Source organism: Eretmochelys imbricata, chromosome 21, assembly GCF_965152235.1.
Source record: "Eretmochelys imbricata isolate rEreImb1 chromosome 21, rEreImb1.hap1, whole genome shotgun sequence".
Classification (NCBI taxonomy): domain Eukaryota; kingdom Metazoa; phylum Chordata; order Testudines; family Cheloniidae; genus Eretmochelys; species Eretmochelys imbricata.
This window is the reverse complement of record NC_135592.1, coordinates 5,272,141-5,398,079: the sequence shown is the minus strand read 5'-3', so window position 1 is coordinate 5,398,079 and position 125,939 is coordinate 5,272,141. Positions and strand designations below refer to the sequence as shown.

Sequence of the window (125,939 nt, the reverse complement as noted above, 5' to 3'; positions counted from 1 at the left end):
TTACATGCCTGTATCATTTTTGTATTCAAAGTTATGAATATTGGCTGTGTACTTGTTTGATTTTAAGTAGCCTCAGTGAAGCAGTTGGTCAGCTGCTTGAGAAAAAACTATTCTCAGTAAGTGCCCAATCAAGAAACACTTAAGCTAACAATGAACTTTGAGAGATGCCAGTCCACATCTGAGCTTTCCTGGGAATGTGGTGTCGGCCTGTAAAGTTCTGAGTCATGCATGGACATGTGACTTGCCCATGTGACTCCAAAACTCCATCTTGCAGCTGGATTCTGCATAGGAGAGGAGAAGGGGTTTCCAGCCACAAAAGAGAGTCTATTTAAACCCTTCCATTTTGTCTTCAGCTGGCTCAAGAGATATTCTTTGGGGTGGAGAGACTATCTGAGAGAAACTGGAACAAAGGACAGTAAGTACGGGGTGTGAGTGATTTCTGGACCCAGACTAGAAGGAGGCTAGTCTGTCAAAGAAGCTTATTGGAACATCTCTGAGGGTGAGATTTACCTGCATTTAGTTTCCTACTGTATTAGGCATAGACTTGCCTGGTTTGTTTTATTTTGTTCGGTAATTTACTTTGCTCTGTCTGTTTTTTTACAAAAAGTATGATTTAAATGGTTCCAAATATTTAATAAAATCACTTTTTACTTATTAATTAACCCAGAGTAAGTATTAATACCTGGGGGTGGAGGGGCAAACAGCTGTGCATTTCTCTCTATCAGTGTTATTGAGGGCGAACAATTTATGAGTTTACCCTGTATAAAGCTAAAATGGATTTATTTGGGGTTTGGACCCCTTTGGGAGCTGGGTATCTGAGTTCTGGAGACAGGAGCACTTTTTAAGCTGTTTTCAGTTAAGCCTGCAGCTTGTGCGGGACGTGGTTCAGACTTGGATCTGTGTTTGCAGTAGGCAAGCGTGTCTGGCTCAAACAAGGCAAGGAACTGAAGTCCCAAGCTGGCAGGGAAAACAGGCTCAGAGGTAGTCTAGGCACATCACAGAAACCCCCTTGGGAACTGCCACCTGATCTAACCCATCACAACCACTTCTCCCTGGGGATGGAGATCAATTGTGGATTTGAGGGCTATTTCCTTACAAGCCTTTGGGGCTGGCTTCAAAGACTCCAAAAGGGCTCTACGGTGTCACTAGCAGCTTCTCTAGGGAGTTTCTACTGTATGGTTACCTACTTGTTTATGCCACACAGACCTGTTGCCATAACGATTATCCCATTGAAAGGAAACCATTATAATTGCTGCTCATGTTTTGGCTTATACATCCCTGAATCAACTTAGAATTGGGAAATCAAGTGAAATACATTTAATTTTAATGAAATAAATTTCATTTTCATGTATAAAAGATGTTCTCAGCTTGTTCATCACAGGCATTTTAGCCAGTTGGGTAAATGCAGTAAGTCAAATTTGGCTCTTATGCATTTTGTATAAAAATACGTTTTACCCACAGATGCCTTAGCAACTGATGTTACTTGTGTCATCTGTACCTTTCTGAATAGCACTCGGATTTCATCTTAAAACTTATTAATTATTGGGAAAATGTATGCACCAGTAATTTGATGGAAGCATTGCAAAAGTTAGCAACCAATATTACTCACCATTATTTGATTAATTCTCTTTAGTATCGGTGACAATGCAAGCTGTGAACGCCTCACACTTCATGAACTACACAGTGTTGGATCAGGTTATTACATGGATGGGAGACCTGGAAAAATCATTTGCTGGAAGAAGGCGGCACTCTTCCCTCCGGATGTAGCAATGAATTCGAGCATGCTGTCGAGTGCTGTTCTGTTTCAGATGAGAGGTAAAACCAAGATTTTGACAGCTCGTGGCCATTACAAATCCTAAGGCCATTCCTGCAAGTCAAAGCATTCACCCTGGTGTCCTCAGTTCCTGCCCTAAACTTATGTAAAGTTGCTGTGTGCTGTTAAACAGGAGGTACTTTGCTCCCCAAAGGTGGCTGCATTCGGGGAGGGGTATAAAAGACCCACCGCACAGCTGTAGCTGGCCCCGGTCAGTTGTTTCGGCTGCAGGCTGTGAGGCTATTAATTGCGTTGTAAACATTTGGGTTTGAGATGAAGCCTGGACTCAGAGATCCTGGGAATGGTTGGGGGAGAGTCAGGGTGACCTGGTCTCTGAGACTCAGTGGAACAGGTTCTCTGACGCATTGTGCACAAATTCCCTGAGGGCACAATCCTGCAGGGGGCTCAGTGCTCTCCACTCCCATTGAAGTCAATGGGATTTGAGGACACTCAGCAGCTCCCATAAGGTGCCCTACACCTTGCAGGGTTGTGCCTGAAGTTCAGTGCTAAATGACACATCAGCAAGATTGACAGACCTGAAATGTTATCTTCTAACTAACCATCTTTTAGAAGTTCTGACCAGATCCTGAAAAATCTCTCGGACCCTCTGAGACATGAGCTGCGTCATTATTAAAATCCCAGTTCCCCTGGTAGGTGGAGAACCACCCAACAAACCCCAAAAAGGCAGATGTATCCGCTACGACACCTGGCTTGTGTGTTGCTGCATGACGACTCATTGCTCTGGCTCAGAAAATGAAATTAGTTTTTCATAAACTCCTACTATACATTTGTTTTGGTTTATGGGCAATATAGCTTCTCTGAGACCCCACTATGACACATGTTACCTTAAAGTAGTACCCTATAACCCCCATATTCATCATTTATATATGGTCGTGATATTTCATACAAGGCATGCCATGTGCGATATCCTATGAAAGGTTGTGATCTGCTGAAGCCCATTGTTCTGTCGAGGTATGTATACCATTGGTCTGTATGAGGTAAGAAGATTCTGCTATGGTGGTTTTTGGAAATGTATTGTGAGTTTGGGAGTCACCCACCGCTGTTTCTCCAGTGACAGTGAGGGAGGTGATCCACATCCAGGTGCGGGTTGGGTGACCATTGATCAGCAGGGGAGTTGTGACTTACAATTCTGCAGGGGAGTTGTGCAAGCACCACACAATATGCTTTGCCCAACTCTGGGACTCAGCAAAGCCCACTGGGACACCTCTGGGCTAGCATTTTCCAGGCACATGGCCTGAGGGTATAAAGTGGGGGACAGTGACCTCATGAGATTACCTCTCTCCTCCCTTACCTACACTGACGGTAACAAGATGGCTGGGAAGTCAAACACTTGAACTGAAGAGATTGGTCCCAGGCTGAGACCATTGTTTGTGTGTTTTTCACCTTGTGCTATGGCGAAATGCAGACATACAAATATATGGTACTTTCTCATTACCCAGCCACTTACTTCATAGCTTAGGTTGTGCTGCTGTGATTTGGTTTCTGTCCAAGTAATTTGAATGCTCACTGCACCTAATTTTCCTATGTTCAGTACGTCACACAGTTATCAGTGCTTCCTCATAGGGTTTGTTTGTTTTCCACTTACCATGTAACTATTTCCTTAACTGATTTGCATTGGTTTATATTTTACAGTGTATTTCATCGTAGTGGTATGTCTGTTGTGGCTACTGTACTCGCTGTCTGGTGAAAGTCTGACCACCCAGTAATTGCATTGCTGCCTTTATGGTGAATGTGTAGTGACAGTCCACTTTCCAGCACATTTTACAACTGGAGTTAAAAGGCCACTTCGTGAGTGGACCACCGTGAAGGAAGTTGCACGAACAAAGGTGAATGTTTCACTAAGGCTTGGTGTCCACTTACACAGCACTGCAAGTGTAAGTATTTCTGTTAGGGGAGTGATTTTCACTTTTAAAAAAAGTTACAGTGGTAAAAAGCCCTACTATGGACGTAGTTATAATGGACCAAAGGTGACTTCTGCAGCTTTAACTTACTCCCTTGCCCCTACAAGAATCACTAGAATGCTATAAGCATCTTTCTGATATAGCCGAGTCCACAGTAGGGGGGGCTGTATAAGATTCGCTCTGCTGCTGTAGTTAAAGGGAGTACAACTTTTCTACTGTAAACAACTCCTGAGAGTCTGATCCTGTGCTGTGCTGAACACCCTCACTGCTCAGGGACTGTCAAACTCAGTAATAGAGCAAACAATAGGCCCAAAGCACGGATGAAACTAAAATCAACTCTGTAGTACTTAGAGTGACTGCATGTTTTGCACATGAAATTCTCTTTTGTGAACTTGGCTGTGTTGTTTTATGGCCCTGCCTGTCTCCCCCACTGGAGCATTCCCCCCCCCCCCCTTCATGCCGTCGGAAGATGAATGAGACGAGAGAGCAGGGTGAGGGTACTGTGCATTCCTTCAGGGTAAGGTAAACACTACTTTGCCACCTCAGCTAGGTGAGGATGCCGTGACCCAGTACTGGGAGAGGGAGGATCCTTGTGTGACTCAGGGACACGTTACTCTTGAGCACAAACACACACTTTGAGCCTGAGCTGCCCAGAATTTCTGCAACTTCAGGAGAGCTGGGCAAGGCTGCAGCTGCCAGGCGACGTCACACCGAAGGTGCTGGCAGGGAAGGGGGAAATTTTCAGCCCCCTTTGCACCATCTGGTTGCTGGGTTCCTCTGAGGGCCAGTGTAGCCAGCTGTGTAATTACAGCGCTGCCCATGGGCACCTCTCCAGAGGAGCAGGGGGGGCACCAGTGCGGCTCTTGTGCTCCCTGAAGTGGCCCTGCCCCGTCGCTCGCTTGGCAGCCGGTTGGTCTTGGCTTGGAGGATCGGGCCTCTCATGGTGTTTGTCGCTGCGGCTGCGAGGCCATCCCGCTGCCACCCACTCTGGCTCCTAGGATTCGTGGTGCTGCTGCCTGGGACTTGCAGTGAGTGTCTGGGGCAGAGGCAGCTGTGCTAGGACCCGAGGGGCCGAGAGACCTCAGCGTGCAGTCTGGGGGCTGTGGACGATCCCAGCCTGAGCCCCCCAGGGGGCTGCCCTCACTGGGACTCTGCCGGACCGCGCAGGGAGCCGCTCCCCAGGGGCTGGCTTTGGCCCTTGGGTTGTCTCCGGCTGTCGCTGGGGCCTTGTGGGGGTTCCGAGGCTGTCGAGGGGGGAAGGGGGACACTTGTCTGGATCAGGGCCAAAACCTCATTAACTGGCATGAACAGAGTGGGGCCCAGCAGACACGATGGGCTGGGCCCCAGATTTCTCTTGAGGGACCCTGCGCCCCTTCCTGAGCTCTTGGTTTAAACCCCCAGCTGTGGGAAGCCAGCCAGTCTGTTTTCACAGGGTACTGGAGAACACCCCCTCCCCGACCTGGGGCTCATCAGGCCTGTGGCAGGTTCCTGGAGGGTCTAAGGCACATCAGGAGCTGTGACAGCTGAAGGCGGTGTGAAATTATTTAAAATAATTATCTCCTATTAAAATTAATTTGTTTTTCTTACAGGTCAGTGTGGGTCCCTGCCAAGGCTGAGTCATGCCATCCCCTCTGATCCTAATCGCACAGAGGGTTTCCCTATCAACACAGAAGTGACGTACAGGTGCCTTAATGGTTTTGTTAAAATCCCAGGAAAGTCGGACACTATAGTATGCCTTTCAAACTCACAGTGGTCAAACATAGAAGAGTTTTGTGGTCGTAAGTATTTTATTTTCTTTGCTTAGGCTATCCTTTGCTTATAAAATAGGAGGTCATGTCCCATTGAATAGGTCTATTCAAAATTGCTTTAACAAATTCAGTGCCAAGTCCAAAGAGGAGGATCTAAGCAAGGGCCTAACTGAGAGCTGTGGGTGGTCTGGACAAAGAAAAGCTGGGATCTTGGAGAAGTTACAAATGGGAGGGGACAAGATTTGGATTCAACCAGGATGTGAGAGTTCATAGAAAGATCTGAATCAAAAATAATGACCACATTACAGCTGCGCAGCTGACGGGATGGTGGTTTTTTTAATTAGTGGTGACTACAAGTGTGGCGAGGAGAAAGGTTTGGGAGGGAACCTGGGGTATTTTTTTTTATGCATCGTTTAAGCTGCTGGCAGGGCATCCAAAAGGGAGATTTGAGAGTTGTCAGTATAAATGCAGCATCCAAAGCTGTGAGAGCAGATAAGATCACAAGAGAGAGGATTCTCTCCTCAACCCACCCTCTTTTCCTTGTACACCCAATCAAAGTTTTGCTGAAGTGGTATTGGGAGGATCCACCAAACTGGACCTCAGGGTATGAGATTGAAGAAATAATAGGAAAACCGTGAGAGGGTGGAATGAAAAAAACAATAGATGATCATGATGACCGCCAATAATAGGCATGGCCAATGTTGTCAACAGGAGGATGAGAATGGAATAGACGTTCTAGAACTAAGGCGGAGGGAAGATGTGGGACACTTCAGTGAGAGACGCTTCAGTCGAGTGGAGAGCATGGATTCAGACTGGGGAGGTCTGAGGGTTAGAGCTGGGAAAAGAAGACTGTGCGATGATTGTAAACAGAATGATCGGTTACTTTGAAGATGAAGGGGAGAAGGGAAATCTCTCCTTCTCTGACTTCATGCTGCATTCCACCCATACCTTCCTTTCTCTTGACTGCTTCCTTTTTCTTCTTCTTCCTTATTTTGTGCCATCCACTGAGTTTGGAACAGCCCCCAGTAACTTTGCCCAAGGTGCTTGCCTCTCTTCCTTAAATAAATTAAATTCCCCTCTCCACACAGACACATTTTATGATGTGTCTCAGGTACAATGATCATGTCCCATTCTGTAACTGTACAGCTCATAAACGTTTTGGCTGGGTGCCTGTTTGGCACCCTTCACTTTTGTTACAGTGTCACGCCCACTGAATGTTGTGTGTGCTTTATACATAAACAGAAAGCTAAAAGTACCGATTTTATTTACCTGCTTTTAGAGCTAAATATTTCAGTCCTTGTTTTTTGTTTTGTTTATTTTATTGCTAGGCAGCTGTCTTGCCCCACCAAGGTTAAAGTCTGCTGAGTTAAGTCCGGAGGATTTGAGGAAGAATTACTATCCTGTTGGGACCACTGTGAGTTATGTCTGTCGCCTAGCTTATGAGAGTACTGGATTGAGGCCTGTCATTACTTGTCTTGAAAATTTAACATGGGCGGAAGCCCCTGAGTTTTGTCTAGGTGAGTATCTTTTGTTACTTTTCTGTCTCCGTTGATCTACTAGCCATCTTTGGGCAGTTAGGACTGTTAAGCAGCTGGTTCACATTTCAGCACGGGCTTCCGTGACTTGTAGTTTGAAATATGGGGGGGGGGTTGTTTTTGTCAATTGATTGTAAATTTAAATTGAACTTTAAATGGAAGTAGAAAAGTGAAGTGGGTACCATTGATCACTAGACAGTTAGTACTTCCTGTAGTAAACTTCTCGTTGTGTTCGTGGCATTTTCCATTCCCTGTTCCATAATAGGAGTAGAATATCACAGATAATGCAGTAAAGTTAATACCATGCTGTGGTAAATGTCTGTTTTAAAATGGAAAGCAGGGCTGAGATGTTTACCAGTATAATCAGAAGTGTTCCTTGCATCTTTCTTTGTGGCTCCCTGAACATGCGTTGATCTGTATGTGGAGATGCTGAATTTCTGATAGTGTGTTCTTTATAGTAATAAGTTTCTTCTGCTGGAGGAGAGCATCGCAAGTAATTTGTTGTGAGAGGCAGTGGGAATCTCTGCCACTGAAGTTGATAAAGTGATATGATTAGACATTTAATGTAAATAGAATATCCACAGTTAAATGAAATAGGATTTAAAAAAGAGACATGATACTGAACTAGCCAGATCATTGATCTGACATTGCCCTATTCTCTTCTAAATATCTTAGGGGGGTTTCCAACATTATAACGTGCTAATATTAATCATGTTCTTTACTAGGAAAATCTTGTGGTGTTCCAGAAAGCCCAGAACATGGCAGACTTGTTGATGCAACAAATAACCGGTTTGGTGCAAAAGTAAACATAATTTGTGACGATGGGTGAGTGTTAGACAACCGGTGCTGATTAATTCACAGAACTTATCTTGGTGTAGAACTTCTGGTGACCACTGGAAAATTAAGACTAGAGAGTGTGGTCTAACTTTCAAAACTTATTCTGAACAGGTGCTACAGCTGTGCAGGCCTGGCCTGGGGTACCCGGTTAAAAAGTAGAACCTTCAAACTAAGTTGGCCAAGTGTAGTTCATGATCCCTCCCTCCTGCCCTCTCTTGAAAGATTAAGTTGAGAAGAAGAAGGAACAGCTATGGTGTGGAAAAGATTGGGTGATGTGCTCAGTTCATGTTGTTTTATGTATGGGGTTGTGGGAAGTAAGACGTGGTTGAACATGACAGTGATTTAACAGCTGATGACTCTGTCAAGGCCCCATTTGGTTGCTAGGAGCCATCATGGAATGTTGGTTCAAATTCCAGCAATTGGGTGAGGACCTTTGGAAGGGAGAATTGAGAAGTGGGTCTTTCTGGGACTTGGCAGGCGATCAGAGAGGATTCTCAAGATGCCAGAGACTAATTCTTGGGAGACTATAGGAGTCCAGGCTATTGAGAACGAGAAGTTGAGACTGAGTTCGAAGGACAAGGGACCCAGTAGCTTGAGAGAAGAAAGTCTGAATTGTCATCTGTAAAAAAAACATTCTCTCTGCTTGAGAGGGCACCTCTGGTTGAACAGTAAATGAGTTCATGTAATTAATAAAGTAAGAGCTTGTTAAACAAGTATGGAGTGGAACTATGGTGATCGGTATTCCTGCCGTGGCCTTCAAAGAGCATCTACTATATTTATTAGCTCCTGGGAACCAGGTCCTTGGAATATGGGAGCAGAGTGAGAGGTGACACAGTATAAAACTTCCATGTGCAAAGTTTGGTGGTAGCAGCAGTTATCCAAGCCGAGGGTGTGGGAAACCTGGCATCGTGACATAGAGTATCATGAGTTTTGCTTCAGTTTGTTTGAGTAGTTATTTTAAGAAGCTACTGTGGTATATGGTGAGTTGTAGCATCATTAGATTGTGGAAGTACTTTCTGGACTTGAAACAGTTGAACAGATTGTCTTTTACTGGCATGAAATACATGATACAAGCATGATTATCGTGATTAAAATTAATATGGGTTTGTTAGATTCTCTGTGAGTTCTCAGAGTTCTCTTCAAGCCCCACAGATTGAGAGACAGAGAATGCCCTTCCCCATAGGTTAGCCATTAACCTTCTTTCCTGCTGTTATAATGATGACAACTAGCTGTTTAATAGTGCTTTTATCAGCTATCAAAGAAAGTCAGTATCATTATACCTATTTTACAGCTGGAGCTATTGAAGTACAGAGGGGAAATAACTTGCCCAAGGTCATGCACAGACCAGAGGCAGAACCAAGAATGGAATCCAAATCTCCTGAGTCCCAGTCCAGTTCTTTAGCCTTTAGGCAATACTTCTTCTGAATTTCATCCACAAGAACGTCCAAGCTATTGCTATGTTCATCATTTTCCCATGCAGTAGCACACAGGGACTGCGCACTGTGGAATTGTGTCTGCCAGTGAAGGCTTTGGGTTTAAATGGGCTGATTAGGCTTTGGACCTTTTAAAATGCTCAGGTTGTGAAACAGTGGCAGCAGGGGGACAGCCCTTGGCCAGCTGTCTCCTCGCCCAATCATTGCTGTCAGGAAAGGTTGTCTTTGGTTGTTACGTTTTAAGTTAGAAGAAAAGTGGTGGCCACTTGCCCATAAATAATGTTTGTGTCCATCCTTTTTGGTCCCTGCCTTCATACCAGACTGGTGAAAGAACCAGAAGAAACCAGTTTTAATTGGTAAACCCTCATCTGGTCCTCTAAATCTCCTTTCTAAAACTCTAGCATAGAAGGCCACAACCTGTAGCCTACAGTGTTAAAAGGTAAAACGTAGTGAAAACCAAGTGACTTCATTGCCAGTATTCAATACTTCCTGGCCAGGAATTAGCTAGACATTTAGCTAAATGGTGTTGGCAATGGAGCACTGTTGACTGTGGTAGAATACCAGATGTAAAATAGGAGGAGGAGTGGTGGAATTTAGCAGTCTGAGCCAAGGACTCCCACCTCCATTTATATGGTGAAGGTGCAGCATCCTAATGGCACACCTCTTGAACACTGTACTGCAGATTGGAACTTGGAGGTGAGACATTCTCCTACTCACAAGTCCAAACCCCTTTGATTCCTGTGAAAACTTTTTGAGAAGATGAACAGTCTAAAAACTGCTAGTTCACTTGACATGCTTCAAATTCAGGAACTGGTTTAAGGACTTCTTCCACCTGCTGGAGATGCAAGAAATGAGAAGCACTAAAATGATACTTAGAGGGGAGAGACCTATTTGTTTCACTTGTTAAAGGTTTAACAAAGATATCACTCAGAAATTCAAAGCATCTGGTTAGTATAGACTTTAAGATGAAAACTTTCTCCTGTAAACTTGGTCTCTACAATCTTATATGCACCGATTTGCTTGTTCTAAATTCGCTTTAATAACTCGGGATTGCTACTCAGTATTGCTTGGTTACAATGATCATGCTGGTTCTTCCAGAGCAGGAATCACTCTACTCAGTAGTTAATGCCTTCTTTTACTGGCAGAAAGAACCCATTTCTCAAATTTCTGGACTACTAAAGGTTTCAGAGTAGCAGCCGTGTTAGTCTGTATTCGCGAAAAGAAAAGGAGTACTTGTGGCATCTTAGAGATTAACCAATTTATTTGAGCATGAGCTTTCATGAGCTACAGCTCACTTCATCGGACTATTAGAGGAGAACTTAGAGAACTAAGAAACTTTTTTTTCTTTCTTTTCTTTAGATACAAAGTAAGTGGGCGACATTTCATCCAGTGTTTGCTTAACAGAGATCAAGTTGAATGGAGTAAACTTCCAACTTGCCAATGTAAGACAATCACCATGGTTTTAAGAAGAGCTCGTGACTGGATGATGATGCAGAAATACCCCATTAGAGAGCTTTCATCTGTCTTTAATCTTATTTAATTTGGATTATAAGCAAATCTTGTAGATATTGTTGGGAGTGGAGAGACAGGCTGAAAATGTATGAGGGTCCATCATGGTGCTGATGCCTTTTGTAGAATTAACACTTCAAACAAACACAGCCCCATAGGTCCCCTCCTTCCCTTCAAATGGTTCTCCTGGCACCATCACCTGCTCAGAGTTTAGCTGGTCTAATGTCACCTAATCGTTATTATATGCAGAATACTGGGATGGTGAGGTTTGGTCAGTTTCTCACTCTTCATTAAGCAATCTCTTCCTCCTTGGAAGTCTGTCATCCTATGTTTTTTTTTAATTTAGTGTAATTCCTCCTTGTTCTGTTCTCCTCTTTTCCTGTCCAAAAATCCTGGACTCCACACTCGTAATCTGAGACTATTTGGGGGTGAAACCCAATATTAAAACCTCTTCCCAATTTATTTGCTTTAATTGTTTTTGTCCTTTTGGACACTACCTGAGGTGGGTCTGTCAATCTGGCTGTTGCTGCCTGGTCTAGAACCAGATGAGAGAAGAAATGTCCTAATTTAAGCTTTCTGCTTCTGGCATTTGTAGGAGCGCAACATTGTCCTTCAAGGATGTCAGTCAAGGAGCCCCAGGTCCTTATCTCTGTTGTTCAAGGGGTGTGTATGTTCTGATACGGCTGTCTCCTGGGGGTTCTTTCATAGGGTCAAAATCTGCTAGAAGAAAGGAGTTGGCTTGAAGAAAAACTTGATAGCAGAAAGCCCTCAGACTCTGAGGGAGGTAATGCCTCACATTACGTTACAATACTGTGCTAATTACATTTTCAAATAGCTAAATGGTTTTTCCCTTTTAGGGGAGATCATGGACAAAGGTTTACTTATTATTTTCAATTCATCTCTAACTGAAATGTGCATTCATATTCATGATGCTATTCTCTTTTCCTTCAGTGATTACTTGTTCTGCTCCTCCTAATATTACCAATGGGATGCACAATGGAAATCATCTGGAAAGCTTTGACTATAACTCATCAGTAACGTACAAATGTGACCCTAATTTCTCACTTACTGGAGAGGCCTCCATTCACTGTACAACTAAAGATAACATCAATGGAGTCTGGAACGGGTCTGCCCCTGAATGCAAAGGTGACTGCCTGTTTTCATCTTCCTCTTGTTCTACTTTCTCCCACCAGATAAAACAATATTTTGATTGCTAGGCAAGGTTTACTTATTATTTTCAATTCATCTCTAACTGAAATGTGCATTCATATTCATGATGCTATTCTCTTTTCCTGCAGCGATTACTTGTTCTCCTCCTCCTAATATTACCAATGGGATGCACAATGGCAGTCATCTGGAAAGCTTTGACTATAATGCATCAGTAACGTACAAATGTGACCCTAATTTCTCACTTACTGGAGAGGCCTCCATTCACTGTACAACTAAAGATAACATCAATGGAGTCTGGAACGGGTCTGCCCCTGAATGCAAAGGTGACTGCCTGTTTTCATCTTCCTCTTGTTCTACTTTCTCCCACCAGATAAAACAATATTTTGATTGCTAGGCAAGGTTTACTTATTATTTTCAATTCATCTCTAACTGAAATGTGCATTCATATTCATGATGCTATTCTCTTTTCCTGCAGCGATTACTTGTTCTCCTCCTCCTAATATTACCAATGGGATGCACAATGGCAATCATCTGGAAAGCTTTGACTATAACTCATCAGTAACGTACAAATGTGACCCTAATTTCTCACTTACTGGAGAGGCCTCCATTCACTGTACAACTAAAGATAACATCAATGGAGTCTGGAACGGGTCTGCCCCTGAATGCAAAGGTGACTGCCTGTTTTCATCTTCCTCTTGTTCTACTTTCTCCCACCAGATAAAACAATATTTTGATTGCTAGGCAAGGTTTACTTATTATTTTCAATTCATCTCTAACTGAAATGTGCATTCATATTCATGATGCTATTCTCTTTTCCTGCAGCGATTACTTGTTCTCCTCCTCCTAATATTACCAATGGGATGCACAATGGCAATCATCTGGAAAGCTTTGACTATAACTCATCAGTAACGTACAAATGTGACCCTAATTTCTCACTTACTGGAGAGGCCTCCATTCACTGTACAACTAAAGATAACATCAATGGAGTCTGGAACGGGTCTGCCCCTGAATGCAAAGGTGACTGCCTGTTTTCATCTTCCTCTTGTTCTACTTTCTCCCACCAGATAAAACAATATTTTGATTGCTAGGCAAGGTTTACTTATTATTTTCAATTCATCTCTAACTGAAATGTGCATTCATATTCATGATGCTATTCTCTTTTCCTGCAGCGATTACTTGTTCTCCTCCTCCTAATATTACCAATGGGATGCACAATGGCAGTCATCTGGAAAGCTTTGACTATAATGCATCAGTAACGTACAAATGTGACCCTAATTTCTCACTTACTGGAGAGGCCTCCATTCACTGTACAACTAAAGATAACATCAATGGAGTCTGGAACGGGTCTGCCCCTGAATGCAAAGGTGACTGCCTGTTTTCATCTTCCTCTTGTTCTACTTTCTCCCACCAGATAAAACAATATTTTGATTGCTAGGCAAGCTTTACTTATTATTTTCAATTCATCTCTAACTGAAATGTGCATTCATATTCATGATGCTATTCTCTTTTCCTGCAGCGATTACTTGTTCTCCTCCTCCTAATATTACCAATGGGATGCACAATGGCAGTCATCTGGAAAGCTTTGACTATAACTCATCAGTAACGTACAAATGTGACCCTAATTTCTCACTTACTGGAGAGGCCTCCATTCACTGTACAACTAAAAATAACATCAATGGAGTCTGGAACGGGTCTGCCCCTGAATGCAAAGGTGACTGCCTGTTTTCATCTTCCTCTTGTTCTACTTTCTCCCACCAGATAAAACAATATTTTGATTGCTAGGCAAGGTTTACTTATTATTTTCAATTCATCTCTAACTGAAATGTGCATTCATATTCATGAGGCTATTCTCTTTTCCTGCAGCGATTACTTGTTCTCCTCCTCCTAATATTACCAATGGGATGCACAATGGCAATCATCTGGAAAGCTTTGACTATAACTCATCAGTAACGTACAAATGTGACCCTAATTTCTCACTTACTGGAGAGGCCTCTATTCACTGTACAACTAAAGATAACATCAATGGAGTCTGGAACGGGTCTGCCCCTGAATGCAAAGGTGACTGCCTGTTTTCATCTTCTTCTTGTTCTACTTTCTCCCACCAGATAAAACAATATTTTGATTGCTAGGCAAGGTTTACTTATTATTTTCAATTCATCTCTAACTGAAATGTGCATTCATATTCATGATGCTATTCTCTTTTCCTGCAGCGATTACTTGTTCTCCTCCTCCTAATATTACCAATGGGATGCACAATGGCAATCATCTGGAAAGCTTTGACTATAACTCATCAGTAACGTACAAATGTGACCCTAATTTCTCACTTACTGGAGAGGCCTCCATTCACTGTACAACTAAAGATAACATCAATGGAGTCTGGAACGGGTCTGCCCCTGAATGCAAAGGTGACTGCCTGTTTTCATCTTCCTCTTGTTCTACTTTCTCCCACCAGATAAAACAATATTTTGATTGCTAGGCAAGGTTTACTTATTATTTTCAATTCATCTCTAACTGAAATGTGCATTCATATTCATGATGCTATTCTCTTTTCCTGCAGCGATTACTTGTTCTCCTCCTCCTAATATTACCAATGGGATGCACAATGGCAATCATCTGGAAAGCTTTGACTATAACTCATCAGTAACGTACAAATGTGACCCTAATTTCTCACTTACTGGAGAGGCCTCCATTCACTGTACAACTAAAGATAACATCAATGGAGTCTGGAACGGGTCTGCCCCTGAATGCAAAGGTGACTGCCTGTTTTCATCTTCCTCTTGTTCTACTTTCTCCCACCAGATAAAACAATATTTTGATTGCTAGGCAAGGTTTACTTATTATTTTCAATTCATCTCTAACTGAAATGTGCATTCATATTCATGATGCTATTCTCTTTTCCTGCAGCGATTACTTGTTCTCCTCCTCCTAATATTACCAATGGGATGCACAATGGCAATCATCTGGAAAGCTTTGACTATAACTCATCAGTAACGTACAAATGTGACCCTAATTTCTCACTTACTGGAGAGGCCTCCATTCACTGTACAACTAAAGATAACATCAATGGAGTCTGGAACGGGTCTGCCCCTGAATGCAAAGGTGACTGCCTGTTTTCATCTTCCTCTTGTTCTACTTTCTCCCACCAGATAAAACAATATTTTGATTGCTAGGCAAGGTTTACTTATTATTTTCAATTCATCTCTAACTGAAATGTGCATTCATATTCATGATGCTATTCTCTTTTCCTGCAGCGATTACTTGTTCTCCTCCTCCTAATATTACCAATGGGATGCACAATGGCAGTCATCTGGAAAGCTTTGACTATAATGCATCAGTAACGTACAAATGTGACCCTAATTTCTCACTTACTGGAGAGGCCTCCATTCACTGTACAACTAAAGATAACATCAATGGAGTCTGGAACGGGTCTGCCCCTGAATGCAAAGGTGACTGCCTGTTTTCATCTTCCTCTTGTTCTACTTTCTCCCACCAGATAAAACAATATTTTGATTGCTAGGCAAGCTTTACTTATTATTTTCAATTCATCTCTAACTGAAATGTGCATTCATATTCATGATGCTATTCTCTTTTCCTGCAGCGATTACTTGTTCTCCTCCTCCTAATATTACCAATGGGATGCACAATGGCAGTCATCTGGAAAGCTTTGACTATAACTCATCAGTAACGTACAAATGTGACCCTAATTTCTCACTTACTGGAGAGGCCTCCATTCACTGTACAACTAAAAATAACATCAATGGAGTCTGGAACGGGTCTGCCCCTGAATGCAAAGGTGACTGCCTGTTTTCATCTTCCTCTTGTTCTACTTTCTCCCACCAGATAAAACAATATTTTGATTGCTAGGCAAGGTTTACTTATTATTTTCAATTCATCTCTAACTGAAATGTGCATTCATATTCATGAGGCTATTCTCTTTTCCTGCAGCGATTACTTGTTCTCCTCCTCCTAATATTACCAATGGGATGCACAATGGCAATCATCTGGAAAGCTTTGACTATAACTCATCAGTAACGTACAAATGTGACCCTAATTTCTCACTTACTGGAGAGGCCTCCATTCACTGTACAACTAAAGATAACATCAATGGAGTCTGGAACGGGTCTGCCCCTGAATGCAAAGGTGACTGCCTGTTTTCATCTTCTTCTTGTTCTACTTTCTCCCACCAGATAAAACAATATTTTGATTGCTAGGCAAGGTTTACTTATTATTTTCAATTCATCTCTAACTGAAATGTGCATTCATATTCATGATGCTATTCTCTTTTCCTGCAGCGATTACTTGTTCTCCTCCTCCTAATATTACCAATGGGATGCACAATGGCAATCATCTGGAAAGCTTTGACTATAACTCATCAGTAACGTACAAATGTGACCCTAATTTCTCACTTACTGGAGAGGCCTCCATTCACTGTACAACTAAAGATAACATCAATGGAGTCTGGAACGGGTCTGCCCCTGAATGCAAAGGTGACTGCCTGTTTTCATCTTCCTCTTGTTCTACTTTCTCCCACCAGATAAAACAATATTTTGATTGCTAGGCAAGGTTTACTTATTATTTTCAATTCATCTCTAACTGAAATGTGCATTCATATTCATGATGCTATTCTCTTTTCCTGCAGCGATTACTTGTTCTCCTCCTCCTAATATTACCAATGGGATGCACAATGGCAATCATCTGGAAAGCTTTGACTATAACTCATCAGTAACGTACAAATGTGACCCTAATTTCTCACTTACTGGAGAGGCCTCCATTCACTGTACAACTAAAGATAACATCAATGGAGTCTGGAACGGGTCTGCCCCTGAATGCAAAGGTGACTGCCTGTTTTCATCTTCCTCTTGTTCTACTTTCTCCCACCAGATAAAACAATATTTTGATTGCTAGGCAAGGTTTACTTATTATTTTCAATTCATCTCTAACTGAAATGTGCATTCATATTCATGATGCTATTCTCTTTTCCTGCAGCGATTACTTGTTCTCCTCCTCCTAATATTACCAATGGGATGCACAATGGCAATCATCTGGAAAGCTTTGACTATAACTCATCAGTAACGTACAAATGTGACCCTAATTTCTCACTTACTGGAGAGGCCTCCATTCACTGTACAACTAAAGATAACATCAATGGAGTCTGGAACGGGTCTGCCCCTGAATGCAAAGGTGACTGCCTGTTTTCATCTTCCTCTTGTTCTACTTTCTCCCACCAGATAAAACAATATTTTGATTGCTAGGCAAGGTTTACTTATTATTTTCAATTCATCTCTAACTGAAATGTGCATTCATATTCATGATGCTATTCTCTTTTCCTGCAGCGATTACTTGTTCTCCTCCTCCTAATATTACCAATGGGATGCACAATGGCAATCATCTGGAAAGCTTTGACTATAACTCATCAGTAACGTACAAATGTGACCCTAATTTCTCACTTACTGGAGAGGCCTCCATTCACTGTACAACTAAAGATAACATCAATGGAGTCTGGAACGGGTCTGCCCCTGAATGCAAAGGTGACTGCCTGTTTTCATCTTCCTCTTGTTCTACTTTCTCCCACCAGATAAAACAATATTTTGATTGCTAGGCAAGGTTTACTTATTATTTTCAATTCATCTCTAACTGAAATGTGCATTCATATTCATGATGCTATTCTCTTTTCCTGCAGCGATTACTTGTTCTCCTCCTCCTAATATTACCAATGGGATGCACAATGGCAGTCATCTGGAAAGCTTTGACTATAATGCATCAGTAACGTACAAATGTGACCCTAATTTCTCACTTACTGGAGAGGCCTCCATTCACTGTACAACTAAAGATAACATCAATGGAGTCTGGAACGGGTCTGCCCCTGAATGCAAAGGTGACTGCCTGTTTTCATCTTCCTCTTGTTCTACTTTCTCCCACCAGATAAAACAATATTTTGATTGCTAGGCAAGGTTTACTTATTATTTTCAATTCATCTCTAACTGAAATGTGCATTCATATTCATGATGCTATTCTCTTTTCCTGCAGCGATTACTTGTTCTCCTCCTCCTAATATTACCAATGGGATGCACAATGGCAGTCATCTGGAAAGCTTTGACTATAACTCATCAGTAACGTACAAATGTGACCCTAATTTCTCACTTACTGGAGAGGCCTCCATTCACTGTACAACTAAAAATAACATCAATGGAGTCTGGAACGGGTCTGCCCCTGAATGCAAAGGTGACTGCCTGTTTTCATCTTCCTCTTGTTCTACTTTCTCCCACCAGATAAAACAATATTTTGATTGCTAGGCAAGGTTTACTTATTATTTTCAATTCATCTCTAACTGAAATGTGCATTCATATTCATGATGCTATTCTCTTTTCCTGCAGCGATTACTTGTTCTCCTCCTCCTAATATTACCAATGGGATGCACAATGGCAATCATCTGGAAAGCTTTGACTATAACTCATCAGTAACGTACAAATGTGACCCTAATTTCTCACTTACTGGAGAGGCCTCCATTCACTGTACAACTAAAGATAACATCAATGGAGTCTGGAACGGGTCTGCCCCTGAATGCAAAGGTGACTGCCTGTTTTCATCTTCTTCTTGTTCTACTTTCTCCCACCAGATAAAACAATATTTTGATTGCTAGGCAAGGTTTACTTATTATTTTCAATTCATCTCTAACTGAAATGTGCATTCATATTCATGATGCTATTCTCTTTTCCTGCAGTGATTACTTGTTCTCCTCCTCCTAATATTACCAATGGGATGCACAATGGCAGTCATCTGGAAAGCTTTGACTATAATGCATCAGTAACGTACAAATGTGACCCTAATTTCTCACTTACTGGAGAGGCCTCCATTCACTGTACAACTAAAGATAACATCAATGGAGTCTGGAACGGGTCTGCCCCTGAATGCAAAGGTGACTGCCTGTTTTCATCTTCTTCTTGTTCTACTTTCTCCCACCAGATAAAACAATATTTTGATTGCTAGGCAAGGTTTACTTATTATTTTCAATTCATCTCTAACTGAAATGTGCATTCATATTCATGATGCTATTCTCTTTTCCTGCAGCGATTACTTGTTCTCCTCCTCCTAATATTACCAATGGGATGCACAATGGCAGTCATCTGGAAAGCTTTGACTATAATGCATCAGTAACGTACAAATGTGACCCTAATTTCTCACTTACTGGAGAGGCCTCCATTCACTGTACAACTAAAGATAACATCAATGGAGTCTGGAACGGGTCTGCCCCTGAATGCAAAGGTGACTGCCTGTTTTCATCTTCTTCTTGTTCTACTTTCTCCCACCAGATAAAACAATATTTTGATTGCTAGGCAAGGTTTACTTATTATTTTCAATTCATCTCTAACTGAAATGTGCATTCATATTCATGATGCTATTCTCTTTTCCTGCAGCGATTACTTGTTCTCCTCCTCCTAATATTACCAATGGGATGCACAATGGCAATCATCTGGAAAGCTTTGACTATAACTCATCAGTAACGTACAAATGTGACCCTAATTTCTCACTTACTGGAGAGGCCTCCATTCACTGTACAACTAAAGATAACATCAATGGAGTCTGGAACGGGTCTGCCCCTGAATGCAAAGGTGACTGCCTGTTTTCATCTTCCTCTTGTTCTACTTTCTCCCACCAGATAAAACAATATTTTGATTGCAAGGCATACCCATAAACATGAAGAAATTCAGTTAAGCGTTTAATCATTTAAATATATAATTTGTGGGAAACCTGGTTACTGTTAGAAACTTAATCCTTACAGTATGCTGACAATTCACATGAATCCAAGGAGGAAGAGTTAAGATTGCATAGGTAATCTTATTTTAATCATTTTCTAACTTCTGAGTGCTCACTTTGCAACTTGAATAACTTTTTTCTACTGTGGGTTTTATGTAACTTCTGAGCTTTTTATAAAAAAAAAAACCTATATATGAATGTAATACACTGTTCTCTGACTCCATGGTGTCATCAAGGTTTGACTCTTGAACCTACAGCATTGCAGCATATCACATAAGCTAATGAACTAATTTTAATAAGTGGCAGCAGGAGTAAACTGTTATCTGCGGACCAACCACTAGAGGAGGATGCACAATACACTAAAACAATGGGGTTTATATGAACGAGTAGCCTTATTTTACGATATCTGGGTTCTGTTCTTACCTCGTGTAACTTTGATTCAGGGAGGATGCCTTGTTCAGTGATAACTTGGGGTTTGAAGGGCACAAGATTATTAACATCAGTCCGTGGAAAAAAATGAGTTGAATTCCTCATCTCCTGGTTCCCAACACAGTGCACCCTCTCCTCGGCCAAAGATGCGAGAGAGAATGAGGCGTAGTGCTGAGTTGCCCAAGGCAAGAACTTGAAGAGAATTCTAACTGAAAACAGCATGTTCAGGGACTTCAGAAGTCACTCTAGCAAGTTCTGATGAGTAAAACTGAAGGGAAATGACACAAACTGTCAAAATCTAACTCATGGTGACAGCAAGAGGCACCACCCTGAGCCTTTCACGTCCCTGCTGCAAACCATGGAACTGTTAGAGCTCTTGAAGAAAAAGAGAACTTTTGTAAAGGAAAGTGGTAGTCAGCTCAATGTAGGGGTTGCTATGGGCTTTCCCTAGAATATATGAATGGGATCCCAGCAGCAGTCTGCAGGGTAGCCCAACTGATAGTACATGGGCTCTCGCTGTGACAGTGTGTAAGTGGGGTAAGAATGTCTTGTCTCTAAAGATGCAGATTCCTAAACATTAGTTTGGCAAGCTCCTGGCTCTGAGTGGCCAGCTAGTGATGGGAGACTGATGTAATGTTCATAACTGCTTTTTCCTCTTCTTTTTGCCTTAGTCATAATTACCCAGGACAAACCCACAACTGTCCCTCCCGAAGGAGCAGAAGTAGCTGGTACTTCCTCAGTTAAATTGGAAGAACTTGGATTTATTCAAAGGCTAGAATTTTGGGTTCAAATTTCCACTTGAATAAAAATGAAATGTACAGTGTGAAGGTCATTTTAATTTCTATAATTCTGCTATTCACAGATGTAAAGATGATGATGCTCACTTAGTACTTGCCTAAAAACTTGACAGAGAGCTTGTTCATTTGCATGTTTACTCTGGCACTGATTACATCTTTTTTTCCCTGATAGCGTACTACCTTTCTTGATTTGTGAGCATTTGTATGTTTACTCAGATAGGCACGTCAGAAGAAGGGTTTAGCAGCTTACAGCGAAGGTAGTGATGGATTCCCGCCCCAGCTAAATGGGTCCAGAATCATAAAAGCTCTCAACCTGCACTAATAAGAGAGGAAAGAACAGTCTAAAGAAGAAATTCACTTTACCCCAGTGAATGTACGGCTTAACCATAACCAAAACCATGTTCTGTCACTAGCTGTTGGCAGGTTTGGATGCTGGCAACCTAAGTGAAATGAGTCATAAGTGTCCATGCAAAAATTGGTCACTTGATAGAGATGATTCTTTAAAGGCTGAAAGAGATTGCACTAGAAACAGACTAAGGATATTTAAAGTAACCACTATTAGACACTGTTGCCTATCAAGGGAGTATATTAGTGCAGATTTCACGTTTCCCCCACACACACACACACACAAAGTATAAACATGTATTTTAGCTTGTTTTAGGTAGGTTCCGTGTGAGTCAGGAATGGAGCTTTTGTTCTCTGGTTTTAGTTCAGTGGCAGGGAGAATAGAAAAGAGGTGCTGCTTGGCTTTGGGTTATTTGGGTAATTTCTGCCAAAAGCGAACTAAAAAGCTCTTGCTTCTAGTCAGTAATTTAGGAGGACCACAACTACAAATTTGTTTCTAACTCAACTGGATTTCTTTTTATGTGGTGATGGTGTTTTTTTACCTCCTTTTCCCCCAACAACTAGTTTCGTGCATGGTTTTTAAAATGTTTTTTGTTGGGCTTTATTTAAACTACAAAAACAACAACAAAACTTTAATGACCAAACTACATATTTCTGCCAACACTATGAAGCCTACAGTAATGATGAGCAATATGGGCATAAATGAATATGTACACTCCATTTTTCATATTAAAATTATTAACATTAAAGGTTATACATTTGTCAGCAATGTATTTTTTGAGAGTAAATAGGGATCAAAATTTCCAGGGGCCATTGAAAGGCCACTTCAGACTAACAATGAAGGTCAGGAGTGCTATTTTAATCTTTCATATTTTTCCCTTAAAATGTTAGTCTGAGCATTCCTTTAACATGAGTCTGATTTCTAAATACAAAACTCATTGACATCAGTGATTGTAGTTCTATGCAGTCTGTGACAAGGAATTAATTATCCATTCCGTATCTTCCACAGCTGTGGTTAGACAATAAATGATCTTACTCTAGTAAGGACAGCAAAAGTCTGTCTCTTGAAACAATCTATTTGGGTAATTGGAAATACAGATTACAGAACTCTTTATATCTGTGCTACCGGGTAACATAACACTAACCTATGATGATATGCTTGGGCAAAAATTGTAGTATCTGGTCTAGACAACCTGAGTTTAATGATTCTGGCCTTTCTTAGCATTTTGGCAAACGTATGATTGGCCAGTGCAGGCTTGGTAAATGAGAGCCTAGAAGCATGTGTAAGAGAACCCTCAACATCCAGTGGTTCATATTATAGAAAACCTTTAAACCCAGACTGTGTCCTCCATTTGCACAATGGTTTTCCTGTTGGTATTACAAGGTACAAATGTGTACAATCCTTTGAAAAGCTGCTTTTCTTCATTACGAGGTTCTCTAGGGGTGAGATCGTGGTTTCCAACAGCTAATGATTATCCATTTTAGAATGTGGTGCTTATGTGAGTGCCTTAATTGTTCATTAATATCTGGTATAATCTAGGGTACTAAGTGTAGCTTCATATGCATGGATTGTGGATGAGTTCCTGTAGGTTACTGACATGAATTTGGTTTAATATTTTAGCTCACATTTTTTGTTTTTCTCTTTAGGGCTTGGCGTACGCATTGACATAGGCATTGGCTCCGGTGTTGGTATTGGTAAGTAACTTAAAACTGAAAAAAATCATTTAATGCGCTAAAGCTGTGACGGTTTTAAGATCTGGAGTCAAGGCTAATGTTTTCCCCCTACTTAATTACTAAAGAGCCTGGGATTTAGGGTTCCTGAATTTCTCTGCCATTTCTAACATGCTGTGGTGCCATGTAAAAGCACTGCTATTCTCTGGAAAGACGCCTGTATTTCTACTCTCAGCTGTTTTCTCTGTCTGTAGGCATATTCGCAATATTTGCCTGAGCTAGGCGATCTGCTGTGATTCTATCTGAAATGTGTCTGCACAATATTGGGGAACAAAAGGGGAGGGAAGAATCTCATTTCCCTCTTTATCCCCAGGGAAATCAAGAAAAGGTTCACTTCTGAAGTTCTGTTTTGGGTGAGAATACTTCCTCACCACCTAGGACTGCATATGTATGTCTGGTGCCTACCAAAAATGGAAAGGGCAAAAGCTAGGAAGGGAAGTTGTACAAAGGTCCAAGCAATCGCTTTGTAGGTTAGATTTGAAAGTCTCATATTATACAGGAAATTAGAAGGCTGTTACTGAAATTCTTAGCAGCCAGAGTTAGTCAGCCTGCAGTGGTCTCCACATAACTGATCTTGAGTGTTGGGTCATCATGCTCGCCAGTTCAGAACACATTTCCCCCTTCTCTCCCAGAATTCCCACAGCTGATGTAGCTTAACCTTGGGGAGCAGACTGTTCCCTATGTACGCATCTGTTCATCACAGCACTTCAGCACATGCCTATGTCCCACGGAAGTCAAGAGGTGTTCGGTCACAGAGTAGCGCTGTCAAGGAGCAGATCATAAGACCACTGAGCATTTGGAGCTGTTACAAGCAGGGCTCTAGCACTTGCCTGATCAATGGAGACAGCGATCTCCTTCTGAGAATATGCCAACCCAAACCATTCTGTAGCCTACATCCCCATCCCATGGCTCTAAGATGCAGCTGACCCAGTGTGTGCCGATCGGGGAAACTGTGCTCAAATCTCAATAGCAGAACTGAAACATGGTTTTAGTTAGCGCAGTGTGACCCCAAAGTAGACAGTTTGGTAGAAGTTTTCATTTTAAGGTTCAAGACTGAGATAGAATCTGATGAATTTTGTAATTTTTATTTATCAATTTAAAATATTATATCAATTGGGGAAGAAATCAAGCAAGCCATACTAGATATTGAACATACTACATTCTCTGATTCTTTGGTGGAGAACGTGAACACCTTGCAGGGGACTGAAGGGAAGAAGTTGAATTTAAGCTTGAACATCTTGGATGTGAAGTAGATTGAATACTGAGCGTTACTCTGAATGAGTTAGGAATCTAGACGCACCTTAAGCAGTACACAGAAGCATTAAAGACTTGATAAATTAGGAGATCCAACATCAGAATCTATTTCTGGATTTGGGTAGAGAGTTCTTGTGATTTTTGATCTGGTGTATGAGAGGGGCTTATTTATCATCATAAGGAAAAAAATTGTGTCCTATGATACAAATAATCCGTCAGTGACGATGAGAGCAAGTTCCAGAACTGTGGAGATTCATAATTGTCTTTTAGCAAAATGTTACGGTTTATTTAACTTTGTTACTAAATTGCTCTTCTTTTTGTTTTTGTTTTTTTTAAAGTAGTTCTTGTTGCAGTTGCTGCAATTATACCTTTGGCCATTTTGAAGAATAATAGGTAAGCCAGTCCAAGATACAAGTATTTCCTTTTTGAGATTTACTCTGCCTGTTTAGACGACTGAGACTTTTCTTGCACGTAGCTGATGTCAGAAAAAATAATGTGTATGGTACTCTGAAAATTGCAATAAGATGTGGCACTAAAGGGATGGCATTTAGTCACTAAATGAAGGCGGTGTCTAGAATTACGTCTCTAAAATTTATCACGAGCAAAAATGTAGATGTTTTTATAAAGCAACTTAAATGGACTGCTTTCTCCACTAACCCTGTTATTTCACCTAATGCTTGTTGGATACTCCCAGGAAAATCTGTTCTGTACTAAAGAACACTAGTATCAAAAGGGCTGCTTGCCTTTGTCCTGAATGTTTGTTAATAGATAACTATGTTTGTCTATCGTATTTGCATTTGCTGGAAAATAAGCATTTTGTATTATACAGAAATCAGTAATGTATTGTGAGAAAATCAGTCGATTGAATCGTAACTGTTTAGAATAGAACGATGTCAATTGCTTTATACTCTTACAGCTTAAGTCATTTGCTAAACAAAATAATAACACTACTTTGCAATACAATAGGGAAGTTTAACCCATGCTTCGCATTGACTTGTGGGGGAACAGACATGCAGATTTTTTTGCATCCTGTCGGAATCTGCTTCAGGGCATCAAACTATTATCTAGCTTCTCCTGCAACCAGCTACCTGCAGTTTCCCATACTTGATGTTTCCAAGGCATGCAAAAAACACCTCCTATAATACCACTGTTGAGTTGTGCAAAAGTATACATGGATGCAGGGAGGGAAACAGGAGGAAAATTGGACTCCTGTGGTTTTCATATTACATCGGACGTATGATCGCTCATTGTCCCTTCTCTTAGAATTCCTAAGTAACAAATGGTGTAGCTTATAATTGTCTTTTTTCCTTGAAATGTATCTGTACTATTATTTCAGTAACCTCCTGCAGCAGTGAATTCACAAGTTCCCTACACATTATGCATGTTTCTCACTACTTGGTATACTCAGCAACTGTATAAAAGAATTCCTGAAAACAGAAACCTTAAAAAAAACACCTTACTTTTAAAATAGTGACACAAAATTCTGGAAAATCAGCCTGCAAAGACTTTACAAACACAAGGTTGTGGAGTTGTACAGCTCCTTCCCCCTCAGCAACACCTTATCCCTCTTATCTAAAGAGAAAAATGTACAGACAAGAGAAATTGTTTTCATATGATATGATGTCCACCAAAATGTGTCATTGTTGGTTGCTTCCTCTGAGTGTCGATAAAACAGCAATGCTTGATTTGATACCAAACAAGGTGAAGTCCAAAGCTTTCTACCTTGGCATTAGCAGGTTTCCCACACGCACCACACAATCCCAGTGAATATTTTAGTTTCTTGAAAGTGTGGGACATACGTTTTTTCAGTTATGTTTTTGTGTATTTTGGAGGAAATTTACAAATAAAAATAATGTTTTATAATATCTTGCTCTTGCTACTGTCAAAATTTCCAAGTAGTAAGGCTTCCACCACTTCCCTGGTAGAGAATACCCCAGCTTAATGCATGTTGCTATCAAAATATCTTCCTAATAGCCTAAATTTTATCTTAGTTCCTTTATAAGTTCTAGTTTTATAAAATCTCTCCTTTTAGAAACTATTAATTTTTTTCTGTCTTTTATTTCTGTAAACATATTTTATTCAATTATCGTTCTCTCCTTTCTTGCTGTTCAGTTCTTATATTAGAAATCCAGATCCCAGAAGCTCCAATTTCCAAGAAAATAATACCTACCAGTGGGTGAAACAAAATCTAAATTGGGTCTTGAAAGGCATATTTTGAAATAGAAAAATATCTTCCTCCACCTAAAAATATGTAGATGGTGTCTTCCGATTCTATGTTATTTGAGAGAACAATATACAATAGTAAATTCAAATTGAGACTATAATCTACAGATTCTTATTTCTTCTAACCTTTTCTTTCTTGACATGAACTGAAATGTTGCATGTGACATCATTGTTGGGTTAACCGCTAATATGCTAGATTTCTTCTATATAATGTTTTTCTGCAAACACAACAGACTCGAACATTGTGTGTTCTTTCAGTTTTTTAAATGAAGTTGATTGGAAACCGATATCTAACATGTAAATCTCATTTCTATTTCATTACTTCCATATGTCCATTTTAAGATTGAAGGAGCAAATCATATTGTGTTCTTCGGGTGAAAAATAAATGCCTAAAACCATAAAGATTATAAGCAAATATAAGATTTTTATCCCGTATGGAAACATATACTAGTAGTTCATCAAATGGATACAGATAGATAAACTAGTCAAATTCCTCCCCTGAAGAGCTTTGCTCTCTTTAGTATAGATCACAAAGAGGTTCAGAAGTTGATTTCATAAGGACTTTAGTACTTTACAGGGCATTTGCACTAGCCATTGTTAAATAAGATTGATATTGAATATGACTAGTCACTGAAACTAATATCCCTCTTTAAAAATGTAGTTTACATAAATCTGTGTAGATGTCCGCTCCTGATACGGGGGGAACTTACAAAGGAATTCCTCAGCTCACCTTTATTTTATAGTGAGGAGGGAAACATGGGGGACCCAGGAATAGTTTGGTTCTTTTATGTAAATAACTTTTTTCATTGTTTGTCCTTGCAGTTACTAACTCTGCTTACTAATTAGCCCTAGCCCCTGTTATAGCCATAATGCATGTTTTCTCCTACTTTCCCTATCGTTAGGGAAATATTACGAACTCTGATTTAACATGAAATCAGTTGAAAATATATTTATACTGTATGCTATTGTTACACAGTGGGTAATTTTTTTTTTTACACTTAAAAAGTTAACATCTACGGACTTCTTAATACAAAAATTAATATTTGTTCCTGAACATACTGGAAAGTACAACATATGAAAAGTTTAAAGTATCATATAGACTAAAGTCTAAAGCTGTAGAAGACTAAAATATAGAACTATTTTGATTTTAACTGTTATCTTTTTTTTTTTTTCAGGATGAAGGTCGGTACTAGATAATGGCTTACAAATTAACAGACATAATATTGGAAGAAAAGAATGGAAAAGTTAGGAAATAAGCTTCATGCATTTGCACTGAATTTCTGTAGTGAAAATAGAACGCTCTCAGGCAACCAGAGTTCATAGATTCACAGATACTAAGGTCAGAAGGGACCATTATGATCATCTAGTCTGACCTCCTGCGCAATGCAGGCCACAGAATCTCACCCACCCACTCCTGCGATAAACCTCTCACCTATGTCTGAGCTATTGAAGTCCTCAAATTGTGATTTAAAGACTTCAAGGAGCAGAGAATCCTCCAGCAAGTGTCCCATGCCCCATGCTATAGAGGAAGGCAAAAAACCTCTTCCAATCTGCCCTTGAGGAAAATTCCTTCCCAACCCCAAATATGGCGATCAGCTAAACCCTGAGCATATGGGCAAGATTCACCAGCCAGATACTACAGAAAATTCTTTCCTGGGTAACTCTGATCCCATGCCATTTAACATCCCATCACAGGCCATTGGGCCTATTTACCATGAATATTTAAAGATCAGTGAATTACCAAAATCATGTTATCCCATCATACCATCTCCTCCACTAACTTATTGAGTTTAATCTTAAAGCCAGATAGATCTTTTGCCCCCACTGCTTCCCTTGGAAGGCTATTCCAAAATTTCACTCCTCTGATGGTTAGAAACCTTTGTCTAATTTCAAGTCTAAACTTCCCAATGACCAGTTTATATCTATTTGTTCTTGTGTCCACATTGGTAATGAGCTTAAATAATTCCTCTCCCTCTCCAGTATTTATCCCTCTGATATATTTGTAGAGAGCAATCATATCTGCCCTCAACCTTCTTTTAATTAGGCTAAACAAGCCAAGCTTCTTGAGTCTCCTTTCATAAGACAAGTTTTCCATTCCATTCCTCGGATCATCCTAGTAGCCCTTCTCTGTACCTGTTCCAGTTTGAATTCATCCTTCTTAAACATGGGAGACCAGAACTGCACACAGTATTCCAGGTGAGGTCTCACCCGTGCCTTGTATAACGGTACTAAAACCTCCTTATCTCTACTGGAAATACCTCTCCTGATGCATCCCAAGGCCGCATTAGCTTTTTTTACAGCCATATCACATTGGCGGTTCATAGTCATCCTATGATCAACCAATACTCCAAGGTCCTTCTCCTCCTCCGTTACTTCTAATTGATGCATCCCCAGCTTATAACTAAAATTCTTGTTATTAATCCCTAAATGCATAACCTTACACTTCTCACTATTAAATTTCATCCTATTACTATTACTCCAGTTTACAAGGTCATCCAGATCCTCCCTTTTACTACACCTTTTCTCCTTTGAACTGGACTTGTAATCGAAACCCACTGCATTTGAAAAAAAGAAAAAGGGAAGTAGATCATCCCTTTGCCTTTAAAAACTGGTTTCTGAAGCAAGCAAAGGCTGTTGGCAGCATCAAAATTACTTGCTGTTCTGTACTCGCAGCTGGCTCCTTATTCTGCCTCTCCATAGTGCTAAATGTTTCACCTGTTAACATGTTAGCCATCTGAGTGTGGCATAGTTTGGATTGTGGGTTTTAGCTGCAGGTGGCAAGAGAGCCTGTTTAGATGCCTGCTTACAGGCTTCCATCGTGAAGTGTGTAATATTAGTCTTTAAACCCAAATGTAAGGATGCCAGACTCTAAATGGAATTCTGTAGATTCTTGATGTGACCTTTCTTCAGATTCATCTACAGATTTTTGTTGTAGTGAGAATCTCTTCAGATAAATCCACCTTTTGTTCCCAGCTCTATAACTTCTGTTTCTTTTTACAAATTTATGCATGTCTCCCCTAAGAGAAAAGAGTGAAGTGTGTGAATTTACATGGGGTTCCAGAGATGTTCAGAAGCTTATCACTGAGGTTTTTTTAAATAAAATTTACTGAATATAAGGCATCCTGTTTCTTTCCCTACAATCAACTAGCACGTTATAGGAAGTAAGCAATAAGATCAAAAGTGTACTCCATAGCAAGTTCTCCGGTGGTTTAGTGACTAAATTAATTTTATGTTTTAGTCATCAAAAAATGTCTTTGGAGGTCTGAAAACAAGCTTTTTAAATGCAGGAAATGGCACTCTCTGCTGGTAAGATGGATGTGACTGTAATCCAATACATTATTATAATTTATTTTATCATTTAAAACATGTTGTTTATATTCTTTTTTACAATCACAACTATGCTGAGTTTTGTTTAGCAATACGCACAAATCTTTCCACAGATGGTGAAACTGTAACCGAAGGAATCTCTGGGATTTATGTCATCTTTTTTAATGTATTTTTCTTAAATAAAAGGAATACTGAATGAAGACTCTACTATCCTCTTTTTCCGTACTTATTACTATAAACTGATAATTTACAAGTGAAGTTGAAATCTAACTCTCTGTCCTGATCCAGTCACTAGCTGCTAACAGAGCAGAAGAAAATTTGTCCTTTTGCTCTTGCAAATAAGCCTCTTTCTTTTCTAGGGTACAGGGATTTTTCCTGACAAATGTGAAACGGATGTCATTTTGTTGAATAATTCCTCTTTGTCTGGGGTCCTACAGGATCTCTGTCAGAAGGAGATCCCACTGCAGCTGAGATGCGAGCGATGCTCTGGCATCACCAACAGCCACAACTTCCCCCTGGACCCTGCCTCCTGGTACAGTGTGAACAAGCACTGCGAGGAGCAACCGTAAGTGGTGCTGTAGTGCATTGCTTCTGACTAAAATCCCTGGCATTCATCACAGGGTCACAGTCTAACAGGGACAAGAGCCTCTTGCTGGGGATGCATGTCCTGCTCTGGAGCAATATGGGGGCTTTGGGGAGGGAATATGCATGCTTCCCATCCCAGTTCCCTGAGTCCAGGCTATTCCCACCTCCCACTGCCCATAATGGGGGAGATCAGGGACCCATCCATAAACTAATATTAAATTACACTTTGGTCCTATGCACTAGACCTCAGCTAGGGGGCCTTCTGGTTTTTTTTAGTAATGAAGTAGCAAAAAGGAACTTTAAGAATGTTGAAAACAATCTCTTCTTATTTCTAGTTAGGGAAAATGAGCCTTGCAGTCTGTCCCAAGGGGCACACTGAGGCTATTACAATCCAAGTGTCTCTCTCTAATCTGGTAGTTTTGGAATTAGGTTTCTCTGAAAGGCCAAGAAGGAATATTTAAGGAGAGGGATTGGCAGTGACTGAGATTTTTTTGAGTCACATTTCCCATCAAAGGTGTCTCTCCTTTGATGAGGTGTTTTGAAATGTGTAACTATTTAAATATCTCCCATATTCGGTCGCAGATGAGACCTTCAAATACAGGTTCCACAGAGAAGGAAATGATGAAAGGAAGGGAACATAAGACTGAGGAAGGATCGTTGTGTGGTTAAACTACAGGAAGAGTAGAGAGACGTGGGTGTTTCCAACTCTGCTTTTGGCTCTAACGCACACTGCGTTATTGATTTGTATTGCAGTAGCACCTAAAAGCTCTATGTGTGGACCAGGACTCCGTTGTGCGAGGTGCAGCACAAACACAGAACAACCACCAGTCTGTTGTAGCTACGTCAATACCCACTGTCCAGTCAGTCTCTGCCAAAGGTTTTCAACCTGTGAGCTGCAGACCCTGTGGGTCCACAGACTGTCTAAGATTTCCAAAGGCGGACGCATCTCCATTCAAAGTTATTTAGGGGTCCGCAAATGGAAAAAAGGTTTCACTGGTCTAGGTCATTGTGTTGTCGTACTTTCCGTTAGTGTATTTGGGGTATGCTTGTTTCACTGCACTCCACGTCCCATTTTAAAGCTGGATTCGGTTCAAATGGCTCCTTAGGGACTGCACACCTGAGAAGCAGCTGCGTTTTTAAATGGTGGTAGGTGTTTCTTGAAGGGCTGGATCCGGTAAGTGTGCTGGGCACCCTCCGCAACAAGGAGTGGACAGTACTCAGTATCTTGCGGGATGAGATTCTGCAAAAGGATCTTCCAGTTCAGCTTAGGTTATTGTGAAATTATACTGTTATAAAATTCACCACCGCCCTTCACTTAAGAAAGCTGCGAAGCAGTTAAGCACATCTCACTGCCGAAAACAAAGAACTATGTTGACATTCTGGACCAAGGGACTTTACTAGATACTGTTTTGTCTATGGATGTGTATGAGAAACACAGCACAAAGGGAGAGACAGAAAGAGCAGAAAACAAGACAGCCTGTACAAGCAGCATCAGCTGGTAACACAACCCTGAGAAAAGCCTAGAAAATGGGGGGTTTGGAGGGTACTCTGCTCGCTGAGATAGGTTTGGTTCTGTGAGAAAGGAAAGACACGCACAGTTTGCTTCCTCCTGTGTTGAAGGAAACAGGACTTTGTACGTTCTTTGTAAATAAACAAGATTGCACCAAAGGTACCAGATTTCCATCATCCATTTCTCTTCCCACTTGGAACAACCTACACGACCCCAAATTTTGGCTAACTGCTCAGGTCAAACGAGATAACAGTATTGACTCAAAACCAAGGTCACTAAAGCTTTACGGCAGAACAGAGACACAGCAGTACTATTCCCAATCATCTTGTATTTGGCCATGTTCACACTAGTCACTGTATTTCTTAAATACCTCTGGCATATTTTCCTATAAACTTGTTCACATTTTGTATGTCTATAACATGAACAGAGTATTTCCTGTGGCTTGAATGAGTGTGGCTGGACGCTGTTTACTCACTAGATGTTTCCATTATGGATCTAGCTTCAGTTTTGTTATTATCAAGGAAATGATGTGATATCTCAAGGGGGGAGCCTTAAATTTTCACTTTAAAATTGTAATCTGAATTCAGTGTTACTGAATGGTGCCAGGTTAACAGCCCCGCAGTCCAAAGTTCCCTGTCCTAAACTATCGGAGAGTTTTGTTCTATCTGCCTTCTGTTTGCTGAGAAGGTATTTAAGCAGAGTTCTACATCTTAAGTGAATGTGCTAAGTGCTAGACTTTGAGGTATTCAAACCCCTTCTAAAGGGGCAGAGGGAGCATTCAAACCAGGAAATCCAAGGATCTCCCACTTCCTAAGCAAGCACCCAACCGCTGGACTGTACAGTGATCCAAGCCCTTGGCCTGCCCCAATTCCTAGTTAAGTCAAGGAGAACAGCACGAACAGGCAAGGCTAAGGGAAATCCCTGTTCAAATGAAACACCTTTGCTGGTCGAGCAGGGACTTGAACCATGTAGGCCAATGCCCCAGACACGGGCTGTAACCACTGCACTATAAAGAGCTGCTTAGGCTTGAGTCTTGCTTTGGCCTAATTAACAGATAATGAAAGTGGAACAGCATGATGAGGAAAGCCTCGGGACTGTCAGTGTTCAGATCCTATCTCAGAAGGTCCAGAGAAGAACTGAGCCAGGGTCTTTACCATCCCGGTACTTAGCCCAGCCACCGTGCTACAGCGGGCTTCTTGCTTTTGACTCTTGCTTTGGCCTAATTAATAGTTAATTAAAGTGGAACAGCTTCAACAGGCAAGCCACAGCAGCTCCCTGTTCAAAGCCTGCTGCCCTAGCTGGCAGACAGGAGACTTGAAGCAGGACTGCTAGCATCCCAGGGAAGCACCCTAACCTCTGCCCTATAGATGGCTTCCCACAATGAGATCTTGCTTTGGCCCAGTGAACAGAGAAAGTGAAACAACATGAAAGCCTCAGGGTTGTCACTGTTCAGAGCCCTTCCCATGAGGCCCAGAGACAAACTGAGCCAAGGTCTCTACTATTCTAGGATTACTCTTCCCACTGCACTCGATGCCAGGGTTGCCGTGGTGCATGTCGTGGATGCAGCCCAGGACTGGGCATGAGGCTGCGTGGGTTGTTCTCTGAGCTCTGCTGTTGTGTATGAGCAGCCTTCCCTCTGCTATGTCCTAACTTTTAGCTGCTTGACTTTCCAACCAAAACCCATATGAACATCGCACTTATTGTCTGAAGTGTCCGAGTGTATTGTTTTTAAATATAAGGCATTTTATTATATAACACACACACCCTCTGAGTTCTCACCCCGCGACATGGCTGCACAGACTGCTACCACTTGAGCTACAGAACTCACTACATTAACACCCGGCAGTGGAAGGTTGTTATCTCCAAATAGGGCATGAGCCACTGGAGTTACACTGTGATGGGGGGAGCATGGCTCAGCTCCCCGACTCTCCTCCACCATCTTCCCCATGGACAGCTGCTGCTCCTGCCCCGTGGCTCTGGGAGGTGGAGTAGTAAGAGAGAGCCTGGAGCCCAGGATCTGGTATAAGGCCTGAGGCCAGAATCAAAGTCAGCAAAAGCCATACTCTGAGCAAAAGTCAGGCCCTGTTACAGGTTCTTTGGCGTGAACCTGGCAAAATTGGGCTGGCATTGCTAAACCACAGCCACTCCTAAGAAGTACTAGGCACTAGGTATTCATGTAAACACATTCCAGAAGGCTTGCCCACGTATACCCCAACATAGATTTATGGCATAAACATACTCCCTGAAGATAGGGACACACTGATAAGGGCAGGATGACAGGACAATAGCTAGAGATGTTTTGTTCAAACCAGCAGGTACGAGGTGCAGGGTCAGTAACACGTTGGTTACACATCAGGAGTGTAATATGTAACTTGTTTGTGTCAATGTATGAAGGAGGAGTTATAGGAACGGCATCTTTGTCCAGCCTAGGGGGCAGCAGAAGGTCCCGATGCTGACTGAGCTGATTCCGTAGTGACGGACATACCTGTGTTAGTATCCCTGTGGCATCTGCCGGGTGCTAGGACCGTGCCTCATTGACAATAAACCTGGTCGGGCGCCTTTGCCACTGAACCAAATCTGTGATTTTTCTGGGCAGTTCTATCAAGGTCTGCTGCGCCGGATACCTGCGCAGAGCCAGGACAGAGTACCGAGCACACATGCACGCCAGCTGACAACAGGAGGATGGTTGTGTAGACCGTGCCCTGGTTCTCTCTTCTCCCCTGCCCTCTTGCAGTCCCCAGTGCAGTGTCTGGTTCAATTATTATTTTGGCAGGCTGCCAGCATTTTTCCTGGAGCTGTGCGTGAGAAAAGGGAAATGGTAACTTCTAACACTTGATAGCTCAGCCAGACCTGAATGGAATTTCAAAGCTGAAAGGAAAAGGCACTCCTGTGATCTGAGGGCTTTCTTCTTGTCACAACTCAAAGGTCTGCTGTAAGCAATGGAGGTGTTAGAATTTCCCAAAGTTCACAAGAATTTTTATACGTATTGGCACATGTTAGGCAACCTAAATATGAATCACTGCCAGCTCCCTCTGTAACTTAGAAATCAATAAAACAGTCTGTTAAGGAGAAAATGAGTCTGGTCACAGTTTGATAAATACCGGTCGACATCCTCTTAGATCACATGGCCATTGCTGTGATCTGGCCACTCCGTTCCACTGAAAGGAGGAGACTAGAACGTTATCTTCATTATCTATTTTGTATTGTAAATAAGAATTTGGGCTTCACGCCTACAAGCTGTGCTGTGTGAGCATAGTCCTGCACCTCTACGGCGCGCCAGTGAAATCAGTGGAGGTTTGTGAAGGCTCATGGCCCTGGCAGCAGACAACAGTTTACAGGAACAGAACCTGAGATTGTAAACTCAGTCTGTGGGGGGAGGGATAGCTCAGTGGTTTGAGTTTTGGCCTGCTAAACCCAGGATTGTGAGTTCAATCCTTGAAGGGGCCATTTAGGGATCTGGGGCAAAAATTGGGGGATTGGTCCTGCTTTGAGCAGGGGGTTGGATTAGATGACCTCCTGAGGTCCCTTCCAATCCTGATATTCTATGCCTCTCTTAGGCCGTGTCTACACTATAAAGTTAAATCAATTTTATGTAAGTCGACATCCAGCCTCCAATTTAAGCAAGTCAAGTTTGCATATCCCCACTCTGCTCACTGTGTCGGCAGAGTGCATCCTCACTCGCAGGGCTTGCATCGACACACGGACTGTGCATGGAGTAAAGTGGAATTTTGGGTTGGGCTTGCAATGCCTCCTGGGAGCAAAACATTGGTGCAGGTGCTTATGGGAACTTGGCGTTAGCCTCCCATGATGCACTTACCTCCCTCCCTGAAATCAACGGCAAACAAACCAAGCCTTTTTCGTGCCTTTTTTCTGAAAGCCTGGGTTACCTGCGCAGATGCCATAGCACGCTCAGCTGTACACTGTTGTGAACATTACAAACACTTCGCGCCTTATCCTGCAGTATTCACACAGCCGATACAGGAGTCGCCACGTGGAACAATGTAATGCCACACAAGCAGCCCTGCTGGAAGACATAGAGCAGAGCAATTTGCAGTTGCTAGTGACAGTCACACATCACCTTGACACAGTTGAGTGCCTCTTCTGGGCCCAGGAAACAAGCACTGACTGGTAAGACCGCATCATTATGCAGCTATGGGATGATGAGGAGTGGCTGCAGAACTTCTGAATGCGTAAGGCCACTTTCCAGGAACTGTGTGAAGAGCTTTCCCCAGCCCTGAAGCCCCAGACTGCTACCGGTCAGGGAGTGAGTAAATCTAATATGGGATCTGTTGTGATCCAAGTTTGCTGGGCAATCAACAGACTTCTACTAAGGTTAGTGACTCTGGGCAACATGCAGGACATAATGGATGGTTTTGCCACAATGGAGTTCCCTAACTGTGGTAGGGCTATAGACAGAACGCATATATCTATCTTGGCACCAGACCACCTTTCCAAAGAGTACACAAACTGAAAGGGATACTTCTCAATGGTGTTGCAAGCGCTGGTGGATCACAGGGACCATTTCACCAACATCAATGCAGGATGGTCGGGAAAGGTGCATGACGCAGGCATCTTTGGAACTCCGGTCTGTTCAGAAAGCTGCAAGCAGGGTCTTTTTTTCCAGACCGCAAAATAACCATTGGTGATGTTGAAATGCCAATCGTGATCCTGGGAGACCCAGCCTACCCCTTGCTCCCATGCTCATGAAGTCATACGCAGGCAGCCTGGACAGCAGTAAGGACCGGTTCAGCCATAGGCTGAGCAAGTGCAGAATGGTAGTAGAATGTGCCTTTGGACATTTAAAAGGCCGCTGGCATTGTTTGTTTACTAGGTTAGGCCTCAATTAAAGCAATATCCACATTGTTACTGCTGCGTGCTGTGTGTTCCATAATATCTGTGAAACAAAGAAAGAAAAGTTTCTGGCGGGGTGGGGGGTTAAGGCAGATAGCCCGGCAACTAATTTTGAGCTGCCAGACACCAGGGCAATAAGAAAAGCACATTGAAGAGCTCCGTGTGAAGGTGATGCGTGACTGTTGCCAGCAACTGCAAATTGCTCCATTCTATGTCTTCCAGCAGGGCTGCTTGCGTGGCATCACATTGTTCTGCACAGTGAGTAAGGCCATGTAAAGCCCCCCAAATTGTTTGATTTTTACAAAAGCGGCACTGGGATCGGGGGGAAGGGAGACAAACAGGAAGCCAGCCACCCCCTTTTTAAATGCTGGTTTCAATACACCGGGGTGGGCAAATGTTTTGGCCTGAGGGCCACATCTGGGTGTGGAAATTGTATGGTGGACCATGAATGGTCACAAAATTGGGGATAGCAGTGCGGGAGGGGGTGAGGGCTCCAGTTGAGGGTGTGGTCTCTGGGGCGGGGCCAGAAATGACTAGTTCAGGATGCAGGAGGGGGATCAGGGCTGGGATGGGGGTTGCGGTGGGGGGGGGTTAGGGCTCTGGCTGGGGTTGCGGGCTCTGGGGTGAGGTTGGGGATGAGGGGTTTGGAGTGCAGGATGGTGCTCCAGGCTGGGATCGAGGGGTTCAGAAGGCGGGAGGGGGATCAGGCCTAGGGAACGGGCACGGGGGGGCGGGGCTCAGGTGTGCAGGCTCTGGATGGTGCTTACCTCAAGCAGCTCCCAGAAGCAGCAGCATGTCCTCCCCCAGGCTCCTACGCAGAGGTGCAGCCTGGTAGCTCTGCACACTGCCCCATCCACAGGCGCTTCCCCCTCAGCTCCCATTGGCTGCAGTTCCTGGCCAATGGGAGTTGCGGGGGCAGGGCGGGGCGGACAGTGAGCAGAGCCCCCTGGCTGCCCCTACGCATAGGAGCTGGAGCCGGGACATGCCGGCTGCTTCCCGGCAGTCACGCAGAGTAGGGCAAGCCCCTGGCCCTGCTCCCCAGCTGGTGTGCCAGACCAGGGCAAGCCCCCAATCCCCCTCCCCAGCGGGAGCTCCAGGGTCAGATTAAAAGGTCTGGCAGGTCACATGCGGCCTGTGGGCCATAGTTTCCCACCCCTGCAATACAGAGATCCCTTCCAACCACAACCATGGCACAGTCAGGAAAATGTGGTTGTGTGTCCCAGATTTCACCAAACAGGGGTGAATTACTTGTTGAATTGTTTGCAGCTTAAGGGCTAGCATTGAAAACTTCCCCCGTTTCCCCTAGGTGGCCATGTGTGAGATCACTCTCCTGAGGGTAACGGAGATGGAAAGGGAGCAGATGCTGCAAGCGTCTGGGTACAAACCTGATCCTTATGCTGCAATGCTGTGTGCTGCAATGCTGCCAGACAAGTTAATACTGGAGTGGCATGGGAAAGTGTCCTAACATGGTGGATGAAACAAAGCAGCCCTTCCCGTAAACCTTCTGCAAAGGATTGCAGAGTACCTCCATGAAAGCTTCCTAGAGATCTCCATGGAGGATTCCAGGGCCATCCCCCTGCACATAATGAGTCTTTTTCAGAGAGCACCCTCTGCACAGCTGGAGTGGCCACCGATACCCACTACGCCGACCTTTTTGTTCAAATTAAACATTAAAAATAATAGCACGTAATCCCAATGGTTTGACTGGAAATGTGTACGCCCCAGAGGTGCCTTCCCCTGCATCATGGGGCTCCAGCAATTGGTCCTGTGAAGGGATGGGCTCCTGGGTTAAAAACAGTTCTTGGATGTTGGGAAGAATGGATCCTCCGCTTGCCTGCCTCGCCTCCTCCTCCTTCTCCTTCTCCTCCTCCTCCTCAACAATGTCCTCCTCGTTGTTGCTCGAGGTCACCCGGGGCTCCTGGGAGGTAGCCACAGAGCGATTTGAGGTAGTGGTGGGGTCGCTGCCGAGAATCGCATGGAGCTCCCTATAAAAGCAGCATGTCTGTGGGGCAGAACCAGAACGACTGTTCGCCTCCCTTGTCTTCTGGTACACTTGCCACTTTATTTTCACGCGGCATTGCTGCATGTCCCTGATGTAGACCTTCTCCCCTATGGCCCGCGCAGTCCTGGCGTAGAGGTCAGCATTTCTTTTGCTGGATCGGAGCTCTGCCTGCAGAGACTCTTCTCCCATAGGCGTCAACTGTGTGGGTGCTGCAGGGCTGGAGCACCCACAGAAAAAAATTAGTGGATGCTTAGCACCCACCGGCATCCAGTGCCTCCCGCCCACCAGCGGCCCTGCCGATCAACTCCTCCCCCTCCCTCCGAGCGCCTACTCTCTGCCACAATCAGCTGTTTTGCAATGTGCAGGGAGGAAGGGGGAGGAGCTGGGACAGGGCGCACTCTGGAGAGTGGGCGGGAAGAGGTGGAGTGGGGGCGGGAAGAGGCAGGACAGGGGTGAGGGCTTGGGGGAAGGGGACAGACGGGGGCAGGGCCGGGGGCAGGGCCTGAGGCAGAGCAGGGAGTTGAGCACCCACCAGGCCCAAAGGAAGCCGGCGCCTATGTCTTCTCCCCACACAACAATAAAATCCAGCATCTCCTGTGTACTCCATGCTGGAGTGTGTTTGTGGCCTTGAGTCTCCATGATCAGCTGTGATGGTGAGCTCTCCACGCTGATCAAACAGAAAATGAAAATTCTAAAGTTCCCGGGGCTTTAACGGGGAAGTGGCTGTTTTCTGTGTACCTGGCTGACGTGCAGTGGAGTGAAAGTACTCTCCAGAGCGGTCACAGCGGAGCACTGTGGGACACCTCCTGGAGGCCAATTCATTTGAATTACAAAACGCAGTGTTTAAATTATCCCCATGTAGACGCGTGGATGTCTAATCAAGTGCAATGCCTCTCACAGAGGTGGAGTACAGAAGTCGACGTTACAGGTCACTTAGGTCAGCAAAAGGGACTTGGTAGTGTAGACTCATTATTAAATCGACCTAACATGGCCTATGTTGACCTAACTTTGTAGTGTAGACCAGGCTTCAGTCTTCTGTCAAGCACCTAGTCTGTTTGGTTGTTATAAAATACCATTGTCTTCACTTTTCGTGACAACGTTTATATTTATTTTGCACAGAGTCATTAAAAATGGAAAAATAGGTAAAGATCTTCGGGGTGAATCATGCAGTCTTTAAATAAGGACTGGATATGTACTAAGTAAACAGCCATCAAAGTCAACAACTCTTGCTTAATTTAAGGACTGAGGAATGATTTCAGGTATTGGCCCATTGTTTGGGATGAGGAATAGGTGGGTGGGTTAAGGGCCTGCTTTACTCTAGGAAGGATACCCAGAGCCTGGGGAAAACACGCAGAGGAAAACACACTTGTATTCAACTTCTTTGTTAACTATCACTCATGACCCTCTCTTCTCCCAGGGGCTCATTACTGGTGTCAACTAACTGTTGGATTCCCCAGAAACAAAAGGGAAAGTAGTCATTTCAATAAATATTTTCAGCTGTGGTCACCCTCACAGAAGGCCTGGAGGGGTTAATATGGCTAATTGGGCCAGTTAACTGCCCAGTCTGCACCTGGAGGAGACTGGGATTTAAGTAGATCAAGCTCAACTGTGTAGGAACAGCCTGGGTCCATATAAACCAGGAAGCTAGCAACAGAAGGGGTTGGAAGGAGGGTGTCTTGAGGAACTAAATGCTAATAGGTTATGGTTACTCTGGGGGAGAAGGCTGTGTGGCTTGGTGAGTCCAGAGAAGGGGGAGAGACAAGTAAGGTCCAGCGGAAAACCAACAAGGTATGGAGTAGGTCAAATGTTGGCCGCTGATGAGCGGGCCCCTGAGCCAGGCCCTGGAGTAGAGGGTGGGCCTAGGCCTCCCTACTAGCTCCTGAGGAAGTGGTACCAGCCGGGCAGTGAGTGGTCAGCCGGGCAGTGAGTGGTCAGACTGCCTGAGACCATCTCTCATGAGGGAGTTTGCCAACTCAGAAGGGGGGGGAACACATGGTGATTTGGTCAGAAAGCTCAGTCATGAAGAGGAGGTTGGGGTTCCTGGAGTGGAAAGGTCCCTGGAGTGAGAGGATGAGGAAAAAGCTCCTGCTATAGGAGGGTGCAACACCTGGCCACAGCTAATACCGGCAATGGCTTGAAAGAGGCCTCACTAGTGGTGATATGCTGTCATAGTCCCTCCCGGCACCCTTTTGCAGTCCCCTGAGTAACCCCAACAGTCTGATGATCTTCCAACTAAATTATTAGGTTGCCATTGGTGGTGGCCAACAGGTTTAGCCACTGCAAGAGTTTCCCGGTGGGTGCCAACAGTTTGCAGTGATGCAGAAGCAGCTTCTTCAAAACAAGATATGATGGCCTGGGCGAAGCATTGGTAACACTACTTTCACCCCAGAAAAGTTGATGCCATTCTGGGGGGAACACATCAGGGCTCAGATGGTTTGCTAGAGCCAAGTCAGACCCCCCTCTCCTCTCCCATGAGCTCAGGACTGGCATAACCTGCAGGCTGAATTCCCCAGAACCCAAGAGCGAGGGGGAGGGAGGTGTTTTTTACATCCCTAGGTAACCACTTCCTTCCACTGAACTGATCCGAGAATGTTTGTCTAGCGCTGTATCCCGCAAGTGACTACAGGACAGACCCGGATCCCACTCGGTTGTGCTGCTCCCTGCTGGAACGCAACCCGCCCCACCTCAAGCGGCTTTATTCCTACTCCCCCTTAGGACGCTCCCTTGGCTCGAGCACGGGTCGCGGGCAGCGGCACTGGGTCGGGGTGGAGAGAGGCTGGAACCAGCCCCGACAGAGGTTTGTCTTTGCAGGGCGAGGCCCCGCGCGGGGGCGGCAGGGAGACCCCCCGGCTGCGGAGCCTGGGGGGCTGCTGCGCTCCGCGGGGGGCACGGAGGGGCGGGAAACCCGCGGCCGGCTGGGCACCTCACTGACACTCCCCCCGACGCGCACACGCCCCGCAGCTGCTCCGAGCCCGGAGGCGGCCCGGCGCGGTCGCACCGCGGGGGTGGCGGGGATTGTGCGAGCTCCCACGCCGCAGGCAGGGCGAGGACCCCGGGGGCGAACCCGTGACCCCGGCCAAGCGCCGGCCTCCCCCCGCACCTGCTGCCCGGACAGCACGTGGGTGCCCAGCAATGACACCAGCCCCGCCCCGCCCGGCGGAGGCTCCGCCCCTTTCCCGCATGGCCCCGCCCCCTTAGCCCGGACCCGGGGATGCTGCAGACGCTCCGCAGCCTTCGCCCCGCGAGTGTCCCGAAGCCGCCATGGTCTCGGCTCCGCGCTGCCGGCCCGGCGCCCGGGGGCTCCTGGCGCTGCTCCTGCTCCTGCTGCCGCTGCCCCTGGCCGGGGCTTGCAGTGAGTCGCGGCGGGGCTCGCCTCCCCCAGTGCTCGCTGGCTTCCGAGCCTTGCCTGTCCCGCGCCAGGCTGGTCCCGCCCCCCGAAACCGTGACTTGGGGCGGGAGGAGAACCGGCTGGTGGCGGGCGGTGATCGTTCGAGCGGGATGGACCGTAACGGGCCAGGGGTCGTAACGACCGGGCCGTACACCCTCTGCCCGGGGGCTTGCACTGCGGTGCACGCTCCTGCCGGGGGTGTAAAAGTGACCAAGCCCTCCAGCAAACCAGCGTCAAAGCGGTGATGGGAACAGTGCGTCCACCTTGCCCACAAGGAAATAGATTACAGGGATTGCCGAATTCCTAGAAGTCTGTTAAACAGTCTCTATCTTTTCAGAGAAGATTAGGGTTGGAAGAGACCTGGGGAGGTCATCTAGTCCAACAAGGGTTAGGGTGTTACATTCCTAGTTTGTTGTGCTGACAGCCATCCCAGAGTCCGCTTGCAGATTTTCAGTTTATTTGATGCCAGTTTCCTCTTCAGGTGGAAAATAGGTATCTATATTTCTATTCTTCCATTCCTGTTTCTTCCTCCTCTCCACTTTTGCTCTTTTTTTTTTTTAATTTACAGGGTCCAATGGCTATTTGATTAAGCTAATTGGAACTCTGAGATAATTTCAAAGTGCCCTTGTCAAATTGTCTAGATGGTTACACAGCAGTTCTGCTCAAGTCTGGGGGGAGGGATAGCTCAGTGGTTTGAGCATTGGCCTGCTAAACCCAGGGTTGTGAGTTCAATCCTTGAGGGGGCTATTTAGGGATCTGGGCCAAAAATTGGGGAGAGGTCCTGCTTTGAGCAGGGGTTTGGGCTAGAATGACCTCCTGAGGTCCCTTCCAACCCTGGTATTCTATGATCTTACCACTGCTTAACTAGTCACGCTTGTTCTGTGGATTTAGGATTTTCTTTTAAAATAAGTATCTAAACACACAGTATTTTATGTTTTTCTTACCTTGTGCCTCACAGATTGGTAGTGCAAGCTGCTCTTTGTACTCCTTGTTTTAAGATTTCAAGCTGGGATTTCAAAAGGGCCTAAGGAAGTTTTATGCCCAAAACCCATTGAAACTTTCCTAGGTTCTTTTGAAAATCCCAGCCTTTGTGTCAATTAAGGCTTAGTTACAAACAAATATAAACTAAAGAGTTTAGGGGTTTTTCCCCAAAGTTAAAATGTTTCTTTTATTTCCCAAGGTAGTTGTGGTGCCCCACCAACGCTAAGCTTTGCTTAGCTGCTGGATGAGTTTAAGACAGGGACATACTTTCCATCTGAGAGCACAGTGAGCTATAACTGCCACCCAGGTTACCAAAAAGTCTATAAAGCACAGTCCACTCTTCTTTGCAAAAGACAATTGGTGTGGTCAGAACCCGAAGAGTTTTGTCAAAGTAAGGTTTTTCTCCTCTCTTCCCTCTGCAACCCTTCCACACACTCTAGAGTTCAGAAAACACTAACAGGTTAAAGGCTCTTCTGGACTGGAATGAGGATTTTGTAACATTTGATTTGGAGCTTGAAAGGGACACTGTTTTTCAGATAGAATTGTTTGGATTTTTTAGGTGGAGCATAAAGCTCTCATAAAGATTCAAATGTAAAACTCTAACACAGAAGATGAAATTCTGGCCTACTTGAAGTCAGTGGCAACACTTCCATTCAATAGGGCCAGGACTGCACATGGAGACGAGACTAATGCAGACATTGCATGTCGTTATTGACAAAAGCGTGCCAAGCCCATGATTTAGTGATACTGATTTGCATTGCTGTGACGGTGATATCACTTAAATTGTTTTTCTTTCTCTGTGGGCTCGGAGTGCTGTGTGGAGGGTTATGCTTTCCTTGAGAAAGGAAACGTTGGGTATAATTCTTCAGCTCTCACATCCTTCTGGAAAGTAAAAGTGCATCTTGCAGGATAGGGCTCTTCAAGTCGGCCACAATTTTTGGCATCTTGTTGTATTATCTTCTGTAGAATTCACTTGATTTGCGTTCTTAGTAATTTGTAGCTTGGCAATGTGATAGCTTATAACCAATAGGGATATGTCACTAGAAGGGCACGGGTCCTATCCATTCCACTCATAACGCAACAATATGTAAATTCATCACATTTGAGGGCCTTTGTCTTGTCTTAGGCTTTTTAAATTAATGTAACACTTAGCTTTACATTAGTCATATGCCAAAATGTGGGTTACTTATTATTTCCCTTTAGTTATCTTTTTTTTCTAACAGAACATACCAAAAAAAAATCTAATTCCCGTTATATCCTCTCTTTAGGAAAATCATGTGAACATCCAGGAGACCTAGCTAATGGCAAGATTCATATCACAGATCTCCTGTTTGGTTCAAACATTACATTTTCTTGTGACAAAGGGTAAGGATGTCAAAGTGAGATTTTTTTTTTTAACTTTTCTCCTTCCTCTGTTGTAGACCCTTTGTACTGACTAGATAGCAAATTATGACAAACCTTCAGCGGGGCATTCTGGAGTACGAAGTTCCTGAAATAGCTGTAACTTTTTAGCTGTTCTGCATGTTCAATGCAAAGAAGGTTGGGTCAGAGTTTCCACTGTGTGAACCTACCCTTTTTAGTACCTTGTATTCAAATATGAAAAGATTTGCTTTCAAATCTTGGAATGGCTTTTTTTAAATAGGTCCCCCCAAAAAGCTGTTTGCATTTATAAACATTTCTCAAAGATTATTTTTGGTGTTTATATTTTGTTACACATCTATAATTGTAAAAAGAAAAGGAGGACTTGTGTGCTCAATTTATTTGAGCATAAGCTTTCGTGAGCTACAGCTCACTTCATCGGATGCATGCAGTGGAAAATATAGTGAGGAGACTTTATATACACAGAGAACATGAAACAATGGGTGTTGGCATACAGACTGTAAGGAGAGTGATCAGGTAAGGTGAGCTATTATCCTCAGGACAGCGGTGGGGCGGGCGGGGAAGGAACTTTTTGTAGTGATCAAAGTGGGCCATTTCCAGCAGTTGACAAGAACAGTAGGAGGGGAAACAAACAAGGGGAAATCGTTTTACTTTGTGTAATGACCCATCCGCTTCCAGTCTTCATTCAAACCTAAGTTAATTGTATCCAGTTTGCAAATTAATTCCAATTCAGCAATCTCTCGCTGGAGTCTGTTTTTGAAGTTTTTTTGTTGAATTGCCACTTTTAGGTCTGTAATCGAGTGACCAGAGATTGAAGTGTTCTCCGACTGGTATTTGAATGTTATAATTCTTGACGTCTGATTTGTGTCCATTTGTTCTTTTACATAGAGACTGTCCAGTCTGGCCAATGTACATGGCAGAGGGGCATTGCTGGCACAAAAAAACTTCAAAAACTGACTCTAACAAGAGACTGCTGAATTGGAATTAACTTGCAAACTGGATACAATTAACTTATGCTTGAATAAAGACTGGGAGTGGATGGGTCATTACACAAAGTAAAACCATTTCCCCTTGTTTGTTTCCCCTCCTACTGTTCTTGTAAACTGCTGGAAATGGCCCACCTTGATTATCAGTACTAAAGGTTCTCTTCTCTCTTCTCCTCCCCCACCCCCAACTCTCCTGCTCACCTTTCCTAATCGCTCTTGTTACAGTCTGTATGGTAACACCCATTGTTTCGTGTTCTCTATGTATATAAATCTCCGCACTGTATTTTCCACTGTATACATCTGATGAAATGAGCTGTAGCTCATGAAAGCTTATGCTCAAATAAATGTGTTAGTCTCTAAGGTGCCACAAGTACTCCTTTCTTTTTACAGATACAGACGAACACGGCTGCTACTCTGAAATTTATAATGGTATAATTAAATACATAGGGCAGAATTTTGTTATTTGTATTAATAACTTCATCTGCCTCTTTCTAGATGTTTGGGATATAGGGTCAAGCATCAAACAAATAAAAACAGAATGCACTGAGCTCTTACACTGAGTGTTAGTTCTGAATTTGGTAGCCAATTATTTTCCTCCTTCTACAGTATCTTTGGCATTGCTTTGGTAATTTTCAGAGAATCAGCAGTGGTGAACTGGGTATCTCTAATATGTAAAACTCAGATGTCCATCCTTCTGTTAGCTGGAGTCACTTTTCTCACTTGCTATTTTCTGGCGTTGATCAGAATACTTAGCAAAACAAGAACTCTTGTTTTATAATGAGAATGGAATCACCTGAAATTCAGTGTCACCACCTGCTGGCAGAACAGAAGTATTACTGCAAATATCTGAGCTGATGGTTTAGAAGTTGAGTAATTTGTTAAGAAATTTTGCCTTTTAAAAAGTGTTCTTGTTTAGGTTCAGATTAGTTGGACATGATACTAGTCAGTGTGTGATTGATGGAACAAGGGTCACATGGAATCATAAACTTCCATTTTGTGAAGGTAAGTGGATTTTATACATTTATGATTCTGTTCTGGTATTGCCAGTTCATGTGAGTAGTTTAGGCAAATTGTGCTGTAAAAGGAATTCACTAGTACAGAAAATAAGTATTGTTAAAATGTTCAGTCTTGTGTTTGTTTCACCATTTTAAAAGCTAATGGAGGTACCAGTCTGAGGAAGACTGTTGAAAATCCCCAAAGCTTACTGGTAGCTAGCTCATATGGGTCAAATTCACTTGCTTATTGAAAATCAGGAATAAACTTTACCTGTTGAATAACTGATAACACAACTGTCACCTTGTGATTAATAGTCAACATGGAATTTATGGCAGTGTCAAATTCATTCTGTCTAAATTATATTGAAGAAAATGGTTTTAAAACTGATTTGAGTTTGACTGATTTTAGGTGAACAGGATAGGTTTTCATGTATAATCCTGTTACTTCCTTTGTATCACAGTAGGCTTTTTTCCATGACTTATTTGTAGAAAATTTTATGAATTCAACTTGTTTTGCTGTGTTCGGGTTCAGATTTATTGTTTGTATGTGAGAGCTAAACGATGCTTGCTTTTTTCAGACTCTTAGGACATTTTATTCATCCAGTGCCATAAATGTACAAGGCATTTAATGGAAAATATCTTTGCTGCTATTATGGAAATTGTTCTCAGATAAATTTTTAATGGAAGGCTAGTCAGGTTATTTCATTCTAGACAATAAGCTTTAGATTTCTGCATACATCGGGGGCTTGTTCTTTTAATTATTTTTGAGTAATTATAAGGAAAAGGATTCCAATGTAACTTCACCATATACCAGGATTAATTAAGCATAGAGGCTAACTGCATTTCTAGCAAAAGTTGTGTTCTGCTAACATTTCCTTTAATGTCCATAACATTTACATTTTTACTTCTAGTTTCCTATGTAATAAAGTTTTATCAAAATAAACTCAGGTTTTCCAAGTGAATATGAATGATAACATCTTACTGATAACTTTTCCTTCAGAAGGCACTAAGAAAACAAGTCCCTGATTTCCAGTGCAAATGCATTGACCTTCTTTTTTTTTCAGGTTTTTCAGAGCTTTTTTCCTGTTCATCTACTACCTTAGCATCTCCTTTCCCCATTATGCTGCTAACATAACTGTACATATTTACAGCTCCTCCATTTTCTCCTTTTCTGACGGTTTTTGGTGGTGGTTTTGCACTTGTTTTAACCACAAACCCCCATTATCAAATGCTGCTTGTTGCTATGGCAGTTTTTCTCCCTTCCGTTAAATGCTTTTTTCTTAACTTGTAATATATTCTAGAAATTCCATGTCGTCCGCCTCCAGAAATCAAGAGTGGGAGGTTTTCAGGGATCCCTCCCCAATCTGAACTCGGGGTACAGATGTGGGGACCAGCATGAAAGACCCCTCCCCAAGCTTATATTCCACCAGCTTAGGTTAAAAACTTCCCCAAGGCACAAATTCCTTTCCTTGTCCTTGGACAGTATTGCTGCCACCACCAAGTGATTTAAACAAACATTCAGGGAGGGGCAACTTGGAGATCTATCCCCCCCCCCAAGCTCCTTCACCCCCTTTCCTGGGGAGGCTTGAGAATAATATACTAAGCAATTGGTTACCATGTGAGCACAGACCAAACTCCTAGTTTTTAGGACACTGAATCAATCTGGTTTTTAAAAAGAATTTTATTTAAAAAATAAAATAAAAATCACACCTGCAAAATCAGGATGGAAGATAACTTTACAGGGTAGATAAAAAGATATAAAACACAGAGGATTGCCCTCTGACTCTGCTTTCCTGTTACAAAACTTAATGAAATTACCTCTTAGCATATGGAAAATTCACAAGCTAAAACAAAAGATAATCTCATGCATTTCCATGCCTTGCTTACAATTTTTGTAATTTTAGATGCTCACTTCAGGTATGTTTCTAGGAGATGTTTTTTCCTGCTCGGACCCTCTCTGCCGGAGAGGGGAACAGATAAAGAGCACAAACAAAACCTCCCCCCAGATTTGAAAGTATCATCTTTTCCCATTGGTCCTTCTGGTCAGGTGCCAACTCAGTTAATTGAACTGATTAACCCCTTACAGGTACGGGGATTCTGTACCTCTGGCCAGGAGGGATTTTGTTACTGCATACATAAGGGTTATTAGCCTTCCCTTTATATTTATGACAGAGGTATTCCAGTGACCGTAATAATCATTACACCTATGGATCAACAGTAATTTACAGCTGTAATACTGTACCAAGAGACACAGACTTTCTCACATATTGGAGAGGCATCTAGTCGTCGTATATCTGACACAGAGCAAAATGGAATTCGGAGTGGAGAGCCCCCTTGGTGTAAATATCACTATTTTTTGTAGCTTCTGTAAAACCATACCAAAAGGATATTCAGCTTTAAGAAAAAATCTCATCTGGATAAAATAGGGCACCCCAGATGTTGTTTTGTCCTTAACTTTGAATTCCTTTGCTTCTGTTGTATTTTGTGGATCCCAAAGGTATTAACCCTAATTCAATAAGATTAAAGTTCATAAAATTAAATAAATCTTAATTCCATATGGTTTGTTCAGGATATTGTCAGTCCCAAAGTCATTGCAAATCTAGTGCAGGAAGAAACTCTTGGCTGCAACTGCCCCTGGAGACTAAAGCTTAACCTCTGCCTAGAAATTTTTTTAAAGGAAATGATCTGTTTCTATGTGGCATGGTTTTCAGTGAGTTGCCTGGAAATAGGTCAGCTGCCATAAGTGCACTAGTTTTGGTTGTTCCTTGTCTCAGACTTAACATGAACCTCTGTCTGCTTGGAGACTGTGCCCTGCCCTAGAAGAGGCTGCATTTCAGTGGGGAAGGGGTTCCTTTTATGTACAAATCCATGTAGTATCTAGAAAAGTCCTCTGGGATCCTTCAAGGTGAAAGTCACTATAAGAGTGTAAGACATTGTTAAGGAGCACGTTCTGCTCTTCATTCCACCAGTGAAAATCCCAGGTGACTCCATTGACTTCCGAGCACTTGTCCCTTGCTGCAGAGGAGTCTGAGTGCAATAAAGTGAAGAGGTTTTTACCACAAGTGTGCACAGGAACAAACTGCATGTTAACTATCCCCAAAAAGCACCTGTGCTCTGCTGCCCCAGCTTGACACCTCCATGAAATGCCAGTCGTATGAAATACTGGATGGGATTTCTGTGTTTAACTCATGCTTTTCTTTAGGTCTTGGTTTGGTAGAATGGTGGGACTGGAATCGAAAGCCTCATTGTAGGTGTTGATTGGGTGGCTTGATAGTCACTGAGCTCAATCCTGAAAGGTGCTGAACACCTGTTCCAATTCACTTCATGGTTGGCTCCATGCTCAATCATGGACCCTCTTTCTCTCTATAGAGAGAGTGTCACGGGGTAGCTGGTTTCATGGGTTGTTTATAAACCAGAACTCCAGTGAAATACACTCAAGACCCTTTACCCACAGTTTATTTTCTCTTCCATTTCGAGCAACAACCAGCATTCACAGTGCATCTGCTCCTCTCAATGAACTACCTTCTCTTCTGCGTTTTCTTTGCAGCTGGGTGTCAGAAGCCAGAGGTGCAAACTGGAAGCATGGTCAATGCACTGGATGAAAAAATGTGGTACCATGTGAATGAAACCCTTCCTTTCAAATGTTCTCCTGGGTACCAGTTTTCAAGCCATTCCCAGCTGCCTGCAACAGACAGATGTAGTATTACTTGTTTAGCGAACGGTAGCTGGACAGCATTACCGGTGTGTGTAAGTATCACTGCCCAGTTGGGTTTCTTGATGCACCCTGCCCAATTTCTAATCTAAAGAGTAGTAGTAACCATGCATTGATTTAATGAAGCAAAGACTTAACTTCATGAGGTCTTTGCAATCGGGTAGGGACATGTGCCATTGATACACCATATGGCAAAAAAAAAATTTATCTGAAAACAAAACACATCATCCCTCGCTACACCCATCTCCTATTTTTAGAGAAGCTTTCTTCCTTTTATAGCAGCTGCTCCATGCAAAATAAAATTTGGTGGGTAAAAATCACAACAGGAGGAAAACTTCCCTATTACAAAAGTCAGGTTTTCTAGGCAATTCAAGTGTTACTAATTAGTGAGAGATTAGTGTGCTCAGCTCTTTGTAAAAGGAGGGCTGGTTCCTGCCCAATGGGTTTATAATCTGTGCCAAACCTTAGGTTGCTCGAAACCTCATCACTGTTGCTTAGCACAGTCAGTTTCTGTAGAACTGACTAGATGTGAGGGTGCACAGCAGCATGCTCAGGCCCTGAGGCAGATGCATGTAACACACTGGATGATGGTTCAGACTCAAAAAGGAGCAAGCATACTTGAGAGGGTGAGTCCTTCTCTGCTGTAGCATAAGCATGTTCCCTCTGTTTTACAGAAAAAGCAAAGCACTTCTGATGTGTGTGAGATGGCTTCTGTAAAAGAGGTCAATGAGTGTGGGGTGTCTCTGGAGAGACTGAGAACTCTGCTGGAAGTGCAGAAGCTGTATCTGGAGATTAAGAAGCTGGAGCTGGAGCTAAAGTCACAATGAATAGCTGAGACCTGTGATCCATATTGTGATACTCTCTCTCCCCTTTGGATGCAGTTTATATAATTACACTACATCCAGGATGACTTACTGATTTCATAAACTTGCTAATAGAGCTAATAACTCAGAATAGGCGGTAAACAGGGGATCCGATTTCCTTCCTGGGTGCAGTTCTTAGGATTTTTTTGTTTTCCCCTTGAATTTCACAAATTTGAGTTTCCACTTGATAAACGAGGGATTTCAGGCCCTCATACAGGTTTTAGGGGTTATAGTGAAGGAAAGAGTGAGATTTGGTTTTCCTTAGGTAAGTTGACCAAGTAGCATGGAAGCAAATTACCAGTTGATACAAGCTTTACATATCATGCAAAAGGAAACTCAAGTCTAACCTCAGCTTTGTAGACATCCCATAATTGCTGCTTACATTTAACTTTAATGCACCAAAACACCCACTCGAAGCGTTGAATCGGTATTTAACTGCCCAATTTCCCCACACATTCAGAGCAGTGGTGACGATGATAAATTCCTGCACCACTCTAAAATGTGTAGCGGCTGAAAAAACCCTCTAGGCTGCCTTGTCTGCTCAATTATGAAGTCGGCAGGATGCTTCCTTTTAAGGACACTCAGTCTTGTCAAACTGAAGAAAGCCGTTTTTGAAATCTGCTATCCCCCAAGGCACTTAATAGCTGCACACGCATCAGGGGTAGATAGCAATCTAAATTGTAGAGAAGCAACCATCTGAGCCATTTCCCTCAGTAAATGATAGGGGTGTTCTCTAACCTATGCCTTTGTGATCAAGTAGTAATTTCTGCCCTGCAGGGCTATAATAAAAAGCAATTGTAACAACTGCCAGTTGTCTGTTTTTATAACTTTGTCCCTTTGGCTGTAAGGCAGGCAGATGCCCAGGGTGTTTAAAGGATCATTTCACTGAACTAATTCCTGCTCCTCCTCCAGCCCAGTGAGCAGTCTGAGTGAGAGACTGACCTTTCCCCTCGCACCTAGAGTGGTCAGGGTTGAATCAAACTAGCAAAGTAGTGGAAGGGAAGCTTGTCCTGTGGAATAAGGGGGACATGCCAGTTTCTAGCTCTTTAACCACTGTTGATGGACCCCAAGAAATCACTGATTCAGCTACATTCCTGGGGTAACAGCAGGGATTAATTTGGGCAATAGGGTAAGTAGGAAAGATGGCTGGTAAATACCTCTGTCTCGGAAATCATTACTGCAGAGGAGGCTTTGCTCGGGAAGGGTTAGCATAGGGCTGCTCTGAGAATAACGTCACTTGTGATTGTCCCTATGCCAAATGTACCAGTGCTGCTGTCTCCTCCAGTGAGAAACCTTAGCTGTGTAAAGCCAGGAGCAGCTATGGGAAAAGAATGGCAGCAGAGACATACCATGCAGACTCAGCCTTTGCAGATGGGGAAAGCTTGTCTCCTCAGACCTGTGAGGACTACTGTGTGCAGAGCGGGCCAGGGGGTGACTTGCAGTGGGGAGAGCTCGTGGTGTCAGGGAGCAATTTCAATCCGGCTTGAGGATCCTTAGGTGCTCAGCCCAGAAGTTACGCTGACTCAGCGCATCCAAGCTGTGTCTCTGGCTGCTTTGGGCTGTTCGGGCTGCTTGTCTCCCCTGTACTCTGCAGCATCACACTGCAACACACATGCCAAGGCAGTCTCTCTACTTGCAGAGAGTCTGAGTTGAATTTGACCCACAGCCTCTTACTTCTCATCATGACTGCTTTCCCGTGCTATCCTGGATGGAGGTAGGCAATGTGATCTTTACTGTGTGCCCATCTACCACTAGAGGCCACTCTTCAACAATCATTTTGTGCAGTACCTACCCCACTATCCTGTCACCCTTACTCATATTGAGTAATAAATACTTCACTCCACTATGGTCAGAGGAACAAAACTGAGCCCTTCCTGGGAAGGGGGAGACTAAAGGCAGCTGTCAAAACTGTGGAAGTGGTTCAGGGCCAGTGATCATTCTCACCAACTACATATTCTGGTTGGTGGTAGGTGGTTGGTAATTGTCAGTCTGTGCCTACTTTAGAGGCCTCTGGGTTTTCCTTTTCACTGGGAGAGTAATGATATGGACGCTTACTTCTGGAAAAAAAATCGGAACAAATTCACATGCCATTGGTGAGCCTTTGAATTCTAGCAGCATATGCTGGTACATGCAAATTTTTTGCGGGGGGCTCCCTATCCCCACCACCACCTTAAAAATCTGAGTACCACAACTCCCATAGCTATTTATGGAAAATGCAGCTGCTGATCACCTCTCAGCATCTGCCCCTTCATGGGAATTTGTCATGATCTAATTAATGGCTCTACTATTCCTTAGATTTCTCTTCCAAAGGCCCAATCCTGCAGCCCTTCCTCACAAAAGCTGTCATTTATAGAAGTCCCTAGGATGATTCATGTGACTAAGGGCAGCAGGATTGGGTCCCAGTTCTTGGTTTTGTGTCTAATTAGCATCTGAAATGAGTTTGGAAGTATACTGTGTGTGCTATGGAAGTGCATTCATAATCTTACAAACTTGCCCTCGAAGCCTGTATAATCACAGTCTGGTGGAGATAAGACTGTTGTCCTGATCTGTTGGGCTAACAGAAGTTTTGGTTATTGGTGCACTTACATACGTAGAGCTTTGTGTGAGTATGTGTCAGGCTGGTAGCAGAGGGCCTGTTTCTGCAGTCTGGCCTTGTCCCTTTGTTACCTGTGAAATAGTTCCAGAGCCGGAGCATCTTCACCAGAAGTGGAGAAATCTAGAGGTGGTGGGAAGAACCACCCCACAAATTACTTTTTCAATTCAGGGACCCCTTGATTTTGACTTTTTACAGCAGCATAGAGTTCTGCTAATGTTTACATAACAAGTGCATGACCCAGCTTTGTATGTATAAGAGCAGGACACTGGAGAATTTGCTAAAACAAGCCTGTACTCACTGCAGGGGATGAATGGGATATGACGACTTACTAGGCCTGTTCCGTTGCTCATATGGACCTGTTCCCTTTGGTCAAACGGGACTATGGCTCCTGGCTCCTGCGAGTGTAAGGTCCTTCCAGCTTGCTGTGGAGCTTTTCTAGAACTGCTCCCCCTATTCAAGAAGAACTCCCCGAAGGAGCAAAATGACTTGCTAAAAATCAGATTCCTGGGAAAAACAGAGCCCTTTTAGCATCTTGCTCACTACAGTATATTGTAGTGAATGAAGCTTAATTCTCCTTAAAGATTGACCAAGAGATTTAGCAGCATTTTCTATTATTCAATCAATAGCACATTTCGTTGCAATTCCACCCTTTGTTGCACTTATCTTCCTCCTGTGTCATCACTGACTAATCAAAGAGCCTTTTATTGCCCTGATATAAAACTTTGAGGATGTTGGTGCTTGGTCGTCATATTCATGTCAGTTACTCATTCTTTGTTTCAATCTGCACTTATTGCCCAATCTCAGCTGTGAAACCTAAGGGCTCAGTTACTGCCCCCACAGTAGGGAGACCAGACAGCAAATGTGAAAAATCAGGAGAGGGTTGGGGGTAATAGGAGCCTATATAAGAGAGCCTCCAAAATCAGGACTGTCCCTATAAAACCGGGACATCTAGTCACCCTACCCTAGAGCCAGAGCCACATAGTGATGTAGAGGCTGGAATTATGGGGCGGAGCCCTGTTCATCTCTCTGCTTCTCAGCCAGACAGTCCATGGATCTAATGGCTCTGATGCAGCCCTGCAGGGGTTTCCAGTAGTGTGTGTCCTGTGGGCATTTCCGGGGCATGGACATGTGGGTGGACCTGTGCTGCACTTTGCTTATTCCCAGCTTCTTGGTCACAAACACAGCCCTGCACAAGGTAGGGTAGCCAGAAGGCTGCTCTAACCTGCACTGAGGCTGAACAAGTTGCAGCTGGACCCAGAACACAAAAGCAGTATCTAGCATGGGGATGAATTAGCCCCCCTTGTCCTTGTCTTTACAAGGCCAGCCCCAGGCATGCTCCCTTCAGGGCAAGCACCAGTAGCCTCTGCTAAATCTATGCTTCCCTCACCTGGAATAGACTCCCTATGTGCTTCCCAACCTATTCCACTTAGTGATCACAACAGGTGAAATGTTCAAACTGAGTTGTGCTCACTTAGCCCACCTCCTTCCCATGCTGCAAATAGAGTATTGAACTGTAGTTTGGAGCCCATCCCTCTCCAGTGCTGACAACTGTGTCGGCAGATGCAGTCTGCAGTGACCACCTCAGCTTTTCTTCCAGTTCCTTTTTGCCAAAGGAAACACTGTGTAGGAGAGCAGATATTTGTCCATCACTGTCCCCTACTACATGAGATCATTCCATTTCTGCGCATACAGAAACATTATGTAAGGCTTTCATTGTCCATGGCTCAGCCAAAGGTCTACATGTTGCAAAGCTAAAAGCTTTATCAAGAAGAGCTACTCTGAAAATTCATCACCCACCTGGGGCCAGCTAGACTTTAAAATCTCAACCCCTGCAATTGATTTTTCAAAAGAACTTGGCTCCTCTTTAGGCAGCAAAGTAAGGGTCAGGGACTCTTTCTGAGAGGAGCTACCATAAAGCACATGCTGTTGGTTGCTGTGATCAAAGTGGGCTTTACCCACTTATGGTAGGGTTGGCTGTGTGTGTTGTTTCAGTGTGCTGTCCCAGCTCTGTGCAGCTAGGGGACACAGCAGACTTCAATTGAATTGCCCAATACAAACCCCAGCCCCATTTCAGTAGCAAAGGCACCTAGCCAGGTTTATTGTTGACAGAGCATGGTCCTAGCTCCCCAGATCAATGTCTACGGTTACGCTAGCACATGTATGCCTGTAACAACGGACCGGCTCAGTGAATGGCAGGACTTTAATAGGCAGCAGATTTAAAACAAACAAAGGAAGCATTTTTTCACACAACGCACAGTCCACCTGTGGAACTCATTGCCAGAATATGTTGATTAAAAAAAACTAGATAAGTTCATGGAGTATAGGTCTATCAATGGCTACTAGCCAGGGATGGGCAGGGATGGTGCCCCTAGCCTCTGTTTGCCAGAAGCTGGGAATGGGTGACAGGGGATGGATCACTGGATGATTCCCTGTTCTGTTCATTCCCTCTGGGGCACCTTGCATTGGTCACTGTTGGAAGACAGGATAGTGGGCTAGATGGACCATTGGTCTGATCCCATATGGCCGTTCTTATGACTTTCTGTTCCCTCCTGGGCCAGACAAAGACATGCCCTCTGAGACCCTTCTTTATACACCCACACAAACATGTTACGTATTGCCCCTCTGACATGGTTAGTTACCACTGTCAGAGAAAAACACAGTTCTCGCTCTCAGGTTGGGTGCAGCAGGTCAGATACACTTTACTGTCTCAAGCAATTGCACAGAGGGACAGAGTGCACTAGGACACAGGGTTTCCCCCACCTAGGCAGGTCTCTCAAAGATAAACAATTAGAGCAAGTATTTATATCTTTATTACAGACAGTAATCAACAGCTGCGTATTGTTTATACATATTCCTTCATGATATCTTATTTTTCTTACCATTTCTCTTATCATCTACATTCTATTCTTATCTAATACAAGGTCACAACAGCCTCTCTCACAATTCTTTTCCCACTCACTTCGCACTATCCCCGCTTCTAAAAATCTCACGTTATTAAAGATAGAGTTAGCCCGACTCCTGCTCAATATAGAGGCCTGCATTCAAATTCTCTTGATCTACTTCCTCAGCACCCTTTACCTTGTACGTGCTGGTTCAATCATACCTGCTGGTTTCCATCAGTGTCATCCTGACCTTATCTCTAGGAGGAGACAACATGTTCCTTTTACTTTTGGGGCGTGCATTTGTAACTTACTTGATATGGGGTGTTCTGGTACCACCCTTCTGGAATGTGTTTCTGTGAGTGTCCTGTGCCTAGCACTTCTTAGGAATGTGTGTGGTTTTGCAGTACCAGCCCAGTTCATTCAGGTTCTGTGAACTTGCAAGCAGGCATGTATTATAATAGGGCCAGATCACTTTTGCTAACTTTGCTTTATATCAGCAGGGCCTGACTACTACTTTAGTCCAGGGCTCTGATACCAGGCCTCATGTTTCAGGTTCTCCCTTTCTACTACACCTGTGATGGCCTGTCTTCCTATGCTGTGAATACAGGGCCAGATTCTCAGCTGCTGCAAATAGTCACAGCTCTAACTGCACTAGGGCAAGGCCAATTTATATCGGCCGTGAGTTTAGGCAACACTCTTTGCACTGTAGTTTCTGTCTCCTCCCAAATTCAGACTTCGGCATCTTCTTTGCACTTCCCCTCCCATTTTTCATCTTCCGTAAAAATCACAATTCTTTTGGCACTTCTCTGGACAAGTCTCACCCATCCCCATCTAAATTAAGCCATTCCACTTCCCGTCTCAGTGCAGACACAAATGTTGTGTAACGTATGCATCTCTGCCATATATCTGCATGCTCCAAAGCTAAACCTTTTATCAGGAAGCAGTCAGCAAAGGAACAAAATCCAAAGCGAAGTAACTCAAGTCTTCACTATCTTTTTACCAAGAGTTTGAAAATGTGCTTCAACTGGCACAAAACATGGCAAAAGGCTGTTTCTGTACAGAGCAGTAGAGGCTTGATAGAATTTCACTCCTGCTGCTTAAGCAACAACTGGCTTTTACTTTTTGTTGGCTTGTCAATTTAGTGCTGGTTACAGGGAGGGAAGAATAGCACTGACCAGAGGCAAGTACAGGCAGGCACAGTGCAATCTTCCCCCACACAGCTTTGTCAGCACCGTCAATCCCCTGCTGTCCCCGGCAGTAGCTCCCATAGGGCTGTGCCAGTAGTCCTTAGTTCTACCTACAACATGCCCTTCTATTTAACAGTTAATCCCTCCTTCCACTCCCTGTTTTAGGCAAAGAATGGGATTCTTACCAGCAGTACTCTCCCCTATTTAATTCAGGGCCTCTTCGCTGGAGAAACTACCAGCCATGCTGATTTTTGCAGTATTCTGGTGGATTGCATAAATGGGGACTGGAATGAAACACATGAGTTTTGGGGGGTAGGGGTAGGGGTGGGAGGGTTGGCTTTAGAACCCAGATTTCCACAAAAAAATGTAAGGAAAATGCTCCAGTCCCCTGCCCCTGAATTCCTTGAGTGCTTAACATAAGTATTAATTGTACAAGTGGGGTGGTTTGATCTGTAGTTTGTGGTTATAGCCAACAGACTGACATTCACAAGCGGTTGCTCCACCCTGCTCCAGTGTGACGAAGTGTGTTAAATGGATGTGGTGCTTGGTGTATCAGAGCATCGCCCTGAGGAAGGAAATCAGCAGGGCGTGTGAGAGCTATTTCCTCAGAAGCCTTTCCGGCTGGCTTCAAAGATTCCAAAAGGGCTCTACAGGGTCACTTGCAACTTCTCTGCGGAGTTTCCACTGCACTTCTGCCTGCTTGTTTTAGCAACACAGACCTGTTGCCAGAACTAGCCCAACTGTTATAATTGCTGTTCTTGGTTTGGCTTATACCTCCTAGGACCAATTTAGAATTGGGAAATCAGGTGAAATGCATCGAATTTTAATGAAGAAAATGTCACTTGCATGTATAACAGATGTTCTCAGCTTGTTTGTCACTGTCGCTGGCTAACTTGCCAAGTCAGATGTGGCTCTCCTGCATTTGCATAAAAATACATTTTGCCCACAGATTCCTTAGCATCTAATGACAGGTTTCAGAGTAACAGCCGTGTTAGTCTGTATTCGCAAAAAGAAAAGGCTCTAAGGTGCCACAAGTACTCCTTTTCTCTTAGCATCTAATGTTACTTGTGTCCTCTGTGCACAACGCTCAAGACGAGCCGCTCTTACCTGCCCTAGTGGGCGGTGGGTGAAGTGGTGGCTTGAGGAGGCCAGCTCCCCAGCCCACCTCCCCAGCCCACCTGTAGCCCCGCCCATACTCCCCCCTGCTCTGCCCCAGGCCCTGCCCCCACTCTGCCCAGGCCCCGCCCTCTCCCCACTGTCTCCCTCCTCTCTTTGCTCCCCTTCCCTGATCACCCACTTCTAGCCAAATCCCTGAACCCAAATGAAGCAAATGACATTTGAAAAAACACTCTTCTTCGATTTCTTTTCCACTGCAGGCTAGAAGGTGAAGACTGGACATTCAGAAGGTATCTAATTAAAAGCACTAGATTCATTTAAAAACAATGTTTTTTATATCTTTTGGAAAAAACAGCTCCGGCCCCTGTAGGAAGCCTGCTCCTGGCACCAGCGCCGGGGAGGGCTGTTGCAGTCAGGGATACAGCCTGGAAGGGAGACCCGTGGAGAGCTTTAAATGTTTCAATTTTACACCCTAATGAACAGAAGCAAACGGGTAAAATCTGGTGGGTGATTCCAGGAGCAGCTGCCCCTCCATGTAATGTGCCCACGGCTGCACCCACAAAGACACACATGCAGCGGGGCGAGCCAGCCAGCCCCCTCCCTGCGTGTGCCTGGCCAGCTCCCCCTGCCTCCGGGGACACAGGCTCGATGCTGATCCCTGGGGGGAACCAATAACTCAGGGCCCAGCGCAGCCTCTTCTCCCCTGCCCCTGACCCCAGCACGGCGTCCGGGTGCAAAGCAGGGACACAAGCCCCGCCCCATCTCTCCCGACCACGCCCCTGCTCCCCGCCGGTGCTGGGGGAGCCGGAGCCTGCGGTCCTGCCTCGGCTGCCGGCCCCGCCGTGGTCTCGGCTCCGCGCTGCCGGCCGGGGGCTCCTGAGGCTGCTGCCCTTGCCCGGGGCTCGCGATGAGTCGGGGCCGCGCCGGGCCGGCGGGCGGGGACCTGCTGCTGCCCCGCACTGGCTGGGTAGACTCTTCCCTCTGAGCCTTGGGCTCCTCGGCGCACCCCCCGCCCAAACCTCAGCCCCCCAGCTTCTCAAGTCGAGCTTCTGCTGCCTCTGAGCCAGTGTGGAGAGCAGAGGGCGGGTCTGATGTGCTCCCAGCAGCCTTCCCTAGTCCCCTCTTAAGAATGAAGGAGAAAATCATGTGGTGTTCTTTGGGTGAAAAATAAATATATAAAGCCAGAAAGATTATAAGCAAAGACCAGATTTAATCTACAAGGAGGCAGCATTGCACGTGCTAGTTCCTCAAATGGCTGATATGGCGGGGTGTGTGTGTGTAGTTACAGTGTATGGTGCTTTAAAACAGGTATGTAAACTAAAGTAATTGCTTAATTGCCTTTAGTATCTATCATGAAGAGCTTAGTTGTGCTGAGTATCTATCATGCACGTTGTAGGGAGAGTGGTCACTTTGGATGAGCTATTACCAGCAGGAGATTGAGTTTGTGTGTGTGGTTTTTGGAGGGGGGTGAGGGGGTGAGAGAACCTGGATTTGTGCAGGAAATGGCCCACCTTGATTATCATGCACATTGTGAAGAGAGTGGTCACTTTGGATGGGCTATCACCAGCAGGAGAGTGAGTTTGTGGGGGGGCGGAGGGTGAGAAAACCTGGATTTGTACTGGAAATGGCCCAACTTGATGATCACTTTAGATAAGCTATTACCAGCAGGACAGTGGGGTGGGAGGGGGTATTGTTTCATGGTCTCTGTGTGTATATAATGTCTACTGCAGTTTCCACGGTATGCATCCGATGAAGTGAGCTGTAGCTCACGAAAGCTCATGCTCAAATAAATTGGTTAGTCTCTAAGGTGCCACAAGTACTCCTTTTCTTTTTGCAAAGACAGACTAACACGGCTGTTACTCTGAAAACTTCGTAAGGTTTAGATAAGCTATTACCAGCAGGAGAGTGGGGTGGGGTGGGGCGGGGCGGGGGGGGGGAAGAAAACCTGGATTTGTGCTGGAAATGGCCCACCTTGATTATCATACACATTGTAAGGAGAGTGATCACTTTAGATGGGCTATTACCAGCAGGAGAGTGGGGTGGGGGGAGAGAAAACCTTTTGTAGTGATAAACACCCATTTTTGCATGATTTGTGTGTATAAAAACAAACATCTTCTGTATTTTCCACGGTATGCATCCGATGAAGTGAGCTGTAGCTCACGAAAGCTCATGCTCAAATAAACTGGTTAGTCTCTAAGGTGCCACAAGTACTCCTTTTTGCGAATACAGACTAACACGGCTGTGACTCTGAAACCTTCGTAAGGACTATACAGTATTTTACATACCATTCACCTGCTCCATTGTTAAATAAGAATATTCAGTGTGACTAGACACTGAAGAAACTAATATGCCACAATAAAAATGTAAATCTCCGCAGGTGTCCGTTCCTGGTGCAGAGCGGAACTTCCAGAGGAATGTTCCAGCTCAGCTTTGGTTTTATAGTGGGGAGAAAAGCAGATTCAAGGATAGCCTAGTTCTCCGTTAGTTAGCTTGTGTAATTATCAACACTTGTCATCAGTCACTTTTTTGTTTGTCCCTTGCAGTTACCACCTCTGCTGACAAATTAACCCTAGCCCTGTGACATCCACAGTGCATGTTTTCTCCTGCTTTTTCTAAGATTTTGCCATAACCTCTGCTTTAACCTGAAATGTTTAAAATGTTTCTGTTCTGTGCAGTTACACCTAATACAAGAGCTAGTATTTGTTCCTGACAGTACTGAAAAGTACAACCAATGAAAAGTTTAGTCTCAATGAATGCTTTGAAGTCTAAAGAAAGATGTGTGTAAGACTGAAGTATATAGTGGGTTCTAGCCCACAAAAGCTTATGCCCAAATACATTTGTTAGTCTCTAAGGTGCCACAAGCACTCCTTGTTGTTTTTGCTGATACAGACGAACATGGCTACCACTCTGAAACTTGATTTTAATTGTTTATCTTCCTTTTTCAGGATACATGACTGGTGCTGGCTGATGCCTATGGTTTACAAATTTACAGACATTGGAAGAAAATCATGGAAAAGTTTAGAAGATAAATGTCATACATTTTGTACTGAAATTTCTGTAGTGAAAATAGACGACAATGCCCCCCCCTCAGGTAGCTGCTATTACTTTCGCTACAACTTGTTTCCTCTGGATTTGTAGTAGGAATCCACTGCATTTGAGTAAAGCAGAAAGACTGGAGGTGGATCATTGCTCTTGCCCTTGAAAATGGCTTCTGAAGCAAGAAAGGCAGTTCATAGCATCAAAATTATTCGCTCTTCTGAACATGCAGCTGGTTCCTTATTCGGCCTCTCCATAGTGCTAAATGTTTCCCCTTTAACAACATAGTCACCATCAGAGCGTGGATGGTTTGGATTGTGAGTTGTGGCTTTAACTGCAGACAGCAAGAGAGCCTCTTCAGATCCCTGCTTACAAGCTTCCATCATGGAGTGCATATTACTCTATAAACAGAAATTTGAAGATGCCAGACACTAGATGGAATGTTGTAGATTCTTCATGAAAACATCCATCCTGGGTCAGACCAATGGTCCGTGTAGCCAGGTGCTTCAAAGGGAATGAACAGAACAGGGCAGTTATTGAGTGATCCATCATTCCCTGTCAGCCAGTCCCAGCTTCTGGCAATGGGAGAGTAGGGACGCTCAGAGCATGGGGTTATATCCCTGGCCATCTTGGCTATCACATTTGTTTCCTTGCAATCCACTAATACTTTCTTATAAGAAGTAAGCAGCAAGATCAAAAGCGTCCTCCTGAGAAGTTCCCCAGTGGTTTAGTGCCTATATTATTTTTATATGTTAGTTGTCAAAATCTGACTTTGTAGATCTTAAAATAAGCTTTTTTTATATTCAGAAAAGTATAATCAAACACTTCGGCATCTGTCTTACGAGACATAAAGATTTAAAATGTTACTTACACCTTTTTTGTGACCGCAAGCTGCACTTCAACTATAATTGAACATATCTGTGTTATTTACAGTGTGTTATTTGGAATAGGCCTTTTTCTTAAATTAAAGGGCTACTGAATAAAGACTCTAGCATCCTGATATTTTTGCCATACCTGTTAATAGAAACTGTCTCATTAACTATTTAAAAGTGATGTTGAGATCTAGCCCTGTGCTCTCATCTAATCACTAGCTGCTTACAGAACAGAAAGCTGCTTCTTTCTGTTCTGTAAGCTTCTTTCCTCTTGCAGATAAGTATCTTTACTTGTGTGGAGGGATTTTCAAAACGTGTGTCAGAAGTTGACTCAGTTCTGTTTAGCCAGACTCCCGCGGGATCGCTGTCAGAGGAAGGAGATGAGATCAGCGCTAGAGCGTCAACTACGGCTGCAATCCTTCCCCCACCCTCACTTCCCGTTAGGGTGTGAACTGGCAAGGCAAGATGCCACAGAGCTACTTCTGCGGAAGAGCATGGCATTCATAACACAGGCTTTGTCATACAGAGGCAGCTCTAGAGCAGGGGAGACAGCAATGAAGGAATATACGTGCTCCCCACCCTGGTTCCCTCTGCACCCCCACCTATTCCCCAGTGGTTTGAGCTTTGGCCCTCTAAACACAGGGTTGTGAGTTCAATCCTTGAGGGGGCCATTTAGGGATATGGGGCAAAAATTGGGGATTGGTCCTGCTTTGAGCAGGGGGTTGGACTAATTGACCTCCTGAGGTCCCTTCCAACCCTGATATTCTATGATTCCCCTGGCCCTCACGCAACATCCCTGTTCCCAGCAGGGCTCCCCACATAATGGGGAAGACCAGGGACCCATCCGTATATTTGTGGTAAACAACTAAATTTTAGTCCTATGCACTAGACTGCAGCTTGGAGGAGTTCAGTGAACTAAGATCAATTTCTCTCCTACTTCCAGGTGTTTCTTTGCTATGCAGCAGCAAAAACAAATGTTAAGAAGGTTGGAACTCTGAAAACAGTCCCAAAACTTCTTCTAGATAGCAAAGAGCCTTGCAGTCTGCCCTAGTGATCAATAAACTAAGGCTATTATGGTCCAAGTATCTCCCTCTTCTACGGTGGCTTTGGGAATATGTATTTTTATGTGAAAGGCCATAGATACAAATTTAAGGAGAGGGCTAGGCGGAGATTGTAAAAAAGATTTTGAGTCATTTCCCTTGAGGTAAGGTGCTTAATTCTTTGGGGTATTGAAGTAATTACAAAATACCCCCACTTTCTGTCACAGATGAAACCTTCACGTGCAGGTTCCGCAGTCAAAGCTGGCAAAAGGAAGGGGATGAAGAAAGGTCGTGTGCTTAAAGCACAGGACTAAGAGTCAGCAGCTATGTGGGTTCTGTTTTCAGCTCTGTTTTTGTCTCTCCCACAGATTCTTTGTACTGCTTCGAGTAAGTCACATAGGCCAGAATGCACAAAAGGAGTTAGGTGCCCAAGGCCCCATTGTACCTGCCTAAGTCCTGGTTTCAGCATCTCTGTGACGCCCAAAACGTTCCGCCTAACCCTCGGAAGGAGAAGCTGGTGGTGCCAGTGCCCCCCTTCTAACTTTCAGCTCAGTGGTCCACTCTGGTACGTACTTATACAGTCATAGAGCCAGAGACACTGTAGTTGGGTGGAGCAGTCAGCTGGGTGCTGGGAGAACCTGGCTCCAATCACTTTCCTTCTTTTTTCCCCACAGTGCAGCAGCTTCACTTGGATAGACCGAGGGAGCCCCCATCAGACTATCTCATATTCAGTGGTTACAGCACTCTGCTGAGAGACATAGGAGACCTATGTTCAAATCCTTTCTCCCCCTGTGCCTGATGTAGGAATTGAACCTGGGTCTCCCCACATTTCAGGAGAGTGTGCTCACTATGGGGCTAAATGTTACCAGGTGGGTACAGCTAATGCCACCTCCAGCCGTTTTATACAGAGTGGGGCAGGCACCTAACTCATTCTGGTAAGAAACGTAAGTTGCCTGACTCCAGAGGAGCAGTTCCCAAAGCTAGCTGCCTATCTCTGGTGGGGGCTGAAGGGCCATTTCTCCTCAGCATCACCCATTGGCCAGTGTAGGTGGCTCCCTGCTTCTCGCACTGGCTTTGCTGGATCACAATCTAAGGCGCCTATCTCCCTCTATTCCTTTGATAGATCCTCAGGTGCCTAACTCGGGCTTTGTGAATCACAGCGATTTTCAAGGGGCCTGAAAGTTTCCAGGTGCTCAGCATCGCAAAGCCTAACTCCTTTTGTGCAGCTAGATCATATCCTTTCTGGGTCTCCAGTTCCTCATCTCTCAAATGGGGATAAAACCTTTGTCTCTCTCTCCGGAGCCTGTGAGGATAAATCCATTTCTGCAGGTGGAGTACGCATTATACTATTGCCTGTATTGATTCTGTAAGATGCAGTGAGGGAATAGCTGCAGGGTCAGCCTTGCAGGGGGGGAGAACACCTCCTTCCTGACGCACCTGCAAACACAAAGGGAAAGGGACGTGGATGGGTCATTACTCAAAGTAAAACTATTTCCCCATGAAGAAAAGGAGTACTTGTGGCACCTTAGAGACTAACCAATTTATTTGAGCATAAGCTTTCGTGAGCTACAGCTCACTTCATCGGATGCCTACTGTGGAAACTGCAGAAGACATTATATACACAGAGACCATGAAACAATACCCCCTCCCACCCCACTGTCCTGCTGGTAATAGCTTATCTAAAGTGATCACTCTCCTTACAATGTGTATGATAATCAAGTTGGGCCATTTCCAGCACAAATCCAGGTTTGTGGGGGGCGGAGGGTGAGAAAACCTGGATTTGTGTGGAAATGGCCCAACTTGATTATCATACACATTGTAAGCAGAGTGATCACTTTAGATAAGCTATTACCAGCAGGAGAGTGGGGTGGGAGGGGGTATTGTTTCATGGTCTCTGTGTATATAATGTCTTCTGCAGTTTCCACAGTCTGCATCCGATGAAGTGTGCTGTAGCTCACGAAAGCTTATGCTCAAATAAATTGGTTAGTCTCTAAGGTGCCACAAGTACTCCTTTTCTTTTTGCAAATACAGACTAACACGGCTGTTACTCTGAAACCTATTTCCCCATGTTTATTCCCTGCCCCCCACTGTTCCTCAGACGTTCTTGTCAACTGCTGGAAATGGCCCACCTTGATTAATAGCTCACCTTAACTGATCACTCTCCTTATAGTGTGTATGGTAACACCCATTGTTTCATGTTCTCTATGTATATAAATCTCCCCACTATATTTTCCACTGAATGCATCCGATGAAGTGAGCTGTAGCTCACGAAAGCTTGTGCTCAAATAAATTTGTTAGTCTTTAAGGTGCCACAAGTCCTCCAGCTCTTTATGCTCATGGTAGTGAATGTACCCACACCGCCCCCCACGCCCCGCCGCCCGGAGAGCGCGCGAGCGCCCAGCAGGGACACAGGCCCCGCCCCCAGCCGTCAGACCCCACCCCTCCGCTGCTGGCCCCGCCCCCGGCTCGCCTGGTTGCGGACGCTGGGGCTGGTTGCTGAATCCGAGCCAGTTTTTGCGGCGAGCAGGGCGAGGGGGGGCCCCAGCCGCGCGGCAGCTCCCCGCTGCCCCAGCCCGGCCCCTTGGGCGGGCCCCGCATCTCTGCGAGTCCCCAGGAGCGCTTCTGCCTGGGGGGCTAAACTCTGTCCCGTTGGTGGGAGTGTTAAGGCCCAGGGGCTGCGGCTGGGGGTGTCTCCTGTCGGTGGTTGGAGGCAGGCGGGGGGGGAGACCCTTCGAGCAGCGGAGAAATACCATGCCGGGGGGGAAGCTTCTGTCCCCTCCGACCTGTGAGGGCGACTGCACGCAGAGAGGGCCGGAGGGTGACTTGCTGTGGGGAGAGCTCGTGGTGTCAGGGAGCAATTTCAATCCGCCCCGGGGATCCTTAGGCACTGAGCCCAGAAGTTACACTGACTCCGAGCATCCAGGCTGCTGCGCTGTGCACTGGGGGTTCGGGCCGCTTGTCTCTCCTGCACTCTGCAGCACCGCATTGCAACGCGCAGGCCAAGGCCACCTCTCTGCTTGCAGAGAGACTGAACTGAATTTGACCCACAGCCTCTTGCTTCTCCTCGCGGCTGCTTTCCTGTGCTATCCTGGACGAAGGTAGGCAATGTGATGTTTTCTGCGTGCCCGCCAGGGGCCACACTTTAACAGTCATTTTGTGTACGACCTACCCCACTATTCTGCGCCCAATCCTGTCGCCCTTACTCATACTGAGTAAGACTTCGCTCCACAAGCACCACTATGTGCTAATTTTTCTACGCCTCTGAAGTGTAAGAAGTAAATCCGGTTAAATAGAGGGTTATAATCTCGAGCCCATTTCAGTTTGCTGTTCCTGTTAAAAATGGTTTGTCACTGTTACCTTTCCTGATTGATCATTCGCTGCTATCTGTGATATCAATGCTGATAACAAATGAGTTCATACTTTCTGTTGTGTCTGTTCCGGGAAACTGAGTTTGAGAACATTGTATCACTTTCTGAACCAGACACATGACACCTCGCAGAGAAGCTGACGCTTTCAGCCATCAATAACTGGGTCTGTTTGAGCCCATACACAAACAGGAAAATGTCCCTGCCTATATGTCAGTGGGTTGTGGTCTGCAAAGCATCTGTTACCATGGAAGAATGTTTTATTTCCGGCAGTGTGGTTTGTTGTAGTCCAGTCCGGAAAACAACAGTTTTGAATGCGGGGGTGGGGGAATCTCAGGAAAACTCATTTCCAGGTACCTTGCTTGAGGGATGGCTATTGTCTAAAGTGTTGTGAAACATGAAGGGGAGGCAGAGATTCAAACACTCCCTAGGATTCACTTGTGCAAATCATAACCTTGTACTCTAACTATGCAAAACTAGTTATGTACATAGCTCATTGCGTGGAGATGACTTAGAGCCACCCTTAGCACTGACGCAAACAAGAAAAGGTTGTGATGGGAACAGTGTGTAAGGTACTCTGACTTCTTAATCCCCCTGACCTGGAAGCCCTTAGGAAGAGCACCATGGTCAAAGGAACAAAACCGAGCTCTTCCTGGGAATGGGGAGATTAAAGGCAGGGCCAGTGTTAACTCTGCATCCGATGAAGTGAGCTGTAGCTCACGAAAGCTTATGCTCAAATAAATGTGTTAGTCTCTAAGGTGCCACAAGTCCTCCTTTTCTTTTTGCGGATCCAGACTAACACGGCTACTACTCTGAAACCTCTCACAAACTAAACGTTCTGTTTGGCAGAGGAGGTTTGTAATTGATGTCAGTCTGTGCCTACTTTAGAGGCCTCTGGGTTTTCCTTCTCACTGGGAGGTAGTAACATGGACATTTTGTTTTGATTTTTTTTTAAAGTAATTCACATACTATAGGTGAGCCTGTGAATTGTACCAGCATATGCTGAGCAATGCAAATTTGGAGTGGGGGGAGGGTCTCCCCATCCCCACCACCTTAAAAATCTGAATGTCTTACATCAAGCAGGCGTTTTGCCACTGACATTAATGGGAGCAGGATTGAAATGATTAGTTACTAAGTACCACAACTCCCATTGCCATCTATGGAAAATGCAGCATCTGTCCCTTCATGGTCATTTATTTGTCACTATCTAATTAATGGCTCTATTATTCCTGGCTTTTCTTTTCCAAAGGCCCAGTCCTGCAGTCCATAGGTATTTTTGCTATTGACTTCAATGGACACAAGGTCAGACTTATTTCTCTAGTAAGCAAAACTGTGCCAAACTGAGGTGTATTTTTTACAAGTTGAGAAGGTGGCTACATGTTCTCCCATGGTTGTCAAGGGGAGTTACATTTTGCCCCTGAGAACCAAGCTGCAAATGTCCCGTCATTTGTGTCTTTGATTAAATTCCCTCGGAGTTAAACTAGATGGCTACATAGTTATTTGCTGCTTGTTTTTCCATCGAAGAGGGAACTTGCTTTTACAGTGGTGAATCTTTCTCTAGTCCAAGGGCTGAATGTGGTACAAAGAAAGGTTGTTTAATGAGATTGATCACTTTTAATTGTGCCACCTTTGATCTATTAGGTTCTAGCTAGGGTTGTGCCAAAGTGTTCAAAATTATCTGGGCAGTTTGACTCTTAAAACAAATAAACAAATGTGCTGCCAAACGCCATTGTTTATCAACACTCATCCCTCTGGGTAATGTCTCAGGGGCACTGTTAGGCACATTAAAGTATTTTTATTTTTAAAAAACTGATACTTTGTAGTTAGGTATTTCCAAACAGAGAAGGCTAATGGGAAGCCAAGTGGCTTGTGAAGAGGACAAGTGAGAAGCTGGACACGAAATAAGGCTCAATTCCAAGTAGAAATAAGGTGTAACTATTTAACTGAGGGTAAATAACCAGTGGAGCAATCTACTTATGGATGTGGCAGATTCTCCATCACCTAACATTTTTTAAATCAAAACTGGATGTCTTTCTAACGAGATGCTGTAGCTCAAATAGAAGTTACGCGCTTGATGCAAAAGTCTTGGATAAGGTTCTGTAGCCTGTGTTAGAGGTCCCACTCAATGGTCACAATGGTCCTTTTTGGCTTTAAAACCTAAACTCTTTCCCAGAAAGACACAAAGTCAAGGAGATGGATGGAAACTGATTCACTCAAAGCCTTTATTGAAGTTTTCCCTTGAGTTAAAGCACTGTTCCTTTTATTGAGGTGTTTAAATAAGTGGTTAGTTTGAAACCTGTATCTCCTAGGAGACGGACATACAGATTCCCCAAAGAGAAGGATGACACAAGCTAGACCCCTGGAGTGCTGTAGGGAGAAGGATGGCTTTGTGATTCAGGCAGTGGCTTGGGAGTCAGGAGATTAGTGTTTCTTTCCACTCTGCTGTCAGTTCTGCAACAGACTTGTCATGTGGACTTGAGTAAGTCTGAATCTTTCTGTGCCTCAGGTTCCTAGTATCTAACCTGGATATAAGACCAATGTACCTTCCTTCCGGGGAGGTGCAGGGATAAGTCTATTAATGTTTGTGTGAAGTATCAGAGGGGTAGCTGTGTTGGTGTGGATCCGTGAAAAGGGCAAAGAGTCCTGTGGCACCTTATAGATTAACAGACGTATTGGAGCATGAGCTTTTGTGGGTGAATACCCACTTCTTCAGATGCGTGCATGGCATGTTTGTGTTGTGTTTCAATGGCACCGGCAATGAGCCCAACCCCATTGCGGGTTATAAACTGCTTTCCTGGGAATAGAGTCAGTTTTACTGGGTAGTATTTGTTGCAAGGGAAAGCACACCTGAGACTCATGTATGAACATAGAAATCACCCTCTCGAGGTTGGGTTTGATCTGAACTGACACTGATCTGACAAAGGTCTGTTGAGGCACATTTCTGCCATGCAGTTAACTCAAAACAACCAAACCAGATGTATAAGCCATGTAGCCTGGTAGCTCAAATGCTTCCCTTGAGCTCCTTGCCCTGGTTTTGGTCAGCACAGCCACCTTATCTCTCTCTCTCCCCTCTTTGAAGCCTAGTGTATCCATTGCTGCCTTCTACTCTAGCGGTGTAGACGTGTCGTTAGGATTTTCAGTGTTGTATATGGTAATGCTGTGTACGTTTAATAAAATTTCTAAAGCATGTTAAGGTCCCTCATAAAGAAAGGTGCTACATGTGATAAGAGTTTGTCTTTCTGCTATGAAAAAGAGAATGTTTCACTCTGAATTATTTTTACTGGCTAGATGAGTTTCATGAAATCTTCATACCACCTTCCTTTCAAATTAAATCCTGTAATAGGATTTAACTCTGCATGCTATTAGTTGATTGATTCCGTGAAGCCTTTACAATAGCAGAGGAATTCTTCCGTTTGCCTAGAAATTACTACACTGAAATTTATAACTAAAATTATATCGGGGATGCATTTATTCTCCATTTCCTTTTTGAATTGTACTGGAAGCCTTGCAGAAATACACACATACAACTATATAGCATTTTCAGATTACCCAAACAATTATTTTTTGAATATCTTATGGTGCTGCAATTTTCTTTCCCTCTATCATATAATTCTTAATGCTCATTGCAGCTAATTCTCCCATGCTTAGTAGGTCAAATAATTGGCCAGTGCTTGACCACAGGGTTTTTCTTTCAGTGAGTATTTTGCTTCAACAACTGATATGTGTTGGCTTATATTTTGCAATATGGTTAGTAATAGTGGTAACAGTCTGTAGTCCCTACACTGCACTCAGTGTCTGGTGAAAATCTGACCTGCAGGTTGTGATGGGTTTGGTCATAGAGACCCCCTTGGAACTGTCACCCGATGTGCTGAAACTACCTCTGAGCCTGTCTTCCCTGCCAACTTGGGTCTCCAGAACCCTGTCTTGTTGAGCCAAACACACAAGACTGCTGCAACACAGACCCAGGGTCTGAACCACACCCCCAAAGCTGCAAACTTAACTGAAAACAGCTCAGTAAGTACTCCTGTCTCCAGCACCCAGACACCCAGCTCCCAATGGGATCCAAACCCCAAATAAATCCTTTTTACTCTGTATAAAGCTTATACAGGGTAAACTCATAAATTTTGCCCTCTATAAAACTGATACAGAGAGATGCACAGCTGTCCCACAGGTATTAATCACTTACTCTGGTTTAATTCATAAACGAAAATGATTTTATTTAGTATAAAAAGTAGGATTTAAGTTGTTTCTAATAATAACACACAGAACAAAGTAAGCTACCAAGCAAAATAAAACAAATCACGCAAGTCTAAGCCTAATCCATTAAGAAACTGAATACAGGTGAATCTCACCCTCAGAGATGTTCCAATAAGCTTCTTTCACAGACTAGACTCCTTCCTAGTCTGGGCCTAATCCTTTCCCCTGGTACAGACCTTGTTCGTTCCAGCAGGCATCTTAGGTGAAAAGCAGGGGATTTCACATGACTGGGAGCCCCCCTGGTTCTGTTCCACCCCCTTTCATAGCTTTGGCACAAGGTGGGAATCTTTTGTCTCTCTGGGCCCCCACCCCTCCTTCAAAATGGAAAAGCGCCAGGTTTAAGATGAATTTCAGTACCAGGTGACATGATCACATGTCACTATAAGACCTTATTCTCCATTCTTTCAGGGCTTGCCTGCAGGTACCCAGGAAGGTTTGCGAGTAAACAAAGCTATTCACAACCAATTGTCCCAGTTAATGGGAACCATCAAGATTCCAAGCCACCATTAACGGCCCACACTTTCCATAGTTACAATAGGACTTCAGAATAATACTTCATATATCTAGCTTCAGATACAAGAATGATACCTTGGTACAACTAGGATGAACACACTCAGTAGATTATAAGCTTTGTAATAATACCTTACAAAAGACCTTTTGCATACAGCATATTCCAATTACTTTATATTTACACTCATATTTCCATAAAAACATATGGAGTGCAAAGTCAGACAGGCATTGCTGCATTTACTAATGTGTGTGCTAGTTAGAGCACCTCACATAAAATTTTACAACTAGATTTAGTTGAGATGTCCAACTCGTGATACCACAACCAAGAAAGAAGTGTTTAAATAGTGGTTCATTCCTATGGCTGGCCCTCGGTGTTTCGTTTTCTGGTCCCCTGCAAATGGATGAGCAAAAAGCAAAGTCAGAGCAAAGAGTAAAATTAAAGCCTCAGTTAAAGCACGCACACAACCTGATGTTGATTTGTATGTGCTGGAAATTGGCACCCAGGGCAACTGGCCTCATCACCCATCCCTCGGTGTACATTGCACTACAGCTTGGTCCAAAGTTTGACTGGTAAATCTCTTTCCATTCGATGTGTGATGTTTTAGCAGAATAGTTACACTGGTAAAAGCGCTAATATGGATGCAGTTATAGTGGTATAACTTATTCCCTTGCCCATACGAGATTTGCTCTACTGCTGTAAGCACCTTTGTACAGACATAACTGAGTCCCGTAGTGCGGACTATCTATGATGATAGAGTTAAATTGGCACAACTTTCTAATATAGACAATCCCTTAGAGTCTGATCTAAGGGATGCCTATGGAATTCCAAGTTCCCTAATAAAACTATCAACTACCTGGTGCTCAAAATGACTGATCGGTGAATGTTTTCCACAGAGAATTCTCTTTCATGAACTTGGCTGTGTTATTTTAAGGCCCAGGACAGGAATGTGTGTGAGGGGAGGGAGCGGACTGTGTACATACCTTTGTGGGAAGCTAAAAGCTACTTTGGCTCCTCAATGTACGTTTTCTCTTGGATGATGTAGAACTGTGGTTCTCAACCAGGGGTATGTGTACCCTTCGGGGTATGCAGAGGTCTTCCACGGGGTACATCAACTCATCTAGAGATTTGCTTAATTTTACAACAGGCTACATAAAAAGCACTAGCAAAGTCGGTACAAACTAAAATTTCTCACAGACAGTAAATTGTTTATATTTCTCTGTATACTATACACTGATATGTAAATAAAATACTTATATTCTAATTGACTGATTTTTACAGTTATAAGGTAAAAATGAGGAAGTCAGCAATTTTTCAGTAATAGCGTGCTGTGACACTCTTGTATTTTTAGGTCTGATTTTGTAAGCCGGTAGTTAAGTGAGGTGAAACTTGGGTGTATGTAAGACCAAATCAGACTCCTGAAAGGGGTACAGTAGTCTGGTAAGGTTGAGAGCCACGAATGTAGAAAGTGAGTGTTCAGAGGTGGAACAGAAATGCCTTGTCATGACCACTAACAGTTCAAATCTTCACTGACAGGAAGTGCTGTGACTGAAAGATATGAACAAGACTGTGCAGCTGCTCACGAGAGGTGTGGCACACAAGGCTCTGACCAGGACGTCGGGGCTTTTAGCCCCCTTTATACCTCTCTGATTCCGGGCTCCTCAGGCTCTGAGGGCCTGTGCAGCCTCCTGTGTACCTTCAGTTAGAGCACTACGCGCCCACACAGACCCCACCTGTTCCTGGAATAGTCACACCCCCGCATAACCCTCAGCAGCTTTCCCACTGCCGCTGCCAATGGGTTTCTCTGCAGCCAAGAATTCCCAAGCATGAAGTGTTCTGGCCACTTCTCTTCATGCGTTTGGCAGTTCCCTACACCAGGGGCTGCATGAGAGGCAGCTTTCAGGCTGCATATGCCAGGATATGCTTTCCCTGCACTGGAAGAATTCCTCTGGGGACCACACCACTCCCTTTGCAGTCCCTACACGCTGCAGGAGTGGTACAAAGCAGCCTGGAATCTGGCCTAATATGTCCAGCCTTACGCATTATATGCCAAGAGACAGATTCTGATTATGTTTATACTAGTTTAAAGCCAGTGATAACTCCAGTAAAATCTATGGAATAACCCTGTTGTTACACTCCTGAAGTTGAGATCACCATCTGACCCTAAGCGAGGAGGGTGAGCTCTATAATTAATAGCAGAATTCAGGGACTCCAAAGCTTTTGTTCATCAGATCATTCTGCTAGTTGGTGTCTGATCATGCTCCTAGGCATGGTAGAATGGAGATCAGGCATGTAGTTCAGAGAGGGGTTCTGTTTGTGTTGCACTTGCTTTCGTTTTTTCCCCTTAACATCTGCCTGGCCTGATCTGTTTTACTCAGCTTATCTCTGGGGGAGCATCTGGGCTGGGCAAAGGAGTTTCCAAGCAGGATAAAGCTTGTTGTCACAGACTCTTTCGTCGGAACAGACCCAGTGCTGCTATCCAAAGGTACAGCTGCCAGTTACGTATTTATCTTGGTGGAGCTCAGTAGATCTGTGTGTTCACTTCGCCATTTGAAAGGAAATGGAAAAGGGAGGAGGTAAAGAGGAACATAGGAAGGCTGTTTTAGACCACAGAGATGCAAAGGGAGGTGGTTGTGTCCTAAGGGAACAGACCCAAGTGGAATCAAATGCTATAATCCTTCCCAATATGAGGGAAATACCCCACACTTCCCAATAGTGTTGAATATCTGGCCTCCTTCTCATATTCTGTAGTAGGGCTGATGAGCTTGACCCAGTAGCCTGCAGGAGCTTTAGGGCACCTTGGTGTTTTGGGATCCTGCAGGAGGAGAAGGTGGAGAGGAATACACGTTATTAGAAAATGAGGTTGGTTTTAGATCTGTTCAGAACTCTCGTGGCTGAGCCCTGCTGGGTGTGCACAAAAGACCTGTGCACACCCACAATGTCACCTCCCAGGCTGGGACTGATATCACCCCCTGGTATTTGGGAGTCGATAGCTTACTAGAGTTTAAAGAATTAGCTCTTGGAACAATTACAAGGGTAATGCACCTAATGCATATGGATTTTCTGCATTGTGCAGACTTGACAGCGGGCCCAACAGAGTAGGGTTGCCAACTGGCTAATGGCACAAATGCAAACACCCTTGCCCTGCCCCTTCCCTGAGGCCCCGCCCCCTGCTCACTCTAGCCCCCCTCCCTCTCTCCATCGCTCGCTCGCTCTCCCCCGCCCTCAGTCACTTTCACTGGGCTGGGGCAGGGGTTGAGATGTGGGAGGGGCTGTGGGCTTGGGGAGCGGGGTGAAGGGGTTCAGAGTGTAGGAGGTGGCTCCGGGCTGGGGCAGGGGTTGGGGTGCAGGAGGGGGTGCGGGCTCTGGGAGGGTGTTTGGGTGTGGGAGGGGGTGAGGGGTCAGGCTCTGGGAGGGAGTTTGGGTGCAGAGTATGGGCTCAGGGGTTGGGGTGTGGGAGGGAGTGAGTGGGGGCGGCACTTACCTTGGGCAGCTCCCGAAAGCGACTGGGTACATCCGTCTGGCAGCGGCTCCTAGGCGCAGGGGGTTCAGGGAGCACTGCATGCTGCCCCTGCCTGCAGGCAGCACCCCTGCAGCTCCCATTGGCCGCAGTTCCTGGTCAATGGGAGCTGTGGAGTCTGCGCTTGGGGTGGTGGCAGCGAGCAGAGACCCCCTGTCCCCTGACCCACCAAGTGCTGCAGGGACAGAGCCGGCTGCTTCTGAGAGCGGCTCGGAGCGAGGGCAGGCAGGAAGCCTGCCTTAGCCCCGCTGAGCTGCCAGACTGCTAATGCCCCAAATCTCCCGGTTTGGCTGCAGTAGCCTCCAGGAAATAGGGCCTGATTCCAGGAGACTCCCAGTGAAACCAGGAGGGTTGGCAACCCTACAACAGAGAGAAGTAATAGAGACCATGAAGGGATTCTCTCTGCTAACTAGGGGTGCTGGGGATTCTGCTCTACCCCCTGGTTTGAAGTAGTTTCCATTGTATACAGAGTTTACAGTTTGGTTGAATGGCTCACAGCACCCCCATTATAAACACTGTTCCAGCCCCTCTGCCACTAACAATTCAGGTTGACTGTTCTTTCACTGATGGGCTCCAGGGCTTCCTCACTGGCCTCTAGCTCCTGCCCAGTGCGGTGCCCCCAGAGTGGGAGATGAACTACAGTGGCCCGTGTGCTAGCTAAGGGGACTCTTGGGGATCCTGACCCAGTGTTCTCCACGGCCTGGCTGCGGCTCCCAGGCTTTCCGAGTGCAGCATCTTGCTGCTGTAGTGGCATAGTGTAGGACTTAGGATATTTGTGGGGGTCTTTTTTGGCAGGCTGCCAACATTTTTTGGAACTGTGAGTGAGAAGGGAAATGGGGATTGATTTTTGATTTTTAAGTTGAATGGAATTGCCTGGGAGGGGACACAAAAAAGGCACATCTCTAACCTGAGCGCTTTCTGCCTGCTGAATTTCTAAATGTCTGTTGCAAACAATGGCGATGTTTGAGAAAATCTAACTTCACAAGACTCTGTTGTAAGGGAAGGACAGAGCCACCCTCCATACAGGGGTCACTACCAGCTCCCTCTGTGAGTTAGAAATCAAGGGAACAGGCTGTGAAACCGTAAACACATCATTTCCCCTTATTTCATAACTATTAGGTTACACCCTGTCTTACTAAATGTGCTTATCTTTTGCCGTCAGTTCACAGAAATGACCCCACCCTGAGTTCCACAGAAAGCACAAGTTTGGAATAAGATGCTGTTTTTAGTTAAAACATAAAACAGATCTGAGCTCTACTCCTGCAAGCTGTACTGTGTGAACAGACCCTGTAGTTGTGTGGAGCCCGCCTGAAATCAACAAAGATTCTGCAAAGGCTCAAGGGTCTGGCAGCACAGGGCCAATGCCTCTTTAGACAAGCACCTAACGCACATTTGTGTGGTATAAAATGTCCTGTTCTTTGCCATGCTTGCTTCAGAAGCTAGTTTTTCAGTGTGCAGCATCAAATCTACAATCTGTACAATCAACTAGCACTTCCTTATGAGAAGTACAGTAGGATTAAAAGTGTACTTCTCCAGAGCAAATTCTCCAGTGACATAGAGACTATGTGGTGACTATAGTGAAATTATTTCCATATTTTAGTCATTAAAAACTTTTGGAGATCTTAAAACAAGCTTTTAAAATTCATGAAATGATTATCTGTGCTACTGACGGGGTGTTTATTGTAAAGGTGCATTTTTCTTGTAAGATTTAAAACATTTGTTTTCTCTTTTTTGGGCATCCACAGACTGCATTGAGTTTTGTTTAGCAATATGAACAAATCTTTCCACAGGTGAAGAAACTGTAGTTGAAGGATTTACAATGTCTTTGTTTATTTATTTATTAAAAATAAAAGGAAAACTGAATAAAGACCAGGAGTACTTGTGGCACCTTAGAGAGTAACAAATTTATTTGAGCATAAGCTTTCGTGAGCTACAGCTACAGATGCATCTGCTGAAGTGAGCTGTAGCTCACGAAAGGTTATGCTGAAATAAATTGGTTAGTCTCTAAGGTGCTGCAAGTCCTCCTTTTCTTTTTGCTAATACAGACTACCACGGCTGCTACTCTGAAACCTGAATAAAGATCCTGACTCTGTTTTCATACTTGTTACTAGAAATTGTCTGGTTAACTATGTAAAAGTGAAGCTGAAATCTAGCTTTCTGCCCTGATCCAATCACTGGCTGCTCACAGAACAGAAGGAAGATTGCCTCTTTGCTCTTGCAGGTAAGCAACTTTACTAGGGTCCATGGATTTCCTAACCAGTATGAAAGGATGTAATCTGGATAAGTATTCCTGTTTGGTCCATATCCCACAGGATGTCAGAAGAACCCACTGAAAATGAGCTCAGATCCCTACTCTGGCTTCAGCTGCTGCTCTCCTACTCTCCCTACCACCTGTTACATTATGAACAGGAATGTTAAGAAGGTTGGCACTGTGAAAATAATGCTATCTTTTCTAAATAGGGAAAATGCATGCACTCTGTTGTGGCCAAGAGGTCAATAAAAAGGCTATAATGATAAGTTTTTCCAAAGCTACCAGATATTTAACAGGTATCTTTAACTGAAAGGAAAATGTAAGAAGGGATAGGCAGTGAGCGCATAGAGGTTTTGAATCGCATTTCCTCATGATGAAGATATTACCCCTTTGAGGTAGTTAAATAGTCGAAGTTTTAAACTTGACAACTTGCCATTGCAGGTAAGACCTTCACATCCAGGATCCTCAGAGGATGAGATGAGTGGGTGTGAGGAAGGAAGGTGGTTACATGGTTGAAGCATCAGCATAAGCGTCAGAAGTGGGGGGTTCTGTTTTCAGCTCTGCTTTTGGGTCTACCACAGATTCATTGCATTCTTTATTTGTATTAGTAGAGGGCCAAGGAGCCTTAGTCATGGAGCAGGACCTCAGTGTCCTAGGTGCTGTTTAAATACAGCTTCCAGTCTGTTGTTATGCATGAGCAGCCTTAAGAAATGCTGGATGTAACTCCTTAGTGCTTGACTTTGCAACCTAAATCAATTTTTACCCAATACAATTTCCTAGTACTTTTTAAACAGCTAACTAATTCTGTTATATACAACTGTACACACTACCACAGATGGCCACCACTTCATCTACAGAACTAACTCTATGAGCTGGCAGCAGGAGAAGGTTATTATCCCGGAATAGCTCACCAGCCACTGGGTTCATATGCTGTTTTGGGTGGAGCTCAGCCCAACTCCGCCTCTCGCCACCATCACCTTCCCCCATGGAATGGGGCTGAGCCTGCCTGGGTTGGTTCCCCCCAGCTTGAGGGATGTACTGGGGGAGGAGTGGGAGGTGGTCCTGTACTGACTTTGAGAGAGTGGTTGAATGGAGCTCAGCCTGCTGCTTTCCTTCCCTGCCCTGTGGCAGCTCCCAGACATTCCCAATGCATGGGCTGAGTCTTAGAAGAGCCCTGTTCGATTATTGTGGCAGTCAAACATTTTCCTGGGCATGTTTCACTGACCTTTTTAACAGTTGGTAACTCAGCCAAAGTGCCATGATTCCTCTGCTCATATCCCATCAAGCAGCTGTTTGGTGAGTTAGCGCATGGAGTCAAAGAGCATGAAGAAGGCATAGCTGGGCACTGGGGGCCAGGCGCTTGTTAATGCATAGAGGCTAATGCACATGTGTGACCGAATGCACCCTGTATTCACACCCCACATGCTATTGTAATCATCTCTGCCTTGTTAGGTATCATTTGAAAACTCATAATTCACAGGTCAATATCATGATTGGGAGGGATAGCTCAGTGGTTTGAGCATTGGCCTGCTAAAGCCAGGGTTGTGAGTTCAATCCTTGAGGTGGCCATTTGGGTCAAAAATTGGGGATTGGTCCCGCTTTGAGCGGGGGGGTTGGACTAGATGACCTCCTGAGGTCCCTTCCAACCCTGATATTCTATGATTCTATGGTAAAATGTGTGTGGCATTATATATAAAGTTATGAATTCCCCCCTGCATGACATTGGTGGGGCATGTTCAAACTCCAAAACAATTAGGCAAAACAGGTGAAACAGGTTTTAAAGGGATGTGTGTTTACCTCAAATTTACATGTAAACAGAGTCCTCAGCCAATGAAAGGGGGAAGACAGAGGACAAGAGAGGTCTGCATTTCAGCAAACGGGGTGAGAAAAAACAGCATGGGACTTTTTACTAGGAGATTTTGCTGCCTGACTCGCACATGGAAGGAATTTGTACGAGAAAGTGCTCTCAAGAGCTTGCATTTCCAATGGGGAAATGAAATATAAAAGTGAGGGGCAAACACCCCAAGCCACTCCTCTCTCCCTGTCCATCTCCGTCTTTGTATGTGAGAAGACCAGAAGAAACAGCTGCTGGACTTGAGGGAGGTGTCCTGACAGGAAAAGTTCAGTCTGTAAAGCTGATAGGATGGGGTAAGGACTTCACTTTTGAATCAAGTATAGTTTAAGTTAAGCACCAGTAAGATTTTTATCTTTATTTTTCATGTAACCATTTCTCACTTTCATGCGTCATTATCTGTACTTCCTTAAAATCTCTTTGTATTTAAATAAATCTGTTTTTATTCTTTTATCGAAACTAAGTTAAATTGTCTGGGTAACTCAATTTGAGGTGACAAATTATTGTGGATCGTTCCCTTAATGCAGGGGTGGGCTTTTGGACCAAGGGCCACATTGGGGAATAGAAATTGTACGGCAGGCCATGAAGGGTCACAAAATTGGGGTTGGGGTGCAAGATGGGGTGCAGGTTCCGGCTGGGGGTGAGGGCTCTGGGGTGGGGCTGGAGATGAGAGGTATGGGGTGAAGGAGTGTGCTCTGTGCTGGGATCGAGGGGTTTGGAGAGTGGGAAAGGGATCAGGGTTGGGGTGTGGGGAGAGGCTCAGGGGTGCAGGCTCCAAGCAGCACTTACTTGAAACGTCTCCCGGAAGCAGTGGCATGTCCCTCTCTGGCTCCGACACGGAAGCACGGCCAGGTGCTTGTGCACACTGCCCCATTAGCAGGTGCCGCCCCTACAGCTCCCATTGGAGCCCCAGAGAGGGCCATTGGAGCCTGGAGGAGCCAGAGCGGGGCCATGCCATGGCTTCTGGGAGCCACGTGGTGCAGCCCCCAACCTACCACCCCAGCTTGAGCACTGGAGCAGCCCCCCAACCCAGCACCCCAGCTGGAGTGGCGGAGCGGGGCCGAGCTTTGTGGTGCATGCCCCCCTACTCCCTCCCCTTGACCCAGCGCCCCGGCTGGAGCAGGGCAAGCTCCAGCCCCTGCTCCCCAGCAGGAGCTTGGGAGCTGGCTTAAAATGGCTCAGAGGCCATAGTTTGCCCACACCTGCCTTAAAGGGACAACAGAACTATCTCTGGACTGCTGAGAAAAGTTTTTTTTCAAGGGAGGAGGGGAAATCGGGGAGTAGGAGTGTCTTGGGTTTACCCTGAAGAAGTAACCAAGGCTGATAAAAGCCAAAGTGTAACCCAAGCGTGCCTGGCAGGTTGTGACTTGCACGAAGGAAGGCTGTTCGTGGATGGCCCAGGTGGGAGCTACTTCCACAATGCATTGTAAGGCATCCTAGGTTGCAGGACAGGGGTGACACAGCCCTCAGTGGTCTGGATTGCACCTCGCCATGTCACATGTATTTGGAATCACACATGGGTGGCTCAGAAGCCAGTCACTGCACTGAGAGGCAAGTGCCATAGAGAAGGATAACTGTGAGAAGCTAATTGTGTATAAAGCTTTCCTGGAGCAGCTTCGCTCCCCTGAGTACCCTTCCTGGGCTTGGCAAGCCAGGTCTGACAGGTGTGACAGAATGGTGGTGGTGACGGACATTTGAGGAAGAATCTTAGGATGATAAAGGCTTTCCTAGAGATATGGGTGGAGTTCAGCCCAGAGCAGCGACGAGAAACAGGACCTCAGACTGTAAACTTTGTGGGACAAAGACCAGGCCTCTTAGTCAGCTAGGAACCACTATGTGTTTTCAGTGCTATAAAACATTTTCCTCAATTGCAGTGACTCACGGTTTATATTGATTTTACAGAGAATCGTTAAAAAAAAACAACTAAGAAAAACTTTAGCCAAGTCCTGGAGCCTTAATTGAGTACTTACTCGGTCCCTCTTTAAACACCCCTTTCAGTCAGTGACTCTTGCCAGAACGTCAGGACATGTGTCCTACTGTGTTGGATCAGAAACTAAATATAGCAGTGTGGAATGGACCAGGTATATGCATTATGGGACTGTTTCCTCTTCCTTCCCCCCACCCCTCTCAATCCTGAGACTGTGCGAGAAATGCATCATGCCTGATGGTTGAGTTTATATCAAAGAAAGAGGAAGTTGTTTTTGGTCTAATGTAATAACTGTGATGTACAGCTTCTTCACAAAAGGAAAAAAAGTGAACAGAGTTAGGTTAGTACAACCAATGGGGTTTTATATCTTTTGAAAGAAACAGCTCGGGCCAGTGTAGGAACCCTGCTCCTGGCAGCAGCACCGGGGCCGGCTGTTGCACTCAGGGATACAGACTGGAAGGGAGACGGGTGGAGGGCTTTAAATGTTTCAATTTTACACCCTAATGCACAAAAGCAACCGAGGGTTAGATGTGGTGGGTGGTTCCCTGAGCAGCTGCCCCTCCGTGTAATGTGCCCACGGCTGCACCCACAAAGACACACGTGCAGAGGGGCGAGCTGGCCCCCTGCCTCCGGGGACACAGGCTCAATGCTGATCCCTGCGGGGGGGGGAACCAATAACTCAGGGCCCAGCGCAGCCTCTTCTCCCCTGCCCCTGACCCCAGCGCTTGCTCTCCGGATTGCACTGGGGTACAAAGCAGTGACACGAGCCCCGCCCCCACTCCTCAGGCCCCGCCCCATCCCTCCTGGCCACGCCCCTGCTCCCAGCCCCCGCTGTCCTTCCAGCTCCGAGCCCGACGGTGCTGGGGGAGCCGGAGCGAGCGGTCGCGCCCCTGAGCCTCCGCTGCCGGCCCCGCCATGGTCTCGGCTCCGCGCTGCCGGCCCGGCGCCCGGGGGCTCCTGGCGCTGCTGATGCTCCTGCCCCTGCCCGGGGCTCGTGGTGAGTCGCGGTGGCCCCAGCAGCGGGCGGTGCCCCGGGCTGCGCGGGGCCGGCGGGCGGGGACCTGCTGCTGCCCCGCACTGGCTGTGCCGGGTGCGGAGCTGGAGGCAGCCAGCCCCGCCCGAGGGGGCACCTAGCGCCACTGGCTGCCGGGCTAGTCGGGGCCCCCTGGGCAGCGAGCGGGCGCCGGACAGCCGGGGCCGGGGCTCCCGATGGGAGCGGGCGGCTCAGCGGGCTTGGCCTGTCGGTGCGGGCGTTCCCGCTGCCAGAGACCCACTCGGGGATTTCTCTGCACACCCCCTGAATTGCCCCGCCCCCCGCATTCTTGTGAACTAGTTACATGCAGTGTTGCTAGTTTAGTGAGTGTTTGGAAATTTGAATGGAAATCGAAATATTAATACACACTTTAAAAGCACATAAAGTGTATGATAAAATATGTGCATCTGAAGAAGTATAATAGATTTGAGACGTATGAACATAGACTAGCTTCCTTTTACAGGTGTTGGGTTTTTTTTTAAGACCGTGTCAGTGCATTCGCTTCGGTGATGTTGGCCAACCTAATAATTTCAAATGATGATTTGTAAGTAAAGTCTCAATGAGCTCTCCCTGACAGCTAGTGGTGAGCTAGGGGCTGGGGGAAAGGCTTCAGGACCAGATTGTATTTACACTCACACCTAATCTACCTAGGTATCCAGCAAACAGAGCTGTGTTGCCCAAGTGATAGATTTTGGCTGGGGTTGGGTTACAAATCACTTGGGGGGGGAGGGGTGTAATGAAATGTTGTTGTTCTTATTGTATGAGTAAAGGGCAGTAGAACTGTACTTAGCCTGTGCTGGTTGAGGGCAAAGAGAGGGGGTGGGGACAGGTGTTTTGCTTGATGGTCCGCCTGAGTCACAAGTATGATTTAACCTGCCCTCTCCACTGTTTAAAGACAGAGCTTGTTAGGCTCCATAGAGAGTCTTTTGTTTTGTTAAGTGACCACTGGAACTGAAATCAGTGATAATCGGGTCTAAGTGCATAGACAAACTGTGGGACTGTGTTTCTGTGGAAGAGATGGCCCAGTCTGCACTAGCACCAAGGTTCCCCCACTGAGAGCGCAGCTGAAATCACTGAGAGCCGGGTGGAACCTCAAAGAGACCAACTCGCAGAGGTCACAGTGGCAGGTGGCAGCAGAAGGTGACGGTGCAGGGCCATTGGCAACAGAGCAATGGAGTGAACGGTGGCACAAAGAACAACAGTGGCCAGAGCGAACAGGGAGCAGCTGCAGGAATGAGCAAGGTGCCTTCTTCCCCCCGACCTGGGAGGTGAATCATGTGAAAGCACCTATGAACTCTGAGTCCCCACTGACCAAGGACAACACCGGTGAACGTTAATGAGACTGTTAAGAATGCTGGAGACACTACACAGTTCATGCGAACAAACATGGCTGTGGCATCATATTTTCAATTTAAGCAAGAGATACCACACGCTACAAACTGGAAGCCAGTGTTAAGTGCATTGTCACTTGTTCATCCTGAAGTTGAACACTGGTTCTGAACAAGACGAGCAAATGCTCACTATCTTTCTGCAAGAAACTCAACTGACTGGCTAGAAGCATCTGGTGAAAGATTCAACAGTTGAAAAATTGAACCACATTCAAAAAATTTGCATACATGGCTGATGAGTGCACCGACGTAAATGGGCATCAAGTATTAAGACATTGTGTTACATTATCTTGATGTCACTGGTTGGCCAGTAGATGCATTTCAAGATGTTCAAGTTATTGAAGACACATCGGCTGCATCTGTGACCACCCACATCTTAGAAGAGTTAAATGCTTGTCAATTGGACCCCAAGCAGATGGCTGCTTGTGCATTTGATGGAGCTGCAAACTTCTCTGGAAAACATGGTGGAGTACAAGCTTTGCTCAGAGAAAAGTGTAACCCTAATCTCTCCTGTACACACTACAGAGGCCATCTACTCCAACTAGTGCTAGTACGAGCTGCAGACTCTTCAAAAGACATTTAAAAAGCTATAAATTTAATGTCTTCATTATATTCTTTTTTCAGCAAGAGTCCGAAAAGACTGAATATCTTGGAAAATATAGAAGATACACTGGGACTGAAGTTCAAATTAGTCCAACCTGGGAAAACCCTCTGGTTTTCTCATGAGCGATCCTTGGCTGTTGTCTTAAAATTACTCCAGCCGTTATTACTGGCTTTGGAAAGTATCTTCCAAGATGGGATGGATCTAAGTAGTGAGGCTGGTGCATTACTTTTGCTACTATGTTCAGAGAAGACTATTGCCATTCTCTCTCTTGTACGTCTACTGTTGAAACCACTTGGGTCATTTAAATAATGCCATCCAGGCATCTGCTACAACAGTAGTAGATCTTTGTCCAGCTATAGAAGCTACAAATGGATCAATCAGAGAGCTATCCATTGAAAAAGTACTGGAAGACGCAAAGACTTCAGCCCAGAAGTTGACTAATGGAGGCATTTATATTGAATCCTTAAGTGAAGAGGACAATAAGTGTTTAAGTTAACTGAAAAAGTACACGGACTTGATTCTTAAAAATCTACAACAGCAACTTGTAGATTCTACTCAACATCTCCGTAGCTTTTACAGATCCCTGTCCTATAAAACACCAACAGTTGAGTGGAGTGAGGCACTACCAGCAATGGGGCTGCCATGGGATCAGGACAGAATAGAGAATTTGAACACAGAGTGGAATATCATACAACGAATGAATGAAGATTTGACTTCAACTTCTTTTTTTATCATCACTAGTGGCTCGATCTGATCTTTGTGCTGTGTTTCCTGGGATGAAAAAAGTAGGAATTCATCTCTTGCTACTCCAAGTCACAACAGCTGTAGTTGAGCATTCTTTTTCATCATTGAATATAATTTTGTGTTCTGAAAGAAGTCGCCTTCTGCTTGATCACGTGAGTGAACTAATGAGCATATCAATTGAAGAAATGGAAGTACCAGACACACGAGAAGCCACCAAAGATGAACGCATTGCGTTCAAGAAGTTCATTAACAGAGTTGTGCAAAATTATAACAAGAAACCAAGAAGGATGTAGATGTAGTGCTTCATAGAAGGCTTGAGTAGCCAGCTTTAATTTGTGGGATTGATTTTAAAACATGAGTTAAATCTAATAAAATGGTCATGAAACATTTTTTTCAGTTTTTCCTATGGTGCCATACAGCCCACCTTCACCCTCATGGTCTCACCCTTCATCGGCCCTGACCCCCCCCACCCCCCCGAAATTTGAAAAAAAACAAACCCCCATTTCAATTCCTGGGGAAAACACTGGACCCGCTGTGTTTCTGCTGCAGGAGACAAAACAGGGCAATTATAGAGTGGTCCATCCCCTGTTGTGCAGTGCCAGAGTCTGGCAGGCAGAGGTTTAAGGGCACCCAGAGCATGTGATTGCGCCCCTGACCATCTTGGCTAATAGCCATTGATGGACCTGTCCTCCGTGAACTTAACTAATTCTCTTTTCAACTCAGTTATACTTTGGGCTTTCACAACATCATGTTCAATTATGTTAGAAGGGAAGGGAGGAAGAGATATGGGGCAATAGTTGAAGGGATTTGTGGGATCAGAGGATGGCTTTTGAGATTGAGGGAGACAGAGCTTGTTCACATTTGGTTTTCGTGAGATGGCAATGTGTCAGAGGATCTCCTATTGTGAATGGCACTCCAGGCATGTTAACTGGGCCAGATTATCCATCTCTAAAACTGTACTGTAATCCTCGCTGTTCTGTGCAGGAATCGATTATTTACAGTTCAAAGAATTAATTGGTGGTGTGGCTACAAGGGCAATACACCTCATGCACGTGGACATCTCGCACTGTAGAGTCTCAGAAATATTAAGGAAAATGAAATGAGTAAAATTATTTGCATTTTTTCTTGTTTGTCTTAGCTATGTTGTTCAGTGGTACTTTCGCTTGTGTGTAGGAGGCAGAGCTTTGAAATATTTGTAGGAGAGAGAGAAGGAGCAATTCTGGGATTGGACCTGTCTACTTTTAGCCTGTTTTGTCAGATACTAACACTGTAAAAGTCACTCTAGTCATCTTGCGGCATCTTCTGGGAGTAGCCTGATTGTTTATATGATTTTCGGAACAGTCAGATGAGTGAACTGATGATCTTTTCTTTTGCAAAATTCCTTTTTATACAGTGTCTAGGCTGAAAACAATCCCAGGCACCCCTGAACAAAACCCCAAATAAAACTAGTGATTGAAAGGGGGAGAAATGTCCATCCTAGCTCTGAGCATAGGATTCATGATGGTCAAAAGAAGATTTTGTTTAAGGGACGAATCTCTCCAGCTTGACTTGGCCCACTAGCTGGCCCACTTGGAGTGTGGGTGGGAGTTTGAGAGTTGCTTAGGCGGGAGCTAGTCATGCAGTGGGGACTCAGATACTCTGTGCTGCTAATCCAGTCACACTCTGCACCTCCACCATTCTTCTGCAGCGTGGTTGCTCTCCCTAGGCTAATTCCTGTTTCAATAACTTGACCGAGCACAGCAGTGAAGACATGCCTTTAGTTTAAACCCCTGGCTATGTGAAGCTCATCTGTGCTCATAGGCCACTGGAAAACCTGAGGAACCCCCCACAACGGGGCTCACTGACCTGTGGCAGGTCCCTGTAGCATCTAAGGCATGTCAGGATCCTTTTCAACAAAGGCAGCTGGGTGAAATTATTTAAAATCAATATCTTTCCTATTGAAATGAGAGTATGTTCTTATGTTTTTCTGATAGGTCTGTGTGGGACCCTGCCAAGGCTCCGTCGTGCCATCCCCCGTGATACTAGTCGCACAGAGGGCTTCCCCATCAACGCAGAAGTGACATACAAGTGCGTTGATGGCTGTGTTAAAATCCCTGGAAAGTCGGACACTGTAGTTTGCCTTTCAAACTCAGAGTGGTCAAGCATTGGAGAGTTTTGTGATCGTAAGTATTTTATTTTCTCTGGAACAAATTTGCTCGGGCCACCCTTCGCTGAAGGAAATGTCAGACTTTCCCCCACTGAATAGGTCTACTCAAAATTAGCTTTAATAACTAGTTTCAAGTTCCTTGCTGGATCAGTGACAATATACAGTTAACCTGCTTATTCAATAATCTTGTTGCAAAGCAGCCTGGGAACATCCATCAGTGAGACAACTTGTGCTTGGTTCCGAAATGTGCAATTAAGATTGACAGGAATGGGGAGTAATTTTATATTTGAGTTTTAACTTCACAGAAATAGGTGGGGATGCCTCCATCCTCGGGATGCTCATACAGTTTTGCTGCATCACCTGGCATATATGAAATAAAGCTGTTTTAGAAATGATACAGCTGAATAGTACCACTTACATTACTATATTGCATAAAGGTCCTGGCCAATGGTAGCCAGGGGGACAGTGCCTGTGGGTGAGAGCTGCACGGAGCTGTTTCCACGCCTCCGCCTAGGACCCAGACCTGCTGCTGGCCGCTTCCGGGGCAGAGAACGGTTCACAGTGCCAGGATAGGCAGGAAGCCTGCCTTAGCATCCCCGCTGCACCGCTGACAGGGAGCTGCCCCAGATAAGCCTGTGCCCCAATCCCCCTCCCCAGCCCTGAACCCCCCCCAATGGGGGAGGGGGGGTTATTCCTGCACCCCAAACCCCTCATCCCCAGCCAGAGCCCTGCAGCCCTCACCCACGCACCCCAACCCTCTGCCCCAGCCCTAAGCCCCTCGCACACCCCTCATCCCCAGCTCCATTGGAGCGCAGGCATCAACAATTTTCTTAACTGGGTCACCAGAAAAAAAGTTTGAAAACCACTGCCTAAAGAACTCCAAATCCAGATTAACAAGAAGATGCAACAAATGGATGAAACAAATGGGTGAAGGTGGTTGGGAGGGAGGGCAGCCTGTTTTCATGTAGATTAGCTGTGCTTGCAGGGTGGCTGGCCTCGTTTCTGGCTTGTATAAAATAGCAGGGTTTTACAGGCACTACAGGAAAAATAGGGTTTTTTTTAGAGGTCAAAGTAGCGGCTATGGAAGAAAGCCTGGAGGTTCTCTGGAAGTGGCTGAAGAGGCGATGGTTGGGTATGTTGGTAGATCTCAGCTGGTAGTTGACATGACAAGATGAGTCCTTTGGTAGGTAAGGCAGGGCTGTGAGGAGATGTGCTTTGAAAGAGAGGATACAAAGCTTGTTTTTGATATGGTAAAGAAGGGAGTCCTGGTGGAGGGATGCAGAGAATAGGGCTTTACATAATCTGAAAAAAAGACAAGTCCATAGAGAAGATTATAAGGGCCTGGACGAGAGCTGTGGCAATCTGGACTGAGAAAAGCTGGATCTTGGGGAATTTAAGAAGGGAAAATGGCAAGATTTGGATACAGCCGGGACATGGTCAGGCTTGACAAAGCCCTGGCTGGGATGACTTAATTGGGGATTGGTCCTGCTTTGAGCAGGGGGTTGGACTAGATGACCCCTGAGGTCCCTTCCAACCCTGATATTCTATGATTCTATGAGGGTCCATAGAAAGGGCTGAGTCAAAACTAATGCCCAGGTTACAGGCATGAGCAGCTGAGTCGGTGGCGACTGAGGATGTGGAGAAGGAAAGATTTGCAAGGGAACACAAGCTCTGTTTTTGCCATGTGCAGTTTAAGCTACTGGCAGGGAATCCGAACGGGAGTTTTGTGAGTGGTCAATATAACAATCGCATCCAAAGCTGTGAGAGCAGATCGGATCCCGAAGACAGGATGCAGAAGGAAAAGAGGGTGGGCTGAGGAGAAAATCCTGGCAGATTCTTGCTGATGGGGCAGGGGTGGGGGAGAGTTGGAGGATCCACTGAACTAGACCTGAAAGTACGAGATGGAAGAGTCAGGAGAAAAACCGTGAGAGGATGAGTGACAAAAGCCAGTAGATGATGGGATTAAAAGAAGTAGAAATGCTTGATGGTGTCCAAGGCACTAAGAGGTCAAGGAGAATGGGGTGGGGTAGAGGTCCTGGGAATTGTGTGAGACTTCAATAAAGTGGAGAGGATGGACACAGCCCAGGGAAGGTCACAAGGTTCAAGCTGAAGACGACCACCGTGGTTGTAAACAGAATGTTCAGTTAGAATTGGAGATGAGGAGCAGGGGGGAAATCTGTCTTTCTCTTTCTACATGCTTTAATCTACCAATGCCTTTCTCTCTCTTAGCTCCTTCCTTTTCTCTTTTACTCCTTAGTTTGTATCACCCGCTGCTTGGAGCAGCACCCAGTTAACTTTGTCCAAGTTGCTTGCCTCTCTTCCTTAAAAATAATTGTAAAAAAATCTCCCTTCCCCTACCTATTTTGTAAAGCGTCCTGCTCTAATGCTCAGATGCTGTTCCGTGGCTGTACTGTAATAGCTGCTGCTGCCTTTAAATAGGGCTACCAGATAGCAACTCTGAACAAACGGGACGGAGGTGGAGGGTAGTAGGCGCCTACGTAAGAAGAAGTCCCAATAAACGGGACTGTCCCTTTAAGAACAAGACATGTGGTCACGCTACCTCTAAATCATAAACTTTTGGCGAAGGTTTTTTAAAAACGTGTGTGTGTGTATATATATATAAATAGAAAGCTAAAAGTACAATTTTGATGCTCATCTTCATAGCTAAATCTTTCAGACCCTGTATCTTTTTTTTTTTCTTTTTTTTTTTTTTTTTTCGGTTAGATGACTGTGGTGCCCCACCGAGGTTAAAATCTGCTGCCTTAAGTAAGGAAGATGAGAGGAAGAATTACCATCCTAGCAGATCCACTGTGCGTTATGTCTGTCGTCCAGGATATGAGAGGACCGAACTGACACCTGTCATTACTTGTCTTGAGAATTTAACATGGTCAGAAAGCCCTGAGTTTTGTAGAGGTGGGTGTCTTTTTGGTCACTTTTCTCTCTCCATTGAGCGAGTGGCCCTCTGTGAGCAGACAGGAGTGTTTTGTGTTAAACAGGTGTTTCACATTTCAGCACCGGCTTGTCAGTTTTAGTTTGGAGAAACCTTTTTGTCAGGTTTTGATGTTAAATTTAAATGAAACTTTAAATGGAGAGAGAAAGCATAGTGAGTACTTTTGAACAGTAGACAGAGTTTGCAGCAGTTAAGCTTTTCATTGTGCTTCCCAGCAGCAATCGGAAATCACAAATAATGCAGTAAAGTTAATATCCTACTATGGTAAATATCCATTTAAAAATGGTGAGCACAGTATCCCTGGAAACTATATATGAAGGAGAATAATCGTATTATTTTTGTCATTTCCAAAAATTCACACATTTAAAAATTCTAGCCTCGGACACTACTCATTCAGCACACAGTTCAACCAAACGGAATCACCGTATTAAAAAATAAATACAATATTCAATAACTATATGTATGGCAAAGTTGTTCAAATACCAAAATACATAACAAAATTTAAATGACAAATGGCCCACATTGTGAAGAATATCCTAAGTTTTGGCAAAGCTACCTATATTGAGTCTGTATCTGTTGTATTCCCTGCAAAACCCTACGTTAATACAGGATGAGAGGAAGGAGCCAACTGAGTGATCAGCCTTAACCACAGCTCCTTGCATGTATGTGTTATATTCTGTTTGACAAACATGGGCTGTATCTTAATACTGATGTGAATTTCTTGTGCTGTCTTAGATTCAAGTAGTCTGACGTGCCTGATTAGGAACATACTTGATGTATGCAAGAGGCCATATATTTTTATGTGCAAAAATCCTTGTCCACATCAAGGACAGAGATGTTTTCCCAATATACTCATTAGTGCTGTTTGTAGCTTTCTCTGTGGCTCCCTGAATGCAGCATCTCTCTTCTGTTTGGCCTGTGGACATGGTGAATTTTTGAGTGTGTGTTCTTTATGGTAATAAGTGCCTGGCACCAGAGGAAGCGTCACAAATAACTCCCTGTACCAGGTAGGAGGAGTCTCTGCCACTGAAGTTGACAAAGTATATAATTAAACACTTAATGTGGACAATAAGAATATCCAATAAGAATATAAGTAGGGGAAAAAACCCAGACAGGAGAGTGAACTAACTGGACTGTGAGTCTGCCATTGCCACAGTCCACGGGCGGCCAAACTTACTGACCCTTCGAGCCGCATACACATACAACAATCTTCAGACGTTCAAGCGCTGGAGCAGGAGGCGTCTGCTGGGGCTCGGGGCTTCACCCCACTCCTGCTGAAGCCCTGAGATCCCCGCTCTGCTGGGCAGTAGCTCCTAACCCACCACCCTGCCCCAAGGCAGAGGTCCCACCCCCGCAAGTATGGTAGGAGGGCTCCGTGAGCTGCTCTTTAACTGTAAAAGAGCCACATGCGGCTTGCGAGCCACAGTTTGGCCACCCCAGCCATAGTCTCTTCTAAGTATGTTAGAGTTTGTTGCAGCAACATAACGTGCTAATAGTGATCTCGTTCTGTGCTAGGGAAATCTTGTGGTGCTCCAAAAGGACCAGAGCATGGCAGAGCTGTTGATGTAACAAATGTCCTGTATGGTGCAAAAGTCAACATAATTTGTGATGACGGGTGAGTTTTGGGCAACCGGTGCTGAGTAATTCACAGAGCTTAGTTTGGTGTAGAGCTACTGGGGAACAGTGGAAAATTAATAACAGAAATTGCGATCTAATTTAAAAACATAATCTGAGCAAGTGCTACAGATCTGCTGTCCTGGCTTCAGGGCTCTATTTAAAAAGTATAAACTTCAAGCTGAATTTGGCCAGGTGTGGATTATGATCCCTCAGTCCTCCAGTTGAAAGATTAAGTTGGGAGGAAGCAGGTGCAGCTACGGTATCATGGGGTGTGCTTCAATTTGTTCAAGCTGCTGTTGGAAAAAACTACCATAATATGTGATTGGATTCTAGTTTCATTGGATTGTGCGGGTACTTTCTGGACATCAGAGTAATTCAGCAGGGAAGCACATGGCATGAGCATGGATGTCTTCGTTTTAATTAATATATCCTTTTGTTTTTCACTGTGTCACCCATTTTGGTGGTATGTGCAGGCAACAAGGTTTAGATCCCTGTGCCGGGATTAGAATGATTGGGAGGGGCTGGTTATGGAATAAATTGCCTAGGGAAGTTGTGGAATCTCTGTCATCGGAGATTTTTAAGAGCAGGTTAGACAAACGTCTGTCCGGGATGGTCTGGAAAATACTTAGTCCTGCCTGAGTGCAGGAGACTGGACTAGAAAACCTCTCGAGGTTCCTTCCAGTCCTATGATTCTCTGTCTTCAAACCCCACAGCGATTGGGAGACAAAGAGAATGCCTTTTCCTGTAGCTGAGCTATCGGCCTACTTCTCAGGTGATGTAATACCAACTAGCTGTTATCAGGTATCAAATCACTTTACAAAGGAGGGCAGTATTGTTTACCCCATTTTACAGATGGGGAAACTGAAGCGCAGAGGGGAAGTGACTTCCCAAGGTCACCCACAGGCCAGAGGCAGAAATGAGAATGGAATCCAAGTTTCCCGAGTCCCAGTCCGGTGGTTTTTCCTCTAGGCAATACTGCATCTGAGTTGTACCCACAAGAATGTCCGAGCCATTGTTGTGATACTTCACATTTTCCTGTGCAGAAGCGTACAGGAGCTGCACATCTTGGAATTGTGTCCGCCAACGAAAACTTTGGGTTTAAGTGGGCTGATGAGGTTTGGACACTGAGACGTTCAGGTTTGGAAAGAGTGGCAGCAGCGGGACAGCCCTTGGGCAGCTGTCTTCTCGCCCTGTTGTTTCTGCCAGCAAAAGAGGCCTTTGCATGTAATGTTCTAAGGTGGAAGAAAAGCAGTAGCCACCTGGCCACAAATGATGTTCATGTCTATCCCTGTTAGCCCCTGCCGTTTCAGCAGACTGGTGAAAGACCCTGCAGAAACCAGCTTTACTAGGGGCACCTCTCATCTGTTTCTCTAAACCTCTTTCCCAAATAAATAAGGCCACGACCTTTAGTCTGTAGTGTTAAAAGAAGTAGTGAAGGTAAGTGACTGCATTGCCAGTATGCAGTACCGTACTTCCTGTGCAAGCATTAGCTAGCGCTCTGGCTAAGTGGGTCTTGGGTGTGGACTGTTGGCAACTCTTTGGTAGAAGAGCAGAGTTAAAATAGGAAGAGGAATGATGGCACTAAACAGGCTGAGCTACTGACTTCCAGAGTGACAGAGATACCCTTTGAGTACCTTTCTCCCCGTTTAGCTGGGGCTGTAATCAAAGGGGTAGAATGACAAAAGCACACATCCGGAACACTGTTCTGCAGATTGGAACGAGGGAGATGTGACGCAGCCTCTTACTCTGCAAGCGCAAACCTCTTTGACATGCAAACACTTTAACAGTCTGGAAAATTACTAATTTCTTTAGTGTTTTTCAAATTCTAGAACGTACCTAGGGACTTCTTCCACCTTCTGGAGATGTAAGAAATAAGCATTAAAAATGTGGAGAAAAGACACTTACTTGTTGTTTCCCTTTGCTTTAAGGTTTAACAAAGGTATTGCCCAGTAATTCCCAAGCATGTAGCTAGTATAGACTTTGAGGGGAAGGATTTCACCTGCTCACATGGTCTCTGCAGTCTTCAAGCCACCTATTTGCTTGTTCTACATTGACTTTAACCAATCAGCATTCCTTGGTCCTAGGGATCATGTTAGTACTTACAGCAGGAATGACCCTACAGGTCCAGAATTTTGGAAGAGGGGTTATTACAGGAGTAATTAGATAGTTAGGTAAGAAGCTTTTTCTCTTTTCTTTAGGTTCAGATTACGTGGGCGGACTTTCATCCAGTGTTTGTGGAAGGGAGATCAAGTTGAATGGAGTCCACTTCCAACTTGCCAAGGTCAGGCTATTTTTATGGATTTAAGAAGGACTCATGATTGGAACTGTTGCAGAGTAACCATTACAGAGCTCACAGAGCTTTCATGTGTGTTTCATATTCACTCGATGTCGATTGTCGATCATATATATATATTTTTGGGAGCGGGGAAATCAGATGAAAGTGTAGGAGGATCCATTGTGTTGCTGTTGCCTTCTGTGGAAGCCACACTTCAAACAAACAAAAAAACCCCGCAGCCCTCTCTATCCGTACAGAGCACTCCCCTTGAGATTGCTGTCTGGTGTATAGATTCCAACCCAACTAACGACCTCATCACAACTGAACCCTGAACACGGGGATGGTGGAGTTGGATTGGTTTCTCATTCCTCCCCAAATAATCTCTGCTGCTTTTGAAGTCTTTCATCCAACTTTTTTTTATTTAGTGTAATTCCTCCCTGTTAATTATTCTCTTCCCTTCGCCTCAAAACCAACCAACCAACCAACCCTGGGACTCCACACTCAAAATCTCAGGCTATTTCAGAGTGAAATCCAGTATTTAAACTTCTTCTTCCCAATTTATTTGCTTTAACTATTTTGTCCTTTTGGACACTACCTGGGGATCTGTCAACCAGGCTATCGCCGTCTGGTCTAGAACCAGCTGCAGTTAGAAGGAAAGTCATAATTTAAGCTTTCAGCTTCTGGAACATTGTAGAAGCGCAACTATTGTCTTTCAAGGATGTCAATCAAAGAGCCAAGCTCCTTATATATAATGTGGGAGAGGGATGTGGTCTGACAAGGCTGTTATCCAGGATTTGTTTAATGGAGCCAAAATCTTCTAGCTGAACGGATGTTGGGAGTGGAGAAAAGTTTGAAAGCGGAAAGCCTTGTAAATCTAAGGAAGGTAATGCCTTGCATTTTGTTAAAACACAGTACTAATTACACTCTCAAAAGGTTAAATTCCTCCCCAAAAGGGGAAAAAATTGTAAACAAGTGTTTACTTTACAGTTCGCCTCTAACTGAAATGTGCATTAATATTCATGATGCCATTCTCTTTTCCTTCAGCGATTACTTGTTCTCCTCCTCCTAATATTGCCAATGGGACACACAATGGCAGCAACATGGAAATCTTTCACTATAACTCATTGGTAACTTACAAATGTGACCCTAATTTCTCACTTATTGGAGAGGCCTCCATTCACTGTACAACTAAAGATAACATCAATGGAGTCTGGAATGGGTCTGCCCCTGAATGCAAAGGTGACTGCCTGTTTTTTTTGTCTTCCTCTTGTTCTACTTTCTCCCACCAGAAAAAACAATATTTTGGTTGCTAGGCAAACCCATAAACATGAGGAAATTGAGTTAGGCGTTAATCCTCTAAAGATATAACTTGTGGGAAACCTGGTTGCTGTGGGAAACGTAATCCTGAAGAAATGGCTGTCGCTTCACGTACACCAAAGAAGGAAAAATTAAGATCTCATGGGTAACCTTAATTCTGTGACTTCCTACCTTCTGAGTGCTCTACAATTTTAATAACTTGTTTCTGCTGTGGGTTTTATGTAACTTGTGGGCTTTTTAAAAAGAACAAAGACGTGTATGTGGAAGTAATGTCCCATCCTCTACCTCCATGTGTCATTGAGGTTCGACTCTTGGGCCTAAGGTACTGCAGCATCGACCTCTGAAGTTCTTTAACTTGAATTATAATAGGTGGCAGCAGGAGTAAATTGTTATTTGGACCAACCGCTAGAGGAGGATGCACAGCACACTAAAACAATGGATTATATCTGCACAAATAGCCTCATTGCGTACACTGCATAGCCAAATATTTAGATTTGGCAAATTCTTTCGGTTAGCCTAAGTGGATGAGACTTGGGTCTGCCAGATTAGAGATCTGCGTTCTCTTCCTCGCTTATGTAACTTTCATTCAGGGAGGATGGGTTGCTCAGTGCGAACTTGGGTTTTGAAGGGCACAGGATTGTTAACAGCAGTCCGTAGAAATAATGAGAGTTGAACTCATCATCTCAATATCTTAATTAATGATCTGGAGGATGGGGTGGATTGCACCCTCAGCAAGTTTACAGATAACACTAAACTGGGAGGAGAGGTAAATACGCTGGAGGGTAGGGATAGGATACAGAGGGCCCTAGACAAATTGGAGGATTGGGCCAAAAGAAATCTGATGAGGTTCCACAAGGACAAGTGCAGAGTCCTGCATTTAGGACGGAAGAATCCAATGCACCGCTACAGACTAGGGACCGAATGGCTAGGCAGCAGTTCTGCAGAAAAGGACCTAGGGGTTACAGTGGACGAGAAGCTGGATATGAGTCAACAGTGTGCCCTTGTTGTCAAGAAGGCCAGTGGCATTTTGGGATGTAAAAGTAGGGGCATTGCCAGCAGATCGAGGGACGTGATCGTTCCCCTCTATTCGACATTGGTGAGTCCTCATCTGGAGTACTGTGTCCAGTTTTGAGCCCCACGCTACAAGAAGGATGTGGAAAAATTAAAGAGAGAGCAGCAGAGGGCAACAAAAATGATTAGGGGACTGGAACACATGACTTATGAGGAGAGGCTGAGGGAACTGGGATTGTTTAGTCTACAGAAGAGAAGAATGAGGGGGGATTTGATAGCTGCTTTCAACTACCTGAAAGGGGGTTCCAAAGAGGATGGATCTAGACTATTCTCAGTGGTAGCGGATGACAGGACAAGGAGTAATGGTCTCAAGTTGCAGTGGGGGAGATTTAGGTTGGATATTAGGAAAAACTTTTTCACTAGGAGGGTGGTGAAACACTGGAATGCGTTACCGAGGGAGGTGGTGGAATCTCCTTCCTTAGAAGTTTTTAAGGTCAGGCTTGACAAAGCCCTGGCTGGGATGATTTAATTGGGGATCGGTCCTGCTTTGAGCAGGGGGTTGGACTAGATGACCTCCTGAGGTCCCTTCCAACCCTGATATCTATGATTCTATGATCTTCTCATTCCCAACGCAATGCACCTTCTCTTAGGCCAAAGGATATTTTGACTTGAGGGATGGAGATGCATAGTTCTGAGTAACATATGGCAATACCTTGCAGCAATGCTCCGTGAGAACAGCATGTTCAGGGGCTTTAGAAGTCACTCTAGGAAGTTTTGATGAGTAAAACTGAAGGGAAATGAGTGATATTGGCAGTTTGTAACTCACGTTGGCAGCAAGAGGCACCACATTGAGCCTTTCCCATCCCTGCTGCAAACCACGGAACTGTTAGAGCTCTTAAAAAAGAAAAAAAGAGAGAGAGAGAGAGAACGTTTGTAAAGGGAAGTTGTAGGCAGCTCAATGTAGGGGTTGCTATGGGCTTCCCCTAGAATATATGAAAGGGATCCCAGCAGCAGTCTGCACGGTAGCCCAACTGATAGTACATGGGCTCTCGCTGTGACAACGTGTAAGTGGGGTAAGAATGTCTTGTCTCTAAAGCTGCAGCTCTAAACCTAAATATTGGTTTGGCAAGTTCCTGGCTCTGAGTGGCCAGCTGGTGATGGGAGACTAATATAATGTTCATAACTGCTTTTTCCCTCTTCTTTTTGCCTTAGTCATCATAATTACCCAGGACAAACCCACAACTGTCCCTCCCGAAGGAGCAGAAGGAGCTGGTACTTCCTTCGATAAATTGGAAGAACTTGGATTTGCTAAATGTCTAGAATTTTGGATTCAAAATGTGGCCCACTTGGAGTGTGGGTGGGAGCCTGAGAGTTGCTTAGGCGGGAGCTAGTCATGGAGTGGGGACTCAGCTACTCTGTGCTGCTAATCCAGTCACACTCTGCACCTCCACCATTCTTCTGCAGCGTGGTTGCTCTCCCTAGGCTAATTCCTGTTTCAATAACTTGACCTAGCACAGCAGTGAAGACATGCCTTTAGTTTAAACCCCTGGCTGTGTGTAGCTCATCTGTGCTCATAGGCCACTGGAAAACCTGAGGAACCCCCCACAACGGGGCTCACTGACTTGTGGCAGGTCCCTGTAGCATCTAAGGCATGTCAGGATCCTTTTCAACAAAGGCAGCTGGGTGAAATTATTTAAAATCAATATCTTTCCTATTGAAATGAGAGTATGTTCTTATGTTTTTCTGATAGGTCTGTGTGGGACCCTGCCCAGGCGCCGTCGTTCCATCCCCCGTGATACTAATCACACAGAGGGCTTCCCTATCAACGCAGAAATGACAAACATTGCAGAGGTTTGTGATCGTAAGTATTTTATTTTTTCTGGAACAAATTTGCTCGGATCACCCTTCGCTGAAAGAAATGTCAGACTTTCCCCCACTGAATAGGTCTACTCAAAATTAGCTTTAATAACTAGTTTCAAGTTCCTTGCTGGATCAGTGACAATATACAGTTAACCTGCTTATTCAATAATCTTGTTGCAAAGCAGCCTGGGAACATCCATCAGTGAGACAACTTGTGCTTGGTTCCGAAATGTGCGATTAAGATTGACAGGAATGGGAAGTAATTTTATATTTGAGTTTTAACTTCACAGAAATAGGTGGGGATGCCTCCATCCTTGGGATGCTCATACAGTTTTGCTGCATCACCTGGCATATATGAAATAAAGCTGTTTCAGAAATGATATAGCTGAATAGTACCACTCATATTACTATATTGCATAAAGGTCCTGGCCAATGGTAGCCAGGGGGGCGGTGTGTGCGTGTGAGAGCTGCATGGAGCTGCTTGCGCGCCTCCACCTAGGAGCTGGACCTGCTGCTGGCCGCTTTCGGGGCACAGAACGGTTCACGGTGCCAGGATAGGCAGGAAGCCTGCCTTAGCATCCCCGCTGCACCACTGACAGGGATCTGCCCCAGATAAGCCTGTGCCCCAATCCCCTTCCCCAGCCCTGAGCCCCCCCAAAACCTGGAGCCTTTTCCTGCTCCCCAAACCCCTCATCCCCAGCCAGAGCCCTGATCCCCTCCTACACCCCAGCCCAGAGAGCCCCACACACCCTGAACCCTTCATTCCCAGCCCCGCCCTGCAGCCCTCACCCGCACACCCCAACCCTCTGCCCCAGCCCTAAGCTCCTCCCACACCCCTCATCCCCAGCTCCGTTGGGGCGCAGGCATCAACAATTTTCTTAACTGGGTCACCAGAAAAAAAGTTTGAAAACCACTGCCCTAAAGAACTCTAAATCCAGATTAACAAGAAGATGCAACAAATGGATGAAACAAATGGGTGAAGGTGGTTGGGAAGGAAGGCAGCCTGTTTGCATGTAGATTAGATTTTAGAGGTCAAAGTAGCAGCTATGGAAGAAAGCCTGGAGGTTCTCTGGAAGTGGCTGAAGAGGCGATGGTTGGGTATGCTGGTAGATCTCAGCTGGTAGTTGACATGACAAGATGAGACCTCTGGTCGGTAAGGCAGGGCTGTGAGGAGATATGCTTTGAAAGAGAGGATACAAAGTTTGTTTTTGATGTAGTAAAGAAGGGAGTCCTGGTGGAGGGATGCAGAGAATAGGGGTTTGCATAATCTGAAAAAAAGCCAAGTCCATAGAGAAAAATATAAGGGCCTGGACGAGAGCTTTGGCCATCTGGACTGAGAAAAGCTGGATCTTGGGGAATTTAAGAAGGGAAAATGGCAAGATTTGGATACAGCCGGGACATGAGGGTCCATAGAAAGGGCTGAGTCAGAACTAATGCCCAGATTACAGGCATGAGCAGCTGAGAGATGATTTTGTTCAATCGGTGGCGACTGAGGACATGGAGAGGGAAAGATTTGCAAGGGAACACAAGCTCTGTTTTTGCCATGTGCAGTTTAAGCTACTGGCAGGGAATCCAAACGGGAGTTTTGTGAGTGGTCAATATAACAATCACATCCAAAGCTGAGAGAACATATCAGATCCCGAAGACAGGATGCAGAAGGAAAAGAGGGTGGGCTGAGGAGAGAATCCTGGCAGATCCTTGCTGATGGGGCAGGGGTGGGGGAGAGTTGGAGGATCCACTGTATTAGACCTGAAAGTACGAGATGGAAGAGTCAGGAGAAAAACCATGAGAGGATGCAGTTACAAAAGCCAGTAGATGATGGGATTAAAAGAAGTAGAAATGCTTGATGGTGTCCAAGGCACTAAGAGGTCAAGGAGAATGGGGTGGGGTAGAGGTCCTGGGAATTGTGTGAGACTTCAATAAAGTGGAGAGGATGGACACAGCCTGGGGAAGTTCACAAGGTTCAAGCTGAAGACACCACTTATTCAGCACACAGTTCAACCAAACGGAATCACCGTATTAAAAAATAAATACAATATTCAATAACTATATGTATGGCAAAGTTGTTCAAATACCAAAATACATAACAAAACTTAAATGACAAATGGCCCACATTGTGAAGAATATCCGAAAGAATGTTCCGAAATGTGCGATTAAGATTGACAGGAATGGGAAGTAATTTTATATTTGAGTTTTAACTTCACAGAAATAGGTGGGGATGCCTCCATTCTCGGGATGCTCATACAGTTTTGCTGCATCACCTGGCATATATGAAATAAAGCTGTTTCAGAAATGATACAGCTGAATAGTACCACTTATATTACTATATTGCATAAAGGTCCTGGCCAATGGTAGCCAGGGGGACAGTGCCTGTGGGTGAGAGCTGCACGGAGCTGTTTCCACGCCTCCGCCTAGGACCCAGACCTGCTGCTGGCCGCTTCCGGGGCACAGAACGGTTCACGGTGCCAGGATAGGCAGGAAGCCTGCCTTAGCACCCCCGCTGCACCGCTGACAGGGAGCTGCCCCAGATAAGCCTGTGCCCCAATCCCCCTCCCCAGCCCTGAGCCCCCCCCAATGGGGGAGGGGGGGTTATTCCTGCACCCCAAACCCCTCATCCCTAGCCAGAGCCCTGCAGCCCTCACCCACGCACCCCAACCCTCTGCCCCAGCCCTAAGCCCCTCGCACACCCCTCATCCCCAGCTCCATTGGAGCGAAGGCATCAACACTTTTCTTAACTGGGTCACCAGAAAAAAAGTTTGAAAACCACTGCCTAAAGAACTCCAAATCCAGATTAACAAGAAGATGCAACAAATGGATGAAACAAATGGGTGAAGGTGGTTGGGAGGGAGGGCAGCCTGTTTTCATGTAGATTAGCTGTGCTTGCAGGGTGGCTGGCCTCGTTTCTGGCTTGTATAAAATAGCAGGGTTTTACAGGCACTACAGGAAAAATAGGGGTTTTTTTAGAGGTCAAAGTAGCGGCTATGGAAGAAAGCCTGGTGGTTCTCTGGAAGTGGCTGAAGAGGCGATGGTTGGGTATGCTGGTAGATCTCAGCTGGTAGTTGACATGACAAGATGAGACCTCTGGTAGGTAAGGCAGGGCTGTGAGGAGATGTGCTTTGAAAGAGAGGATACAAAGCTTGTTTTTGATCTGGTGAAGAAGGGAATCCTGGTGGAGGTATGCAGAGAATAGGGCTTTACATAATCTGAAAAAAAGCCAAGTCCATAGAGAAGAATATAGGGGCCTGGACAAGAGCTTTGGCAGTCTGGACTGAGAAAAGCTGGATCTTGGGGAATTTAAGAAAGGAAAATGGCAAGATTTGGATACAGCCGGGACATGGTCAGGCTTGACAAAGCCCTGGCTGGGATGATTTAATTGGGGATTGGTCCTGCTTTGAGCAGGGGGTTGGACTAGATGACCTCCTGAGGTCCCTTCCAACCCTGATATTCCATGATTCTATGAGGGTCCATAGAAAGGGCTGAGTCAAAACTAATGCCCAGATTACAGGCATGAGCAGCTGAGAGGAGGATGATTTTGTTCAATCGGTGGCGACTGAGGATGTGGAGAAGGAAAGATTTGCAAGGGAACACAAGCTCTGTTTTTGCCATGTGCAGTTTAAGCTACTGGCAGGGAATCCAAACGGGAGTTTTGTGAGTGGTCAAGATGCAGAAGGAAAAGAGGGTGGGCTGAGGAGAAAATCCTGGCAGATTCTTGCTGATGGGGCAGGGGTGGGGGAGAGTTGGAGGATCCACTGTATTAGACCTGAAAGTACGAGATGGAAGAGTCAGGAGAAAAACCGTGAGAGGATGAGTGACAAAAGCCAGTAGATGATGGAATTAAAAGAAGTAGAAATGCTTGATGGTGTCCAAGGCACTAAGAGGTCAAGGAGAATGGGGTGGGGTAGAGGTCCTGGGAATTATGTGAGACTTCAATAAAGTGGAGAGGATGGACACAGCCCAGGGAAGGTCACAAGGTTGAAGCTGAAGACGACCACCGTGGTTGTAAACAGAATGTTCAGTTAGAATTGGAGATGAGGAGCAGGGGGGAAATCTGTCTTTCTCTTTCTACATGCTTTAATCTACCAATGCCTTTCTCTCTCTTAGCTCCTTCCTTTTCTCTTTTACTCCTTAGTTTGTATCACCCGCTGCTTGGAGCAGCACCCAGTTAACTTTGTCCAAGTTGCTTGCCTCTCTTCCTTAAAAATAATTGTAAAAAAATCTCCCTTCCCCTACCTATTTTGTAAAGCGTCCTGCTCTAATGCTCAGATGCTGTTCCGTGGCTGTACTGTAATAGCTGCTGCTGCCTTTAAATAGGGCTACCAGATAGCAACTCTGAACAAACGGGACGGGGGTGGAGGGTAGTAGGCGCCTACGTAAGAAGAAGTCCCAATAAACGGGACTGTCCCTTTAAGAATGAGACGTGGTCACACTACCTCTAAATCATAAACTTTTGGCAAAGGTTTTTTAAAAACGTGTGTGTGTGTGTTTATATATAAATAGAAAGCTAAATGTACAGTTTTGATGCTTATCTTCATAGCTAAATCTTTCAGACCCTGTATCTTTTTTTTTTTCTTTTCCGGTTAGATGACTGTGGTGCCCCACCGAGGTTAAAATCTGCTGCCTTAAGTAAGGAAGATGAGAGGAAGAGTTACCATCCTAGGGGGTCCACTGTGCGTTATGTCTGTCGTCCAGGATATGAGAGGACCGAACTGACACCTGTCATTACTTGTCTTGAGAATTTAACATGGTCAGAAAGCCCTGAGTTTTGTAGAGGTGGGTGTCTTTTTGGTCACTTTTCTCTCTCCATTGAGCGAGTGGCCCTCTGTGAGCAGATAGGAGTGTTTTGTGTTAAACAGGTGTTTCACATTTCAGCACCGGCTTGTCAGTTTTAGTTTGGAGAAACCTTTTTGTCAGGTTTTGATGTTAAATTTAAATGAAGCTTTAAATGGAGAGAGAAAGCATAGTGAGTACTATTGAACAGTAGACAACGTTTGTAGCAGTTAAGCTTTTCATTGTGCTTCCCAGCAGCAATCGGAAATCACAAATAATGCAGTAAAGTTAATATCCTACTATGGTAAATATCCATTTAAAAATGGTGAGCACAGTATCCCTGGAAACTATATATGAAGGAGAATAATCGTATTATTTTTGTCATTTCCAAAAATTCACACATTTAAAAATTCTAGCCTCGGACACCACTCATTCAGCACACAGTTCAACCAAACGGAATCACCGTATTAAAAAATAAATACAATATTCAATAACTATATATATGGCAAAGTTGTTCAAATACCAAAATACATAACAAAATTTAGATGACAAATGGCCCACATTGTGAAGAATACCGTAAGTTTTGGCAAAGCTACCTATATTGAGTCTGTATCTGTTGTATTCCCTGCAAAACCCTACGTTAATACAGGATGAGAGGAAGGAGCCAACTGAGTGATCAGCCTTAACCACAGCTCCTTGCATGTATGTGTTATATTCTGTTTGACAAACATGGGCTGTATCTTAATACTGATGTGAATTTCTTGTGCTGTCTTAGATTCAAGTAGTCTGACGTGCCTGATTAGGAACATACTTGATGTATGCAAGAGGCCATATATTTTTATGTGCAAAAATCCTTGTCCACATCAAGGACAGAGATGTTTTCCCAATATACTCATTAGTGCTGTTTGTAGCTTTCTCTGTGGCTCCCTGAATGCAGCATCTCTCTTCTGTTTGGCCTGTGGACATGGTGAATTTTTGAGTGTGTGTTCTTTATGGTAATAAGTGCCTGGCACCAGAGGAAGCGTCACAAATAACTCCCTGTACCAGGTAGGAGGAGTCTCTGCCACTGAAGTTGACAAAGTATATAATTAAACACTTAATGTGGACAATAAGAATATCCAATAAGAATATAAGTAGGGGAAAAAACCCAGACAGGAGAGTGAACTAACTGGACTGTGAGTCTGCCATTGCCACAGTCCACGGGCGGCCAAACTTACTGACCCTTCGAGCCGCATACACATACAACAATCTTCAGACGTTCAAGCGCTGGAGCAGGAGGCGTCTGCTGGGGCTCGGGGCTTCACCCCACTCCTGCTGAAGCCCTGAGATCCCCGCTCTGCTGGGCAGTAGCTCCTAACCCACCACCCTGCCCCAAGGCAGAGGTCCCACCCCCGCAAGTATGGTAGGAGGGCTCCGTGAGCGGCTCTTTAACTGTAAAAGAGCCACATGCGGCTTGCGAGCCACAGTTTGGCCACCCCAGCCATAGTCTCTTCTAAGTATGTTAGAGTTTGTTGCAGCAACATAACGTGCTAATAGTGATCTCGTTCTGTGCTAGGGAAATCTTGTGGTGCTCCAAAAGGACCAGAGCATGGCAGAGCTGTTGATGTAACAAATGTCCTGTATGGTGCAAAAGTCAACATAATTTGTGATGACGGGTGAGTTTTGGGCAACCGGTGCTGAGTAATTCACAGAGCTTAGTTTGGTGTAGAGCTACTGGGGAACAGTGGAAAATTAATAACAGAAATTGCGATCTAATTTAAAAACATAATCTGAGCAAGTGCTACAGATCTGCTGTCCTGGCTTCAGGGCTCTATTTAAAAAGTATAACCTTCAAGCTGAATTTGGCCAGGTGTGGATTATGATCCCTCAGTCCTCCAGTTGAAAGATTAAGTTGGGAGGAAGCAGGTGCAGCTACGGTATCATGGGGTGTGCTTCAATTTGTTCAAGCTGCTGTTGGAAAAATCTACCATAATATGTGATTGGATTCTAGTTTCATTGGATTGTGCGGGTACTTTCTGGACATCAGAGTAATTCAGCAGGGAAGCACATGGCATGAGCATGGATGTCTTCGTTTTAATTAATATATCCTTTTGTTTTTCACTGTGTCACCCATTTTGGTGGTATGTGCAGGCAACAAGGTTTAGATCCCTGTGCCGGGATTAGAATGATTGGGAGGGGCTGGTTATGGAATAAATTGCCTAGGGAAGTTGTGGAATCTCTGTCATCGGAGATTTTTAAGAGCAGGTTAGACAAACGTCTGTCCGGGATGGTCTGGAAAATACTTAGTCCTGCCTGAGTGCAGGAGACTGGACTAGAAAACCTCTCGAGGTTCCTTCCAGTCCTATGATTCTCTGTCTTCAAACCCCACAGCGATTGGGAGACAAAGAGAATGCCTTTTCCTGTAGCTGAGCTATCGGCCTACTTCTCAGGTGATGTAATACCAACTAGCTGTTATCAGGTATCAAATCACTTTACAAAGGAGGGCAGTATTGTTTACCCCATTTTACAGATGGGGAAACTGAAGCGCAGAGGGGAAGTGACTTCCCAAGGTCACCCACAGGCCAGAGGCAGAAATGAGAATGGAATCCAAGTTTCCCGAGTCCCAGTCCGGTGGTTTTTCCTCTAGGCAATACTGCATCTGAGTTGTACCCACAAGAATGTCCGAGCCATTGTTGTGATACTTCACATTTTCCTGTGCAGAAGCGTACAGGAGCTGCACACCTTGGAATTGTGTCCGCCAACGAAAACTTTGGGTTTAAGTGGGCTGATGAGGTTTGGACACTGAGACGTTCAGGTTTGGAAAGAGTGGCAGCAGCGGGACAGCCCTTGGGCAGCTGTCTTCTCGCCCTGTTGTTTCTGCCAGCAAAAGAGGCCTTTGCATGTAATGTTCTAAGGTGGAAGAAAAGCAGTAGCCACCTGGCCACAAATGATGTTCATGTCTATCCCTGTTAGCCCCTGCCGTTTCAGCAGACTGGTGAAAGACCCTGCAGAAACCAGCTTTACTAGGGGCACCTCTCATCTGTTTCTCTAAACCTCTTTCCCAAATAAATAAGGCCACGACCTTTAGTCTGTAGTGTTAAAAGAAGTAGTGAAGGTAAGTGACTGCATTGCCAGTATGCAGTACCGTACTTCCTGTGCAAGCATTAGCTAGCGCTCTGGCTAAGTGGGTCTTGGGTGTGGACTGTTGGCAACTCTTTGGTAGAAGAGCAGAGTTAAAATAGGAAGAGGAATGATGGCACTAAACAGGCTGAGCTACTGACTTCCAGAGTGACAGAGATACCCTTTGAGTACCTTTCTCCCCGTTTAGCTGGGGCTGTAATCAAAGGGGTAGAATGACAAAAGCACACATCCGGAACACTGTTCTGCAGATTGGAACGAGGGAGATGTGACGCAGCCTCTTACTCTGCAAGCGCAAACCTCTTTGACATGCAAACACTTTAACAGTCTGGAAAATTACTAATTTCTTTAGTGTTTTTCAAATTCTAGAACGTACCTAGGGACTTCTTCCACCTTCTGGAGATGTAAGAAATAAGCATTAAAAATGTGGAGAAAAGACACTTACTTGTTGTTTCCCTTTGCTTTAAGGTTTAACAAAGGTATTGCCCAGTAATTCCCAAGCATGTAGCTAGTATAGACTTTGAGGGGAAGGATTTCACCTGCTCACATGGTCTCTGCAGTCTTCAAGCCACCTATTTGCTTGTTCTACATTGACTTTAACCAATCAGCATTCCTTGGTCCTAGGGATCATGTTAGTACTTACAGCAGGAATGACCCTACAGGTCCAGAATTTTGGAAGAGGGGTTATTACAGGAGTAATTAGATAGTTAGGTAAGAAGCTTTTTCTCTTTTCTTTAGGTTCAGATTACGTGGGCGGACTTTCATCCAGTGTTTGTGGAAGGGAGATCAAGTTGAATGGAGTCCACTTCCAACTTGCCAAGGTCAGGCTATTTTTATGGATTTAAGAAGGACTCATGATTGGAACTGTTGCAGAGTAACCATTACAGAGCTCACAGAGCTTTCATGTGTGTTTCATATTCACTCGATGTCGATTGTCGATCATATATATATATTTTTGGGAGCGGGGAAATCAGATGAAAGTGTAGGAGGATCCATTGTGTTGCTGTTGCCTTCTGTGGAAGCCACACTTCAAACAAACAAAAAAACCCCGCAGCCCTCTCTATCCGTACAGAGCACTCCCCTTGAGATTGCTGTCTGGTGTATAGATTCCAACCCAACTAACGACCTCATCACAACTGAACCCTGAACACGGGGATGGTGGAGTTGGATTGGTTTCTCATTCCTCCCCAAATAATCTCTGCTGCTTTTGAAGTCTTTCATCCAACTTTTTTTTATTTAGTGTAATTCCTCCCTGTTAATTATTCTCTTCCCTTCGCCTCAAAACCAACCAACCAACCAACCCTGGGACTCCACACTCAAAATCTCAGGCGATTTCAGAGTGAAATCCAGTATTTAAACTTCTTCTTCCCAATTTATTTGCTTTAACTATTTTGTCCTTTTGGACACTACCTGGGGATCTGTCAACCAGGCTATCGCCGTCTGGTCTAGAACCAGCTGCAGTTAGAAGGAAAGTCATAATTTAAGCTTTCAGCTTCTGGAACATTGTAGAAGCGCAACTATTGTCTTTCAAGGATGTCAATCAAAGAGCCAAGCTCCTTATATATAATGTGGGAGAGGGATGTGGTCTGACAAGGCTGTTATCCAGGATTTGTTTAATGGAGCCAAAATCTTCTAGCTGAACGGATGTTGGGAGTGGAGAAAAGTTTGAAAGCGGAAAGCCTTGTAAATCTAAGGAAGGTAATGCCTTGCATTTTGTTAAAACACAGTACTAATTACACTCTCAAAAGGTTAAATTCCTCCCCAAAAGGGGAAAAAATTGTAAACAAGTGTTTACTTTACAGTTCGCCTCTAACTGAAATGTGCATTAATATTCATGATGCCATTCTCTTTTCCTTCAGCGATTACTTGTTCTCCTCCTCCTAATATTGCCAATGGGACACACAATGGCAGCAACATGGAAATCTTTCACTATAACTCATTGGTAACTTACAAATGTGACCCTAATTTCTCACTTATTGGAGAGGCCTCCATTCACTGTACAACTAAAGATAACATCAATGGAGTCTGGAATGGGTCTGCCCCTGAATGCAAAGGTGACTGCCTGTTTTTTTTGTCTTCCTCTTGTTCTACTTTCTCCCACCAGAAAAAACAATATTTTGGTTGCTAGGCAAACCCATAAACATGAGGAAATTGAGTTAGGCGTTAATCCTCTAAAGATATAACTTGTGGGAAACCTGGTTGCTGTGGGAAACGTAATCCTGAAGAAATGGCTGTCGCTTCACGTACACCAAAGGAGGAAAAATTAAGATCTCATGGGTAACCTTAATTCTGTGACTTCCTACCTTCTGAGTGCGCTACAATTTTAATAACTTGTTTCTGCTGTGGGTTTTATGTAACTTGTGGGCTTTTTAAAAAGAACAAAGACGTGTATGTGGAAGTAATGTCCCATCCTCTACCTCCATGTGTCATTGAGGTTCGACTCTTGGGCCTAAGGTACTGCAGCATCGACCTCTGAAGTTCTTTAACTTGAATTATAATAGGTGGCAGCAGGAGTAAATTGTTATTTGGACCAACCGCTAGAGGAGGATGCACAGCACACTAAAACAATGGATTATATCTGCACAAATAGCCTCATTGCGTACACTGCATAGCCAAATATTTAGATTTGGCAAATTCTTTCGGTTAGCCTAAGTGGATGAGACTTGGGTCTGCCAGATTAGAGATCTGCGTTCTCTTCCTAGCTTATGTAACTTTCATTCAGGGAGGATGGGTTGCTCAGTGCGAACTTGGGTTTTGAAGGGCACAGGATTGTTAACAGCAGTCCGTAGAAATAATGAGAGTTGAACTCATCATCTCAATATCTTAATTAATGATCTGGAGGATGGGGTGGATTGCACCCTCAGCAAGTTTACAGATAACACTAAACTGGGAGGAGAGGTAAATACGCTGGAGGGTAGGGATAGGATACAGAGGGCCCTAGACAAATTGGAGGATTGGGCCAAAAGAAATCTGATGAGGTTCCACAAGGACAAGTGCAGAGTCCTGCATTTAGGACGGAAGAATCCAATGCACCGCTACAGACTAGGGACCGAATGGCTAGGCAGCAGTTCTGCGGAAAAGGACCTAGGGGTTACAGTGGACGAGAAGCTGGATATGAGTCAACAGTGTGCCCTTGTTGTCAAGAAGGCCAGTGGCATTTTGGGATGTAAAAGTAGGGGCATTGCCAGCAGATCGAGGGACGTGATCGTTCCCCTCTATTCGACATTGGTGAGTCCTCATCTGGAGTACTGTGTCCAGTTTTGAGCCCCACGCTACAAGAAGGATGTGGAAAAATTAAAGAGAGAGCAGCAGAGGGCAACAAAAATGATTAGGGGACTGGAACACATGACTTATGAGGAGAGGCTGAGGGAACTGGGATTGTTTAGTCTACAGAAGAGAAGAATGAGGGGGGATTTGATAGCTGCTTTCAACTACCTGAAAGGGGGTTCCAAAGAGGATGGATCTAGACTATTCTCAGTGGTAGCGGATGACAGGACAAGGAGTAATGGTCTCAAGTTGCAGTGGGGGAGATTTAGGTTGGATATTAGGAAAAACTTTTTCACTAGGAGGGTGGTGAAACACTGGAATGCGTTACCGAGGGAGGTGGTGGAATCTCCTTCCTTAGAAGTTTTTAAGGTCAGGCTTGACAAAGCCCTGGCTGGGATGATTTAATTGGGGATCGGTCCTGCTTTGAGCAGGGGGTTGGACTAGATGACCTCCTGAGGTCCCTTCCAACCCTGATATCTATGATTCTATGATCTTCTCATTCCCAACGCAATGCACCTTCTCTTAGGCCAAAGGATATTTTGACTTGAGGGATGGAGATGCATAGTTCTGAGTAACATATGGCAATACCTTGCAGCAATGCTCCGTGAGAACAGCATGTTCAGGGGCTTTAGAAGTCACTCTAGGAAGTTTTGATGAGTAAAACTGAAGGGAAATGAGTGATATTGGCAGTTTGTAACTCACGTTGGCAGCAAGAGGCACCACATTGAGCCTTTCCCATCCCTGCTGCAAACCACGGAACTGTTAGAGCTCTTAAAAAAGAAAAAAAGAGAGAGAGAGAGAGAACGTTTGTAAAGGGAAGTGGTAGGCAGCTCAATGTAGGGGTTGCTATGGGCTTCCCCTAGAATATATGAATGGGATCCCAGCAGCAGTCTGCAGGGTAGCCCAACTGATAGTACATGGGCTCTCGCTGTGACAACGTGTAAGTGGGTAAGAATGTCTTGTCTCTAAAGCTGCAGCTCTAAACCTAAATATTGGTTTGGCAAGTTCCTGGCTCTGAGTGGCCAGCTGGTGATGGGAGACTAATATAATGTTCATAACTGCTTTTTCCCTCTTCTTTTTGCCTTAGTCATCATAATTACCCAGGACAAACCCACAACTGTCCCTCCCGAAGGAGCAGAAGGAGCTGGTACTTCCTTCGATAAATTGGAAGAACTTGGATTTGCTAAATGTCTAGAATTTTGGATTCAAAATGTGGCCCACTTGGAGTGTGGGTGGGAGCCTGAGAGTTGCTTAGGCGGGAGCTAGTCATGGAGTGGGGACTCAGCTACTCTGTGCTGCTAATCCAGTCACACTCTGCACCTCCACCATTCTTCTGCAGCGTGGTTGCTCTCCCTAGGCTAATTCCTGTTTCAATAACTTGACCTAGCACAGCAGTGAAGACATGCCTTTAGTTTAAACCCCTGGCTGTGTGTAGCTCATCTGTGCTCATAGGCCACTGGAAAACCTGAGGAACCCCCCACAACGGGGTTCACTGACCTGTGGCAGGTCCCTGTAGCATCTTAGGCATGTCAGAATCCTTTTCAACAAAGGCAGCTGGGTGAAATTATTTAAAATCAATATCTTTCCTATTGAAATGAGAGTATGTTCTTATGTTTTTCTGATAGGTCTGTGTGGGACCCTGCCCAGGCTCCGTCGTGCCATCCCCCGTGATACTAATCACACAGAGGGCTTCCCTATCAACGCAGAAGTGACATACAAGTGCGTTGATGGCTGTGTTAAAATCCCTGGAAAGTCAGACACTGTAGTTTGCCTTTCAAACTCAGAGTGGTCAAGCATTGGAGAGTTTTGTGATCGTAAGTATTTTATTTGCTCTGGAACAAATTTGCTTGGGCCACCCTTCGCTGATGGAAGTGTCAGACTTTCCCCAACTGAATAGGGTCTACTCATAATTAGCTTTAATAACTAGTTTCAAGTTCCTTGCTGGATCAGTGACAATATACAGTTACAGGAATGGGAAGTAATTTTATATTTGAGTTTTAACTTCACAGAAATAGGTGGGGATGCCTCCATCCTCGGGATGCTCATACAGTTTTGCTGCATCACCTGGCATATATGAAATAAAGCTGTTTCAGAAATGATATAGCTGAATAGTACCACTCATATTACTATATTGCATAAAGGTCCTGGCCAATGGTAGCCAGGGGGGCGGTGTGTGCGTGTGAGAGCTGCATGGAGCTGCTTGCGCGCCTCCACCTAGGAGCTGGACCTGCTGCTGGCCGCTTTCGGGGCACAGAACGGTTCACGGTGCCAGGATAGGCAGGAAGCCTGCCTTAGCATCCCCGCTGCACCACTGACAGGGATCTGCCCCAGATAAGCCTGTGCCCCAATCCCCTTCCCCAGCCCTGAGCCCCCCCAAAACCTGGAGCCTTTTCCTGCTCCCCAAACCCCTCATCCCCAGCCAGAGCCCTGATCCCCTCCTACACCCCAGCCCAGAGAGCCCCACACACCCTGAACCCTTCATTCCCAGCCCCGCCCTGCAGCCCTCACCCGCACACCCCAACCCTCTGCCCCAGCCCTAAGCTCCTCCCACACCCCTCATCCCCAGCTCCGTTGGGGTGCAGGCATCAACAATTTTCTTAACTGGGTCACCAGAAAAAAAGTTTGAAAACCACTGCCCTAAAGAACTCTAAATCCAGATTAACAAGAAGATGCAACAAATGGATGAAACAAATGGGTGAAGGTGGTTGGGAAGGAAGGCAGCCTGTTTGCATGTAGATTAGATTTTAGAGGTCAAAGTAGCAGCTATGGAAGAAAGCCTGGAGGTTCTCTGGAAGTGGCTGAAGAGGCGATGGTTGGGTATGCTGGTAGATCTCAGCTGGTAGTTGACATGACAAGATGAGACCTCTGGTCGGTAAGGCAGGGCTGTGAGGAGATATGCTTTGAAAGAGAGGATACAAAGTTTGTTTTTGATGTAGTAAAGAAGGGAGTCCTGGTGGAGGGATGCAGAGAATAGGGGTTTGCATAATCTGAAAAAAAGCCAAGTCCATAGAGAAAAATATAAGGGCCTGGACGAGAGCTTTGGCCATCTGGACTGAGAAAAGCTGGATCTTGGGGAATTTAAGAAGGGAAAATGGCAAGATTTGGATACAGCCGGGACATGAGGGTCCATAGAAAGGGCTGAGTCAGAACTAATGCCCAGATTACAGGCATGAGCAGCTGAGAGATGATTTTGTTCAATCGGTGGCGACTGAGGACATGGAGAGGGAAAGATTTGCAAGGGAACACAAGCTCTGTTTTTGCCGAGGGTGGGCTGAGGAGAGAATCCTGGCAGATTCTTGCTGATGGGGCAGGGGTGGGGGAGAGTTGGAGGATCCACTGAACTAGACCTGAAAGTACGAGATGGAAGAGTCAGGAGAAAAACCGTGAGAGGATGAGTGACAAAAGCCAGTAGATGATGGGATTAAAAGAAGTAGAAATGCTTGATGGTGTCCAAGGCACTAAGAGGTCAAGGAGAATGGGGTGGGGTAGAGGTCCTGGGAATTGTGTGAGACTTCAATAAAGTGGAGAGGATGGACACAGCCCAGGGAAGGTCACAAGGTTGAAGCTGAAGACGACCACCGTGGTTGTAAACAGAATGTTCAGTTAGAATTGGAGATGAGGAGCAGGGGGGAAATCTGTCTTTCTCTTTCTACATGCTTTAATCTACCAATGCCTTTCTCTCTCTTAGCTCCTTCCTTTTCTCTTTTACTCCTTAGTTTGTATCACCCGCTGCTTGGAGCAGCACCCAGTTAACTTTGTCCAAGTTGCTTGCCTCTCTTCCTTAAAAATAATTGTAAAAAAATCTCCCTTCCCCTACCTATTTTGTAAAGCGTCCTGCTCTAATGCTCAGATGCTGTTCCGTGGCTGTACTGTAATAGCTGCTGCTGCCTTTAAATAGGGCTACCAGATAGCAACTCTGAACAAACGGGACGGGGGTGGAGGGTTCCAAATCTTCATAGCTAAATCTTTCAGACCCTGTATCTTTTTTTTTTTTTTTTTTTTTTTTTTTTTTTTTTTTTTTTTTTTCTTCTTTCGGTTAGATGACTGTGGTGCCCCACCGAGGTTAAAATCTGCTGCCTTAAGTAAGGAAGATGAGAGGAAGAATTACCATCCTAGGGGGTCCACTGTGCGTTATGTCTGTCATCCAGGATATGAGAGGACCGAACTGACACCTGTCATTACTTGTCTTGAGAATTTAACATGGTCAGAAAGCCCTGAGTTCTGTAGAGGTGGGTGTCTTTTTGGTCACTTTTCTCTCTCCATTGAGCGAGTGGCCCTCTGTGAGCAGACAGGATTGTTTTGTGTTAAACAGGTGTTTCACATTTCAGCACCGGCTTGTCAGTTTTAGTTTGGAGAAACCTTTTTGTCAGGTTTTGATGTTAAATTTAAATGAAGCTTTAAATGGAGAGAGAAAGCATAGTGAGTACTATTGAACAGTAGACAGCGTTTGCAGTAGTTAAGCTTTTCATTGTTTCATTGTGCTTCCCAGCAGCAATCGGAAATCACAAACAATGCAGTAAAGTTAATATCCTACTGTTTTGCTGCATCACCTGTGAAATATGAAATAAAGCTGTTTCAGAAATGATTTACCTGCAGAGTACCATTTATATTACTATATTGCGTAAAGGTCCCAATTGCATATCATTGAGCTTTATTTATACAACAACAACAAAAGAACCCAAACTGTGTGTTTCTGCCAACACTGAAGCCATCAAAGTCCTGCACTTAGTTATGATGAACAATATGGGTACAAGTGAATATGTATACTCCATTTTTTCATACTAAACATTAAAGACTATAAATTTATTAGTGAGGTATTTCCTAAGGACCAATTGTTTCAGTTATTTTAGGAGTCTTTGAAAGGCCACTTCAGTGCACTCTCTACCTTCCTTGTTACTATTGTAATCTTTCATACAATTTCCCTAAAAATGATACTAAATGACCTTCCTCTAGTAAGGACAGCAAAAGTTTGTCTCTTGAAACGATCTATTTGGATAATTTGAAATACTGATTGCAACACTTTTTACATATGTCTACAGTGCAATTCAAAATCCGTGGCTGGTCCGTGCCAGCTGACTCGGGCTCCCGGGGCTCAGGCTAAGGGATTGTTTAATTGTGGTGCAGACGTTTGGGCTCAGGCTCGAGCTGGGGTTGTAGCTCCCTGTGAGGTTGGAAAGTCGCAGGCCCAAGCCCAAATATCTGCGTTACCGTTAAACAGCCCCTAAGCCCTAGAAAGCAGGCGTGGGCCAGCTGCAGGTGTATAATTTCAATGTAGACATACCCCAACACCAACCTATGATGACATGCTAGGGTGGATATTCTGATACCCCATCCAGACAGCCCACGTGTAATGATTCTGTGCTTACTCAGTGTTTTGGCAAACACATGGCTGGCCACTGCAGGCTTGGAAAACTGTGTAAGAGAATAGTTCACATCTCTTGGTTTATATTGTTGAAAGCCTTTAAATTGAGATTGGTTCAGCCATTTTTGCAACTGTTTTCCTGCCTGTATCGCAAGATACATATGTATGCAATCCCTTGAAAAGCTGCTTTTCTTCTTTGTGAGGTCAGATCATGGTTTCCACTCGCTAATGATTATTCATTTTACAATGTGGCTGTGAGGGGTTGGGTCACAGACACCCCCTTGGGACTGCCACCTGATGTGCTGAGACTACCCCTGAGCCCGTTTTCCCTGCCAGCTTGGGACTCCAGAACCCTGCCTTGCTGAGCCAGACACACTAGCCTGCTACAAACACAGACCCAGGTCTGAACCACGTCCCCCAAAAGCTGCAGGCTTAACTGAAAACAGCTTAAGAAATCTGTTTTACTCTGTATAAAGCTTATACAGGATAAACTCATAAATTGTTCACCCTCTGTAACACTGATAGAGAGAGATGCACAGCTGTTTGCTCCCCCAGGAATTAATTACTTGCTCTGGATTAATTAATCATTAAAAATCTTATTAAATGTAAAAAGTAGGATTTAAGTGGTTCCATGTAATAACAGAACAAAGTAAATTACCAACCAAAATAAAACACACACACGCAAGTCTAAGCCTAAAACAGTAGGAAAATCTCACCCTCAGAGATGTTCCAATAAGCTTCTTTGACAGACTAGATTCTTTCCTAGTCTGGGTCCAGCAATCTCTCACACCCCTGTAGTTACTGCTTTTGTTCCAGTTTCTTTCAGGCATCTCCTTGGGGTGGAGAGGCTATCTTTTGAGCAGGCTGAAGACAAAATGGAGGGGTTTCCAGGGTCTTACAGATTCTGCTTTTTGTAGGCCAATGCCATTGTTTACATGTTAGTTTGAACGTTCCCAGGATGTGGATTGGCGTCTCCCAAAGTCCATTGTTAGTTAAGTACTCCCAATTACTTGAATAAGCCTTTCATACTATGTTTACCGAATCTGACTTATGTGCTTCCTACAGGAAACGCTTTAAATACAGGCATAGAGCTAACGCTCATAACTTCAAATATAAAAATGATACATGCATACCAATAGGATGAATATATTCAGTAGATTATAACCTTTGCAAAGATATGTTACATGGCATATCCAGCCTAATGTGACTCCATTAATTTTTCATTCATATCTGGTATAATTTAGGGTACTCAGTGTGGCTTCATATGCATGGATTGTGGATGAGTTCCTGTAAGTTATTGACATGAACATGGTTTCATATTTTAGCTCACATTTTTGTTCTCTTCAGGGCCTCGCATTGATAAACACGGCATGGGCATAGGCATAGGCATCGGCATCGGCACGGGCATCAGTAAGTAACTTAAAACTGAAAAAATAATTTGAAACACTAAAGCTGTGATTGTTTTGAGGTCCACAGTCCAGGCTATTTTACTATTGCATTTCCTCTGTCTGTCCGCTTCTAATTTATTCACAATATTTTCCTGAGAGAAGAATCCTGCTGTGATTCTCTCTTTCTTAAAGTTGCGTGCACAATATTGGGGAACAGAAGGGGAGTGAAGAATCTCATTCCCCCCCCCGCTCCCTCAAGAAAAGTTTCACTTCTGTATTTCTGTCTTGGGTGAGAATACTTCCTCAACACTTAGGACTGCTTATTTGTCTGGTGCGCACCAACAATGGAATTGTCAGAAGATCCAAGCAAACCCTTCCTAGGTTGGATTTGACAGTCTAGCATCTTTGGAATAAGAAAGTTGTTACTTATATAAATGAAGTTCCCACCATTCAGTTAGTCAGTCTGCAGTGCAAAGGGCTCCACTTACCAGAGCATGGGTGTTTAGTCATCACGCTAGCAAATTCTGAGGCCCCCATTCATCAAAGCACCTAAGCGTATGTATAAATCCTACTGAAGTAAATCAGAATTAAGTTTGTGTTTAAATGACTTGTTAAATTGGAGCCATAGAGCAGCTTTGTCAAGCAGCGGGTAAGGTCCCTGTGTGCTTGAAGCCTGAAATCTTAATAGCAGAATTTAAATGTAGTTTAACTGGCCCAATCTGATGAGAGGTTTTCATTTGCAAGTTCAAGATTGAGAGAATCTGACACACGCGGATGGATTGATTTTTCTAATTTTTATTTATTCTTTTAAAGTATTTCATCAGTCAAGGAAGAAATTAAATAAGCCAAACTAAAGCTTGGACATAAGAATACCTACTATAACTATTTGGTTGAGAAAATTCCTTAAACAGCTTGGAGGCGCTTGAAGGGAAACAGATGATGAACACCTTGAATGTTTAGTAGACTGAGTACTAAACATTGTTCTGAATGAGCTAGAAACCTAAACATTGACCAGTGTATAGACATATTAAAGATGTGATAAATTGGGAGATCCAACATCAGAACCATTTTCTGGATAAGTAAAAGCTTCTCATAATTTCTGGTCTGGGATACAAGAGGGGTTTTTCAATACTACTTATCTGTGAAGTTTGCTAGCTGTGTTTACCAAAATGTTAAATAAAATATAAGTTCATTGCCTGATCACTGTTTTGTTTTTGTTTTCTCTTCAAGTTGCTTTTAGCATTTGTGCTGGGATCGTTGTAGCTTACATTTTAGGACAAAAGAAAAAACGGTAAGCTACGATATTTTTTTAAATTCTTTACTAATTTTCAACTTATCCTCATGGCATTTCATTACTGCATGAAAAGGTATTTCCTTCACCTGGATGTCAGGAAAAGTTACATATATGGTGCTCTGAAAATGCATCACTGAAGGAATGATGTTTAGTTGGTCTGGAATAAAAGAACCACAACACAGCTGTGACTGGCCTAGGTCAGCTGATTCGGGCTCGCAGGGCTAGGGCTCTCTCGGAGTCTGCATATTTCTTAAATGCACAAGAAGGAAAATGTGTATTGGGGTGCTCCAGGTACCATGAAAATACAAATATCTCTGATAGATTTAGAAATTCTTTGTTGTTGTGGTTTGGTCCAAAACTCCTTCTTCAAATTTTTGCTTCCTTTAACCCTTCCCTGTCTGCTCCTTAAGTTGCCTGCACGATACGGCAAATTAAAAACCCAAAGCGGGATGTTGCTTTTTTAAATAGTTGCTTTGCTTTATAACCTATTCACTTCAATAATATTCCCTTGGGGTTCATTTATACTGAGTACTCTTTCAAGGTGACAGCATCTCTTGTTAACCATTGTGAAAAGGTTGCATGAATCTAGTGAGTGTTTTTAAGGAGGCTTATTCATCAAGCAGGTAGCTTGTTTAAGATAAGCTTTATATTTTACTCTAGTAGAAGTAGTCCAATGTTGACTCACATGTGTTGTCATGTGCACATGCTATGAAATATAGTGGGTGCTAGAATTGTAAATAATCTGTTCTTGATTTTATTGAGCTGTGGAGTCTCTTGAAAAGTATAAGGGACATAAGATTTGCAAATAGGGTTGTTTTATTTTGAGAAGCATTTTACAGAAGGAAACAATGTTTTAAGTATCTTGTCCTTACGAGCTGTAAAATTCCAATTTTCTTTATCCAGTTCTAGCTTTATAAAAAGGCTCCATCTTTAAAAAAACAAAAACCAAAAAAAAACCCCGACTTTAAATTCAATTTGCTTGTTACATGAACATATTTAATCAGCAAATATTCTCTCCTTTCTTGCCATTCAGTTCTTACGGTGTAAATCTGGATTCCCGAAAGCATCACATTACAACAGAACATGATTTCCAGATGAGTGAAACAAAATCTAATTTGATCTTGAAAGGTATATATTTTTAGAGAAAAATATTTTCCTGTATCCAAAAGTATGCAGGTGGCGAGGTGGTCTTCTGATTAAAACCCATTTGAGACTAGAGTAGACAGAGAGAGAAGGCATGCAAAAATATTTCATGTAATATTATTTGCTTATCTACTAAAACCCTGCTTGTCTGTTTTTCTGCAACCACAACAAACTTGAACACTTTGTGTGCTTTGTCTGTTAAATGCAGTATGTCGGAAACAGGTATTTGTCTAATATAAATGTTACTTTCATTTCATTGCTTCTGTTATTATACAGGTTCTTATACCATCCTCCCCCACAGACAATACTTCCCTGACTGGGGCTATTGCTGTGTAGATGTTTGGGCTCTGGCTGGGGCCCTGCAAAAATACTTGTCATCAGTCACTTTTTTGTTCTTTGTCCCTTGCAGTTACTACCTCTGCTGACAAATTAACCCTAGCCCTGTGACATCCATGGTGCATGTTTTCTCCTGCTTTTTCTAAGATTTTAAAATGTTTCTGTTCTGTGCAGTTACACCTAATACAAGAGCTAGTATTTGTTCCTGACAATACTGAAAAGTACAACCAATGAAAAGTTTAGTCTCAATGAATACTTTGAAGTCTAAAGAAAGATGTGTGTAAGACTGAAGTACATACCTATTTTGATTTTAATTGTTTGTCTTCCTTTTGCAGTATAAATGACTGATGCTGGCTGATGGCTATGGATTACACATTAACAGACATTGGAAGAAAATCATGGAAAAAATAGACCCCTCTCAGGCAACTGCTGTTACTTTCACTACAACTTCTTTCCTCTGTTGAGCTGGACTTGTAGTACAAATCCACTGCATTTGAGTCCTTGAAAATGGCTTCTGAAGCAAGTTATTCGGCCTCTCCATAGTGCTAAATGTTTCCCCTTAAACAACATAGTCACATCAGAGCGTGGCATGGTTTGGATTGTGAGTGGTGGCTTTAACTGCAGACAGCAAGAGAGCTGCTTCAATTACTCTTTAAACACAAATTTGAAGATGCTAGACACTAGGTGGGATGTTGTAGATTCTTCATAAAAACATCCATCCTGGGTCAGACCAATGGTCCATGTAGCCAAAGGGAATAGCACTTTCTTATACAAAGTAAGCAGCAATAAGCTTTTTTTATATTCAGGAAATGTCTCACTCTGCTGCTGAGAGAAGGTGTTTATAATCAAACACTTTATCATCTGTCTTATAAGATTTAAAATGTTATTTACACCCTTTTTTTGTGACTGCAAGCTGCACTGAGTTTTATTTAGCAATAAGAAGAAATCTGTTCCACAAATGAAGCAACTATAATTGAAGATATGTGTTATTTACAAGATCTAGCCTTGAACAGAAAGAAGTTCTCTTCTTTCCTCTTGCAGATAAGACTCCTGTGGGATCCCTGTCACTTGCATAACACAGACCAGGGCCATTGTTAAATTGGCACAAACAACAGACAATCCCTTAGAAGCCCTAAATATAAAGTATCAACTACCTGGTGCTCAAAGTTTCTTGCCTAATTTTACAACAGGCTACATAACAAAGCACCGTCATGATAGGAGCAAGGCTCAGTTCTGCTGCTCACAAGATTGCATACATTAGAACAGGCCCCACCTGTTACTGGAATAGTCATCACACACACCTCCCCCACAAGGAGTTTCCAAGAAGGGTAAAACATGTCATTTCATTTGACTACACACTCACAATCTCAGCTCCCAGGCTGGGACTGACACTTAGGTAGGGTCCAACCCCTTCGTTTAATCTCTTGAAAGGTGAGGTTTGCATTCATGAAGCTTAAAGCACAGCTGTACATCATCTATTTCTGACTGACCCACCCCCCAAATATGGCCCTCAGTTAAACCCTGAGCATATGGCATATCAATCAAAGAAGTTTTCTTAAACTACAGTATGGCTCAGGCTCCAGCGCTGAGAAATGTCCCCCCTATGAAGAACCAAGGAGAATAAATATATAAAACCAGAAAGATTATAAGCAAAATTGCATGTACTAGTTAGTCTGTATATAGAGGACAGGCCATAGTGTGTATCCCAAAGACACCATCTGGCAGGAGGAGCCCCACTCTGGGAAGGTTTCCCCTCTGCTCCCAGAAGCACCGGGGCGGGGGGAGAGCGCGGTACCTTTCCCTCATCCAGCGCCCGGGGAGCGGCCCGGCCCGGCACCGCTCCGGCTCCTTCCTTGCTCTGGATGCTGGAGCAGCCGCCGCTCCCTCGCGCGGGAGCCGCTTCCGGCTTTGTACCCCGCCCCCGCCTCCCCATTGGCTGGCCAGGCGCCCAATGGGACGCTGTTCCCAACTGCGCATGCGCCGGAGGCCGAGTGTCGCGTCCCGTCCCGCTCAGGCTGCACCTACGCTAGGGACCCGCTACCTGAGCCAAGCCCGGCCCTGACGCAGAACAAAGACGCCAGCAGACGGCGGCAGAGGCCTTAGGCCAGCCACAAGCCCGCCTCTGTCCCGTTGTTTTATGGGGGTATTACCCACCAAGAGCAGGGACCAGCCCCTGCACCCTCACCTTCCTCTGTGGCAGGAGCTGCCTCGTTACCACCCCCACGGCTCTCAGTGGGCAGGAAGACCTAGGTACACCCCCCACCCACTTCAGTGTCCAGCCAGTGCCACCAAACACTTGCCCAAACAAACAGTACATACTACAGGCTTGGAAGGCTCAACTCAGGGCCAACACTTGGCTTAACCCCAGGGGCCAAGACTACAGAACGTGAGAATAAAATTAACAAAGAAGAGAGTTTAATAGGAATGTGGGAAACAAGTCCTTACCTAGGGCACCAAAATCCTAGCCTGCTCTCAAGCCACAAACTGTCAGATTAACCTCCTGGCTGAAGACATTTCTCTCAGCCAGAGTCTGCTGCGGGGTTTTCAGCTACAGCTGCCTGCAACCCACGGTGTCTGTTGGCTTGCTAGGTGTGGAATGAAAGGGTGCCTTCTGTATATACCCCAACATTCCTTGTCTTTACTCCGAGGCAGGATCATTACCCAGGCCTTGTTTTCGCCTGCCTGCTTCTTTTCTGTGGAGTTGGCATCTCTTTATTACATAGACTTTGTATGTAAACAGGTATGCGTTCTGTTATTTTACAATGCTACATTTACATCCCAACACACATGCACCTTACAGAGTTTAAAACACATTTCCAGTACATACACACACACCTCCTTACATAGTTCTGTACAACACTGGACCACACTATGAATGACTAGCATGTCCCCAGCATTGAGAGGTTTCAGAGTAGCAGCCATGTTAGTCTGTATTCGCAAAAAGAAAAGGAGTACTAGTGGCACCTTAGAGACTAACCAATTTATTTGAGCATGAGCTTTCATGAGCTACAGCTCACTTCATCAGATGCGCACACAGTATGCATCCGATGAAGTGAGCTGTAGCTCACGAAAGCTCATGCTCAAATAAATTGGTTAGTCTCCCAGCATTGAGGTGACACCTCACCTGACATGCTTTGGGAGAACCAGAATGTTTGTATAGCAAACTCAGGAGGTTTCTGTACCTCCCTTACCAGTTGCCATTAACGTTTTGTGTCACAAACACCAGACCCATGGCAGAGAGTCAATGCGGGGATTTGTGACTAGCCACCAAGCCCTTTCATAACCCATCAAACAAGTAACCCCCTGGTCCCAGGAGGTGGATTGCAGTGGCCCTTGGATCCCTCTGTGTTGTAACCAGAAGGCAATGCGAACCAAACACCCGGGTGATGCAAAGGAGGTAATCTACATGTTGCAATAGTACTGCTTGGCCTGTGACATAAGCAGATAGGTCACTTGTCAAAAATCCAAATACATTTCTATTTTGCCCCAGTACAAATTACAAAAGGTACCTTCTGGGGTCAGTACCTGGAATGCTAGTATCTGAAACAAGGAGAATGAAAGGTATAGAACAAATTACTCCCAAGGGCATTCTGTACCAAAAGAATAAAAATTCTGTGCACGATATTTTAAAAATCTGCAAAATTCATTTGTCAAATAAATGTGAAGGCTCCAGCATGGCATTGGGGAGCACAGGCCACTGGCTTCATAGATGTGGGAGATCACTCTGCAGCTCCCCCTGGGACTCAGCAGTGAGGCTGTACCCAACCCTGACATGGCGCAAGGACAGAGCCTGGCCCGGAAACAGCCCAGAGCCCTGCCCCTCCTTGCCAGGTGCACTAGCTGTGGGCAGGCAGGATCAACAAGGCAGGGTCCCAGTCTAGAGGGACTTGGTGTGTGGGGATCCAGGTGGGGGTTGAGGGGGTTCTGGGTGGGGCAATCTGGGTGCAGGCAGCTCAGTGGGGGATCCAGCTATGGGGGGGGACCACCTGGATGCACAGGGGCTTGTTGGAGGGTTTGGGTGCAACAGTAATGGGACTGAGGGGGGGTGTCCAGGTGAACATGGTTGGGGCTCAGAGAAAGTGGGGGTCTGGCTGTGGGGGGACAGAGCTTGGTGTTACCTGAAGTTGGGCCAGCTACTAAGCTTAGGAAGGACTAATGACTCACCAGAGTTTGGCAGAAAGCAGCACATTTATTACACTGATAGCTAAGCTCAAAAGAAAAGGGGGGGGGTCACTCTCTCATACTTACGCTCCCAGGACAAGCATGGCACTAGAGAGGTCAGGATCCTTCAAGGTAAGTGTCCCACTGCGCAGCAATGAAGCAATGAATCAATTCTGAAGCACTTAGAGGAGAGGAAAGTGAACAGGAACCATCAGCATGGATTCACCAAGGGCAAGCCACATCTGGGGTGGGGAGCAGGGGCTGTTTATACAGGGATCCTCATGGGCGCTCCGGTTTATAGTTTAACTCTTTGGGAACGGCACAACAGGCAAAGCAACAGGAGTTTAACCACAGTAACTTTTACCCTCAACGCACACAAGAGTAATGAATATTCAGATAGAACAAGCAAAGCCCATATGGCTCCCCCACTCCCTCCCTGTCTCTGCTCACCTCCCCATCTTGCTTTTAGGGACTTGAGAGTCCACAGGGTTGTCCTCCTGCTGACATTGTCAGGTGATACTCAGCTGATGTACCAGGCCATGTATTTCCAGGAGCTATTGAAACATTTCAATCCTGTGGACCAGGCCTCATCTGGAATCCTAGGTCCTATTTGGAGTCCCAAATAGGAATCCTAACTAAGGCAGAGCAGGACAACTACAACGCTTAGGGAAACTGCCCACGACTCATCAGAGAGGAGACTGAAAGAGTTTGGCTTGTTTGGCCTAAAAAGAGCAAATGTGGTTGCTCCCTTTAAGTACACCAGGGAAGGGAAAGAGCCAGGGAAGCTAAAGGACAATGCTGGCCCAAAAGCCAAGGGGGATAAACTCACCAGGGATCAGCTGAGGCTGGAAATGAGAAGCCTGTTCCCACCCCCAGTGGAGGGGGAAGGTTCTGAAAAACCCCAAACTAGCAGCAAGCTGCAGCAGTTTTCAAAGGGGATTCTCTGTCATAACCCTCCCCATAAAAGAGAGCCTGGCCTAGAGCTGGCCCTTAAATATACTTCCTGGCCCTGCTTTACTCACTGATCAGCTGCAGGTGGTGAAACTCCCTGTCCACCTGGAGATCCACCTGGCTCCTCCTCCTACCAAGGCATCCACAGCTGATGAGGACTGTGCTGTCAGCCCTTACAATGAGCTGCCCTGGGGCTCTGCTGACAGCTCAAGGTTCTCATAGATCTCAAAGCTGGAAGGGACCCCTGTGATCATGTTATCTGGCCCCCTGCCTGACCCAGGCCCTGAATTAATCCCTGCTGGAACCAGAGCAGATCTCTTAGGAAAACACCCCGTCTTGATTTAAACCTGGCCAGAGCTGGAGAATGCACTGCAGCTCATGGGGGGAGCTGTAAACCAGGATGCCTGCTCTGTCCCCAGCACTGGGAGGGGATTGGGGTCTAGTCTGGAGTAGAAGCCAGAACTCCCAGGGCATGGACAGGGACGGGCACAGGGGAGGGAGAAGAGGGGATTTACCACAGCCCAGGCTGTTCTCTCCCCTGAATGTCCTGGGATCTGCCAGTCAAAAGGACCTCTGTACCAGCCACCTACTGAGCAATAAGCCAGATCAGTGCTCCCCTCTACTCCCCCCGCCCCCAGCCTGGGCACTGATCCACAAGGCCCTCTCCTGCTTGCCTGAGGCTCCCCCTCCTATAACACTCTCCCACGCTGCTCCTGGTCAAGTTCAGGATTCACCTTGCCCGGGCCACCTTCAAGGTCTGTGCCTTCAACGTGTGCTGCTTTGGAGAGGCCAAGTGGCCAATGCATGGGTGATAAGAGCACAGATTGAGGCGCTTGCTGGGGCCTGGTTCTGAGAGCGGCCTGGCTCCACAGGTGGCTTTTAGGGACCAGCCTGGCTCTGGAGGGCTGAAGGTGGGTCTGTCACGGGCTCTGCCCGGAGAGCAGGAGCTGATGAAGCCAATGCGGTACCTGGCTGCCCACGCCTCCCTGCTCAGCATGCGTCTCTGCAGATCCTGGTGCTCTGTGACATTGCCATGGTGCAGCAGGACGGAAACACCACAGGAGAGGCTGTCCCAGCCCTAGCGAAGGAACTGACCGGGTACCAGGCCCAGCCACGAGGCTCGGGTTCTACTCCTGGTTCTCAAAGGGGAAGGATGGGTCTCGTGCAGTGGTTCTCAAACTTTTGTACCGGTGAACCCTTTCACATAGCAAGCCTCCGGGTTCGACCCCCATTATAAGTTAAAAACACTTTTTTATATATTTAACACCATTATACATGCTGGAGGTGAAGCGGGGTTTGGGGTGGAGGGTGGAGACCACTAACAGTTCAAATCTTCACTGACAGGAAGTGCTGCAACTGAAAGATACGAGCAAGACTCTGTGCTGCCGCTCACAAGAGGCGTGTCACACAAGGCTCTGACCAGGATCTTGGGGCTTTAAGCCCCCTTTATACCTCTCTGATTCTGGGCTCCTCAGGCTCTGAGGGCCTGTGCAGCCTCCTGGGTACATTAGAGTACAACGCACCCACACAGGTCCCACCTGTTCCTGGAATAGTCACAACCCCGCATAACTCTCACCAGCTTTCCCACTGCCGCTGCCAATGGGTTTCCCTGCAGCCAAGAATTCCAAAGCATGAAGTGCTCTGGCCACTTCTCTTCATGCCTTTGGCAGTACCCTACACCAGGGGCTGCATGAGAGGCAGCTTTCGGGCTGCATATG

General features: G+C 44.8%; 2 protein-coding genes and 3 long non-coding RNA genes across 20 annotated transcripts; 4 read left to right on the top strand and 1 right to left on the bottom strand.

Annotated features, from left to right (window-relative positions):
* The first annotated feature begins 41,466 nt into the window (after window positions 1–41,466).
* On the top strand, window positions 41,467–51,885 carry LOC144278263 (C4b-binding protein alpha chain-like). 4 transcript variants are annotated; one of them, XR_013348552.1, is made up of 5 exons: window positions 41,467–41,573; window positions 44,414–44,510; window positions 46,428–46,513; window positions 50,054–50,253; window positions 50,893–51,885. XR_013348552.1 is itself a non-coding variant. In XM_077839508.1 (5 exons), exons 1-5 carry the CDS (start codon window positions 42,038–42,040, stop codon window positions 51,043–51,045), a joined length of 621 nt encoding a protein of 206 aa, XP_077695634.1. In that variant the 5' UTR covers window positions 42,000–42,037; the 3' UTR covers window positions 51,046–51,885. The 4 variants fall into 4 exon arrangements, 2 of the variants coding, with proteins under 2 accessions (XP_077695634.1, XP_077695633.1); XM_077839508.1 differs by lacking the exon at window positions 41,467–41,573 and adding an exon at window positions 42,000–42,128 and having other exon boundaries at window positions 46,434–46,513; XM_077839507.1 differs by lacking the exon at window positions 41,467–41,573 and adding an exon at window positions 42,000–42,128.
* Window positions 51,886–59,656: 7,771 nt separating this feature from the next.
* LOC144278264 (uncharacterized) lies at window positions 59,657–80,026 on the top strand. Of its 8 annotated transcripts, none has more exons than XR_013348558.1 (5): window positions 59,657–60,170; window positions 61,808–64,375; window positions 64,485–65,139; window positions 77,506–77,882; window positions 79,530–80,026. It is a non-coding gene; the product is annotated as an uncharacterized LOC144278264 (long non-coding RNA). The 8 variants fall into 8 exon arrangements; XR_013348560.1 differs by having other exon boundaries at window positions 59,658–60,170; window positions 77,506–77,681; XR_013348556.1 differs by having other exon boundaries at window positions 59,658–60,170; window positions 77,506–77,681; window positions 77,773–80,026.
* On the bottom strand, window positions 71,367–75,801 carry LOC144278265 (uncharacterized). Its single transcript, XR_013348562.1, has 3 exons — window positions 75,425–75,801; window positions 72,924–74,755; window positions 71,367–72,333 (listed from the first exon to the last, which is right to left on the bottom strand). It is a non-coding gene; the product is annotated as an uncharacterized LOC144278265 (long non-coding RNA).
* Window positions 80,027–82,328: 2,302 nt separating the features above from the next.
* On the top strand, window positions 82,329–120,107 carry LOC144278258 (complement receptor type 1-like). Of its 6 annotated transcripts, XM_077839494.1 has the most exons (19): window positions 82,329–82,487; window positions 87,233–87,421; window positions 90,130–90,318; window positions 91,871–91,970; window positions 94,171–94,253; window positions 95,292–95,486; window positions 97,788–97,847; window positions 98,326–98,436; window positions 103,017–103,205; window positions 104,758–104,857; window positions 107,058–107,140; window positions 108,179–108,373; window positions 110,674–110,733; window positions 111,212–111,400; window positions 113,627–113,815; window positions 116,296–116,358; window positions 117,567–117,627; window positions 118,664–118,758; window positions 119,445–120,107. In XM_077839494.1, the coding sequence occupies exons 1-19, from the start codon at window positions 82,406–82,408 to the stop codon at window positions 119,447–119,449; spliced, it is 2,238 nt and encodes a 745-aa protein (XP_077695620.1). In that variant the 5' UTR covers window positions 82,329–82,405; the 3' UTR covers window positions 119,450–120,107. The 6 variants fall into 6 exon arrangements, with proteins under 6 accessions (XP_077695620.1, XP_077695621.1, XP_077695623.1 ...); XM_077839495.1 differs by lacking the exon at window positions 97,788–97,847; XM_077839497.1 differs by lacking the exon at window positions 110,674–110,733.
* Window positions 104,864–106,643, top strand: LOC144278266 (uncharacterized). Its single transcript, XR_013348563.1, has 2 exons — window positions 104,864–105,631; window positions 105,712–106,643. It is a non-coding gene; the product is annotated as an uncharacterized LOC144278266 (long non-coding RNA).
* Window positions 120,108–125,939: the final 5,832 nt, after the last annotated feature.

Coding starts and splice junctions, on each gene's coding strand:
- LOC144278258 (XM_077839494.1), top strand. CDS start 82,406: ATGGTCTCGGCTCCGCGCTGCCGGCCCGGCGCCCGGGGGCTCCTGGCG. Junction 95,487..97,787: donor GTCTGCCCCTGAATGCAAAG/GTGACTGCCTGT, acceptor TTTTTGCCTTAG/TCATCATAATTACCCAGGAC. Junction 113,816..116,295: donor AAGCCCTGAGTTCTGTAGAG/GTGGGTGTCTTT, acceptor TGTTCTCTTCAG/GGCCTCGCATTGATAAACAC.
- LOC144278263 (XM_077839507.1), top strand. CDS start 42,038: ATGGTCTCGGCTCCGCGCTGCCGGCCCGGCGCCCGGGGGCTCCTGGCG. Junction 44,511..46,427: donor ACATTTTCTTGTGACAAAGG/GTAAGGATGTCA, acceptor GTTCTTGTTTAG/GTTCAGATTAGTTGGACATG. Junction 50,254..50,892: donor GGACAGCATTACCGGTGTGT/GTAAGTATCACT, acceptor TCTGTTTTACAG/AAAAAGCAAAGCACTTCTGA.